The 144179-nt window shown below is 36.8% G+C and overlaps 13 protein-coding genes, 2 non-coding genes and 1 pseudogene across 20 annotated transcripts in view; 6 read left to right on the forward strand and 10 right to left on the reverse strand.

The window, feature by feature from the left end:
* The first annotated feature begins 8601 nt into the window (after positions 1-8601).
* On the forward strand, positions 8602-9911 carry LOC137714974 (uncharacterized protein At5g39865-like). Its single transcript, XM_068454160.1, has one exon. The coding sequence runs from the start codon at positions 8867-8869 to the stop codon at positions 9635-9637; it is 771 nt and encodes a 256-aa protein (XP_068310261.1). The 5' UTR covers positions 8602-8866; the 3' UTR covers positions 9638-9911.
* Positions 9912-15996: 6085 nt separating this feature from the next.
* LOC137714970 (probable inactive receptor-like protein kinase At3g56050) lies at positions 15997-20559 on the forward strand. 2 transcript variants are annotated; one of them, XM_068454156.1, is made up of 9 exons: positions 15997-16153; positions 16353-16491; positions 17486-17557; positions 17694-17837; positions 17934-18068; positions 18272-18882; positions 19051-19241; positions 19356-19488; positions 19791-20559. In XM_068454156.1, the coding sequence occupies exons 1-9, from the start codon at positions 16033-16035 to the stop codon at positions 20387-20389; spliced, it is 2145 nt and encodes a 714-aa protein (XP_068310257.1). In that variant the 5' UTR covers positions 15997-16032; the 3' UTR covers positions 20390-20559. The 2 variants fall into 2 exon arrangements, with proteins under 2 accessions (XP_068310257.1, XP_068310258.1); XM_068454157.1 differs by lacking the exons at positions 15997-16153; positions 16353-16491 and adding an exon at positions 17203-17362.
* A 132-nt stretch (positions 20560-20691) lies between these two features.
* On the reverse strand, positions 20692-25124 carry LOC137716056 (ethylene-overproduction protein 1-like). 2 transcript variants are annotated; one of them, XM_068455450.1, is made up of 5 exons: positions 24876-25124; positions 22775-24759; positions 22135-22426; positions 21676-21985; positions 20692-21424 (listed from the first exon to the last, which is right to left on the reverse strand). In XM_068455450.1, exons 2-5 carry the CDS (start codon positions 24736-24738, stop codon positions 21213-21215), a joined length of 2778 nt encoding a protein of 925 aa, XP_068311551.1. In that variant the 5' UTR covers positions 24739-24759; positions 24876-25124; the 3' UTR covers positions 20692-21212. The 2 variants fall into 2 exon arrangements, with proteins under 2 accessions (XP_068311551.1, XP_068311550.1); XM_068455449.1 differs by lacking the exon at positions 24876-25124 and having other exon boundaries at positions 22775-24765.
* Positions 25125-29048: 3924 nt separating this feature from the next.
* LOC137714971 (pentatricopeptide repeat-containing protein At2g30100, chloroplastic-like) lies at positions 29049-32144 on the reverse strand. The gene is made up of 2 exons (XM_068454158.1): positions 30959-32144; positions 29049-30463 (listed from the first exon to the last, which is right to left on the reverse strand). Exons 1-2 carry the CDS (start codon positions 31685-31687, stop codon positions 29690-29692), a joined length of 1503 nt encoding a protein of 500 aa, XP_068310259.1. The 5' UTR covers positions 31688-32144; the 3' UTR covers positions 29049-29689.
* A 2216-nt stretch (positions 32145-34360) lies between these two features.
* On the reverse strand, positions 34361-38738 carry LOC137715693 (basic leucine zipper 61-like). The gene is made up of 5 exons (XM_068455029.1): positions 38371-38738; positions 36412-36502; positions 36155-36281; positions 35809-35997; positions 34361-34584 (listed from the first exon to the last, which is right to left on the reverse strand). Exons 1-5 carry the CDS (start codon positions 38736-38738, stop codon positions 34361-34363), a joined length of 999 nt encoding a protein of 332 aa, XP_068311130.1.
* Positions 38739-53913: 15175 nt separating this feature from the next.
* LOC137715695 (uncharacterized) lies at positions 53914-54981 on the reverse strand. Its single transcript, XM_068455032.1, has one exon. It carries the CDS (start codon positions 54979-54981, stop codon positions 53914-53916), a length of 1068 nt encoding a protein of 355 aa, XP_068311133.1.
* A 662-nt stretch (positions 54982-55643) lies between these two features.
* Positions 55644-60367, forward strand: LOC137715378 (probable phytol kinase 3, chloroplastic; annotated as a pseudogene).
* Positions 60368-62562: 2195 nt separating this feature from the next.
* Positions 62563-62634, forward strand: TRNAE-UUC (transfer RNA glutamic acid (anticodon UUC)). Its single transcript has one exon. It is a non-coding gene; the product is annotated as a tRNA-Glu (tRNA).
* Positions 62635-62775: 141 nt separating this feature from the next.
* On the forward strand, positions 62776-85402 carry LOC137715883 (SAGA-associated factor 11-like). 4 transcript variants are annotated; one of them, XM_068455244.1, is made up of 4 exons: positions 62776-62884; positions 63082-63157; positions 84564-84875; positions 84982-85402. In XM_068455244.1, the coding sequence occupies exons 2-4, from the start codon at positions 63107-63109 to the stop codon at positions 85162-85164; spliced, it is 546 nt and encodes a 181-aa protein (XP_068311345.1). In that variant the 5' UTR covers positions 62776-62884; positions 63082-63106; the 3' UTR covers positions 85165-85402. The 4 variants fall into 4 exon arrangements, with proteins under 4 accessions (XP_068311345.1, XP_068311342.1, XP_068311343.1 ...); XM_068455241.1 differs by lacking the exons at positions 84564-84875; positions 84982-85402 and adding exons at positions 63965-64276; positions 64383-64896; XM_068455242.1 differs by lacking the exon at positions 63082-63157 and adding an exon at positions 83671-83746 and having other exon boundaries at positions 62825-62884.
* On the reverse strand, positions 65401-66941 carry LOC137715529 (receptor-like protein kinase FERONIA). Its single transcript, XM_068454881.1, has one exon. The coding sequence runs from the start codon at positions 66939-66941 to the stop codon at positions 65475-65477; it is 1467 nt and encodes a 488-aa protein (XP_068310982.1). The 3' UTR covers positions 65401-65474.
* LOC137716503 (protein ALP1-like) lies at positions 81277-82316 on the reverse strand (the record flags this gene model as incomplete). Its single annotated transcript, XM_068455960.1, has 1 exon — positions 81277-82316. A coding segment is annotated over exon 1 (1014 nt), but the record flags the coding sequence as incomplete, so codon positions are not given.
* Positions 85403-85634: 232 nt separating the features above from the next.
* On the reverse strand, positions 85635-87463 carry LOC137715882 (receptor-like protein kinase FERONIA). Its single transcript, XM_068455239.1, has one exon. The coding sequence runs from the start codon at positions 87301-87303 to the stop codon at positions 86050-86052; it is 1254 nt and encodes a 417-aa protein (XP_068311340.1). The 5' UTR covers positions 87304-87463; the 3' UTR covers positions 85635-86049.
* Positions 87464-97050: 9587 nt separating this feature from the next.
* LOC137714125 (receptor-like protein kinase FERONIA) lies at positions 97051-98775 on the reverse strand. The gene has a single exon (XM_068453410.1). The coding sequence runs from the start codon at positions 98705-98707 to the stop codon at positions 97241-97243; it is 1467 nt and encodes a 488-aa protein (XP_068309511.1). The 5' UTR covers positions 98708-98775; the 3' UTR covers positions 97051-97240.
* Positions 98776-131060: 32285 nt separating this feature from the next.
* TRNAE-CUC (transfer RNA glutamic acid (anticodon CUC)) lies at positions 131061-131133 on the reverse strand. Its single transcript has one exon. It is a non-coding gene; the product is annotated as a tRNA-Glu (tRNA).
* Positions 131134-131672: 539 nt separating this feature from the next.
* LOC137716149 (BAG family molecular chaperone regulator 4-like) lies at positions 131673-133998 on the reverse strand. Its single transcript, XM_068455552.1, has 4 exons — positions 133668-133998; positions 132871-133127; positions 132644-132790; positions 131673-132094 (listed from the first exon to the last, which is right to left on the reverse strand). Exons 1-4 carry the CDS (start codon positions 133858-133860, stop codon positions 131894-131896), a joined length of 798 nt encoding a protein of 265 aa, XP_068311653.1. The 5' UTR covers positions 133861-133998; the 3' UTR covers positions 131673-131893.
* Positions 133999-142789: 8791 nt separating this feature from the next.
* LOC137715512 (probable N-acetyltransferase HLS1) overlaps positions 142790-144179 on the forward strand; it is a 2283-nt gene continuing 893 nt past the window's right edge. Inside the window, exons 1-2 of the mRNA XM_068454861.1 lie at positions 142790-143322; positions 143421-144179. The exon at positions 143421-144179 is cut by the window's right edge and continues 893 nt beyond it. Coding sequence (XP_068310962.1) covers positions 143149-143322; positions 143421-144179 — 933 coding nt within the window. The 5' untranslated portion in view covers positions 142790-143148. The remainder of the gene's footprint in view (positions 143323-143420) is intronic.

The following is a 144179-nucleotide window of genomic DNA, read 5'->3' on the forward strand; positions in this document are numbered from 1 at the left end:
TTCCATGTCAGCAATTTTTCTGATTAGGTTGATTTTTTTGCATTGTTATTACTATTTTACCCTCCTATAGATTTTGCATGTTCTCCATATATTTCCCACATTTTAAATTTTTATCAGAATTCAAATTCATTGTTCAGTGGTCCTTCATCTTTCTCCCAGATTTCTTGATAACAATTTTTGAATTTGAATTTCTTATCAATCTATTTTTAAGGAAGGCTTAATCACTTTTAACTTTCTAGTAACTTTCTATACAAATTATATGTGTTTATACGTGCAGATTTCTTCAGGAGTCCTATTCTCTAGGTACAATTTTTATGATCGTGTTTTTCCTTCGATACTCAACCCTCTCCATCTATCAAAGGACTAAAACACAACAAATTGAATGCCAATTAACTTTCAAGTCAGGTATATTTTAATTGTTTTCCACTTTATTGTTGTTTGCTGTGCAAATTCAAAACATGAAGACTTTATCCTAATCCCCCTAATCCATTTCTATCATCTCTCATTGATATGTTTCTTTCTCTTTTTATTAAAAAAAAAAAAAAAAAACCAATGCACATAAGGTGTTTGATGTTATGCCTCTTTGAAAAGTGTACTCTTTAATTTCCGGTAGAAATTTATTGTTCTCTTATTGTCAGCCGCCTGATGATAGCAAAAGGTAGAAATTCATTGTGATTGGAGTTGTTTCAGCATTATTCCTCATTTTCTTGATTTTGGGCATTCTTTGGTGGAAAGGCTGTTTACTTGAAGCTGTTTCCACCGTTTTTCCAGAAGCACCACATGCATTTTGCATATTTCATTTGAAATTGAATATATAAAGTAAATATCCAAAGCAGATGGGTTCTGGTTATGGTGAAGTCGTTGCTAACCTGTTCCAAAAATGTTGTTACGCTCCATCCCAACTTCTGTTCGATCAGGAAATGAAAACTCTCATCAAGGATGGTGGTACAATAATTCAGAAATTTTTGCAAAACACACCCAAAGAAAACTGGTCCAATGCCAACTTACCAAATGATTGATAACATATGTGTGAAGTTGATGGAGATGAGTTCTAATAGGCAATGTGAAGCTGAAAGATGGACCTCACCAATATGCCCAACAATGGATGACGAAATAATGAAAATGGTTGAAGTTGGAAGACATTGGAATGTGTGTCCTTCAAGTGAACATATTTTTGAAGTCAGAGATGAGTATTCTGTCATGGTGGACTTACAAAGTCATACTTGTTCTTGTTATCAATGACAAATTAAAGGGTTCCCTTGTGCACATGCTTTGGCAGCTATTTTGAAAGATAACCCATATGATTATGTCGAAGATTATTTCACAACATATTTCTATAAGTCTTCTTATTCATATCCCATCATTTTTGTACCTGATATTGAAAAGGATGAACAATCTATGAGTCAGGAGTTTGTAATAGAACCCCCATTGACAAAGAGGTCCCCAAGTAGACCAAAAGTTAAAAGACTAAAATCTATTGGGGAAGAAACACACCCCAACAAATGCAGTAGGTGTGGTGATACTACACGCCACAACCGGAAAACTTGCAACGCCCCTATTTGACGTACATCTCCATTGCCATTTGGATTTTTTTTTTTCAAATATATGATCACATGTTTTTTTTTATTTTTTATTTTTATTTTTTTTTATCAATGTAATAAAATGATGCCTTCGACTTTTTAGTTTACTCATATTCTTCTTTTTTCCATTATCTACTTACATGTCATATGACTTATGCAATCTGTGAAGACTATATATTTATTATGCTATCATTACTAAACCTTCCAAATCAAACCTATATATAACAAGCTGCCATAAGATGTTAAATTTTATCCTACCTATCAATTTGGCTTACAATATAAACTACCTATCCTTGTAGAATATGATTTTTACATTCATCATTAGTTGTACATGTATATTACTTTTTGGGACGGTTTTAAACTACCTAACATGGAGGAAAATTATTGACAACCATTTTTTAATAGATTATTTTTACAAAAATTTGTCTAAAGCGGAAGTTATTTAACTATTTAATTGTTATTGTGAACATTTCATTGTGTTTTTAGCAACATTATGCTTGTCTAGTTTTACTGTCACAATTTTTTTTCAATTAAACAATAATGTCAAATTTACTCCAGTATTTCTATTATGGAAAGACATTATTGTGAATATATTGATAAAATAAAAATCTTAAGGTATATTAAGTTTGGGGAAGCAAAAAATCCAACATGTAGCAAAAAATCCCACTTATATTGTATTTAAACTACCTAACATGTAGGAAAATTACCGACAATCATTTTTTATCAACAATTTGAAAATACCTATTCTACAGGTATACCATATGATCATGTATGAAACTGAAATCTTTCAAGAAGTTACAATACCTGTTCTACAGGTATACCCATCCTTGTAGAATATGACTTTTACATTCACCATTAGTTGTACCGATATATTACTGTTTGGGATGGTTTTAAACTACCTAACATTTAGGAAAATTACCAACATCCATTTTTTATCAACAATTTGAAAGTACCTATCCTTATAGAATTAGAAAGTACATTTACAAACTATGTCCAGATAATGACAAAATAACATTATCTGAGATTACTAACAAATCTTATTGTGCAATCAATAAAGGGAAACATGAAGAATATCCCCTTTCAATTGAAATTGAAATTAAAAAACAGATACGACAAAGCATATCGTAGTTCACATAACATCCAAACTTACAATACTTGTTCTCCATGTATACCGGGAAGCCAGAACCAGATCTTCGCCTATTTGTTTTCATCATATACTGGGAGAAAATTTATAGCTTTCATAGCTTCATACGGATTTAGGATTCAAAACAAGGTTTCCGCTAGACATAGACACAAACCAGTTTGAAAGATGGGAGGATAAGGTTTTTGAATAAACAAAGAGATTAATCTGCAAGAGACCTAATAACGGGGTCTAATGGCAATTGTTGTAATTTTGTTGGTAAATTATGTGCATTTTAATTGCTGACATGAATGATTGTTGTACTTACTAGCCCCCACCTATGCTTATGTAATATAAGTGGATTCCATTCAAAACATGCTTATAAAATTGGACCCATATCAAAAGACCCCTTTAAAATACTTTCCAAATGAGACACATTTAAGGGGGTGTATTCAATTGGGATTTCGAAAGATTTTAATTCTTTTAATGAATCTAGGGGTATTCAATTAGGATTTTAAGTGATTATCTGAAATTTAAGGTATATTCAATTAGAATTTTAAGATAGTTTATTAAAATCCTTAGAAATCCAGGTGTATTCAATTATAATTGATTTGAAAGAATTTGAGAAAGTTGAGGAACTAGCGGAAATTGGAGAGATTTTATAGTGTATTTTAAGCATCCACAAATCTCATCTCTACCCATGAGATTCCAAGGGAATTAAATCAAAATTTTATATGAAATCTCTACAAATCAATTAAACTCCATAAAAATCCATAAATTTATAAATCCATTAAAATTTCTCAAATTCTCAATTGAATACACCCCCCTTAAAAAGAAAAAAAAATTCTTATGAGAAATAGGCACAATTAGATTTTTGAAATGTCATTTTTAATGTTGGTTTTTATCCCTCGATTTAAGGGTTTTTGGACAAGCTTTTATTTTATCTTTTTTTATACAACGATATATTTACAAATAAATATTTTAATGACTTTAAATTTAACCAATTTTTCTCAAAAATAATCTATGAATGAGGATTAAAATATATGTGATTTGGATTCTTGAAAAGTTACAAATGAACTCTAAAAAATATATGTCAAAAAATAAGTGTCATGGATCTTGATCCATTGAAAATTGTTTGGGTGTCCAGAAAGAAGCCAGCTATATCTCCTCCACATTGTTCTCAGTCCAACACTGACGATATGCTCATGGAGTGGTGTTTGTAACAAGAAAGATCAGATTATTTTGTGGAAGAACTTGTATAAGGTTTGAGAAATATGTCGTACTTGTGATTATGTATGCTATTACTGTTGTTGTGTGGTGTTTACTTTGTCAAACTATCATTAATTAGGTATGTGTATCATCTGTTTCATGTAATATATCATAAGAAAATGTGGTAGCGGATAATTTTGTTAACATGAGCTTATCTTCGTAAACTTTGGTATGACATGATTTGCTCCCGATGTCGGTTCGTTCTGCTTTGTTTTCAAATCATGTTGGCTTTCCTAGCTTCTGCTTCTCAAATTAATGTGTTCGTCATACAAGTTTGTCTCATTTTCTTATTTATTTTTCTTAACCTTGTGATGTTGCTTAGTCTATTTTGCAAGTTTAGACCTTTAGGTTCAGCTTTAGAGGGGTTAAATTTCATATACCCCGTCTTTTCCTTGTATTTTTGTTTCTAGAGGGGTAATGATTATGTCCCCTTCTTTTTATGTATTTTTCTTATCCTTTTATCTTGTATTATGAAGAGTTAGGTTTATGTCCCCTGATTAGGTGTACCATTTTTTCGATATCAATAAAATTCTCCTTATACTGTTGAGGTTTTCTAAAAAATATATATAAAAAAAAAATCTGTTTCATGTAAGTTATGGTTTCTTTCTTCTTCATTTGTTTTGACAGGAAATTTCACGTCTCCGTTCTTCTTCTTGGCACCACGGTAATGCAGTAGACGATTTGATATGACTTTATCTTTGTTTTCCATTAATGTCCGTCTCTCTCTCATTGTTTCATGGAACCGACATAATTGATAGAGATCAGATGAGTGTTAAGAGTCCTTATTTTATCACTTTTGAAACTGGATTGGCTTCTTTTGTGGTTTTCCTCCTTATTTTTATAGGAAATGCAACACTTTTTGCCCGCAACGTTGTTACCCTTTTGTTATGTCGGTTATGATATTAAGAGATTTTTTGTTCGTGTTTTATAAGAGATTTGTAGAAGTACGTTGGATGATAACTATTTAGTTTTGTAAAATACGATGTGTAATTGTCTTTGAGGATTTGATTTTATGTATCTTGCACCATGTGACCTTGAAATTGCACACAAAGATGAAACAGATGATTGTTTGGATCAGTAGTCAGCTTTTAGTGACCTCTCTCTTTAGGTCACTACATAGTTGCATGTGACTTTCGGTTTAGATACCATTATATTGTTTTTGTGATGAAGTTAGTGACCAAAATTGTGGTCAGTAAAGCTTTTATACTCAGTGACCACGAAAGGCCGGTCACTAATAATTTGGCATATTAGTGACCTGATATTTTGGCATCACTAAAGAGAATTGTGACGAGCTTGTAGCGACTTCTCAGTGATCAGCCTTTTTTTGGTCACTGAGTTGGTTTAGTGACCATTTCACTTTCAGTGACGAATGAATGGGTCAGCTAAATCCCTGTTTCCTTGTAGTGTTGGTTGAGATTGTGGTAACGAAAGCTGAAGACACAGAAACTTTGAAGACAATGTCACCAGAGCCGAATAAAGATTCGTATTTTTACGTGCATTTTGACAGCCCGCGCACAATAGGCCGTCTAAATATTAGCAAATTCTGCGGAAGGAGCTGCGGCAAGCCGAGGTTTGAAACTCTGCTTGAACAGGTCGAACGAGGCTTTTTGAGAGAGTCGGATGTTTATGCCTATGATTTCCCCCATGACACAGATGAGTGACGGTCCATGGCATAAGGATTCTGTTAACTTTTGAAGTTTGTGTATTTTGTATTTTTGTTGTCTACAAGGAACAGAAACATGATACAAATATATAGAGGAGTTTGAGTGAGTTGCAAACTACACTCAACACTCAAGACTCTAACCTAGAACTTCCTTGAATCAAGCTGAGAAGTCGGCATAGGAAATATAATTAAGCTCCTTGAATTAAGGAGCTGCCAACCAGCTGCCAACAAGATAAGACTCTTAAACATAATTAAGCTCCTTGAATTAAGGAGCTGCCAACCAGATAAGACACTTATACAACTAGATAAAGCACTACTAGGGTTGACACAAACCCTATTACACAGATAATATACAATATACCCAGAGGACTTTCAATAGATTCCGTCCCGAGATTGATTGATCATGCGATCATACTTGGGGAGAAAACAATCTTCCATATGGCGGCGAAAATCCATGTTTTTTTTAAGGTTTTTGATCATCTTCTTCTCCAATCCTGTAATGATCTCCCTCATTGCTCGCGCTACTCTAGTCGTTCCGGAGCCACAAGCTGGTTGTTGTGTATCACACCAGAACGGAAAATGTTGCATACATTTTTGACACTCACAAAGACCAATGGGAGCCTAATAAAAGCAAAATCCTTACTGTTGGGTTTTGGGCTGCTGCGGAGTTCGAAGGCTTTCTAATCGGCATGATTCGGTTCGGCAAAGAGTTTGTGGATAAGAAGTTGGATTCGAATGGGATCCCCAAGCGGTATTGGGTGCTACATGAGCTTGATGAGAAAACATGTGAAAAAAGCTAACACGCCATATGTTTTTGTATTATTGAGATGGAAACGCTACGTGAAGGTGTATCCGTGTCATGTAAGTCCTCCAATAATATAATCAAAGCTATACGTGACAGTGTTTTGACAGGTGCAGGTCAACTAGATCTGGTCATTTGTTGCTGTAGAACCAAACCAATGCAAGGATTTGCCAGCTCTGAGACTCACAGAAGAAAATAACGTATCCATACCTTATTTTGGAACCCTAAAAACTCGAGTTTTGGTTCACATGAAAGAGGATCTCTAGGCTGTTTTGAACTTCTACGTTCAATCGATCAAGCATGTGGCCACAAAGTCCATAACTTTGTTACTCTACTTCTTCTTCTCCCCGCAACCCATGTGAACTTTTCAGAATCCACCCACTGGGTGGGTTTTCTACTTTTCTAACTTTAGCTTTTGGAAACAACAGATTTATTCACACTACCAAACATGTATTGTCTCCTCTACACTACGCAGTTAATTATGCATGGTCCCTCATCCTACATGTTGGATATATCATTGCTACTCGTTCACTGTCTCCTCTCTTATTATTATTCTCTTTTGACTTCAAAATAAGCGTGTGAAAATACATTTAACCTTATATTCGATGTCGTTGGTTTGATTTTCGTTCAAAAAATAGTTTATATATATGAAGATTCTCGATGGCGTGTTTCTTGAAGGATGGATGCGTTGAGAGAATCTCACTTATGATCAAGTTTCTGATCACCACGTAGAGCTTAGACTTTAGTTTTGAGTCTCGGGTTGGTTAGTTGCTTGAATTTTAGATTTGAAGTCTCAAAGTTTGGTATCCTAAATAATCATATATGTCAATAAATTAGATCAATGTGAAAAAAGTTGACTAACAATAAGCTTTTCTCGACTCAACAAGCCTTCAAAATATAAAACCGCGTGTTCTCAGAAAAATTATATTTGTATGTGCATATGTAACAAAGATGAAAACAAAATCCTAATTGTAAGAGGGTAGCAATCATAACCTACACATCTAATCTATGGGTAGGAGGGAAGTTTTAAACTCGGGCCATAACAAATTGAAAAATAAATGTTATATTCACCAAGACAATATACCACTTACAACGTAATCGGTTTAAGTCGTGTTCGTGTGAACTGGTGAAGATTTTGGCAAAGCAGAAATGTCAATGTGCTTGCTTAGTATTAATGGGCTGGCAAGAAAATGAGCACGCTCCCATACTCCTGCATTGTGTGAATAATTTAAGATCCACCACCACTCTTCTTAAATATATGCTCTAGAGTAATATAAATAAGCTGTTGCATAGCAAGATCTTGTGCAGATCATTTAGACAAATAAGCACATGAGTTTTAATAAAAAGCTTTAATTTAAGGCACATAAGCAGATATGCTAGCTATTAAGCTGGAAACCTGATTGGCTTGAGGTCAACCTTTTATTTATCTCGTTTTTAAGATTTTCGACTTACTTGAACTGCTTTCTTTCCAATCCGAACCGCTTTCGTTTCTTAGACTTTTTCCCACTTCAACTGACCTCTATCTTGTACTACATCAATGCTGGTTAAGTTGTAGGTAAATGTATAGAGTAAACTGAACTCAAGCTTAAAATTGTCATTAGCATCAGTCATCAATCATTACCAACTCTTGTGTAGTCAAGCAGTTTTGTCCCTCTAAATCTCAGTCTAAATCCAACCCATGATAAATAAAGTTCACCCAAATATACGTCAACTGTGACGTATACAACACATAAAAGGAAGGGGTTTTATGAAATGGATCCAAAGTAACTAAAAATTGGACATATTTCAAAAGTCAAATGTCACTAAAATTGAACCTATTTCAAAAAATAGTCCATAAAATTGGACCTATTTCAAATTTTCTTTTTAAGGAACAAGCTTGACTAGATAAAAGTATATGGAAAATTAGGAAAAAGTTACTTAATCTCCTAAACACAGGACCTCTCATCTATAATTAGGCTCTAAATCCCAATTACTCATCTCACTAATTACCGCCTCTCATCCCTTCCCTTCTCTCCTAAATCCCCATTAAGGCATAAACAAAACACACCACCGCTCTCAACTACCTTAACCAACTGCCTAACACACACCCCCAAACCACCCCCCCCCCAAAACAAAAACAAGCATTTTACCTATCTATCCAGTCCAGTCCAATCCAATCCCTCCCCTCTCTCTCTCTCTCTCTCTCTCTCTCTCAAGTTCTCCACAACTTTGCAGAACTCCCTTTCAAATTTCAATCACCAAGGCCTTTGTTTTAAGCAAAGAAAAACCCAGAAACCAGAGAAATCACCCCACAAATCCCATAAATTCAAAAAACAGAGCAAACCCAATTCATATTTCTTCCTGTTTTTTCAACCCAATTCATAAAGTTTCAATCTTTGTTCAATTCTTCATCTGGGTTTTGCTAAAATCCAACTTCTGATCCCAACCCTCAAATGTGGCGGCCGTGGAGCAAATCAACTGTTCAGATTCACGGCACGTCATCCCCATCCTCCCCCTTCTCCTTCTCCTCCTTCAAAGACATCCAAACCCTCTGCGCCGACGAAACCGACGACCACTCCCAGCAACCGACAACCGGCGCCGCCACCAAAAAAGCCTCCGCTATTTTCCATCGTGTCCGAGTCGCCAACTCGCTCCTCCGCGCCTGGTCAGCCGCCCAGCCCTTCACATCCTCACACCTCAAACCCCAATCCGACGATGAAATCTCCACAAAACAATCTGAGCCGTCGATCAGCTCCATCCCGGGCGCGGAGAAACACATTGTCGTTTACTTCACAAGCCTACGTGTCGTTCGGTCGACGTTCGAGGACTGCAAGACCGTCCGATCGATTCTCCGAGGGTTTCGCGTCTCCTTGGATGAACGAGATCTGGCGATGGACCACCGGTTTTTAACCGAGCTGCAGCAGATTCTGGGTCAACAAACTAAGTTGACGTTGCCGAGGGTTTTCATTGGCGGGAGGTACATAGGGGGCGCCGACGAGGTGAGAAATTTGCACGAGGCGGGCGAGCTCAAGAAGTTAGTGGAAGGATTGCCCGCACAGGAACCGGGCGTATGCGACACGTGCGGCGGGTACAGATTTATTCTGTGCGACGAGTGTAGTGGCAGCCACAAGTTGTACTCTGAGAAGAACGGCTTCAAGAGTTGTACGGCGTGCAACGAGAACGGTCTCATCAGGTGCTCTTCTTGTTCGTGTGCGCCGTTCTAATTTAGTAATTTTCCCTCTAAGTTAGAAATAACAAAAATTAGAGAAAAATGTTAAAAAAGAAGGGATAAAATCCACTTGGAGGGATTTTTTTTTTTAGTTTTTGTAGTTTTGTTATTAAAAATGTTGTTGGGCATGTAAGAATGTGTAGGCCCGGCGCATGTGGGGGTGTGGCTGGCTATGTTGCCACCCAAATTATGGATTAAAAAGGTTAATGTCAGCTAACTTTGATTATTATATTTGAGCTGAATTTAAGTACATTTTTTCTTCTTCCTGAATTTTTTTATTTTTTTTTATTTTTTATTTTACTCTTTCTGTTTTTATTTTTGAGAAATTTTAAGGTCCGGAGATTTCCCTCCGGATCCAGCCCGAGGAGTAGGAAATTGGAACCATTCAAATTGAATATCTTTATTACTGGTCCATCTCACATTAATTAAAGGTTTGAATCTTTTTTTTTTTTTTTTTTCTCTCTTGAACGTTTTAGATTTTCTGATCATTAAACTCCATACAATGAGGTTTGAAGAGAAGTCAAATTCTAACCAAATTAGACATTATATATATATATATATATATATATATATATATATATTCTTTTAAAATTTATCCATTGGACTGTCAAAGAATTTTCCCGCCAACAAAAATTGCATATATATCTTGTCTTGCACGTGAAGAGGAATTGAAATTTTAGACGTGGAGATTGAATAGAGATCTTGTATTCACAGTTCCAAAGTCATGTTAGACAATTGAAATTTTCAAAATAAATGTATGTTTAGTCTAAAGAATTAAAAAACAAGGCGCCTATATCAAAACATCCCATTTTTAAATATGACGGCATTTAGTTAGTGAATTAGAGCTCATGAGGAAAATTATTGGTATTTTGTGGTTCCCTACGTCTTCGGACAAGGGGAAGAAAACCCTTTAATTTTCATATTCTTTGTACAAAAAGACACATGAGAGTTTCATTCTAAAGAACCAAACCCAGTGCATGTTTAACCAATGAGCAAAAATGTAACATATTCGAGAAAGCACAAAGGTTTGGAGCCTCTCACCCTTTGTTCGAACTCTCTACAGATGCATTCTTTGGGGTTACTGGTTCTGCTTTGGCATATCAGTTGATCTGGGATCAAAAGTACACTGTCGCTTCATGTGCTATCGGAGTCACATGAGAAGGAGAAGTGGTCTATTTTCAATGTGTATCTACTATATCAAAAAAGGGAAAAAAGAAAGGAAAACTAATGAAAAAGACTTGAAAACTTTGAGTTTTAATGATAAGGACAAAATAAAGGGTAAAGTGAATAGTACCAAAATTGACTTTTTAGTGTAAAAATGTGATTTTTCTTTAAAATGAACAATATATAGATCTTATAGATTAAAAATCCATTAAAATAAAAAATGAAGGCTAAAAATACGAAGCCCAAGGCCCATTTTTCTTGTGTAACCTTGAGGTTGGCATACGTACAATGATGTGGACTTGGATCCCATCCGATTACATATTATAGAAATTCTGGGGATCCTCACATCTTAGCTATTTATTGTACATCGTGTGGTCAGAAATTATTCTAAATTTTTTTTTATTTAAAATTAAAGATAACGAAAACTGGTTATACGATGTATGATGAACAACCATAATGTAAGGATCATTAGGATCCTCACAAAGAGAATCCGGAAATGACCTCATCCCAAATGATGTATGTCGGAGAAGATGCACATTTGATGCTCACCTCTCATTATCTCTTAAAAATTATTAGGTCAAATGTCACTAGTTTAATAAAGTGATTAATAGAGAATTGGCACATATCGTTTTAGGAATATACCCATCTTTGTTTCTCACCTAAATGAATATAGAAAAAAGTTTACAAATTGTACAAATGAAGCTCCATTTTGATAGTGTACGCTTAAGTTTTTGGAGAAACTTAGGTAATTAAAAGATGAGCTATGTGGTTTCGTTCAGTCCAATTCATCCTTTACGTCCTTTTTTATTGTATGCATCAAAGCTCAAGCTTGGTTTGTTTTGAAGAGAGATTTCAAGAAATGACAGATCTATTCACCTTATCAATAATCGAGTCAGATCAGTGAACTGAATTACTTGTAATGGTTAATTGTTACAACTGCGAAAAAAGGAATCTGTTTTCTTATATAGAATCATTCATATATGTGTGGATATAGATTACATATCCATTTCTTTATATGGATCCATTTGATTCGTTTTTCTCCAATTCGAATCAACTGAAACAAATAGAAGATTATGCAAAACGAACCTTATCAATTTACAAATACAGCACGTACTTATGACTATTAGTTTGGGCAGGTTGACCAATACACATGTGATATGGTTCCCGTTTGGAACGAAGTTAAACTTTGTGAAACAAGCATAAATTTAGGTCCACCTCACATAACATGCATGTGATAAAGTACCTTATACCACTTCAATCATGGAGGCATAGGTCTTACTTTTGAGAAGGATGTGCTGCCATTGATTTCAATGGAGCTGTACACACCGGATGATGTGCAAATTCCCATGTTAGATGTACTTTATATAATTCATCGTCTTAGATGATAGTGTCACAAATCAAGACCCAATAATCATTTCGTTTAATGACACTCAGTCTTCATCCCTCTTGTTATAAGCCGTATCAATGGTTCCTACATCACAAACCAAAACCAACTGGCTTCTCAAAAGCTCATTTAAGAGACTCAAAACTCCTACACATTGATCCAGCGTCACTGGAAATATAGATAGTCCGACATTTTCTATACCAGGAGGTTGTGTTGTCTATTTTTAAAGGAGACCAGAAAGCCCCACATACGGTAATGGGTCTAATTCAACTAAGTACTCATTCAAGCACAAACCCTAAAAAAATTCAGCAGCAAGTTAATGTGGTCCGGCTATGGCGGGTCCAAAACCCTAAAAGCATTTTCAAGAGAAGTTCTAAATTTTCGTTAAACTAGCAAGTGACCAGTGTCAAAAAATTATTAATTTAGTTACTCAGTTTAATTTTTTTACTTCCAACAACACTCTATTTAACAAATTTTGAAAACTCAACCTCCTCATTTTCTAAACGATCTTCTCTCTTCCTTTCTCCTTGCTTAAGGGTCCACCGTAGAGTTTTATTATCTTTTTAATATTTAGCAAGTGAACGGTTGCTCTTTAAATCTAAAGCGTGACTATTCATTTTGTTATACCAGAGACACTTTACAGTATCTCGAAAATGAATTTTTTCAGTTTAGCTCTTTAAAATAGAATTTTAGTTGTTTTACATAAAGCCTCTATGAGTATAGCAACACTTTATTAGCTTACAAAACCCTTAACACAATCCATACACACAAAAACAAAAAGATAGCATTTCCTTTTCTTAATTTTCTATGTTTCTTTTATGCGAAAACGAAACCCTATTTATCTAAGTTGTTCAAATAAGAGGCCAGACCTCGCTGCACTTTTTTTTTAAGTGTTGTGGACTGTGTCCAAATGGCTTGTATGCTCTATAAGTGTATATAAACCCAAGCTGAAAGTTTCAACTCTCTTATTAAACATTCATTAAGTACGTCAAATTAATTTCTGTATTTCAAATTTAAAGAATGATACAGTCAGTCTCTCCCGAGAGTATTCGAGACTCGAGAGTACGCAGACCTCAAACCTCGTTGACTTCTTTTCCAACAGAACAGAGATACACACTCAAAGAGGGTATGACCTAATGGGCCCCATTAAGGTCATTGTAACTTGCAGTTGCAGAAGATGTTGCTGGGCAAATAAGACTCTCTAACCCACCGAAACCTGAAGACTTGGAAGCCACTTCAGATCAGCAACTCAATTTTATAGAAAGATTATATTTCACTATCTTCTTTCCCCTACCTGTAAAAGATATGTTAATTACTGACCAAACACCATTATATCTGCTTGAGCTGTATAGTTTAACTCTTTTCACAATTTAGGGCATGTCTTATCTGTTATTTGTTACTAATGTCATTTTTCTTTCACAAAGGACCGACTCCAAGCCAACAAGGCTCCTTGCTTGGTGAGAGTCGAGGTGAAACGTGTAGTACGCAATCTTATCCCTTGGTTTGCGAAAAAAGTTATTTTTACGACGCGAATCTTTAACTTTTCAGTCACAAAGAAGCAACATTTTCGTTACGTCAAGGCTTGCCCTCTAATGTATTTTTTTCATGTTAATTTAAAAAATAATAATAATAATTTAATGTAGGTCCACATGAAGCACATCCAAGTAGGAATCAAGATATTGTTATTTTTGGAGAACAAAAATATTGTTTATTATTAATTAATATGATCATTTGGGGTCCACTTCACCAAAACTTGACAAACTGGTCTGCATCATTGTTTGTGGAGACAAAATAATAAAACCATGATGAACTACTAATTAATTGTTAAATGGTTGTCTTGTGCAGGCCGGAACTGAAACTGGTTCATGGAATTTTTTTGGTCAACTAAACTGGTTCATGGAATTCGTGTGATGGAATGACTGGTTCAAGTTACAGATTCAAGACTTCTCCAAAAAAATAAACAAGAAAAAAAGCTATAAAAGAGATTTTTGTTGTTCTCCGTCATGTAATGTTATTATTCTTCTAGGTTCTCAATGATTTACGTGTGATGGAATGACTAATTCAAGTTACAAATTCACAAGAGATTTTTTAGCGTGCTCATATTATAACATGTGTTTTTATTTTTCATTAATGTAATATCAATTATATCGTTCATCTATTATAAGACATAAAAGAAAACATTACGGTGTCAAATATTTCTATCACATGTAAAATTTTCTCCAAATTCACCCCGCACCCAAATTATAATAAAATGCAGAAGAGCAAGTAATGTTTGCCTAACTCAACTGCACGATGGCATATGATCCATTTTAAGTTATAATTGTGGCAGTATGTATCTGGGGTATGAGTCCTGTGTACATAGTTCAATGAAAGTAAGCTTGAACTTTAACATAAAAAGAAATATGGCTCGAACTATGCAGAGAAGAAGAGACCAAAAGAAGGGAAATTACACAGAATGATCCCTATATTCCCAATAGAATTAAGAAAAAATGCAACAAAAACAAGCAAAAATGGACATGAGCATATTCAAGTAAATGCAGGTGGGTTCCTATGAAGTTATGACGATGCCAGTATCGCTAGCTACATTACCTTCTCTTTGTACCTTCTCCTTCTACCTTGACTCGTAAGCACTTCGGTTTAATAACCCAAGCCTTCTATCTTTTCCCCCCTCAAACGTATTAATTGTACTAAAGAAATACCACAATTGAAGTTTGTTAAGTCATCTAACTGTTATTACATAACAAAATGAAGAATTTGATTGAACATTGAGTTAACACACTTCTAATCAAATGACTAAACGACTTTCAATTTTCCAGTCAACAATTTTCAGTTTGGCTTTTTGCCAATTGTTCAAGGATGACTTCGAAGATGAATGATTTAGATTATTTTATAATAGTGCATAATGAAAAAGAGAATGACGATCACCAAATAAAGTCAAATCTACCTGATCTTAATTGTCATCATCTTATCTCCATTCTTTGACAAACATTTGGTTTTATTCTTCAAAATCATAATGTAGCTCAGATCAATTCAAATCACATGCATTAAAAACACGTGACTTATGCACCTGTTAATCTGATTAACTAGTAATTAACAACAACAACAACAACAACAACAACAACAAAATTTTATCTCATTAGTGAGTTCGGCTGTATGAATCTTAGAACACCATTGCACACGGTTTTGTGCTAAGTCTTCCGTTAGCTCAAAGTACTCCATGTTATTTCTTATAGTCTTTTTCAAAGTCTTCATGAGTATTTCTCTACATTTATAGTTCTTCGGTTTGCCTATTAATCTAATTAACTAGTAATTAAACTGATCAAATTTCCAAATCTTGATTAGTGCTGTCATCGTCCAAAAAGAAAATATTAAAACCAGAGGTCAATGATATTTCTAGGAAAAATGCTATAAACTGATCAAGTGGCAACCCTACAGAAGTAGGAAGGAAGAAAAGGAGAGCTCACCCAAAATAATCACGTGAGCGGCACGTGGCCACGATAGGACGGCGCTACAAATAAATATGTCTTCGAGTTCGAGCCCAGTCGCTGGCTGCTAGCTACAAGACAAACAAGGCAACGTTGCTGGATTGCCGCGGAACCGAAACATTCAACCTTCCGTCCTCTTTTCCCCGATATTTCGGTCCCCGTTTCGGTAAGTTTTCGGTCAAGCATTTAAAAAAATTGGAACTTTCCAAGTTGTAAGTAATTTTTAACAAGTCTCTGATTGCACGCGCTTTCTTCCACCTCTGTCCAACTTCTTTTGCAGTTCTGACTCAATATTTCTTCTCTCTCCGTGTAAATGTTGCAGCTTGGGTAATTTTTATTCTGTTGACGTGGGAATTAATGGATCAAAGGTGGAGAGTTTCTGGATTTTCTCAGCACCGCCGGATTCCGGTGGTAGCGGTGGTGTTTCTTTTACTGTTTCATCAGAATCTAAGCCCGTGCTGGTCTCTTAACATTGAAGGTCTGTGAACTAGCAGTACTTGTTCGTTCTTCTGTATTTCCGTACAGTTTCCAATCAGCTGCTTAATGGCTTTTGGCTTTTTTCATAAGCTGCTCATCGGGTTTTGGCTTTTTTGGTCAGCTGCTTAATGGTTATTGCTTTTTTGGTCAGCTGCTTAATGGGTTTTGGTTTCTGATAAATGGGTGGCGTTTGGATGTAGGTTTGGCGTTGTTGAGGTTCAGGGACAGGGTGGTGACAGACCCTTTTGGGGCTTTATCGAATTGGAACAACAACGGTGGAGAAAATGATCATTGTTCCTGGTTCGGGGTGGAGTGCTCGGATGGAAAAGTGGTCATCTTGTGAGTGGCATTTGCTGATAAATCTCTATTTTGTTTAAGTTATTATCTTTTGCTTCGGCATCTTGTTTTCGAGTAATTATTGTGTGGTACTAGAACACGGCTCAAATCATTTGAAGTTCTTCCATGCCAAAATAGGAAATGGTTTTTGTGAATTTGTTGAGTGTTATAGAGTAACAAAATTGTTTCTCATTCTGCGTTGTGAACAAGGTTCTAAAAAAAGATAGGCGCTAGTCAGGCGGCAAACTAGGGCCTAGCGCCTAGACGGGTGCTTAGGGGGACCAGGCGGATTTAAGTAAATCTATTATATTTCGTGTAAATAAGGGTCTGTTTATACTTAAAATATATATAATTTCATTATAAACTACAAAATAGAATGACATATATATATATATTAGGAGGTATTGGAACATAATGAAAACATGGGAAACATGCATATAGTGTGTATTCATTTAAGTATTCAACAAGTTTCTTACAATTTATTGAAAAAAATAAAATGCAAAATGAAAGTTATCTATTTTCTGTCTAAGTGAGTCGCAACCTAGGTGGGTGCCTAGGCGGGTCTGGGCGGGTTAGGCAAGTGCCTAGGCGGTCTAGGTGGGAGCCACAGCAGGTCTAAGCACCATTTCTTAATTTTCAAATGCTTAGGCATTAATCAGGACGGTGATCAACAACCTAGTGCCTAGGCGGGGATTTTTAGAACAGTGGTTGTGAAGAAGTGTTTCTGCATTGATTATTAACATGATTTGAAGGAGGGGTTTCATATATCACTGAATAAATTTATTCTGCCAGTGTTCTAGCTTGAAGCTTCAAGGTGACTGGAAACGGCAATCCTTTAAAAAAACACCGATGCTGAGATCTGCTAAAACAAAGTGTTGGGAAATCATAAATCTTTAAAGATTTATATCTGGCAATCATATGTGTTTGGAAACTCTTCCATCTACTATATTAATTCATGGTCATGTCAGCCTAATGTTACATTTGAAACAACTTGCAGGAATTTGAGAGATCTTTGTCTTGGAGGAACGTTGGCTCCTGATTTAGGGAAGCTGGCTTACATAAAATCTATGTAAGAATATTACTGGTTCCAAGTCCAACAAAAGGACTCCAATTATTATTATTATTTTTTTTTTTTATGTATTTTTTTTTTTTTTTCAACCTTTTGCTTCAAGGCATTACTCTGAATCTGGTACTTCTTACTTCAGCATTTTACGCAATAATTCGTTTACTGGAAACATTCCGAGGGAGATCGCAGAGTTAATGGAGCTGGAGGTTTTGGACTTGGGATACAATAACTTTACTGGACCTTTCCCATCTGATTTCAGCAACAATCCGTCTCTTACTACTCTGTACGCACATCTTTTTCGAACTGTTTGGGATCACGAGTCTTATTCTCTAATGGCTTCCACAATTTCACTAAACTCATCTTGTGATTTTTATTGCAGTTTACTTGACAATAACAGATTTCTTGGTTCCATATCTTCTGAACTCCACCAATTGAAGATGCTTTTGGAATGTCAGGTAGATCAGGATCGACGACTAACAGATGCCGCTTTCTGTACGAGCAGATCTATCAGCTGGTAGGAAGTTAAACTGATTTAATATTATGTCTTGGATTCGACATATAAACTGCCAGAGAATTTCAAACCTAGTTTACTAAAAACTAGTTCATTTCTTCTCACAGTATTGTAAAAATTTCTATGGGGAAGTATTACAATCAGTTTTGTACGTTGTAACATATATTTCCTTCATTCAGTTTATGATGACCTCCTTTTTTTGTTAGGAGCACTGCCAAACCTGAAGATGCAGCTCACCGTAGGCTGCAGCAGGTGGCAGATGACAAAGCACCGTCCAGATTCAGAAGGGCTAAAGAAAATGAACGCGGTTCATTACCAACTTCTGCTTCTTCATCTTCCTCACCACCGCTTCATCAGCCTTCTTTACCACCTTCACAGCCATTTTCGGTCTCATTGCCACCATCAACATTTTCATCTTCACTGTCATTAGATTCCCCTTTACCATCACCATCACCATCACCATCATCTTCTCCTTCTGCATCTCCCTCAAGTAGTTTTCCGGCTCCTTCACCCTCACCCTGGGTAGCGCCAACTCCCGCCTCTCCAGTCCCAAGAAATCCACCAACTACTATTTTTCCAACACCAGGGTCCAGTCCAGCACCAATTCCTTCCCCTTCTTCAAGTCCAAGTCAAGTGGTTCAAAGCAATTCGAATTCAAGGCATCGTGTAGTTATTATATGCGCAGGCATTGTTGCGGGTTGTTTATTGATATTCCTTTCGGTTGTTGGCATTATTGTCGCCAGAAGCAGTAAAGTTGTTACTGTCAAGCCCTGGGCCACCGGGTTAAGCGGGCAGTTGCAGAAAGCATTTGTAACAGGTGAGATTTGTGAGAATACTCAGGCTCCTGCACACGCAACCTTAAACACTTGTGCATGTATACATGTATGTATATATTCACATCTGATTCCCTTAGATTCAGGGTGGTCAAAATTCCAGTTAAATTCCATACATGTTTCAAATAATCAGCTTGTTGAACTGTGTTCAGGTGTACCAAAGCTGAACCGATCAGAACTTGAGGCAGCTTGTGAAGATTTCAGTAATGTAATTGGATCTCTCTCAGATGGCAACGTTTATAAGGGAACTCTTTCAAGTGGGGTAGAAATAGCTGTGACATCGATCACAACGGAATCTGCTGCAGGCTGGACTAAAAGTTTGGAGGCTCAGTTCAGAAAGAAGGTACATAGGAAACAATGTCTATGAAAGTCATTGCAATATTTAGTCCGAGAGTCCCTAATTGCCACATCGGTCACTGTCTATTCTCTATAAACATGTCTTTTTTTGCTTTTGCAGATAGAAACATTGTCCAAAGTAAACCACAAGAACTTTGTAAATCTTATCGGGTTTTGCAAAGAAGAGAAACCATTCACAAGAATAATGGTTTTTGAGTATGCTCCAAATGGAACGCTTTTTGAGCATCTACACAGTGAGTACTTTCTCTCTATGTTGTGAAGAAAATATTAATGAAGTCAATCTGTACTTCATATGGCATATTCGTAATCAAAAAGCATTTGCACAGAAGGCTTATGTGTGTTCGCGTGCTTGCACGCGTGATCATGTCCACCTCTGTCACATTCATACATACATGCATGTCAAGTAAATTCTGCGAGTTTACAGAGAATTCTCACATTATTTCCAGGAAAAAAGTGAAACGTTCGAGTTAGTTTTAAGCGGTAATATACCTGCTGGTATGCACAGTTTTGATAATATCGAATTTTTGTCTTGCAGTAAAAGAAGCAGAGCACTTGGACTGGGGAATGCGACTACGAATAGCCATGGGCATGGCATACTGTCTAGAGTACATGCACCAACTGAAACCACCTATAGTTCAGAAGAACTTGCAATCATCCTCTGTATACCTGACCGAAGACTACGCAGCCAAAATATCCGATTTTACCTTCTTGAGTGAAGTGACAACAGCGAAGATGGGATCCGTTGACAAGAAGCTTCGCGATTCCATGTCCACAGATCCAGAAAGCAATGTCTACAGCTTCGGGGTAATATTGTTTGAAATGATCACCGGTAGGATTCCATACTCCGTGGAAAACGGTTCTCTTGAAGACTGGGCGTCACACTATCTGAAAGGAGATAAATCCTTGAGAGAAATAGTGGATCCTACCCTAAACTCTTTCCAAGAAGGAGAGCTAAGCGAACTGTTTCGAGTGATAAAAGACTGCGTCCATCCTGACCGGAAACAAAGACCGACAATGACAGAGATCGCAGGTAGGTTAAAGGAAATCACAGCCATGGGGCCTGACGGAGCCACACCGAAACTATCACCTCTTTGGTGGGCAGAACTTGAAATTATGTCAACAGAAGGAAACTGATCGTGAAACTATTTGATTTTCTTGTCTATTTGTTTATTATTTTGTGTGATATCTAAGTAAGTCAGAGGAATGGTGTTGTAGATAACTGTCAAAGTGCAAAATTTTAAGCTTCTTGTATACACGAAAATATACGTCTGAAATCAATAAAATTTGACTTTCCGAGTGCTGAAAGCCTCCGTTTAACGTTTTCCATGTTCAAGTTTCATCTTCGAGGTCTGAAAATTACGGCAAACCTTTCGAGGGCAACCATCGTTTGCAGATTCTCTGCATGATCTTGACGGCAAAATTAAACAGAAACAGAATAAAAGAAAATCTGAAATATGTTTCAATAGTTGAGATGTATAGATGTCCTCACAGATTTGTTCATGTACAATGGGATTGTATAGGAGATCCGTTTTCTCATCGATTGGCATCAAACAATTCTCAAGGTAATATGATTGAGAATTTTAAAAATTAAAATTTGAAAAAAAAAAAGTGGGAAAATGGAATGCTAATCTTCAGCCTGTGCCCCTATGTGATTCTTTCTTGCATAACCATCTCCAGCTAGAGTGGTCAACAAGGCTGCTTCCGGCTTGCAGTTCAAGTTTAATTGCAATCTATCGACAATGTCATAGACACAAAAGCATTCCGTTCATAGTCTATTTCCCTTGAACCATACTTCTTATTGCCGGGTGGGTTTGCAGCTGAACAGTCTTCGAGATCATGGTTTCTGGGAGACATTTTCGAACAATGAAGCCCCTGTAATATTCTCTCTTCAACATTAAAGATGAAGTCTCCCACACACTGGACTCGTGAGCAGCATATATACATGCTAATTATCATCTCAATCCCTTGCTCGATTATACAAATCGATAGTGTCTGTGTGGTTGGGGTCCATGCAGAGAGCAGCTTGACAATCTTGGAGAGCAGAGCTTAAATCACCAATTGACTCGTGAAATGCAGCTCGAAGATGAAGCATTTGCAAGTCAGGCTTGAAAGATATGGCCCTCGAAAGCTCTTCTATAGCTTCGGTCTCTCTTTGTTCATCCATCAACACTGTTGTCATGGGACTCCATACATTAGCACAATGTTTTCGGTTTCACAAGTACAAAAACTCTTCCTACTAATCAGAGACTATTAGCAAGCCTAAAACAAAAGAAAAGTTCGTGTACTTGGCAATGCGAGTGCTAAATGAGTGGTAGATGTGTGTTTTACAATAAGAAATTGGATTCTCAACCACTTCTTTGACAACAAAGTGCAGAAAATTGGGGAAATGAGAAATAAAATTAAGGGGTCAGAATGGTTACCTGCTGCCCTGTATCTGTACGGGTATGTCCTCAATGGGTCCAATTGTGATGCCATATTGAGATCATTCTTTGTCATCTTGGGATCACCGTACTCTGAACGTTTCTCGTATGCTGATGCATTACTTTGTGCCTTCTCTATGAGTTTGGTCATCTCATCATATGCAGCTTTTCGTTGATTCTTAAGATGATAAACACGCGCCAACCCTTGATGAGCTCTTGTATGTTTGATGTCAAGAGCACTCACATAGCAGTCCGCAGCCTTGTCTAGCTTACCACAATCTACATATATACTCCCCAAGTTATTTAGTGCCTGAAAATTTTCAGAATAACTTGTCAAACAAGAATGTGAAGGTACAACGATAAAGAATGCAAGCATAATAATTCTATCAGAATACTCTATTGAACAAGAATGTGAATGTACAATGATGAAGAATGTGAACATAACGAAACAATTCTCACTTGTCCTTTACGAAGACCATCTGAAGGACACTTGAGAGCTTCCTCCAGCAGTTGAATAACATGAGATGATGCGTCTGAGTCCAAGCTAGCATCTGCCAGTACATACGCTTTAAGGAAAAAAGCTTCAAATGATCTCTGAATGTGAATGGACTTTTCCGCCTTTGTGAGAGCTTCTTCACGATTTCCGGTGTCATATAAAATCCACCCTTCATAGACCAGCCTCTCATGCTCAGAGCCAGAATTATTTCTTGCCAACCGCAAACTGCGCATTGCAGCCTTCTGACAATTTAACCTAATAAAGTTCATAAGTCAGGAAGCTTACATCGGTGAAGTCAAAGTTCTACATTGCCAGCACATTTCGCTTATTATTGAATATTGATAAATCAGCATATAAATTTCATTAATCCAACTACATTTTGATATGAAGTGATTCAAATGTGCGGTAGGTTTTATACTAAATAATAAGAAAAGCTGCTAATTCTACAAATATCGAACATTTCAATCAAATTAGGCTAAAAAATAATCCAGATATCATGACTATGTGATGACATTTTATAAGTAAAAGATAACAGGAAGTGTATTACACAAAGATTGTAGCTGGATAACACAGAAGACGATAGCTACGATCAGAAAAACAAACCGTAGAAGGAGTAAAGATTGCCGAAACTGCAGGAGGCTCTTTCGAGGGGTATGTCCCAACATCTGATGTATGATAGCCAGAGATCCAATGTCATCAACAGACGACCATTGATCATATAGTTGCATCCAGCACTCAGCTTCACTCAATTGCTTAACCCGAAGGCTGAGAAGCCCCACCAAGTAATCCCCACTAACCTTTCCATGAAACATCATGTAATTGGGTTCCAAAGTTAATAAAACGCAAATGTCTCTGAGAGCACTTTCATAATCTTCAAGTGCAATGAAGAACCAAGCCCGCAATTCAATACAGTCGGGTGACAACTTAAACCTAACAGCTTTGTCAATCTCCAAAATGGCTGCTCTAATTTGCTTCTCCTCCAAATTTGCAACTGCTCTATATTTATATGGAAATGAAAGAGTGGGATCTAATTCAGTTGCAGTGCTCAAATCCAAAATCTTTTCCTTACCGATGTTGTAGAGGGCGCGTTCCTGGTACATCCACCCTGCTGGTTTATACTCATTGATAATAGAGCCCATCAACGTATATGCCGAATACTGTTGCCCCTGTTTGTACTTCGTCCTTGCAACACCAGCCACTGAATAGACATGACCTGCCTTAGCTGCAGCCAGAAAGCGAAACTGGGCTTCCTTATACTCTCTTCTCTCAAGCAAAACACAACCCAATTGATGCAACACAAGCATCTTCTGCCACCTCTGCGTTACGCATTCTTCCAACCTCTCTAATAACATTACAGTTGTGTTTGACACCATACTTTCCTCCATTGCCACATGGCTTAAGAAATAATACAATAAGAAACCATACCCTGCCATGGCTAATCCCTCCCTAACCTTGGAGCTACAAAGAAATTTCATCGCCCTTGAATTATGCAGACAACTTGGGAGCTCTCTCAGCAGCACCTGCAAGCAGGCAGCTACAAGAAGATATGCCATATCCTCCGAACCGTATTCAATAAGAACCAATGCATCATCAATGTTGTCGACGGATGAAGCTAAATAAGCATCACAAGAAGACTTCATCTCCTCACAACAGAACCTATTCGCAAACGAAAGCAACTCGACAACAATCTCACGACTAAACAAGTCTAATCTCCTAGTCCTACTATACACTTCCACAGCTCTCATTCCCTTCACAGATATCCCATTTTCTGAAAAATCAATCCTACCCTTTTTCGATTCTTTAAAGGATCCATACAACATAGCTTCAAAAGGGCTAGAAAGCGACGCAATTTTACACCTTCTACAATTAATTTCTTCATCTCCTATACAGAATGAAACATCACTTTCCTCCTCATCTAAACCCACACACTCACTGCCCTTAAAAGCAGGCGCACTAACAGCTTTAGCAGCGTCTTTCCCACATTGGCAATGACCCGAAACCAAATTCAGATCAACCCCATTCACCAAAGCAACCTTAGGACACTCCATAACTTGCCCGCCACAATCCATGGCCGCCATCCCCACAAACTCATCCTCCCTCCTCTCGAACCTCAACCACGCTGAGAGCACAACCTTATCGTTCACATCAGCAGCATTCTGTCGAGCAGCTGTCAGAGACCGTCGAAGCAGCTTGGGATCACCAAGACCACTCAACAGAGAGTACTGCTCAACGCACAACAATGACCTTTCAGATTGAGAGGAACACCCTTCCAACCGGCGATACAAGTCGGCCAAGTTTTCGACGAAATCAGAGGGCTTAAGGTGGGGGTCTATGGAGGGCTCAAGGAGGTCAGTTGCTGGGACTCCACAGGGAAGCAGAAGAGCTTCAGCACCAGAGCCCGAGCTAAAAGTTTTGGGCTTTGAGTTCGACCCAAATGACTTAATCAGACGGGAATTAAACTTAGCTCTCGAAACGCCGCCATGGGTTTTGCCATTGGAGGGTTCGGTGGGATTTACAGCGTGGACTTGTGTGCTTGTGAATCGGTCTAAAAGCTTCAGACCTCGCATATCTAAATGGCAGTAAATCTTCTGCATATATATATATATGAACAAAAACAAACAAACAGAGAATAAGACTTGTAAAGTTCTGAGCTTTTGCAAAAGCACCACAAACACAGAATAATGTCTGAGTTTTGAGTTTTTACCTCCGGGAAGAGAGAGCTGGTGAAGCAGGCTATAGGCCAATGTGGTGTTTGTTTCCCGAGAAAATAAATGGAAGAAAATGGCTTCTGCTTCTGGGTTTTCTCTTTTCTTTCATGGGTTGTACTCTCTCTCCCCTCTATCTCCCCTCTCTCTCTAAAGACTCTGTCTTTCTCACTCTGCGCTCAAAGGGGTTTTGGTTAACCGGCAAGTTTATGTTAATTTTTTTTTTCTTTTTTTTGGACAAGTGCAAGTTTTTGTTGTTTAGATGGCGAACTCCAAAGCAAAGGATTTTTTTTCTGTATATCGGAGTCAGTTCAGCAGCACCCACCGTTGTCAACCACTACAAGGATGCCACGTGGCGCTTCAAGTTGGGAAAATTAGCCTTTCCCAAGTGAAGTTGGTCAACTGGTTAATTTTCTATCTAAGCTTATCATAAGCTGGATTAATGATTAATTTACTACAAAATGTGGATTAAGGACAAATTGAATGTTAAGTAAAGGTCATTTGGCTCACCAAATAGATGATCGATCCTTATAATTAGGCAACTTTTATTTTCTTTTTAGGTACGAGTAGGCAACTTCTTTTTTGCAATACCATATGAAGTAAATTAGTCACATTACCTTTCTCAACTTCATTGCGTTATGTACCGTCGTTTTATCACTAGACATTCTTTTCTTTTTGATAAACTAGCCATGAAGATTCGAATTTTGAATCTCCTTCAATATTGCAACAAAAACCACGCTAGCTGAAGAAGTAGTTGGTGCAAGAAAAGCATAGACGTTGATCTTTAATATAAAAAGCCACATTATTATATTATAAACAATGCACTAATCTTGTGATTGTGTTCAATTAGTGGTTAAATGTCTACATCATGCTCATGCATGCTCCAACAAATTGGTTTTTAATGACCATACATTAGACACCACCCAAACAAATATCCCAACTCTAGATTTTGCATACGCTAATTTTGGATGCCAATTTTACAAGTAACATTTATCTGTATGAATATACATCATTTAGCAAAATAAGAAGCTAATTTTCAATTTTTTTTTAAAGAAAATTATCAATTAATTATCTTATTTCTTTTACAAACAATAACGTTAGTGGATAAATTGTTATTTTTCACATCAGAATACATAAACATAATTATTTTTTGCAACTACAGCAAATCGCCATCTAACTCAATTAATTATCATTTTTATTAAATAATGGGGAACTCAAAGACCAAATTAATAATGGGCTTAAGAAGAGATTAGATCTAAAACAATGCGTGTTTCGGCTTTTGATAAGTAATTTAAACTTAGGGTTACATCTATTGGTCTTTCTCGCGCCACCGCTTATGCCTTTAAATATTCAATTGCAAATAATTGGAAGTTGTCGAGCATCTCTGCCAACGACATCTCTACAACTTGCATGCTTATCTTAATAAAAATAACGAGGATAAATTATTGTAGCAATGATTTCTATATCTAAACTCAATTGGAGTAAGAATTTTTTAACTAAAAATTTATAATCATTGGTTCCTTAACTCATTAAAACGTGCAACTATGCTTCTTTTCGTCAACTCTGTTAAAACTTCCACCAAAACAAGTCACGGGTCACGCACATGAGGTTAAATCAAGGAACAAATATGGAAAACCAAATGACAAAAATTGTAGCAATGGTCCCTCAATTTTAATCCAATTGGAGAAATAGCCCCTCAATTTTAATCCAATTGGAGTAATGATCTCTCAACTTTAACCTCATTGAAGCAATAGTCATTCCAGCATGACTTATTTTGACCTAATTCTAATGAAATTGACGAAATAGGTCTTAGCTGTACATTTTGATAAGTTAAAAGACCAATGATCATGAGTTTTTCGTTGATGGACCATTGCTCTAATTAAGTTAAAATTGTTGCTACAATTTTCTCAAATAACAAAGGAAGAGAAAATTAATAATATTATTATTACTAATTCACCTCAAAACAAAAATAGTAATAGACCAATCTAATCACGTGCGGATGAAGCTACGTGCCTAAAAGACCACGTGTATGCTCTATAGTCCTTTGTTTCTCAGAAGTTCTTGACGGAATTGGATCCTCTCCTGAGCAGGAGATCAGGATCCTCCTGACTCACTAACATGGGTCGTTGGATTTTGATCCAACGGCTATAATTATTATAATTTTTAGAGGGACCGTCTATTTACAGCCGTTGGATCAAAATCCAACGGCCCATGTTATTAGATCAGGAGGATCCTGATCTCCTGCTCAGGAGAGGATCCAATTCTGTTCTTGACAGAGCAGACTAAATGGCACCATCTTGTGCAGGTGATGCCAAGTGATCCTTTTGTCTGCTAAATAAGTATCTCCTACAATGCATCCAAACAAGCATGGATGCTTGCCCATATCAAATGAAACGGGTACAGTTCCACGCAACTCCTCTTTCAGTCTCTCTCATTGCCGGATAAGGAAGAGGTGCGTGAGCAACTAGCCCTATCACAACTCTTTTAGGAGAATGTTTGGGACATTCCTCATTGTTTGTGTGTAACACGAGAGAATTTTGAGTTTGACAGTCAAATTACATGGCCTATCCTACGACCTACTATTGACACGCCATTAACTATCGACATGTTATTTTTATTATTCACATAATCAATATTGTATCGTGTCAATATACTTCAATGTAAGTCTAAGGAAGAAGTAAATGACGATGTAGCGACATCTTATTAGATGGCGGGACAAGACACGTAGTCAAGCCGCCTGACCTAATATTTTCCAGTGTAACACATCATCGGGTGACAGGACGATTATGAACAGAGATGTCCAGCCAGCTATACAGTTCCCGTATCAGCAGGCAGCAGCACCACAAAGCACATACAAAATTATCAACTTCATAATCCATCACATAATTTACACGTGAAGCAAGATTGCACCCACTCAATAATTAGATTTCTTGCAATTTACTTAATATAATTAAAGTCAATAATTAGAGAGAGAAAAAAAAAGGGAAACAGTATAAAGCAACGCCAGCTCTAGTGAAAGAAAAAAAAAACTGAATTATGCATACATAGCCAAGATAAATGCTAAGCAAAACTCTCAAAAGTGGAACTCTTTGTTATCTCATGTTTTCAGCACAATGTTTTATAATATTAGCACAAAAATTGATGTTAAACAATGACATGGTAGAAAGTCTTTAGAGTCCCACTTTGAGTCTCCTAAGCATCTTATATAGCCAATGCATTTTCTACTATCTAATTGCGACAAAAGAGACAGATTAATAAAGAAGAGGAGAAATGCTAACGTCAATTCCCATGTCAACATTGTAAAACATTGCCAAAAACACGAGGTGTCAAAAAGTCTATGAAGAGTTTCACTTTTGAGAGAGTCCCTTAGCATTTATAAGGAAGCAAACCAACTATTCATGATTGATTCATGGTCTCTTTTAAATCCATTCATGATTCCCAAATGTCATCCTCGTCTGCACGAGAAAAACTTTGGTGCGGCGAGGAATAAATCCTCCTATATCTACTCACACTATGTCCCACAAATAGTGAAGTAGGGAGGGGGATATGTCTCGTTTACATGTAACCTAAGGTCATCTCTAACCGAAGGCTGGTCAGATGGCTTGTTTTAGCCCTCTGGCCCTTTACGAAATTAATATTTCAATGAACAGTGCATGACCATATTTCTTACCATGTCCCACCGAAGAGCCAGATGACCATAGGCCAAACATAGCCCTATGAAAAAAAACCATCTTCAACTAAGGGCCAAAAGGTTATAGGGTCAAACATAATTTATTATTTTAATTGAACTACTATGGTTACTTAAATTAAATTACCTCAATAATTTTATGTTATGGATTGTCAATAATTTTTATGTTGTTAAATGTTTTTAAAAATGTTGTTTAAGTTTCATGTTGTTAATTTTTTTTTTATTTTGTTTAATGTTACTTAATGTTATTTAATATTGTTTAATGTTGTTTCATGTTACTTAATGTTATTTAATGACTTAGTAAGTTATAGAAGAAAAAAAATAGAAATTTTAAATTTTGTAAAAAAAAAAATAAAAAAAAAATCAAATATGACATCACCATGTGGCCCGCCTCGGGCTGGCTGGCTACTTTGGGCCGGTCGGTTGGCACTTTGGCCCTTTTTTGTCCAGTAGGACCCACAAGCCCTTTGGCCTGGCCCTCGGTTGAAGACGGTTTTCAAGCTATTTTCGACCCTCTGGCCCTCTAGACCCTTCGATTGAAGATGGCTTAAGAATCCCACCCTACCCTTTTGTTGCATTAGATCATCTCCAAGTCAGTAGTAGTTCACACATCTTTCATTGTGTTAATAGTTTAGTTAGAACTTTGGGCCCTGGATAGCCACACAGATGCATGAACTACTACTGACTTGGTGATGATCTAATGCAACAAAAGGAATATAATTCTAACAGAAACATACTTTTCTTTTCTTCTATTTACTGGTATGCATCAATCCTAATTACAAAAGAAGTGTGAAACGCAGAGTCGATAACATAATTTCATGATGCAACTGTTAAGTCTGGGGCAGAGATGCATGAGAAATATGAAAATTCTAAAAGCAGAACAAGTCAAGAAACCGGCAAAACATACCTGTAGTATTTATACGAAGATCACCAAGAGAACTTTTTGGACATCACAGTTAACCTGCCTCCATGATTCGGCCATGCCAAATTACGACCAAATCTCATACCCACCCATAACTATACAAAACTATCATGTAAAACGCACCAGGAATTAAAGTCCCGGTGCTACAAAATGTTCACAAACAAAACTATACTTGGATTCTCGTAACTTGTTGCCAATGTCCTTTAAAGAGTTTTTATGATCCATAGCTTATATTTCTTTATAAACAGATATAGAAGAGACGGCCCAATCAAATTGGCATCTGAGAGGCGCTTGCAAAGTTTAAGGTAAGTATCTGCACCGCCAGATTGTTGGATCCTTTTCTGTAGTCCCTGCAGCACAGCTGCCCTATCCAAAAACTCCGGGTGCAAACCCAAATCAAGCATTTTTATTACTGTTTCTGCAGCATCATCAAAATGTCCCCCTTTAATGTAACCTCTTAGCAACCACGATAAGCTTTTCTTTTTACCCAGAGAGCTGGAAACATCTGTTCTTGTAAGCAACCGTCTGATGGCATTGGCCTCCTTTTGGGAAGCACAGATGGCTAAAACTATGTCATAGAGGTCAGCATCCGCCTCTTTACCAACAAGTTTCATTTCCCACAACTGCCTCTCGGCCTCAAGGCCACATCCAGAGCAGATATACATAGCCAGGAGCCTCTCATGAACCACCCCATGGAGTGAAGAACTTCCCTCCTCAATCACCCAATTGGACAGTTGTACTCCATCAGCTATAAGATCTGACTGATAATTCTCAACAAGGCCAACATTTTCTGTATCAAATTCAGCTACCAGCCCAGCCCTCGCAAAACCTTTCAACTTCCGCAAAGCTTTCGCAAGTTCATTTAGTTCCTTGACCACAGCTGTCATTGCAATGAGGTAACTGTAGACCTCTGGCTTCAGCCCAGATTCTCTTAGATGAATCACCAACTTCACTGAATCCCTATAGTTACCCTCAACCTGCAGAAACACATTCAATAGTTTCATTCATAACCTTTGGAAACTCTTAAATTTTTTTTGAACATATACGTTACGACAAATGAATACAAACCCAACTAATGCTAACAGTTTTCCTTTCTACTGATTTAAGTTATGCTAGCTAACCAGTCGTAACAATAATAATTAACAATTTGTGTAATGAATGGCAATCCCTTGGCTATAATTCACTGACATAACCCCGGTTGGTCAATCTGCACATCATCATTTGATACGTATACTCTAGTAATAAAACTAGTTCTATGACGGGGGAAACCGCTAAATTCATCAAAAATGGACGCACCATCCTAATAATTCAGCATGGCAAGGTAAATTCAACTCAAAGACAAACCCACAATCCAAAAATCCTATCACTACCAATGGCATGTGGACAGTTCTAAATGAAATGCATATAAATTCACAAGTACATTTCACAATTGAATAGAATATTATTGAGGACAACAGTAAACAAACATTTACCATCATCTTCCAAGCAAGATAGCCAGTCGGCCCTCCTTTATGCCCATCTGTATCGTCTTCCGCCGAATAAACAATTCCGCGCTTCAACACCTCTTTCACAAAGAAAACCGCCTTTTCCTTCTCACCCATCTCCCAGTACAGAGATATCACCTTCTCCATCATGCTAAAACTCGGCTTCAAACCCACACAATCCGATTCCACAAGAAGGTCCACCACATCCCCAATGCCATGCTCCCCCTCAATCAACTTCTTGACCCAACTACACATTATCGAAACCATGAGCTCCATCGTCTCCTTATCGACCCGATTCTCCTTTCGGAGCCACTCAAACACCTCAAGGGCACACCATGAGTCCCTACCCTCCTGAGAAAAGTACACCAACACAAGCTGCAACTCTCTGGCCGATAACCGGTCGTTCATTTCCTCAAGAACATCGGACGGCTCTCTTGCCATCCGCTCCAATTCCTCAATTGCCTCAAAGAAACCTTCACCCATTTCGCCCTCGTCGTCGCTGGTCACGAACTGGTCCAATTGAACCGAATTGAAAACCCTAAAGTCTCGAACTTGGCTCGATTTCGCAATGACCAAGATGGGGTTTGGTTGTTTGCAGAATATGGGAAAACCCCTAGCGCAAGATTGAGCCGAAGAACCCTGGAGACCGATAAAACGGTGCCGTTTAACCGCAAAACACAACCGGGTGAGCGAAGCAATCCCCTGAGCAGAGGCCATTTTCTTCAGCCGAATCCCAAAACTTCTCAACCGAGAAAACCCAGTTTCCACTCCGTTTGGTTGCCAAGAAAATCAAAGAAAGCAAAAAGGAAAATATAAGAAATTTTCTGTGAAGCACAACTCACGTCAACCGAGTCAAATATCCGCGAAGTAGAACATACCCTTGTCTGGAATTGAAGTATGAAGAAAACCCAGAACGACGATTCGAAGTCGTCACCTTTCTTTCTCTCATTCCTAACTTTTCTCGGGAGCCAAACAGGATTTGGGATCTTCAGCTGGAAAAGCTAAATCCCAAGAGCGAATTCCCGAGGAATGTAAAGAAAATGAAAGACATGCGCTTGCCACCACAGTCCTCCGTGATAAAAATAAAAATTGGGAATTTAGGGAGGAGAGCGGGGTTTTGTTTGTGGATTGATTGTGATTTGTGAGGTGCTCCTGCAATGGCCGAGGCTTGCCACCACAGTCCTCCGTGACACTGACAGTGACAACCAAACCTCTGATTTTTCACCGTTGGGTCTGTTGATGACGTGTTCCAAGTCAGTCTACTCGCGGAATCTGGCGCGGAACTGTCACGTGTGAAATGAGAAAAACTAGGTTTTTTTTTTTTGTGGTATATTTCAATTTTTTTATTTTATTTTTTATTTTTTAATTATAAAACCTGGTTATATTATAAATTATTATGTAAAAATTATTTCTCAAAAAAAATCAATTTAAACTCGAGTCTTCTAGTCAAGTAATTAGAGTAAACGAATTGTGATCTAGTTGTTACAATTATTGACTAAACAATTTTAGTTTTAATTTATTTTTTGTAAAGATGATTCTCCCAAAATATAATAATTTGACCCTTTTTAATCATAAACATAAAATTTTGTGAATTGCTTACAAAGAATTTTTTTGGTTAAGGCCACGAAGTGTCTCCCACTTGAAGGGTGGTATTAATCTCAGCTCGAGGTTCGGCTTGCCTCTGACCTCAAAGTGCTCTTAGTTGGTTTTGAACCCTTGCCAGAACGGCACTAGGGAATCCACCAAATGAAGGTGGCAATTTGCCAATTGCACCATACCTTTGGTTATTTATAACGAATTTTGAGTAGGGGTTTCTACCCAATATTAAGTAGCCAAGTAGTATTTCACCATATAATCCAACACACTATCAAATTTTAGAATTTAGCTAAAATACTTATATAAGTATTTAGGCTTTCACAATACTTGAGTTTGATTCCTATAACAATATTGTTACAATAGTTTGAGTTTGATAGAGGTGAGTTCTCTTTTCTTTTTTCCTATCTTGAATTCAAGAATTAGAATCACTCTCATAAAACTCAAATCTACTTACCCACTGTAGGATTTTGATTCGTATAAAAATTGAATCAAACTAAATTTTCTAGCTCACTATGGAAGACTTTAATACTATCACCATCTGACGGTTAGAAGACATCTAAAGAGCATATCTAACTGTGGCAATAGCTCACTTAGTACTACGGTCTAGTGATATTCCGTTTCACTTGTAAGTGAGAAGTCTTAAGTTCGATTCTCTCGAAAGACGAATGTCCATTATTGTTAGCCCATTGTGAGACTAATCTCATCTCCTCTTAATGTAAATAATATCGTTTGTTCAAAAAACTGTCGCAATTGCTAATCGCCAAAATTTTAAGATACTTTATCAAATAATAAAAGGTTCTAGCCAGCCAGTTTGTTGACCATTTTAGTCGTTCAATTTTTTTTCTTTTGGAAATTTTCATCTTCGGCTTTTCGATTTTTATGCCCACTCATGCCAAATTTTAGTTAAGTTCGTCCAACTAAAAATTTTGTCATTAAACTTTCCAATTTACTCAATGGCCGAATATGTATGGTCCCTTTTTGTGAAGGATTCTTCAAATAATTTTATTTGAGGAATATATTTTAGTGTCCATTACATAACATTTTGTAACGGTTGAAATTATCAAATTTTTAGTACATCATCAATTGTTATTAATAGTTTCATGAAACTTTGAAAGTCTCCCGTCCAACCACGATAAGGTAAAAGAACTTCAAAATAAAATAAAATAAGTTATTTGTTACTTTCCACTTTTGGCATAAAAAATTAAACATGTTTATGAATCACCAAAATCTTTTTTCCTTATAAATCATAAAAATACTTACAAAACAAATTGACCATTTATTAAAAAGATATTGCTGTGTTTAATCTATCAAAAGTGTATTTCAACAAAATTACTTGTGGTTACCAGTGCTTCCGAACGAATCACATAAAGCACTATTTTGAAAATTCAAAAATATGAAGACCACGTCCAACAAATTTTGTTGTTGTTGAGAAAACAAAGTATATATGCATAAGCAATCAAGCAACGTTGTTTGAAACAAAACCAACAAAGATAATTCTGATCGAATCGGTGTTCGTGTGTGGACAAATACGAATCAAATGCATATTGCATAAGCAGGCAATGGTAGCATCCAAGAAATTAATGCGCGCGCGCACACATATATCTTAATTAACACAGAACAAAAGTTCCAATATTATTCCATCTAAAATAACCCAAAGTTTAAAGCTTTGGAGTCCAAAAGCAATACATAAAAAGACACCAGAAAAAAGGAGACACAACGAGCAAAACGAACATTTTACTTATTCAAGCCAATCAATAACCTAGATAATCAGTTTCATATGAAGAAATGCTCCTGCTACTGTTTCTGCTCATTGAAGTTCATCACATCTTTCATCTCTTGATCCCCATCCTCTGAGTTCATCTTGTTTTTATCTTTCTGCTGCGGCACGGATTGGTCTGACCTCGCAGGTTCCTGCCCAGCCATCGTTGTCAGCCCAACTGGTTGGTTTTGGTTTTGTTGCTCCTCTTGCGCCACAGTGACCTGCTTCAGCTTATTGGCCTCGCTTGAGCTTTCTCCAACTTGTTATATATACAAAAAAGAGAAAGAAAAAGGGGAAAAGTTAATCTAAATGATTTTTCATCAACGGAGAGGGGCTTTTGAACTTAGAATCGCTTCTAATATTGAGAAGAGAATCAACTCTGGACTAAGAAGAGTTGGTACGTAGCTAGCCGACTCTTAATTATATACGAAAAGAGAGTGAGTGTTGAAGTCAATTCTTTCATGCATGATTAAGTTGTGGTCTGAACTTTGAAGTGCACATGATATACATTCTGCTGTAAAGGAACGACTACATCCTGCATGTTTGTTTTTAATTTCTTTTAGAAAACCTCGACAGTATGGAGGGAGTTCTTCATATGTACTGCCTAGGTCTCTTCTGGTGCTATTTCCAAATATTATCAGGTAAAGGTTCGTGAATCTTTGATGTGCCTATCTTAACTATTTCACTCCTTTCGTCTAAACAGTGATGTGTCCAATGAGTACAGATATCTCCACTCTGGCTACCTCAACTAAAAAAAGTGAACCCGTCAATCTAACGACACAAAAGTATTTACACTAAATGCGAGTCTAGAAAACGAAAAGAAACTGTTGCTACTAGTTTCACTCGGCCATTCTTAATGATAACAGACTAAAAACTGGAAATTATGCGAAGACGTCGTGTTTATGTGGGTACTTATGAACATAGTTTCTTTTATCTTGTCAAAGAAGACCCATCCTTGAAAGCATGGTATGTTTTTGCTTTGTGTATACCTCTTTTTTTTTTTGTCGAAAATGCCTTCGACGTTGATAATCTTTTGTAAATGCTATTATGTTTTTTCTTACTAAGCTTGTGAGGTTATTACTGTTTTTTTTAACAAACAAGTAAAATTATTCAAAAATTAAAACGTCAACAGCGAAAAAGGTTTAAAGATCAACCCTTACTTAGATATGTAGTCCCCCTAAACATGTAGTATCCTAAACCCCAAATATGTAGTATAGCATGAGTATAATTAGTTAATATATCCGTACTTAGATACCAATCGATAAGGTGATGCGTGCGACATATATTATTTATAACACATAATACGCTACCATATATATCTAGATATTATTCCAAGTTATTGAAATCTGTTAATGCCTGTAGTAGACCAAGGAAAATGTACAAAGAGGAGAGATTAATTACAAAAATTTCAGATGAAGGACATTTAACTTGCAGGTATCCGGCTAGCTAGCTACGTTATATATTACTTGATTTTCTTTTTTACCTTTTTCCGAGTTTGAAAAGCCCATCTTTCCAGGACCAGACTGATTGAAACCTGGAGTTGGCACCATCAACCCTGCATCTTTCTGATTCACCATCCTGCTGCTTGCATTTGCGCCGGCTTGTATGTTGGCCTTTTGGTCTAGCAGTTCCCTCAGTCTGGCAACCTCTTTTTTGGTCGCTTCAATTTCAGCTGCCAAATTAAAAACATACTTCTCATTGTCAAACATAAACTACATGCTATATATATAGCACTTCGAAGAGGCTCTATCGTCCCATTTTTGGTACAGTAGAACGGGATTCCGGCTAAGAAGGGGCACGTGTGTGTCTAGCTATATAATCAGTTTTACCATCTTTCTGTATCTTGTCGTTGTTGTAAGCAGTTATTTTTCCGTTCAAGGACTTCTGCTCCATTTGCAGAAATTGCTTTTGGTGCGTGTAGAACTCCACTTGAGGAGATAAAAAAGCAATTTGACTCTATGTACAGACAAGTAAAATATATCAAATATTAATTAGTTTTTTGGAAGTAAATTAAGTATAGCAAATATACACATTCTAAAGTCGAGTAAATAGCGAGTAAAATAACTAATCGCCCGACGGTTATTACCTCTAGAGTCTTCGCCTTCTTTTCCATTTCCATAACATATTGAACCTTTTTGAGTCTAGATTTCTGAGCGGAAGCCCGGTTTGATATGATCCTATAAGAAACCATCAAATATCGACGCAAAATGTTTTGATTATACATGATTATTATATTATTTATATATATAAACATTTAATAAAGATAATGCACACAAGAGTATGGTTACATAAACCACGTATCCTGACCACAAAAATTATATTCGTACCACACATTTGTATTATTTTTTGTACTGGTAGACTCTAACTCTATTAGAAAGATGATACAAATAATGAGTAGTCAATACCATATGAGTGCGTTTGTTGCACCGGACTATCTCTGGATTATCTTCAGGAACTAAACATGATTGACTTTGAATAAACTAAACTGGATTGACTTAGTGGAATAGTTGTTACAGTATCAGACTAAGAAATACGATAATTAAGAAACTCTAATATTATTTTATTTATTTCACAATTATTAATACTTTATTATTAATCCCCTTTTTCTGCATCTTTTTCTCACTTCTCCGTCCCTTTCTCTCACTTTTTTTTTTCTCCCTTCTTCGTCCCACTCTCTCCCTCTTCCTCCCCATATCAAACCTCGCCGGATGGGCTCCCTAGAAAATTTTCCCGTCAACTCCCTCTTGATTCCTCTTTATATCTCTCTCCTTCCTTCCTCCCTCTCTCCTAGTTACATGCTATTCGAACAAAACTTTAATGGCCAAACCTATTTTTTCAATGCGTTTTCCGACCAAATATCGTTGAATTGGACGAGGTTAGCAACACCAACAAACTCCTCACCATCCCTGGACCTAGATTCGAGCTTTGCATGCTCGAATTTGTCACAAATTCAAAGAAATCCAAACAAGCCGAGAATTTCAGACCATTTTCCAGCCACCTCCAACCACGTTTAGCCTCCTTCAGGTATAATCCCCCACTCCCAGCTTCAATTTGGGTTTTATGTGAAAAATGGTTGTAGAAGCAAATCTAAAATTGGTCGGTCTTAGCTAGTCCCATGGTTTTCACGGGGGTGTCGCTAAGAACCGCTAGTCCTATAGTTAGTCGAGGTAAGTGGAAGTTAGTGTCATTAAACTCAATCCCTGCAGGTAGCAACATAGGACTGGACTAACCTTTAGTGCAACCCAATGCAGTAAGAGTTAGGCAGGGCAAACAAATGCCCCTATAAGCCATTAGTTAGCCTTGTCTCTCACCGATGGAGGACAAACTGTCCACACATATTCAACTCTTAACACGCCCCCGCGTGGGTGACGCATGAGCACGTGTGGTCCTTTGGGCTTTCACACGAGGGACAACTTACTCTGATACTATGGTGAAATTGGAGTTCCACCGTACAACCAATTGGCAATATAGAGAATAGCCTAAGACTATATATGCCATTAGCTAGCCTTGTCCCTCACTAATGTGTGGGACAAACTGTCAACACATGTTCAACTCTCAACATCTTCCTCTCTTAAACTGGGACCCACATGAGCATAATATACACAAAGGTTTTTTTAGCCAAAATCGTATCTGAGATTGACATAACTCCTCACTTTAGTCACTGAGACTTGAAATCGATAGAAGTGATTATGAGTTTGTCCACAGTCAATGATTTTAGTCATTCCGTTAAATAAGGATCAAAATGAGAAAAATACCCTCAATATTTGTCAAATCATTTCAACCATTGTTTGTTAAATTCAAGATATTTTTGTCATTTTAATCCTTATTTAACAGAGATTTTTCACTGAGGACCAAAAACTGATTTACAATGGACAAACTCAAGAACTAAAGTGAGGAGTTATGCCAATATTAGAGATCATTCTCACTAAAATGCCTATATACACAAATAAAACTACTCTGTTAAAGAGACGGTCAGCAAAAAAAGGTGGTATAAACGACATTATTTTTCTGTGAGCAACATATTAATGCATACAACCAGCGTTACCGTTTGAGTTTTCTTGAATCGAAGGACTCAGCGTCCATGTTGCCACCCAGTCTGACCTGAACTCCATCCACAAGTAGAATTTTGCCTTTGTTAATATCCTTATCCTGATTTCCAGCATCAGCATGGTCGTCATCATCACTATCAGGGCCTGAGTTCTTGCGATTAGCATCCATCACAGCTACGACGGAAGCTGTGTTGGTCCTGTTGGCAACAGCGGGGTTATTTGATGAGGGCTGGAGAGGTGGCTTATTGGCATAAGCACAGCTGCTACTTGAACCACCAATGCCAGAAGAATGGTTCATCAAGTAAAATTGGTTCCACACTTGAGATGAACCAGCTGGAGCTAAAGCAACATTGGATGGAGCCATCTTTGAAAAGGGTTTTTGTTCAGGAAGGTTCGTTGGAGCCGTCATTGAAAAGGGTTTTTGTTCTATGGGGCTATTATTATTAGGCCATGATCCTAATCCATCATAGAAGCTAATCCTTTTGTTTGGCTCCATAACTGTTACTCTCACTCTCTTTCTTTTCCTCTCTGAGCAACAAGAAATGCAAAAGAAGACGCGCACAAATAATGTCCTTATAAAGGGAATAGGAGGACCTTATGTTAGAGAACAAAACACCAGAAATAAATGTGTACACTTAACCCGTACACATTTACAGACAAGCAGGAAACTGACCAAATATTACCATAAACACATATCTCAAATTTGGCAAGTTTGAAATATATCCGAGTAAATTACAAAACTAGCCCTTAAAGCCTTCAGAAATCATGTTGGATGGTTGGTGGATTGGGTAGTTTTGGTCAATCTGTACATCATCGTTTCCTAATTTATTAGAAATTTCTTGACCGGCGGCGATTATACACAACCTCCTCTCAAGTTTGAACTTTTTCACTATTTTTTTAAGACACACCTAATTGATCCCTGATGCTAAATGCAGGAGAAGATATTGAGGCGAAAGGTATATTGAACACTAATCAGTATAGGGTAGCAATACTGAGGAAGTCAGCCAAATCGTGCCACAAGGACTCGATCGATACATGGCATGCACTCTGAATAAATTTTAAACAGCAAGCAAGATCCTAATAAGTTACTCGATAGCTTTCAATCTTGAGGATTAAGAACAACAATAACAAAGTCTTTTTCCACTAAGTAAGTCGGCTATATAAATCCTAGAACGCAATTGCGCTCGGTTGTATGAATTGTACAACAACAAAGCATTTTCCCATTGAGGATTAAGAAAAATTAATAAAAAATGTACTTAAAAGAAATAGCTTGATTGAAAAATGAAAATAAATTCATAGTTAAGTAAAGCATCGACTCAAAGAGAACTCTTGTTCTTATAATTAAAGACTTATCAAGCTCTACATTCCTACACAAAAACTTGGTTTGAAGTGAAGCTTAAGAAGGAAACATGTACATTGAGAACAGAAAGCAAACAAAAGAAGATAAGTTTTTATCTACGAACGAATTAAGCACATAGATTAATAGAAAATATCCAAAGAAAATCTTGTCACTTTTTTGTTGACAGAAAAAGCATTGATTGAAAATGTGTGTGTGCATATACGTAAATTAAGTTATTCCGGCCATGCCTGTGGGAAGATCGGATATAGTTTGAGAAAATAGATCTTGAAATCTAATATTGTTTGATTAATCAAGGAGTTACACTGTTTTCTTTAAAGAGTATTATATAGAGTTATATATCTATTAAAATATTCTGTATAAAGAGTTATATATCTATTAAAATATTCTATATAAAGAGTTATAAACACCATATACATGCGATGCTAATGAGTCTGATATATGAAAGTTACAATGGCCTAATGGGAAGCAATAGAGAACATGTAAAGTTACGAGAGAGAAATGACTGCGTAGAAATCATTATTAACTTAATTTTGTGTTTAAACTTGTTATGAAACATGTTCAAGGTTGGAAGGTTCTACTTTTCTAGTTCTCGTCTTTTCCTTAGGCAACCAGAGTTCCCTTTTGATAATAACGTAAATTTTTTTGACCAAACGATGTTATTTACACTAAGGAGGAGGGGGTCGACTAGCCTCACAATGGACTAGCAATGTGGTTCAAATTCAATTTTGGCGAGAATCGAACCTAAGACCTCTCAATTACAAGTGAAGAGGAATACCATTAGACCATAGTACTAAGGGGTAAATTTTTATGTGGTTCAAACTAGCCCATGTTGGGGCTCATGCTAGTTAGGTATACTAGCGAAGCCAGGAATAGTTTGAGAAAGGGGAGCAGCTTAGAGGGATAATAGGTTCCAGAAAAATATAGACAAGTAAATCCTAAACATCAAGCGAATCATCCTGATGACATATTTACAAATCCGTAATTGGGCTATACTGCAACTAGTACATCTCAAACACAAACAAAAATAATGACAACCCCTAACCAAAAGAACAAGACCATAAAAAACATCATATACAAAGAAACAACATAAGACTAAATTAATTAGACTAAGAAGGGTACCTGGAGACTAAAAGAATAGAGGGAATGCATATAAAATCAGGAGGTGAGTTTTCATGAAATGCTAAAATGCAGATCCAGCAGCCATTGACATGCCCTTGAAGCACTTGGAAAGCTGGAAATTTCAACAATTTGAGAAGCGGCTTAGGTGGTAGCACAATCACAGTCACAGGAATCCATGATAAGGGAGAGAAGGAGACCATGGGATTATGGGGTAAAAAAAGTAGAAAACGGAACAGTTTCGTGCAGGTCAGAGGAACCAGAGAGGCGAATTCTCGCTCTTAGGGTCAAATTTCGACGACCGAAAGTGCAACCGCACTCCTTGCTCCTATACGGCTTCGCCACTGATTAGGTATATGGGGACCAGCCTCGAGCTAGTTAATTACTCGCATTTCGTTAAAATGATATGCCTAATAGGATAAAGGTTCGAACAACTTAATTAATTATGTTTTAATTTTTTATGAAGTACTCTTCAATTTGTTCAAGCTTTACTTATCAAATTGAGAAATGATAAACACACCATTTTTACCCTTTTATATACTTTTGTTAGTAGTTTTCATTTAATTTGTACAATTCGATGACTATATAACTCGTGGGTCAAGTATTATATCGCTTACGAATCTCAGACCCCGCGTACTCCTCTTTAGTCCAATTCTCTCCCTATCAATTTGGGATAAGGGAAAATTTAAGATGCTGAAATCTATCCGGAGCTTATAGGTTTCAACTTTGCTTACCAAAGGCACTAGTCTCACCTTCGATTGTGAGGGATTTGAGGCCGATTTTCGATCCATGCTTGCCAAAGATATCTGTTCATATTAATTTAAAAAAAAAAAAAAATAGGGGTTGATAACTTCCAACCTCCTAATATAAATAGTGAGCAACTACAAAAAAATTATTAGACAACTCGTTAGATTTATGCGTATCGAATTGATCAGCTAACGAATTAAGAGTTTGAATTAACATAGATTTGAAGAACCTAGTGTTACAGGATCCTGGACTGTTGCGGATTATTTTCTTTTCATAATCTGCTAGCTAGTTAGTTTTCAAGTAGTAGTAATGGTTTGAAGGGTGAAGTGCCTTTAGTCGCTGAACTATCATTTCAGTGAAAATTAGGTTTTTGAATTATTTTTTCGGTAAAATAAATCTCTAACTTCATTAAAAATTGCCAATTTCACCTGTATTATTATATTCAAAACTATTGTATCTAATTTTTCGTCAACTTAAGTCACTTGACACACTTTAGAATGTAATACTATTATTTTCTCGCCAATAAGCCTTTAACATTTTATATAAGTTGCGACTCTATCGTCTAATTTACCCTCCAAAGTTAACTTGCACTATTCTTATGAAAACTACCAATTTACCCTCCAAAGTTAACTTCATACACTAATTCTTTATGAAAAAATATCAATCTACCCTTCAATGTATATTACATGCAAGTAACGTGACTTAAATTGACAGAAAATTGAATATAGTAGCTTTGAATATAATATTAGGAATGTATTGACAAATTTTTATAATTCAATGACTGATTTTTCTGAAAAAAATAGTTTAAGGACTTAATTTTCACGGAGGTAATAATTCATGGACTAAATTGGTAGTTCACCCATGGTTTGAATATTCTCGTTCCAACGTAACTAGAAGAAAGAAGGAAAAAAAAAAAAAAAAACAGATTAGTTGGGTACAAATTTCATATTAGGAAATAGAAAAGAGAATTGTTATTGGCACTCTAAAAATCTCATTTGGCACTCCAAACTTTCTATAATTAGAAAGAGAAATACACTTAGGAGGAGTGAAAAATGAGATTTTTTAAGTGCTAATAACCCATAAAAAAATACACCATGAAAATTTATTAGGGTTCATGCACCTTCCCAAAAAGTCCAACCTAGGAATGTCTGGATTTGTACATATCCTTTACATGGAATCTTAATTAATTAGATATAGTATATGTCCTGGAGGAAGGAAGAAAAACCAGTCTTTATCCCGGAGTCCCATCTTTCCTTTGGAGACGCCCTCCTCTAAAGGAAAGCACGAAGGAGGAAGACATCATAGGTATTTTAATTAAGAATTTACCTTGTATAAAAGAATTTAAGAACTTACACTGTATAAAAAAATTAAGAATTTACCAAATAAATCAAACAATGAATCTACCTGAAGAAATTAAGGTCCATTCATATTGACAGTCTGGTATAGTTACTTGGCAAATTAACTGTCAAGCATAAAAAGCATTTCTTTATTTATGCAGATTTCCTAATGTGATTAGCTGATACTATGTTTTGGGTCATCACCTGATCAGGTTATTTGTTTTGGTGCAAATGGAGCCAATCCAAGAAGGAAAGAATAAATTATTAAAAGGTTTACATATATAATACAAATGCCTAAAACAACTGTGGTAATTCTTGAAAAGTAAACTGAAAATGCGTAGGGTGAAACAAAATGATATCAAATGTAAAAAGAGGGGGAGGCAAAGTAGTGTTTGAAAATTACAAGTAAAGGACTAACATAACCTTCATTAATCAGGTTTTTATCTCTCTTTTTCAGACTTTTTTCACATTACTACCAATTCATAATACAAAAAGCTATTAATTGACGATAAAGTAACCTGAAAATTATACAAAATTATAATTAATTTTTTTTTGTCAATCTTACTTGAAGAGTAGACGTACCTAATGAACCAGTAGGGTTTTCACTAAAACATACATAATGGACAAGTAAGGTTTAAGTAAAAGGGCGACGCTTATAAGGCTCTCCGCTTTGTGCACCGGGGGAGGGCGGAGGGGAACGTCTACCATCCATAACCTTACTTTTGTTTATAAAGGGGTTGTTTCCATGATTCAAACCATGACATTCGGGTTGCAAGGGAGTAACTTTTTCGTTATGCCACGGTTCTCCCTCACAAGTAAGGTTTAACTAATTAAATAGTTTAAATTCAGCCACTAGCAATGAGTGAACACATTAAAACGTCTAAAAAAAAAAAAAAAAAAAAAAGCTGTCCATATTATTAATTTTTCTCTTTCAGACTACAAAAATGTGTTCACTGCTATAAGAAAAGAAGACTACGCAAATAAATTCCCGTGCACAAAGCATGGATGTGTATGTGTACACAAAATTAAACTACTACACCAAGCTAGCTAGCTAGAGGATCATGGAGTTTCACATGAACTTGTTGGCGGACCCATATGGGTTCTGCTGATCAGACTCATCAAAGTCATTGTTGATCATCTCCAGAGGATTCATATCCATATGATCATTCATGTCTATAATGTTGTTCATGCCATTGTTGTTCATGTTCATGTTGTACGTATCCGCATTGTTCATCATTTCCATATTTTTAATGTCCACAAAGGACTGTCCAGCTGCATGTCGGTTCAGATCATCAGTAGTTTGCTTCAGCACCACGGTGCCAATGGGGCCGGCCGGCTGGTTGAATTGATGAGCAACCCCAAGCCCAAGGCCAGGCTGGTTCAGACTCAAATTGGTCATTTGATAATTTGGAGGCCTGAAGGCCTCAGCTGCTCGTTGTTGTCGAGTTGCTTCGTAGAGCTGAAGCAACGAGTCCTTTTCTCCCTTCAATAAGTCATGTTCAGCTGCATATAACACCCAAGATTTAAGAACACACCTTTCTAATTGATTAATTCATATGTGATTCAAGAATAAAACTATTGGTCCAATTTCACGTGATCAATTAAGATAGTACAAATAGCTATATACTCGTACGCTTTATGTGCGTGCGTGTGTGTGTGTGTGAGAGAGAGAGAGAGAGAGAGAGAGAGAGAGAGCGAGAAACCTCTTTTGTAAATGTATTCGCCAGATTTGACATCAACCATTTGCCTCATTGTATTGTTTTCGGCTCTGAGCAGCATATTACGCTGATCAGCGAATTTGACTCTTGGAGCCTTGATAGCTACTTCAGTCTGCACATGAATATGTACACATAAAAGCATGCATGTAACAATTATTATTTTTTATATTAATTAAGTCATACACAAAAACTCATATATAATTAAGGAGCAAGTCGGGTTCACATGTGATAATTACTTGAAGTGCCTTCAGTTCGTTTTCGAGTTGCTCAACATAGCTTGCCTGCTTCTGTCGATACCTTTGTGAGTACTGTCTGCTAGCCAAAAGTCTAGAGAAAACAGATCAAATAAATATGTAATTAATTTATAAATAATTAAAAACAATACGAAAATGAAGGTTTCTAGGGTAGATCTTTACAATACAATGTTCTTTATGTTTAAGTACTTTTATGGAAAATAACTAAATTTTTTGGGGGAGGGAAATTGTTTGAGAGTGTAAATTCCTACATCGGAAATGTCAATGCTCTGCAACGCATCGTGAACCTGTACACTCATAACCAATTGTTTTTGGGCTAGATCCTTCGATTTCAACCAAATTAGCCGAAGTTCAAATTTCCAACGACCGATTTGATTTTCCAAAATATATAGGGAAAAGAGATCTAGAAGGTTAGATAATCAACCTTTTGAGCTTGTTCTGGTCCATGTCAGGTTCTTCAGGGGGTGGTGCAACTCCTTGAGCTTTGTCTAGGTCGCCATTGATCTGATGGGATGGTGGTGCCAATCGAATGCTGATAGAGTCGTCGTTTGAGCTCTGAAGCCCTAAATGTGATGATGGAAGGGTTGGGAGTGGTGGCATCATCATGTTTGTCTTCTCGTTGAATCCCTCCATTATTTGTATGTTTACCTAGAACAAAATCCAAGCAGTTGCCATAGAGTTAGTGAAGAAGAAGCTGCAAACTTAACCAATGAAACATAAAAAGTAAAAAGATCCTATAAACACTAACCTCACAAAAGAAAGAAATGATCAGAGCAAGTGAGCAAGCGAGTATTATTAGGGTCTGGGAGATGTCTTGGATAGGATCGAGCTTGTTTCTCTATAGATATCACATTGAGCTTGTAATTTAATTAGAGCAACCACTTTGTCACAACCCAATTAGGTTTTCTCATCCGTAATACTTTCCTATTTTGCAAGAGGACAACTAAAGATGATGTGCGATAGAATAATAGAGTTCCCACTTACAAAACATGAAAATTAATTGTTACTACTATTACGCGGCTAAAATGAATGTATGATAAAGCACTTAATTATAAGTTAATGGCTTATTATATCTAACCGGAACATATAACAATTTTCTATACATGCAAAGCATTATACTTTGGATAAAACTTAGGTACTCCTAGTAAGTACTATATATACTCACTTTCTGATTTAGCCTATATATTGTATACAGTAATATACACTCACTATCTGATTTAGCCTATTAAAAAAAAAAGTTACACGTTTCTTATTTTTTAAAGTAAAAAAAAAAAAATATGTCCATTATTTTTTAAAACAATAAAACATGTGCTAAAAAATCATTTGACAAAATCAAAAGGTAAGCATTCATCAATGAATATCCAAGTATTATCCTTATATTTCATGCTAGTTACGATCCACTCAGAATGTTCAATAAATTAGACTTCCTATGTATACTGATTCATGAACGGTTTATCTGGATGAAAAAAATCCAGATTCACTGTTTGTACAGAGTTTGATACAAATTCATTGTTCGTACAGAGAACATCTCCCACCTAAAATTCGCTATATATGCAAAATAAAAATCCAGATTCACTGTTTGTACAGAGTTTGATACAAATTCATTGTTCGTACAGAGAACATCTCCCACCTAAAATTCGCTATATATGCAAAATAATTTTGACATGACAAACAGTGCAACGCTTCTAACAACATGGTTCTAAAAAACTAGATGTTAGTCGGACGGCAGGCTGAAGCCTAGTGTCTAGACGGACTAACTGAATTTGTATTTTTTAACTAAATTTATTATATGATATATAAATAGGTGGATGTTTACACTAAAAAATTATACTCATTGAAAAAATAAATAAATATTTATTAAAGACCATAAGTTTTAGAGTTTTTTAAATAAATAAATATTTATTATAAATGCAATGTATTGTATAAATTTTAGAGTTTTTTTTTAAAGACCATAAGTTTTAAGCTATTATTGGGCCTTATTTTTTTTTTTTTTTTAATAAATTTGAAGTTGGGTTTGCTATAAATCTTCAAAAAAAAAAAAGCCACAAAACTTTAATTATAAAAAAAAATCTACTAACACTAGCAAACATTCGCCGCACCCACCCTATTTCTCTCTCAAATCTCATCTGTTGTTTCTCTCTTGTATCTCAATCTGTGCAGACTGCAGAGATCTCTCCCTCCATCCCTCTCTGGAGAGATCGTTCTCTCTCTCCCTCCCTATCTCTTTCCCTCTCTCTCTTTCACTCAGATTTCGTCAGGAAATCTGAGGTCGGTGACTCGATGCGACCAGAGGTGTAAGACGACGGGGAAAACAATGACTGCAAGTGCGAGAGTATGCGAGAAAAACAAAAAAGGACCGCCTAACACCTCCCCACTTTTGTCCACCAGTTAGCACCTAATCGGGACAGCACCTCACAGACCAGCTCCTAAGCGTCACCTAGGCCGGTTTTTAGAACATTGTTTAATATTGTGGATCACAATCATTGATTAGGTTCATTATTGTCTTATGATATGTTTGATTCAAATTCAGAGTATAGCATGAACATCTCATATTGTCACACCTCCATTCCCTAATGAACTGAGCTCCCTAAGTACCACCACCTTCATCTTCTCACAACCACGAACTCAAATTTGAGTTTTGCTTTGTGAGAAACCAAGTTAGAGGCCGATACAATACAACGAGCTCCGATGAGATTCCAATTTCTCGTCAAGTTCTCGCCATGTTCCAACGAAGGTAAGGCTTCTAACGACTACCAATCTCTTTCTCGTGTTGAGTAGTGTAAGATTTATGTTGAAAACGATGAGATTTTGATGCAAATCAAAGAAAGTTTTCTCCTTTGCAATTTCCGACGAGTTTTGCAGAACTTCGACGAGCTTTTCCGACTTAATCTCGTCGAGTTTGACAAGTTGGAGTAACCAATCAACCCACCATCATCCCTTGTTCAAAATTCAAGCATTTCATGCTCGGATCTGCACGGATTCGAAGAGATTCGAAATCTTTTCGGCCAGTTTCAAGCCATTTTCGGCCATCTTTTGGATTCCCAATAGGTATAATCTTATTCCTCTCATTTCAAGCTTCAATTTGACATAAAGATCGTGAAAAAAAGATGAATCTTTACCTTGTTATATCTCTGTGAAAAAATTCGGAGAAACACCGGGCGACTGACGGAGGTCAGCGGCGGCTCTGGTAACTGGCGAAAGGAAGAAACGACCGAATATTATGTATTTTGTACGATGTCCGAAATCTTCTAGAGTTGGGCCAACGACGACAATATTCTACCACCGACACGTGCGTGCGCATGACGGCTATCAGCCTACCTGTGGCGGTGTGTGGAGGCGCATAAGCCATGTTTTAAGCACTTTCAACTTCTTTTTTAGCAAACAAAGGGAATTTCAAGTCTTTCCTTGGTAATTACAAGTTTTGGGTAGTTTAATAATTAGTATAATGGTTTTCCATATGGTGGAGACTTATCTTGAGGATTACAGAGGTCAAGCCACGTAAAGCAGCTACGACCCTATCATATATCAGCGAGTGGACTTTGTTTTCAAGCATATGTGACATCCCACATCGTCCAGAGTAGTGATCCTTATATGTATATTCTCATTCCTACCTAGCATGAGGCCTTTTGGGAGCTCACTGGCTTTGGATTCCATCGGAACTCCGAAGTTAAGTGAGTAGCGTGCGAGAGCAATCTCATGATGGGTGACTCACTGGGAAGTTGCTCGTGAGTTCCCAAAAACAAAACCGTGAGGGAATGGTAAGCCCAAAGCGGACAATATCGTGCTACGGTGGTGGAGCGGGTCTGGGAAGTGGTCCGCCCTAGTGTGTGTGTACACATGGCTACATTCATCAAAATTAACCAAAAAATTATTGACCCAAAACATGGGTACATTCTTCAACATCATCAAAAAAAATAATAATAATAATAATTAGGCTTAATAATATTAGTAAATTTCTTCGATTAAATTTAACATGGATACATTCTCAAATAAAAAAAAAATTAAAAAATAAAAAAAAATAAAAAGAAGAAAGAAAGAATGTACCCATATAAGTTTAAAAATGGATTAGAAAAAAATTGAATAGATTATATATAAAAAAAATGGTACATTTTACCTATAACAAATTGGTATATTTAAGAATGAGTACATTTTAAGATTAAAAAATTTGAAAAAAATTACATGAATGGCACATATAATTAACATGGGTACATTTAGCAAAATTAAAAATGGGTACAAATAAATAAAAAAATATGGGTACAAATACAAATAAAACTTTATAAAATATGGGCACAAAAAGAAATTAATATATAGGTACAAATTAAAACTGAAAAGAAAATTGGAAAAAAATTAAAAAAGGGTTGCAAATTAAAAATGGGTACAAACTAAAAATAAAAATATACGATAAAAAATTTAGCCATAAATATAAAAATACTAATTGTAACATTTTTAACATTAAATGAATATATTTAGAAATAAAAAATATTTTATTATTGAAATAATTAATGATGTTATTAATACCAAGGACCTTGAACAAAAAATGAAAATGAATAAAGTTTTAATCAAATGAGTAGTAAAAGGAAGGATGAGAACCTAATTTCTCCTATATATATATAATTAGTTTTCATAATTGCTTCGTTAAGGTGTTTTTACATTCTGTCATGTTTTTACTTATGAATACAAGTATTATTGGATGATGTTAATATCTATGAAATTATGATGGCATGATCATACATACTTTATTTGGTCATCATGTATGCTTGCACTGATGTTTATAGTACCCGTTTGTGCTAGGACCATCTTCATGTGTAGGTTCACATCATACAGTTACACCGATAATGGATACATTGTAGGTGTTAGACTGCACTAATTTCTTTTGCATCTAGGACTTGTATTTGACACGTTCAACACTAGCTTCATGTATATGTAGTACTAAAAAGTAGATTATTATACTCGTATGTTTACATAGCTACTTTCTGCATGTGTTTGTGTCTGCATAATTTAGATGAGCGTATTATATTAAGTTGTTGAGATATTTGTGATTTACCTGTACCCTTAATATAATTGCTTTTATACAATTTATTTTGGTTTTCATACTTATACGTAGTATGATTTTGGAAGCTATATGGGTTTTACAACGAGGAGTAACTATGTTACAAAAACCCAAGGTTTTAAATAAATCATTATTTTTGTCCCTCACACTTTATGTTCTCCGCCTCCAGGACTTAGAAGCTGGATTATGTGGCGAGTGAGGGATCATTGGGGTATTCTAACATCCACTTCTGACAATGTAGGTAACATCTCCTACGTATAGATGTTGCTACATAAATTTTACATTAATAAGGAAACATAACTTAAACCTGAAACCCTTTAATTCGAGGTTTATTAATTTCTTAACCCTAAAAATTTCTGTACATATTTAGAAGGGAGTGGCCATGTTAAGGTTCACCCTACCTCCGCTGCTCAACCACTGACCAAAGCGCTACCATGCATGGACGATTTTGGTTTTGTTCGATTATTCTTAATAAAAATTGTGACAACCAAACGAGACCAGACTGATGGTTTCTAGAACGGGTTGTCAGTTCTAATGATTTTGGATGATCTAAGATGAGAAAGAATAGTATCGTGCGACTGCGATTGACCAAACTATTTAGATCCGATCAGATCTAACTGAATTGGTATCATACTTGTTGATTCTATCGTATGAGAATTGAGAGAGACAAGAGATGGTTGAGGGATTGAGTAGCACCATTGGTGAAGGGAAAGGAAGATGGCACAAGAGAGAGAGATTGCAGAGCAAGAGAGAGAAGGAAAAGCGAACTTAGATTAGGAGGAACAAACAACTACTAGGTTTGTTATGAAGGAGCATATGTTCTTTTATATGGAGTGATTTATGACTTGTTTTGATGTGCTTTCAAAATGACAAAAAACGCTTTTAGAAAAAATGTTATCGGGTTCCAAAAGCATTTAAAGTGTTTTTTATAAGAAGCACTAGTTATGTGTTTCTTTCAGGAAACACTTTAAGTGTTTTTCCATAATTTATTAGCATATTTACTAAAGATTGTTTCCAAAAAAATAAATTTCACTGAAAACGCTTTCAGTCATTTTAAAAGCACATCCAAACGAGCTCTTATTTCGGTTGGATCAGATTCAAAATTTTGAAAATCCCGAATCGATTTAGAATGGTAAGTTTTTGGTTGATAACAGACTTCTCTTCATAGTAGTACTGGTAGAGTGACACATATGTGAGTTAGTTTTTGAAGAGTTTATTTTGGGTCGGATGAGATGTTGAGAAATAAGAAGAGGGAGCAGTGGGGGAGAGAAATCTGATAGAATTCCTTTTTTTTTTTTTTTTTTAAATAACAATTGTTTATTGCTATTTTCTCTTATTAAAACAATAGTAAATAATTTCCTCGATTAAAAAAGGGAAATATATATACATACTACTTGGACTATACTAGGAGTGTGCGCAAACACTACACAAGCTAAAAAATTTATCAATTTACCGCTTGAACTCCATTTCAATTTAGATGCACCACTTCCATTATTTTTTTGTCAGAAAAATTAGTCAAAGCATGTTATTTAGCAAGTAATGATAGAGTGATCAAAATTATCAATAGAAAATAAATACGTTAATCAACGTTTAAATAATAATCCAATTATCAACTACATTATTTAGTTTGTAAATTTGATTTAAAAAATTTAGTATGTCAGCTTTTCCTCTTTTGTAAACCAAATGATAAGGAGACCAAATTGATAAATTGAATTTTATAGACCAAATAATGTAAATTATGATATTTAGATTATTAAATGTTATTTAACGAGTTTATTTCTTATTACGACATTATTTGGTTTCTTAAGACCATCTCCAACAATAGGCTAAATGCCAAATTTCCCCCCAAATTTCCCCCCCCCAAACCATCTCCAACCCATGCTAAAACATTGGGCTAAATGCCAAATGTTAAAGTTGGGCCAAATACCCCCCAGAATTCCCCCCCCCCCCCCGCGCGACTGGACTCGCTGGCCCAAAGGCCAGTCTCAGCCCGTTCACTCGCCAACGCCCCCCACGCGGAGCGCTTGCTGTCCGTTCCCGACAGGGTGGGCCCCGCTGTGAGCGGGTTGTCAGCCACCCAGATCACCTTCAACGGTTGCGTTTCAAGGACCGTTGGTTGATCCAACGGTCCAGATTCAAATTTGATTTTTTAAAATATGTTATTTTAAAATACATTGAATCCAACGGCTAAGATCAAATATAATCAAATCTAACGGTAAAAAAAAAAAGATCTAACGGCCCAAATTTAAATCTAACGGTTAAAATAATTAAAAAAAATTATTTAACTCAAAATTCACCAAAAACTCTATAAATACCTATGTATTTGTTCAAACATCCACACAAAACTCAAATTTCTCTTACAATTCTTCCAATTTATCTTTCTACCATTTCTTTCCATTTCCAAATTGTTCAACATGGCAAGAGAGCATATTACATGTCATAATTGGACTTGTGAGGAAGATATTGCTCTATGCTTGGCATGAGTTTCTGTTAGCGAAGATGGTGCAGTTGGTACTAATCAAAATAAGAAGGTTTTGTGAGATAAAATCATTGCAAAGTTTCAAGAAAACTGCAATGGTAAGAAAACTGCAATGGTAGCAGGCGGGATGGTGGTGGTGTTTATGATCGGTGGAAGACTATCAACAAAGCATGCACTTTATGGAAGGGAAGCTTGGAGAGAGCCGTGGTTGGCATGGCTAGTGGGAGGAACACCATATAAATTGTGAGTTTTGTTCTTGATATTTTATTTGTCATGTACATAATATTATGTTGCAACTAATTATTTTTATGTATTTTTTGCATAGGGTGACAAAGCAATGGAAATTTACAAGACAAGAGTAACACCAAAAAATCAAGTTTTTAAGTTGCAACATGCTTGGGACATCCTCAAGGATTGTCCAAGGTAGGGAACCGATGCGGACCAACAATGGGGAAGATTATTTCAACGTGAAGTTGCACAGACAAATGTCAGAGATGAAGGTGTTGATGAAGGTGTTGATGAAAGGACCTCATCTCCTTCTTTTGCAAGGCCCCCAGGAAGAGATAAGCAAAAGGAAGCAAAGAGAAAAGGGAAGTCCCAAGATCTGATGAGTGGACACTTTGATACCGGAATGGCAAAATTGAACGAAACTAATAGCGCTCGCCAAGAAGAAGCGGCCCGAATGCGTTTGCAAATGAAGGAAATCTCGGATAGGGAGGAAAATAGGTTTGAAATTGAATTCATGATGAAGGACCTTAGCAAATACACTCCAGAGAGGAAGAAGTTCTTACGTGGTAAGCAAAAGGAAATTATGCGAAAGTCTGCCTCAAAGAGTATATTTCAAGATGATGAATCTTCTGAACCCTATATCCCAACATTTCAACGAAGTCCATCACCAAGTGAAGATGGTGGATATGATTGTTAAATTTATGTAGTGTATGAATTATGTGCTTTATTAATTAAGTTTATTAATTGTGGTTTGTGAATTATAATTTATGTCTTATTAATTATCCAATAATTTATGTCTTATTATTCCCCACTTTGATGTAGAATAGATGCCTTCAATAATTCAACCTCCATTTAATCATTTATCCAACGTACTAGACAAAATACTTTGCACAAAAAGACACCTAAATTTATTACTAGAAAATAATAACATAGTACACTTAAAATTATTACATAAATGCATAACCAACATCATCAACGTTCACCTTCTCGGCGCCATACATGCTCAACCAAATCTTTACAGAGTGTGTCATGACATTGAGGAGCTTGAATTCTATTTAAACATCTCATATACTCACTCAAGGTGACCCTATCCTGTTGGGTCTCATATGTGGTTGGAGCGAGATATTTAACATCTTTTGCAATAGCTCTTGCATGTGTTGGTTGGTCATCATCCACATCTTCGTCTGAATCTTCTTCAATTTCAATGTACTCATCTTCCACAATCATGTTGTGCAAAATTATGCACGTCATCATGATTGAATGGAGGTCTTCGGACTGCCAAAATCATGCAGGCCCTCTAACAATGGCCCATCGAGCTTGTAGAATCCCGAACGTTCTCTCCACATCCTTCCTGTAAGACTCTTGCCTCTGCGAATATAATTTCTTCTTTGCACATGAGAAAAACTTTTGAAAAAAGTAGACCAACTAGGATAAATACCATCAGTTAGGTAGTAACCTAGCTCATACCTATTACCATTTACCTTGTACCGAAATTCTGGTGCCCATCCATTGACAACATTATCGAATAAAGGAGAAGACCAAAGAACGTTGATATCGTTGTTTGATCCAGGAACGCCGAAGAAAGCATGCCAAATCCATGTGTCGTAAGATGCCACAGCCTCGAGCACGATGGTTGGCTTGTCATGACAGCCCTTGAATTGGCCAGCCCAAGCAGTAGGACAATTCTTCCACTCCCAATGCATACAATCGAGACTTCCTATCATGCCAGGGAAGCCTCTTTTTTCTGCCTTGCGTAGAAGTCTCTTCAAGTCTGCACGATTTGGGTAGCGGAGGTATGTGGCTCCATATATGCCTTCAATTGCCTTACAGAAGCGCATCAGTTTCTCAATAACAGTACTTTCTGCAAGTCGGCAATACTTGTCAGTTGAGTCTGTAGAGCATCCATTAGCTAGCATGCGAAAAGCAGATGTGAGATTCTGATGAGGTGATAGACCTTGTCGGCCTGTGGCATCTACCCTCCGTTCAAAGTAGTGGTCATGATTGACAACTGCATTCAAGATGCTTTCAAAAAGCTCTCTCCTCATCCGAAACCGCCTCCAAAAATCATGAGAAGGAAATCTCGAACGCTCGATGAAATAATCTTTCATCATTTGATCATGACACTCTTCTCTATCACGCTGCACATATGAACGCTCCGTGACAGAACCACGATGGCTAGATTCGCCATCGTGCTCAGATTGCATAAACGAGTTGATAAGTTCAACTTCAGCAGTGAACAATTCTGCATCCTCAATCTGCATCCTTGCTTGGTATTGTGTCATCTGCATTGCCATACTACGCCTTCTTCTATCACCCATTGATGAGATATTGAGGATTTTTAGGAAACAAAAACTCTTTGAAAGTTGAAATATTGGTGAATATAGAGGATGATTGAAGGTTGAAAGGTTGTGTGATAAACAAATATTGGACATATGTTTATATAGAGGATGATTTCTGAAAGTTTGGTGTTGAATGGTTGGTGAAAGTTGAAAGTTTGGTGTTGAACAGTTGGTGAAAGTTGAAAGTTTGGTGTTCAACGGTTGGTGAATTGAAAATTTGGTGTTGAAAGGTTGGTGAATTGAAAGTTAGCCCAGGGTTGAAAGATTGGTAAAAGTTGACGGCTTGCTTTGTGGGAAATTTAGTGATTTTTCAATATTTATCGGAATTTAAATTTTTTTAGATTCAAATGTTCATAAAATTAATTTACGACAATCTACATATTTATTTTTTTTTAAAAAAATTTAATTTAAGAAAAAAAATATCCTAAGTTCATTCTTTAATAATCCCGGGCTAAAATTTTAGGCCAGAACGGTTGGAGTAGAAAAGTTGTTTCTGGGCTAAAAGCTAAATTTTTCGGACTAAAATATTTGGCTTTTAGCCCAACCATTGAAAATGGTCTAAGAAAAATATTCATAGTCAAAGTGATAAAAAAAATAAAAACAAACTGTTTTATTAAAATAAAGCAAGTGCCGGTGAAGAGACGCAAGTTCGGAGCATTTCATTGGAGCAGAAATGCACTTCTGCCTTGCCTGTGTTCCAGTAGCCATAGACGCCATAACCAGGCCACGTTCCTTCCTTCCTCTGCCAGGTAGGCCGCCTTCCAAGATCGTCTTCTACCTCCAGACTCGGTCTTCTTCTTCTCATTCCCAAATCAATTTCAGACACTTCCACCCTCTCTTGTCGCTGGCTCACTCAGATTCCCACTCACCACAACAATCTCCAAGCGTCGGGCTCGCCGCAGCCAACTGACGTCAGCTCCCTCCACTATGCTTCCAGAAAACCCTGTGGTTGCTGACATTTGCGCCGCCTTAATTGCAGGCGGCGTTGCTCTTTTCTTCCTGCTGTTGTGGGAAGAAACCGCCAAGCGTGGGATCTTCGACCAGGTCAAAATCCCATCTTTAATCGTATAATGTGTATTTTGTACGTATTTTGTACTGTTTCTATTTGGGAACGCTATTTTTGGTCTTAGCCTTGGTGGGTTTTGTTGGGTTTTGATTGATTTGTAGGAAAGTACTGATCTTTTTGCTGACAATTAAGAACTGTAACACAAATGGGTTAACAGTTGAAATTTGTAACACTTTTGAATTGGTGCACTAATTACTGATCACTTCCAATTTCCAAATGAGGCTGTTTGATACTTGAGTATCAAAGAAGCGTACTTGGTTGTTCCACTAAAGCCGCCATGGATGCGAAGAGTGGACCAAAAGCATGCCTCAAGGCTGATGCCTCATGCAGCAAAAGTGAATGTAGTTGGTATAAGCAATAGCTAATGTTGAGAGTGTGAATCCCGCGTCCCAGAATTGTAGTCATGGATGATAGTTTAAATGCTCTTAAGCCTCTTTGCATATTGCCAATTGGTTTTGGGATGTTCTTCACATTCTAACAGTATAGACTAAAGAATGACTTTGTTAAAACTTGATCTGTTAGTGTTTAGGGGTTCTGTATGGTAGTTATCCATGCTGAAAATGCTTTCAGATTTTCTTATCTATTACCATCTTTTGATAGCATGATTGCAATTAGATTTGTTATATAGTTTTTATGCTATGGATCATTATACCCCAAACAAGGGAGTGATCAGTTGAGAATGGGATGTACTAGATGGTCTTACAATCCAGGAGTTGTATTGGGCCTTACAGTTTTGTCTAATGCAGTACGTCATTGATCAAATTCTCAGCTTTATTCGGGGCCTCTAAGCATAAATGTGCACATAATACTACATAGCAAGCAATGGTTTCAAATTATTGTGTCAGAACCTGATTATGATACATTGGTCTTGTAAATTTATTACTTTAAGACTTTTGCTTGGCTTTTTGCCTTCTTCAGTTCAGATAGAGGAGAAGGGTATCTGATCCTAGCTTGGGTTCTGCTCCAATATATGTATTTTGATGGGCAAAATCTTGACATTGGATTCAACTTAATCGTTATAACGTTTTATTATAATTCAAGGTGGTCGATCATAACCTTCTCAACTAAACTTGTCTTGGAAGCCTGCCCATTTGAATTCAGTTACTTTTTCTCATGTAGAATCTCAATAGAAAGCTTGTGCACGTGAGCATTGGCCTAGTTTTCATGCTTTGCTGGCCACTGTTCAGGTACTCTCTTGACTAAAAAAGTCGTAATACTTTTCTTCATGAATCTGCTCAATAATAGCTACTATGTACAATTGCAGTTCTGGCCTTCAAGGAGCATTTTTAGCATCTCTTACTCCAGGCCTCAATATCTTCCGAATGCTTCTATTGGGACTTGGAATATGGAAAGATGAAGCCACAGTGAAATCAATGAGCAGATACGGAGACTACAGGTAGTGGTTTTGAACAATCTGTTACTTCAACCATGTCAAGTGGAATATCTCTGCCATGATCCCAAATATGACTGACTTTGGTCCTTTGTAGAGAGTTCATTGCTAATTTGCTGTGAAGTAACCCAGCTACTTGACCCCAATCTTCTTATGAAAAACAAAATAATTTTTATTAACATAATATAAAAAACAAGGGCAAATGTAGCGGTAAGTTTCAATTCCCAACTTACCATATGACCTCTTTTCCCTTCACCAAAACATTCCAAAAGAAATGTCTCATTAGTTTTTCCGATATGTTTGTAACTTTGCGTAGAACTGTAAAGAGAGAGATGATAATCAACACAATGCCCGAACTCAAATCTGATAAAACTTATAGTCTACCATCCTTTCAATCTCTTCTCTACTTTCTTCACAACTGAATCCCATAATTTAACACAGAGATGACGGATGGAAGACCCAAGTATCTCATGCCACAATTCCTAAAAAACTTAGCTTGACCAGAGGAAAAATTGCTTCATCTCATTGGCCAACAGAAGGAATAGGTTTTGGTTATTTACTACTTCATTGGCCACCTAATTTGCAATACGTGCTAGCGGGAACCAAAATTTGTACAGAGCTATGTATGAGCAAAGGCAAAAAACAAATTTTGTTCGATGCGATGATTTTTTAATTAACCTTTACTTTATGCATCAGGGAACTTCTCAAGGGACCACTGTACTATGCCACGACAATAACCTTGGCTTGTCTAATCTATTGGAGAACTTCTCCTATTGCAATTGCTCTTATATGCAATTTGTGCGCTGGAGATGGTACATCTAATTGATTCAGTTTGTCCATTCTGTTCTCTTGGACTTCTTTTTTTTTAATAAAACACTAGATCTCACAGCAGAACTGCTCAGGACTTCTCTCAAATTTCTATTACTTGATTGCTTCAGGTTTAGCTGACATTGTTGGTAGGCGGTTTGGTACTCAGAAAATTCCATACAACAGAAACAAATCTATAGCTGGTAGTGTTGCAATGGCATCTGCTGGTTTTTTAACATCTATCGGGTAGCTTTTGCTGGTTTACTTTTCTGCTCTTTCAGACCTGGATTGAATATCAGAATCTAGCATGTTTCTTAACAATTGGTAATGCTGTGACAGGTACATGCACTATTTCTCCAGCTTCGGGTTTGTTCAGGAAAGTTGGGGCATGGTTTTGGGTTTCTTGGTTGTGTCTCTTGCCTCGGCACTGGTAGAATCCCTCCCCATAAGCACTGAGCTTGACGACAACCTAACAGTTTCACTTACTTCTGTGTTAGTTGGCAGTTTGGTTTTCTGATATGGGGAACCCTTGTAAATAGCAGCCAAATTAGGAAAATCGATGAAGGCAAGTTCGGGGAACAACCATCAGTTGCCGCTGGCCAACTTGATTGGGTGTTGTATTGTACGTGTACTCTAGCATTGTTTATTAGCTTTACTATGTGTAACAATAATACCGTATCAATAAACAATGAAACCGCGATTCTCTTTCGTGAAAATTCATGACATTGCATATTATTTACCATTCCTGCATGAATAAGAAGACTCTGTTTCTTCTTGTAATCTGAAGCATTCAGCGTGCATCGATGCATTTTCTGTATGTGTTCTATGTAGTCTTAATTTAGCCCACAAATCAACGGAAAATGTTTGCTGCACAATCTTCCACTCTGGTTTATGCATTTTTGAGTTCCAGAAAATGCTTAGATCACAGATACATGTAGCAGGAGCACAAAAAACCGAAACAAAGTTCTTCGATATGAAGAGCTGCTCTTTCTTCCTTGAGGCGAAGTTTTGAAAGAAGTTTTCGATATCAATCATTTTACTAACTCAAAGGAGGCAGATGAATTTAGCGAAATAATACCAGAAAACATGAATTAAAATAGAAAGATATTTTGGTGGGTGATTGACAATTCAGACCATATAAATACACAGATATATAAGCCTACTTTAGACAAGCTGTAGGGGTTAAAGAGACATTTTAGAGTGATACCGACATGGAAGGCTCTCATCAGAACCACATCCCCGATTACATGTTAGCCATACAAAGCCCAGACACCAAAGCTCCTACGCAAAGTTCTCCGAGTACAGCATGAATGATATCCGCACACCATTTTTCTCCTTTTGCACATTTTTGTTCATTTCTACACGCTTATTCTGGTTCGATATATTCAATCCAAGGGCTAGAAATAAACAAGCGCGTGCAACAGGAAAAAGAAAGGTGGGTTGAAACCGCAACGTTATGAACTAGGGTTTCTTATAACTTCACTACTACACCTCCTCAATGGCAACTCTGTTGAGCTTGCACCATGTTCATCTGCCCTCCTTTTCATAAACCATGATGAAAAACAACTACACGGCTTCCGAACGACGTTGGAGTCTTCATCGAGCGAAGATCGCGGATGACAATTCTTCGCTCGCCGGAGACGGGAAATCACGAGAAGGCAGAAAATGAAGGCAGCAAACAGAAGAATCACAACCACCATCATGACCTCTCCATGCAAGGCGTAGTGCCTGTCAAGCAAGGTGCGAATCCCGTCTTGGTCTTGTGGGGAAGAAGGCGTAGGAGCCATGGAAGGTGCCCAAGCTGCTGCTTCTGTCACCATCCTCATCTCTGAATTTCTAGTCTCTTTTGCTTGCTAAGTTATTGCGACTAGACAGTTGTATTGGTGGTTTATTTTTTATGCCTGTCAGTAACGAAATGATCTGGAGCCGTCACGTGGAGAAATTTTTTAGTGAATATTGAACACAACTTGGTACATCAAATGTCATAATATAAAGACTTAAATGTTAAAACGATTAAGTGTTTTACTTTATCAGTCAATTTGATGCCCGTGTTTCTAATTTGGCCAAATTGGTCTTCGTGTTTATCTCCATTAGCCAATCATAGACAATCCTTTAAATAATCGTTAAAATTGAAACAAAAATGTAATTTCATTGTAAATCCATTAAATGCACTCGAGACCACGAGACTTCAAAATATTTTTGCAACAGATAGGCTTGTAGACATCTATTTGCAGGCTTGCAAATCAGATGCACGAGAATTTTTAAGATTACAATTTTCTTAGAAAGTAAAGCAAGATTTTGAAAGATTAGCGAAGATGAAGTTGACGGGGTTCATGGCATTACATTTTTGGCCAAATTGAAAACACGAGGATCAAATTGACCGGATGTATGAAACACATGGACTATTCCTAATACAAATAGTTGGAAATTTCTTTTTTCAAATATCCAACCACTTGTATTATGATAATTGATGTACTGGACCGTATTCCGGACACACTAAGAAATCTTTCCATCACGTGGTCATGTTGTGTATGCTACTTCCTTCGTTGTGTATGCTACTAATTCACATGTAATAAGAAAATGTTTGACAATGTTATGGTCACACAAAAGACTATTTTCTTCTTCTAAATACTATGATACATTACCCTAAAGGGTAAATTAAGACTCATAACAAATCAACTATAATAACCTTGTGTTGAATTCGTCATATGCGAAAGTTAAACTCCTACTTAGTTCAGAAGAACATTATTAAACCGTAATAGAAAAATGTGAGTTATTTTTTTTTGTGTGAGTTGTTTTTTTTGGTTGGAAGTGTGAAGTGTCTGACTACAACATATAAGAACAAAATCGTCGAATGGCAAAAATGTCTCATTAACATTTTTGAGGTGTGACAAGCGACAAGTGACAAACCATCCAAGGATGTTATGGGCCTGGTGGGCCAGGATTTCTTAATCCAAATCTTGTTTTTTGTGTTGGATTTTATGGGTTAGTGGGTCCATCATTCTCAGCCCAATATTTTTGAAAGCCTTTTAGTTGGCGTTTACTTTGGTGGACTCAATTGGCTAAGGATATCTCTTATCATGTCCTTACTGAGTATTTCAAAATAAGGAGGTGATTTTTCCCAAAAAAAAAATAAAAATAAGGCGGTGATAGTAGAAATTGGTATTTATGAAATGATTGCAGTATGTATTGTGCTATTTACATATTTATTTTTATTTTATATATATTTTTTGTTAATTTTTTGCAATTGATTTTCTTTTTAATTCATTTGATCAGATGATCGAAATTGAGAGAAATGTGTCATAAATAAAAATAGGTGTGTAGATAGCACTATTCTTGTAGTATATAGCACACGAGTATCCAATGTAATTATGAATCTTTTGATGTATTTACTTTATTATCGTGATATATCTATTGGATATCAGTTTGCCAACTTTTTTTTAGCAGATCGATATCGTTAGTGTGTTATATAGTTAATTGTTAAGGAGAAAATCGTGGAGATCAAACTCGCACAAGAGTGAATATTTGCCAGGTTTTGAATGTGTAGGGAAATCGTAATTAGAAAAACCACTTTTTCTATTCCCATGTTTGGTTTTTCTTTGGACGAATTTAGTTAAGATTATTGATAGAAGCAATTCACACTCCAATCTAATTTTTCACCTTACCACTTAAAATTTAGACTTTGAAAATTCAAGCTACTCTTTTTTTTGACCTACTAGGCCTCTATTAGTTGCCAATGCGACAGATGCAAGCTTACTTTTATTATTAGGCAATCAATTCACACTCTAGCCAATTTTTAGATTTCTCGACTAATTTTGATGAGACGCAAAGTTCAATGCACAAAACATGTTTAATTGAAAAACATATAACTCAAGTGGTTAAGAGTGACTTTTGGTATTTGAGATTTTATTTTTCATAGCTCACCTCCTTATTATCACTTGGAACAAGAAAATTTCAATCCAAAAATTTAAATTAGGTAGACAGTAAAATTTGTGTCAACCCAAATAAAATGGCAGTTGGGGGAATAATTAAAATGGCTTGAATTTAGGAATTGCTGATGATTCTGACTGACTCTATAGTTTTGAGGTTGTCTTAAATCTTTATGTCCTTTTGGGAAATATTTTGGCCTTAACTTCTGCTTTGGTTGGCTCGAGATGTAGGGGCAGAACGCTGACCGACGAACCAGGGTCTAATAGGATGCGATTGACCTGGAGATTGTGAGTAATTAAAAGGGCCCCTTTTCTTCGAAGAGAGGTCAGAGATTAGATAGTTATTATTTGTCAACTTACGAACAACATCCGTTGTCGTCCAGCGGTTAGGATATCTGGCTTTCACCCAGGAGACCCGGGTTCGATTCCCGGCAACGGAACTTTTTGTATTTTCAGATTATTTTTTCACTTTTGGCCAGATGGCGTGCAACGATAGGTGAAATTTAGTGCTTCGGGACCAGATGGCATGCTATGATAGGTTGAAGTCGATACACAAGCGCGTCGCAGTGTATCACCCCTCCGTTCTCCTTCCCCAAAAGCCCAATTCCATCGATTTGGCATCACTTCGCTCTCTACCTTCAGTCTCAGAGCAGCTTCCGATCACTTCCCTCTCTCCCTTCGAAACAATCAGTAAGTCCCTCTCTCTCTCTCTCTCTCTCTCTCTCTCTCTCTTAGTTCAATCAATTCAATTCCACGATCTGTATACTTATAAATTCTGAATTGATACACTTATAAGTTCTTGATTTAATATCAAATTTTCTTTTCAAAAAACAATTTCTTCTTTTGTTTGGCGATGAATTCTAATAAATTTTCTGTATTTTGGGTAGGTTTATAAACCCATTTAGCTCCTTCATGTCGCTTCCAAATGAAGAAAATGATATGTCCTCTTCTCCCGATGCTCAGGTATTTCCCCTTTTACATTCAAAGCAACACCCTTTTGTTTCTTTTTGCATTTGGGTTTTGGCGGTATTGGACCAGGAAGAAGTTGAGGGATTTTGAACTTTTGGTTTGAATCTGTATGAAAAATGGGTTGGAAAATTTTTGTGGGTTTTGAGTTGTTATGTGTTCAAATGCATTGAGATGGAGATGTGGGTTAGGCCGGTTGGTTACGATATTGTGCCTCCCCTTTGCAGCCTAGTTCGTATCCTCGTCCTCGTAAATTAGAGTAGTTTAGAGTAGTGTCTTGTCAATAGAAAAATGAAGATAAAAATAATGCAATGAGATGCATTTTGTCCATGTGTAGATGATTTCACAGTTATCCGTTCTTGACCTTTTGGAAGAACAAATTACTAGCTCTATTGATTCTAATGGCCAAGTGATTCTGTACTACTAAGATGTAGATATCTTGCTTTGGTTTGGTGATCACATCTTTTCGAGAAAGAGAAAATGCCCATGATACAAGGGTTGTCTTCTACCGTTTACCAAATTCTTTGTCAAGATGAGCAAATTGATGGAACTAAAGATATGAGTTTGATTATCATAGTGGAAGAAACTGGTGGATTTTACGTTTTCAATGAATGTTTAGGGACGGGATGTTCGAAGGCCAATCCCTCTGGTTTTTCTTTTTGTTGGCGAATGTTCTAATGTAGGCAACGCCTAGAATAAAGATGATTAATGTAACCTCAAAACTTAACATTTGAAAGATTTCATGTGTGCATGTAGAAATCGGTTGACAATATAATTTCCTAATTTGATGGCTTGTGGTTGCAGTTTTCATCTCATGTTTTTGGGGACCTCCTCGATTCAATTATTGTTGATGTTGCATCTGAGTGTCATCGAATAGCAAAATTGGGTCTTGATCGTAATTTTGAAGAAGAGGAAGAAGAACTAAGGCTTTCAGCCCAAGCACGGGTGAGGGTAGCTGATCCTAGTAATAGTGGTGAAGCAAATGGCAAGTACGTGGTTGACATATTTGGGCAGAATCATCCTTCTGTAGCCAGTGAAGTGTTTGAGTGCATGAATTGTGGTCGGTCTATCGTGGCTGGGAGGTTTGCTCCTCATCTGGAGAAGTGTATGGGAAAGGTAATTATCTGTCATCTTTTCATGTAGTAGACATTCACCCAGTTTTTATTTGTGAAGTCCTTAAACGAGAGACTAATAGATATTGTGATTTGTTGCTCCACCACAGGGTAGAAAGGCTCGCCTCAAGGTGACAAGAAGTAGCACGGCTGCACAGATTCGGAATTCACGGGGAAACCCTGCATCTACGTACTCCACATATTCAAATTCCAACAGCACAAACCGGTTATCAAATGGAGCATCCGCTGTTGCTGGTGAGGAGTACTCGAATGGTGCATTGGAAGAGCCATGAAACATTTTGAGCACTGGTGAGCTCCCCAAGTTACTTGGATGCAATGGATCTTGCATACTTGCTTAGGTCGTGATGTTTGTGGAAATTGAAGCCAAATTTTGAATAGCAGTCTGTTGGTTTAGTCCACTTTCCACTGTGATATAATATGACCGGAGGAATTATGTGATGACATTCGTTTTCCAGTACGAAGAAGAGCGCCGTGTATATAACATTCTTGATCGTACCTTGAATGATAATTCTGAATCTCATACAAGCTGATTTTGTTTCTGAATTCTAATTGTTTGCTGAACTTATATTACATATATAAGAAAACCCAATCCAAGCTTTGTTAATTACGATGGCTAAAGTCTGTTGCAGTCTTCGTAATGGGATTCAAAACATCAAAATTTGAAACATTTCGTGTGTGAATTCAAAAGTCAGTTGACAATGTTTCATACTTCCGTTCTTTGCTGGCTGCTTGTTGCATCTTTCGGCTTCCATTGTTGTTGATGTTGCATCTGAGTGTCACCCAATGTCATATAGGTTTGATGTTGCATCTGAGTATCACCCAATGTCATATAGGTTGAAAATCAGAGTACGTGACGAACAAACTAACCATATGAACAAACCGAGGAACAAACAAATATCAAATGAATATAATTTTATTAACCGAAAATAAAGAATGACGCCTACAAATCACGGAGGATTACATTGTGGTGACTTACTATTCTAGAGCTACAAAGTATCATATATATATATATATATAGAAAACTAACCTAACCCTAATAGGAAAGGAAATGAAACTCTGTTATTAGGGGCAAGCCCCAAAAAAGCAAACATTAAAATAAACCTAAATACTAATATTTTCCAACAATATACACATATACATAAATCCTATCGAGATATCATTTTCAGAATATATATTGCTCATCATCGTCCATTTGATTCGTTGATCTCAGAGAAGATTGTCACAGATATATGTTGTTTGGATTCATTGGTAGCACAACTTTGCTTCGTACTACTGGTTTTGTCACCCCAGTCATTGGTAAGGGCAACTCCATTGTCACCCTTACTTCCAATGCTCGTTTGATGAAGCTGTAGTGCAAACTCAAGGCCTTTCACAACATCATTCATCGACGGTCGTTCGATTCCTTTATCATGTAAGCAACTTATAGCAATCTCAACGAACTTGTTCAAGCACTCGACTTCAATCTGACCCTTCACATTTGGGTCAATGATTTGGTCAAGTATCCCGTCTCCATGACAATTCTTGGCCCACTCAGCAAGGCTGATTTGCCTACTCTCTACCGTATGCAGCAGAGCTGGCCTTGCACACAATACCTCCCACAGAACAACTCCAAATGAGTACACATCAGACTTCTCAGTCAGCTGTTGACGTCGGAAGTATTCTGGGTCTAGATAACCGAAGCTACCTTTCACCACCGTGCTGATGTGCGTTTTGGACGTGTTGATCGTGCCCATTTTTGACAACCCGAAATCTGAAACCTTGGCGACCATTTTCTCATCCAATAAAATATTTGTGCTCTTAACATCACGGTGAATAATGGAGCCATTGGCACCACTGTGAAGGTAGTGCAATCCTCGCGCTGCGCCAATACAAATTTGGAGTCGTTGTTCCCAAGGAAGAGGTTTAAGGTTACCAGTGCGATACAGATGGTCACTGAAAGTGCCGCGTGCCATGTAATCGTAAACCAAGATCATCTCGCCATTATCGGAGCAGTAACCAATGAGTGAAACCAAATGGCGGTGGCGAAGTTGGGAAAGCAGCTTGATTTCCGTCTTGAACTCACGGGCCCCCTGTGATGATTTCGGTTTCAACCGTTTGATAGCAACAGGAGTGACACCACCATTAATGCACCCTTTGTACACATTGCCAAACCCGCCAACACCAATAACGAAAGTATCGTTGAAGTTTTGGGTGGCAGCTTTAATCTCAACCAGTGGAAAGTAACGACACAGATAAGGCGGTAAAGGTGATCCCAGGGTCTCTGTTGACTTTGTCTTCCGATGGTTGGAGCCGGAGGACTCGACTTTTCCTCGTGGCAGGAAAATCTCTAGGAGGGGAGGCAAAATAATCATTAGGATAGAAGAAAGAAAAAGTATGCCAAGAACTACACTAAGGACAAGGAGCACTGTTCTTGATTGCGGCAATTCTCGGGAAGCATTGGATACGGTGACGGCTAGCTTCATGCCTGCCTGGCAATGGTTGCTAAAATTGCAAATGTAGTAGTGGTCGCCTGCGGAGGTGAGTGTGATGTTTGCTGGGCTTGTTGTGAGGGATGAGCCAATTCGTTCTTCTTCGTTGCATGAGTGGAATGATGCCCTCGTTACTTGGACAACGTTGTGTACACCGGTGACGAAGTTGAAAACTGGCATGGAGAGTTATTGAAATTTTGTGAGTACAAAAAAATTAGGTTATTTAGTTTTAAACTTTACTAATATAATATGGCCAATTTTTACTTTTAACTTAATTAATGAGGTATATTTATTCGGGAAAATACTTGTCTCCTTCCTATTGGGAAATGATAAATATATTTTCATCATACAAACATCATAGTTAAACTGATTATTGGCTTTATCACTTGTCTCTTCGCACACGCTTGCCAATGTGACAATTAGTTTTATTGTTTTATTTTTTTATTTTACTTATTTAGATATTATTTTTTAAAAATATTTTTTAAATAAATATATATAGATAATCTAAAGAGCATCTTGCAAAAAGTTTGGGTATTATGAAGTTTAAAGGGTACTTTTAAAATTTTTGTAATTTTTTTGTTTTATTTTCCTTTGCATCTAAAGTTTGTTAAAAATATTTAAACAACTTTTAGGGTTGCACGTTATTCAATTTATCATATTTTTAGTCAGAAAATCGAGAGTTTCCCTCAAACTTCTAGAGTTCCATTATTCTTTCAAGAGAGACCGCTTGTAATCCCTTCTATCTACAACGTACGTTGTTCCATTACATATATAAAAAAAATTTGGGTAATGTTAGGGTGATTAAATTTGTAGAAAATTTTTTAGAAACTAAATGACATGAAAGTTGATGATTAATATACTATTTAAGCATTGATAAATGTGCTCATTTCTATTAATGACACATCATTTAGTTTGTAAATTTTGTCTCCAAATTTAATCTCTCTAGCATAACCTGAATTTTTTTTATTTTTTTTATCACTTCTATCTACAGCTTTCGGATTTGAAACTATTAAAATAATTTATGAGAGATAGAGGTTTGTTTCAAACCCAGGACGAATAAGTAGAAACCCAACACCTTGTTACTAGGATATTAGACCACAAGCGTCTAGAAGAATTATAATGAGTAAATAGAGCAACGTGTTTATAGCATATAATGAGAAAAATCACAATATGATATATATATATATATATATATATATATATATATATATTGTTCATGAATTCTAAATTATAATACGAGTGAAATAGCATGAGTGCAAAATCTTACCAAGTGTATCACCCACCGTGAAGTTGTTAGTAGCAGCCCAATTTACATATTCTTGTGCCCCAGATACTGGAATAGTCCAACCCATGTTATCTCCCACCATATGCACTTTCTGTGTTGCCACACTTTGCACAAACATTGCCACAAATACACCAAAAATAACAACCATATTGCTCTCCATTTCTCTCTGCCGATGATCAGTCCGTTTTATGATGCATGACCTTATCTCCAACTTTACCAAATTGTATTGTTTATACGTACATCAATATATAGCAAGGATACCTGAATTGGAACGCGGTTTTCATCAAAAGTCAAGAGTGTAAAAGAGTGATGAAAGACTTGATGGAGTCTTGGACACGGTAGCCTTGACCTACATCTGGAACGCTTTGCTTATATGTGGGACGCTTGGTCATCTTAACTTTGTTGAAGAAATTTTTCAATGTGGCCAGAGTACCGGGTGACACACCACATGTTATTATACAAGTAAATGGACACTTGAAATTCGAACCTAAGACCTTTCACTTTCAAATAAAGAGGAATACCACCAGATCGTAGTACTGGGTGACATCCCTCGTTTATGTTAGATATGAAAATGAAAATTCTTTAAGAACTTTATAATACTGAATTAGTTTTTGAAAATATGCTAGTCACTTTTCATGTTTTAGTCCAACGTATATTGATTACCAACTAATTGAATTTTGAAAATTCCATGATTTTGACACTTTTGAAAATTCAACAATTTTAAAGCCGTCAGTCACACATATACAATATAAAATAAATTCATACGAGATTCAAAAAATATTTCGTAATGCACCACGAACTCGTAATCACTTGAACGTATCTCATACCATTAGATGATTTGCCAAAGTACTAAGGAGAATTTTTCAATATTTACATATATTATATGTTATATAATAAATATGCACTTATTTATATGATATATAATAAATGAAGGCTTTATTAACCATGTAAATGCCAAGTGGCACAATCTTAGTTAAAACATGTGCTTTGATTATAGACCATTAGATTCTAGCTAGATTGGATGATTGTTGACCATTGGAAAATAGTTAGTTAGAAGATTACTTAGCATGTAATGAAGGTTTTATCCCTCTAATACAAATAGTGAATGGATTATATTTACAATGTAATGAAGGTTTTATCCCTCTAATACAAAAGCATCTTTACAATTCTTTCTCTAAAACTCTGTGTGTCCTTTTCTGCTTCCTTGTAACAACTGTTATGATGGTATTGAGCCGGTTCATTCTTTTTGGGGGCGCGGTGCTGATCGGAGCAAGCCAGTGCTGATTCAAAACGGATTTTCACTTGATTGTTGGTTCTTTTTCTCGAAGTTTCAACAATGGCGGTGCTGTTTGGATCTTGACGATACTTGTGAAATCAGGTTTTTTCTTTCGACTCTCAAGGTGATTGATTGTTCTTGAGACTAAAATTGAGGCACGAAGCGATTCCGATTTATGTCGTTATTGGAAAAATGTTGAATCTCCTGGAAAATCGTTGAGGCATGAAGCCATATATGTTTCTTGGATACTGAATCTGATTCTAATATTGTTGTAGCACAAAGCTTACTGTTTTTTTCAAAATCTTGATTTGTTGAAAAGGATTATGGCCCGAAGCTCCTATTTCTTTCCAGAAAACACAAATTAGGGCACAAAGCTCTCTGATATGTATGAATTTGGTCTTATTGACACGAATTCTATTATTTGCTGGGTGAAAGATATCTTTGCTAAGTGGTCCTTTCAATTTCAATCTGTCCTAGAAGGATATAATCTTTTTGACTACTTTGATGGTACCAATATTTGTCCACCTAAGTATGTAGTGTCTTTAGAGAGTAGAGTAACAAAGGAAATAACAGTAGCACATTGTAAGTGGATGAAGACTGATAAGGCATTACTGAGTCTTCTGATTGCAACACTTGGTGATGAGGCAAATGAATATGTAGTAGGCAGCAAGACAGCTCATGAGGCTTGTACACAACTTACTGACATGTATGCTACTATGTCAAGGGCAAGGATAAATCATCTCAAGACTGAGCTACACACAATCAAGAAAGGAGCTGATTCAATAAAGAAATATTTACTGAGGCTTAAACATTTGATGGATCAATTACATGCTGCAGGAGAAAATATTTCAGAGAATGATTTGATTGTTGCCGCCTTCGCTGGTTTACCATCTGAGTATAACATGATAAGAACTGTGATTGTGGTAAGAGAGTCACCTATAACTTTGAAGGAATTTTGTGCACAACTACTGAGTGCAGAAAGAACAACAGAAGAATATTAAACTACAATGCAGTTTCCAATGACAGGCATGTTTTCTCAGGATGAATCTTCTGCTAGTGGAGCTCAGAAACAGTTTTACCAAAGGGAGTCGTCTGCAACAAGTGCTAACATACCATTTTATCAAAGAGAGGATTCATACGGTTATAGTTCCAATTCTCAAACCTATAATGGTGTTGGATTTGTGGGGCAATATCAAAGGAACTCTGGCAATGGCAATGGTGGAAATGAATCTAATGGGGGAAACTTTTCTCAGCATCAACAATTTCAAGGTCCAAGAAATAACAATGGTTACAGTGGCCCTAGATTCGATCAAAGACAGAGGTTTAATTGAGGAGGCAATTCTGGAGGTTTTACAAACAGAAGTGGTGGTTTTTTTCTGGCTTTTCTAATAATCACAAGGGCAGTTCAAACTGGAATTCTTGGATGGAACTAATGGACAGAAATCTAACATTATACCAAAGTGTCAAATTTGTTGCAAGAGGGGCCACACTGCTCCCAATGGCTACTACAGAAACGAACAAACTTCTTCCAATGCTCATGTTCCTAAGTGCCAGATTTGTGGCAAACGTGGACACACTGCCCTTAATTGCTTCCATAGGAGTAATTACTCATTCTAGGGAGCTTAACCCCACTCAATCTATCAATGTTATGACTGCTCAATCCACAACTACTTGTAATCTTAATCAATCTTGGATCATGGACACTAAAGCAACTCATCACATGACTGGAAATATTGAAAACATGACCATGATTGCACCATTTGAAGGAGATCAGAAAATCATAGTTGGTAGTGGTGAATGCCTACTAGTGAAGAATATGGGTTCATCTTCTATCAAAACATCTTATAAACCTTTGAATCTTTATACTATTTTACGTGTACCTGAGTTAGCTGCAAGTCTTATCTCTGTCTATACCTTATGCAAAGATAATAATTGTTAAGTTATTCTTGATGACTTTGTATTTTGGGTGCAGGACAAGGCAACAAAGACAATACTCATGAGAGGAAAGAGTAATGGGGGTCTATATCATATTCCAAAGCAGCTTTTCTTTAAGTCTAATAAGCTATTGCAGTCTACTCCGAAGGCCTTTCTTAGGTAGTTAGTCAAAGCATCATTGTGGCATCATCGGTTAGGGCATCCAACCAATGAGATTTTTCATAGTATGTTGTCTCAATATCAGATTACTTACACTAGGGATATAAATAAGCATGTATGTAGTTTCTGGCTTCAAGGGAAAATGTCTAGACAAGTGTTTGAGTCTTGAACTTTGGGGCCTGTACAACCTTTTGAGAGAATTAGTACTACTTTATAGGGTCCATCTTCTGTTGTATCTGTGGAAGGCTACAAGTACCATGTCAGTTTTATAGATGATTGTACCAAATTCACTTAGATTTTTCCATTAATACGCAAATCTCAAGTCTTTTAAGTGTTTCAATCTTTCTATGCCTTTATTTAGACTCATTTTCAAGCAGTTGTAAAGTTATTTCAATCTGATGGTGGTGGTGAATAAATGAGTTTTTAAGAAATTGATGAGTTCTAAAGGAATTGTTCATTTGATTTCCTATCCATACACCTAAACAGAATGGTACTGCTGAACGAAAACATAGGCATCTATTAGAAACTGCGGTGACACTACTACAAAACTATTTATTAGTGTCGCTATGATAATCGACAAGAAACATATATTATTGTTGGATTTTAAGCAAAATTCGACAGAAAATGGATGCAGTGGCGGATATAATAAGTGACAGAATTGCCAGCGTCAGGAAATGAATTTTTCGACAAAAAATACTCTAAAATCGACAGAGAATATATTAATAATGAATAAATAAGAGTATTTTTATCGGTTAAAACCGACAGAAAATACTAAATCCGACAGAACTTGTATCGGATATAACCGATAGAGAATTTATTAATAAGAATAAATAAAAGTATTCTTGTCGGATAAAACCGACAGAAAATATATTAATAATAAAAAAAATATAAACCACTTTCTGCACTTTTCATATCCCCTGCATTCATTGCATTTTCCATATTCAACCTATGTTTCAAATTCTTCCTCTCTGATGACAACATGTTTGACAGGGGAAGAATTTGTATGGGCACACCAAAACTGTCATGATTACTAGAATTCAAACTAATAGATTTCCTCGTCGGAGCGAAGAGAAGGAGAAGGAAATGAGGAAACACACACCTAAAGGAACTAACACCTACAAATTTATACACAACAAAAATTTACTAACCATATATTTGCATTTTATAAGCATCAGCTCCTGTATAGCCCATCGGCTTCACTAAGGGAACTAACACCTACAAATTTATACACAACAAAAATTTACTACCCATGTAAAATCACCAAGAAATAAACCTTATATTTACCTCACGATTCACGGCAAAAATTGGGCAGTGTCGACCGATCATATCATGCCACTCGGTTTTCATCTAAAACCACGAAATTGCACAAAACCCATTAAAAAGTAAACAGAACCCATTAAATTTGAACAAAACCCATTAAAATTGAGTCGAAATTGAATAAATATTTTAGAGAGAGTACGGACAGAGTGATAAAGGCCCATCTTGCTCATGGGGACGATGTCAATCGACAGATATGTAAGGCAGCATGGAGAAAGAAATAAACAGAGGGAGCAGTAAGAGTGAGAACCTCGACCCCCTTCCACTTCCCGCCATCTTGTAATTTCTATCGCTCTAAAACTTTCACTCGATCTTCTGAAGTTGGAGACTGGAGATTGCAGGTGATGCAGTCGACGGGCAGAAATGTGAAGGAATTATTACGTCGGGTTTGGAGTTTGGAGAAAAGGGGGAAATAAGGAGGAAAGGAGAAGTCACCGTCGCAAGGAAGAGATAGAGGGATTTTATTCCGAAAAATTTTATTACTATTGGTTAAAACTGATAAAAATATTTTTTTAAATATAAATTGATAAATTTTTTTTATTATTGTCAGTTATAATTGACAGAAAAAATATGACGGTAAAAATCCCCCTAAAATTCCCTCCCAAAATTTTGTTACGATTTTAAAAAATAAAATAATAATTGTTTGGTTTAACAAATAAATAAATAATATGTATTTAAATAGAATATGTTTTAAAAAATTAAATAAATAATTGTTTGGTTTAATAGATAATAACCCATGTAAAATATGCAATAAAGAAACAAAAAGATAATTGTACAATGAAAATGTCATCACACAACCTAATTATTTTCTAATCAATACTTGAAAAACATAATAAAAATTTAGCACAAATTACTTTTCTCACTTAAAAATTTAGGCAAATTTAATGGAGATATGCATTCTGCAAAGCTAGTTTCAATGATCTAACCGTCAAACTTGTTTGTAGATACTATAAGATCGCATAAGTAAAAAATCACAAAAAAAATAAAAATAAAAAAACATTTAGAGATTAGGTAACAAAAATTTTCGACGGTTATAAACGAAAAATCACAATTTAACGATTATTTTTACTCTGATTTTGATACTTTTTTACAGCTACACTCATCAACCCTATAAGAATGCATTGAATGAATTCGATCTTCAATTTAAAATATTTACACTAGTGGATACCACAAAATCTTATTTTATACTTGATGGAAGTATAATATTAACTCTAAGAGTTTGTTTAATCTACCGTTTTGACACGATATGCATTCTATGAAACTTTTTTCAACGATCCAACCGTCAAATTTATTTGTATACACTCCGAGATTACATACGTAAAAAATCGTAAAAAAACAAGCATTCAGAAATTACGTAATGGAACAAAAGTTTTCGCCGGTTATAAATGAAAAATCATAATTTAACAGTTATTTTAGCTCCGATTTTAATGATTTTTTTACAGACACTCCTTGACCTTATAAGAATGCAACGAATAAATTTGATCTTCAATTTAAAATATTTACATTACTGAATACCACAAAATCTTATTTTATACTTAATGGAAATATAACATTTAACTCTTAAGTATTTATTTAATCTACCATTTTGACTCGATACGCATTCTATGAAACTTTTTTCAATGATCTAACCGTCAAACTTGTTTGTACACACCTTGAGATCGCATACGTAAAAAATCAGAAAAAACAATCATTTAGAGATTAGGTAACATAACAAAAGTTTTCAACGGTTATAAACGAAAAATTACAAATTAACGGTTATTTTTGCTCCAATTTTGATGATTTTTTACTTTATTCATGTCGATTATATCCGACAAGGCCATGAGTGAATTTTTTTTTTAAAACCATGTGTTTATTTATTTATAATCAATATAACATTTTAAAATAATAAAATAGTCAATTTCTGTCGGTTATAACTGCCAGAATACTAAAATAATAACAGCTAGATGTGTCTGATACCGATTACATCGCATCTAGATGTGAAAATGTAAAACCTTATCTCTAAACAGAAAATTTAATTTTTTTTTATATTTTTAATTTTTAAGCTATCTGTAATCTTAATGTAGAAGCTGATACTTTAATTTTTTTTTTTATATATATTTTTTTAATTATCTATTATCTTAATCTAGACCATGAGAGTTGTACAAACTGTAATTTTTCCGATTTAATGAGTAATAAAGTAAAATTATACGAAGGATTTACATAGAAACAGATTTTGGAGACTTGTATACTTTTAGGTTTGGATTACATATTGAAAAGGAGATTGAAAAGAAAATAACTTGTGAAAATGCGGTTATTTAAGAAAAATTCAAGAAAAATATTTTATACTTTACATATCAAATTGTGTATGATCTCCAATTCGATATGTCTCAATGTTGTTTAATTTATATGATGTATGAAAAATATATCAAGATCGGCAACATTGATCTTGGGTTTGTATGGTAGCTTAGGAAATTGGAAGGTTTGGGATGTAAATAAGAAATGGTCAGGGAGGAGAAGCCAATCAAGAACAAAAAGAAAAAAGCGAAAACTGTGTATGATTATCGTTTGAAGGGAAATGACGAAAAGGACTAGAGGTCCTGTAGATTAGTATCCCACACGTCCATGAGTGAAAAAAAAATATATATTTAAACCTATTGTTTATTTATTTATTTTTAATCAATATAACATTTTAAAATAATAAAATAGTCAATTTAAGTCGGTTATAACCGTCAGAATACTAAAATAATAACTGCCAGAAACTAAAATAATAAAATAGTCAATTTCTGTTGGTTATAACCTTCACCATTAACTTAAAAACCGACGGAATATGTTAAAAAAAAAAAAAGAATTCAAAAATATTGGTGGTTATAATAATATTATGGTGGTTGCATCCAACACTAAATATCTGCCAGAAATTTATGTCGGATATAACCGACAGGATTTCATTGTTTTCCGACACTAACTGAATGATGTGTCGAATATCTTTTATCCGACATAATGACTTAATAAACCACCACTATCGTTCGACACCTAAAGCTAAATTGTAGTAGTGTGACTTTACTTACAACTGCCAAGTTACCACATAATTTTTGGTACCATGCTTGTGCACATGCTGTTTTTCTGATTAATAGGATGCCATGTAAGTCTCTAGGCACGCAATCTCCATTTTTCAAGTTGTTTAAGGTTCCACCAGTGCTTCGTTCACTGAAAGTGTTTGGAACTTCAGTTTATCCTGATCTTAGACCTACAATTCCTCCAAGTTGGATGCTCGCACAGATCAATGTGTGTTTCTAGGCTATGATCTCGGGTATAAAGGTGTCATATGTTACCGTTGAGCTAAAAAAATGTTGATTATTTCAAGACATGTTATTCATGATGAGTAGACTTTTCCATTTCATCAAGGCAGTGGTACATCTGTTATTCCAGAAACTGTTGGCACATCTGCTAGATATCATCCAATTCTAGTTCCATATGTGTTGCCATCTTCAATTGGAAGGTCTCAATCAGTGTCATTACCGCGATTCTCTTTCGTGAAAATTCATGACATTGCAAATTACTTACCATTCGTGCATGAATAAGAAGACACTGTTTCTTCTTGTAATCTGAAGCATTCAGCGTGCATCGATGCATTTTCTGTATGTGTTCTATGTAATCTTAATTTAGCCCAGAAGTCAACGGAAAATGTTTGCTGCACAATGTTCCACTCTGGTTTAAGCATTTTTGAGTTCCAGAAAATGCTTAGATCACAGATACATGTAGCAGGAGCACAAAAAACCGAAACAAAGTTCTTCGATATGAAGAGCTGCTTTTTTTTCCTCGAGGCAAAGTTTTGAAAGAAGTTTTCGATATCAATCATTTCACCAACTCAAAGGAGGCAGATGAATTTAGCGAAATAATACCAGAAAACATGAATGAAAATAGAAAGATATTTAGGTGGGTGATTGACAATTCAGACCATATAAATACACAGATATATAAGCCTACTTTAGACAAGCTGTAGGGGTTAAAGAGACATTTTACAGTGATACCGATATGGAAGGCTCTCATCACAACCACATCCCAGATTACATGTTAGCCATTCAAAGCCCAGACACCAAATCTCCTATGCAAAGTTCTCTGAGTACAACATAAATGATATCCGCACGCCATTTTTCTCCTTTTGCACATTTTTGTTCATTTCTACACGCTTATTCTAGTTCGATATATTCATTTCAAAGGTTAGAAATAAACAAGCGCGTGCAACAGGAAAAAAAAAGGTTGGTTGAAACCGCAATGTTATGAACTAGAGTTTCTTGTAACTTCACTACTGCACCTCCTCAATGGCAACTCTGTTGAGCTTGCAACATGTTCATCTGCCCTCCTTTTCATAAACCATGATGAAAAACAACTACACGGCTTCTGAACGACGTTGGAGTCTTCATTGAGCGAAGATCACGGATGACGATTCTTCGCTCGCTGGAGACAGGGAAACACAAAAAGGCAGAAAATGAAGGCAGCAAACAGAAGAATCACAACCACGATCATGACCTCTCCATGCAAGGCGCAGTGCCTGCCGAGCAAGGTGCGGATCACGTCTTGGTCTTGTGGAGAAGAAGGCGTAGGAGCCATGGAAGGTGCCCATGCTGCTGCTTCTGTCACCATCCTCAGGACCTCATCTCTGAATTTCTAATCTCTCTTGCTTGCTAAGTTATTGCGACTACACAGTAGTATTGGTGGTTTATTTTTTATGCCTGTCAGTCACGAAATGATTTGGAGCCGTCACGTGGAGAAATTTTTTAGTGAGTCGAGAACACAACTCGGTACATCAAATTTCATAATATAAAGACTTAAATGTTAAATCTATTGATCAATTTGGTGCCCGTGTTTCTAATTTGGCCAAATTGGTCATCGTGTTTATCTCTATTGACCAATCATAGACAATCAGTTAAATAACCGTTAAAATTGAGACGAAAATGTAATTTCACTGTAAATCCATTAAATGCACGCGAGATCAGATGATTGACGACGAGACTTCAAAATATTTTTGCAACAGATAGTCTTGTGGACATCTTGCAAATCAACTACATGATAATTTTTAAGATTACTATTTTCATAGAAAGTAAACAAAGATTTTGAAAGATTAGTGAAGACGAAGTTGACGGGGTTGATGGCATTACATTTTTGGCCAAATTAAAAACATAGGGATCAAATTGACTGGATGTATGAAACACATGGACTATTTCCTAATACAAGTGGTTAGAAATTTCTTTTTTCAAATATCCAATCACGTGGTCATGTTGTGTATGCTACTTCTTTTGTTGTGTATGTTCCTGATTCACATGTAATAAGAAAATGTTTGATAATGTTACAATCACACAAAATAATATTTTCTTCTTCTAAATACAACAAAACATTACCCTAAAAGGTAAATTAAGACTTATAACAAATCAACTATAATAACTTTGTGTTGAATTCGCGATATGCGAAAGTTCAACTCCTACTTAATAAAGAATATTATTATACTGTAATAAAAAACAATATGAGTGGCTTCTTTTTGGTTGGAAGTGTGAAGTGTACAACTGCATATAAGAACAAAGTCGTAGATTGGTAAAAATGTCTGTTTAACATTTTTGGGGTGTGACAAGTGACAACCATCCAAGGATGTTATGGGTTAATCCAAATCTTCTTTTTTGTGTTGGATTTTATGGGTTAGTGGGTTAGTTGGGGTTTACTTTGCGGATTCAATTGGCTCAGAGCATCCCTAGCGTGGGGTTTTGCTCGGGGGAAGGGGTCCAAAACAATGGCCCGAGGGCCGGTGGCGTCGCTCCAGCGTGGGGGAGGCCGAAGGCAGGGGGAGGCCCGTGAGGGATTGCCAGGCCTTGAGCCCGAGGTGGGGGTGACGCAAGGCTGACGCCAGGGTGGCATCAGCGCATTATTTAATTTTTTTTGTGTCAGGCGCGTGCACCCCACCCGCGCGTGGGGGCGCGTCGCCGACACAAAAAAAATTTAAAAAAGCAAGTGTCAGTTACCGTTGGGAAGCCACGTGGCTTCCCACGGTGCGTTAGATCTTAACGGTCACTTAATGCGGACCGTTAGATCTCAACGGTAAAAAGAAAAAAAAAAGTCAGATTTAATATCCATCGTTCGATCTGAGATCAACGGTGGATATTAAAATTCTTTATAAATTAAAAAATAAATGAAAAAATAGTTTTAAAAATCTGAAAAGTTACCGTTGTGACACGTGGCACAATCTGGAGTGTTGGAATTCAAATTTTTTTATATCCAACGGCAGAGATTAATTAATTGAATAAAAATTTAAAAAAAAATCAAAAAAATTCAAAAAAATTCAAAAAAATATCTGAAAAATCTGAAAAAAATTGTAAAAAAAATTGTTTTTACTTTTCTATAAATACCTTCTCATTATCATCTACCTTACACAACAATTTCATATTTTCTCAACTACTTTCAATCACATTCCTTTCTTTGTCTCAAAGTTTGAATCCATTTTTTTTCAACAAAATGACCACTGGTGCAGGTACGAATTGGTCGCTTATTGAAGATGTTGCGTTGTGTACTAGTTGGGTTGAAGTTACTCATAGTTCGCTTACGGGTAATGAGATGCAGTTGCGAGAAATGTGGAGTCTTATTCATACCAATTTTCTTGAGAAAATTGGTGGGAAAAGAACCAAAGAATCGATGTCCAGTCGTTGGAAATTACTTAGCCAATCGTTTAGTACATGGAGAGACGCTTTGGCACAAGCTAGTAGTAATATTCGAAGTGGGGAAAATTACTCGGATCAGGTAACAATATATTATTTATTTGATACCCAAATTTACATTATAATTATTTGTTTGTATTATTTATTTGTTACATACTTACATTATAATTATTTGTTTGTATTATTTATTTGTTACGTACAAAATTTATTATTTATTGTTACTTATTTGTTACATTATAATTATGTTGTTTGTATTATTTATTTATTTGTTTGTTTGTATTATTTATTTACTAAACTTGGAACTCTAGCCCCATGTTATGATTAACATGACATATATATATATATATATATATATATATATATATATATATATATATTTGCTAGTTACTTATTTTCATTATTTACTAAACTTGAAGCCTTCTTACTTATTTTCATTATATTTGTTACTTATATATATATATATGTATATATTTGCTAGTTACTTATTTTCATTATTTACTAAACTTGAAGCCTTCTTACTTATTTTCATTATATTTGTTACTTATATATATGTATATATTTGCTAGTTACTTATTTTCATTATAATTATTTATTTGTTACTTATTTTCATTATTTACTAAACTTGAAGCCTTCTTACTTATTTTCATTATGTAGGAACTTCAAGTACAAGCTTGGTACGCTGCCAAAACCAAAAGCAAAAATAAATCATTCAACCGGTGGGAATGTTGGAATATTGTCAAAGATTGTCCTAAATTTAGAGTTGTGCTAGTCGGTCCAGAAGTGCACATGAACAACACCCCTCTACACTCTACACCCGATCATGTTCATGAAGATGATGCAGAAGAAGTGCCCGAAACGCCCCTCCCTGAACGCGCGTCGGGTTCGACCCGTTTTCCAATTAGGCCTCAAGGTAAGAAGGCTTCAAAGAGAAAAGGGAGTGCTTCCAAGAATGATTATGCAAAGTTCATGGAAGAACTTACTCGCCAAGGTGAATTGACTTTGGCGAGGGACCTGACGAAAGATGAGGCTGATAAGGCTAGAGAGGCATCAAAACAAGCAGCTGTTGAGAGAGAATTTTATGCTAATGAGAGAGAAAGAGAGCTACTTAGGCAAGAAAGGGAACATGTTAGAGAAGAAAGACGGGCTCAACAAGATCGTGAGATTATGAACATGTCTTTAGAAGGGAAGTCTCCAAATTCTAAATTTTTTTGGAAGTCAGAGAAAGCAGACGTTGTGCGATGGAGGCGTGCAAGAGAAGCAATCCAAGGTGGTTCTAGCACCGCAAGAGAAGATCATCCTAGCACCACAAATTGGTTAAGTGATGATGAATAGAGTACTTTTTGTAATCGGAGCCCATAATTTTCCAATCACTTTGGGTTGTAATTTATTATTTATTGTTTGTATTATTTATGTTGTTTCCAATTTCTTGAATATTTATTCAATTTAATTTGGTAAGTTATTTATTAAAAGTCCATTGTTTAAATTAAAAGTCCTTGTATATTAAGAATTACATAAACATAAACATAAAAATAAAAAAATTACATATACTAAGAATTACATAAACATAAACATAAAAAAAATACATAAACATACTAAGAAGTACATATACTAAGAATTACATAAACATAAACATAAAAAAATTACATAAACATACCAAATAATAAAACACACCAAATAAAATAACATAAACATACCAAATTAAAAAAAACACACTAAATGAACTTAATTATCTTCAGCTTGTTTCAATGCCCACTGGTGCTCTATCAAGTCAATTTGTCGGGCATTGTGCATGTCTGGCATTTGAAATGCACTATATCGTTGAATGAGCCTTTCATTGTAACGTCCATCCCTTTATAATGGCTCATGTTGCACGGGCTCATCGGTGGCGTCATGAGCACAATATATACGTGTTCTTGAATTGTTCATCGGGTCTGGCTCATATTCATCAACAGCTTCATAATCGTACTCATCTTCCACAATCATGTTGTGAAGAATGATGCACGTCATCATGATGGATCGAAGCGACTCTACATCAAACAATCTGGCAGCACCCCTGACGATCGCCCAGCGAGCTTGGAGGATACCGAAACAACGCTCTACATCCTTCCTGCACCCCTCTTGACAGCTTGCAAAGTGTTTTTCCTTTGCACTCCGCGGACGTGGCACTGTTTTGACAAAGGTTGACCAGCGCGGGTAGATGCCGTCAGCTAGGTAGTATGGCCCGTCGTACATATGTCCGTTGACCTCATACGTAACTTTTGGTGCCTTTCCTTGCAGGTCATCGTTGAACACTAGGGATTGGGCAAGGACGTTGATGTCATTTTGAGCTCCCGGGACCCCGAAAAAGGCGTGCCAAATCCATGTATCAAAAGATGCCACCGCCTCCAGAATGATACTTTTTGCTCCTTTTCTGTCCCCGTAAGCGCCTTGCCATGCACTTGGACAGTTTTTCCACGTCCAGTGCATACAATCAATGCTTTCAATCATCCCAGGAAAGCCACGCATCTCCGCCTTCTTCAACAGCCGCTCCAAGTCCATGTGTGTAGGTTTGCGGAGGTACTCAGCGGTGTAGATAGATTCGATTGCTCCGCAAAACCTCATCAGGGACTCAAGAATGGTTGATTGCCCCATCCTCGTTATCTCATCCACTTGGTCTGCAGATGCTCCATATGCAAGCATCCGCAAGGCAGCAGTAATTTTTTGCTCAGGCAGTAGACCCATAGCACCAAAAGCATCTTTTTTTTGCACAAAATAAGAATCATGGTTGCAAACAGCAATCATGATTTTGTTGAACAAATGTCGTTCCATTCTAAAACGACGTCTAAAGTACGTATCAGGGAATGCACTATTAGGAACAAAATAATCATCCAAGAGTTCCATACCTCGTCGTTGCCTGCTTCTATCAAGGTTTCCGGAACGGCTAGGCCTGCAGATCTGAGCCGCATCTTGGATGACTCGACGGGAATGTGAGGCTCTGCCCCTTCTTACTTCGTCATTTCTCATTTGACGCTCCTCATCCTCTTCCCTCTCATTTCTTACCCCCTGGTGATTGAAGATTGCTTCAGATTCGTTAAACAATTCTTCCTCTTCCTGATTGTATTCCCACATCATCCTTGAGGAAGAAGAAGAAGACATTAAAAGAAATAAACAGAAATTATGAATAATGATAAAGATCTTGAGAATTTTGGTGTGAGATTTGTGAGGATGGATGGTGGATTATATAGAGGATTCAGAAAGGATTAGGTTCTGCATAATGCCACGTGGCATGCCGTCATTCGTTACAAATCTGATGGAAATCTATCCTCAAAGATTGTGAACAGATTATGACACGTGGCATGCCGTCATTCGTTAAAAATCTGATGGAAATCTATCCTCAAAGATTGTGAACCGATTATGACACGTGGCGCGACGTGATTGGTTAATAATCTTATCAGAAATCCATCACCAATAATTGTATTATTTTGTATTATTTAATAATACTTCGGATAATGACACGTGGCGCAACGAGAACGATTAAAAATCTTATCCGATATTACAATTAAAATTATTTTGTATTATTTTATAAAAAAAAAAATATTAATATTTTATTGCCTATTGCCAGGGCTATTGAAGTGTAACGGTGGAGATGCAAATTCTATTGCCAGGACTACTTACTGTTCATTAAGGGCAGTTACTGTTCATTAGGTGGATTGAATAGTGTATTGCCAGGGGGAGGGCTCCAACGCTGGAGTTGCTCTAAGAATCACATCTGATGATCGCAATTAAGAAGTAGATAGCATTATTCTTGTGGAATATGGCAAACGAGTATCCAATGTAATTATGAATCTGTTTCGGGTGTGAAATTTAGTTCTACGAGACCAGATGGCATCCTATGATAGGTTGAAGTCAATAACACAAACAAGCGCGTGGCAGTGTATCACTCTCCGTTTTCCGTTCTCAGAATCCCAATTCCATCAATTTAGCATCGCTTCGCTCTCTACCTTCAGTCTCAGAGTAGCTACCGATCACTTCCCTCTCCTTTCGAAACAATCAGTAAGTCCCTCTCTTCCCTCTCACTCACTCTCTCTCTCTCTCTCTCTCTCTCTCTCTCTCTCTCTCTCTCTCTTAGTTCAATAAATTCAATTCCACGATCTGTATACTTATAAATTCTGAACTGATACACTTATAAATTCTTGATTTAATATCAAATTTGCTTTTCAAAAAACAATTTCTTCTTTTGTTTGGCGATGAATTCTAATAAATTTTCTGTATTTTGGGTAGGTTTATAAACCCATTTAGCTCCTTCATGTCGCTTCCAAATGAAGAAAATGATATGTCCTCTTCTCCCGATGCTCAGGTATTTCCCCTTTTACATTCAAAGCAACACCCTTTTGTTCCTTTTTGCATTTGGGTTTTGCGGTTTCGGATCCGGAAGAAGTTGAGGGATTTTGAACTTTTGGTTTGAATCTGTATGAAAAATGGGTTGGAAAATTTTTGTGGGTTTTGAGTTGTTATGTGTTTAAATGCATTGAAATGGAGATGTGAGTTAGGCCGGTTGGTTATGACATTTTGCCTCCCCTTTGTAGCATAGTTCGTATCCTCGTCCTCGTAAATTGGAGTGGTTTAGAGTAGTGTTTTGTCAATAGAAGAATGAAGATAAAAATAATGCAATGAGATGCATTTTGTCCATTTGTAGATGATTTCACAGTTATCTGTTCTTGACCTTTTGGAAGAACAAATCGCTAGCTCTAATGATTTTAATGGCTAAGTGGTTCTGTACTAGTAAGTTGTAGATATCTTGCTTTGGTTTGATGATCACATCTTTTCGAGAAAGAGAAAATGCCCATGATACAAGGGTTGTCTTCGGCCATTTACCAAATTCTTTGTCAAGATGAGCAAATTGACGGAACTAAAGATATGAGTTTGATTATCATAGTGGAAGAAACTGGTGGATTTTACGTTTTCAATGAATGTTTAGGTACGGGATGTTCGAAGGCCAATCCCTCTGGTATAATCATAAATTTCTACTTCAGAGCAGTATAGGATTTTTCTTTTTGTTTGTGAATGTTCTAGTGTAGGCAATGCCTAGAATGAAGATGATTGATGTTAACCGTGTGTGCATGTAGAAATCGGTTGACAATATAATTTCCTAATTTGATGGCTTGTGGTTGCAGCTTTCGTCTCATGTTTTTGGGGACCTCCTCGATTCAATTATTGTTGATGTTGCATCTGAGTGTCATCGAATAGCAAAGTTGGGTCTTGATCGTAATTTTGAAGAAGAGGAAGAAGAACTAAGGCTTTCAGCCCAAGCACGGGTGAGGGTAGCTGATCCTAGTAATAGTGGTGAAGCAAATGGCAAATACGTGGTTGACATATTTGGGCAGAATCACCCTTCTGTAGCCAGTGAAGTGTTTGAGTGCATGAATTGTGGTCGGTCTATCGTGGCTGGGAGGTTTGCTCCTCATCTGGAGAAGTGTATGGGAAAGGTAATTATCTGTCATCTTTTCATGTAGTAGACATTCCCCCAGTTTTTATTTGTGAAGTCCTTAAACGAGAGACTAATAGATATTGTGATATGTTGCTCCACCACAGGGTAGAAAGGCTCGCCTCAAGGTGACAAGAAGTAGCACGGCTGCACAGACTCGGAATTCACGGGGAAACCCTGCATCTACATACTCCGCATATTCAAATTCCAACAGCACAAACCGGTTATCAAATGGAGCATCCGCTGTTGCTGGTGAGGAGTACTCGAATGGCGCATTGGAAGAGCCATGAAACAGTTTAAGCACTGGTGAGCTCCCCAAGTTACTTGGATGCAATGGATCTTGCATACTTGCTTAGGTCGTGATGTTAGTGGAAAGTGAAGCCAAATTTTGAATAGCAGTCTGTTGGTTAGTCCACTGTTACATAATATAACTGCAGAAATTATGTGATGACATCCATTTTTCAGTACGAAGAAGAGTGCCTTGTATATAACATTCTTGATCATATCTTGAATGATAATTCTGAATCTGATAAAAGTTGATTTTGTTTCCAAATTCTAATTGTTTGCTGAACTTATGTTACACATACGAAAACCCAATCCAAGCTTTGTTAACTAAGCCTTGTTAATTATGATGGCTAAAGTCTGTTGTAGTCTTCGTAATGTGATTCAAAACATCAAAATTTGAAATTTCATGTATGAATTCAAAAGTCAGTTGACAGTAAGTGTTTCATACTTCCGTTCCTTGCTGGCTTCTTGTTGCATCTTTCGGCTTCCATTGTTGTTGATGTTGCATCTGAGTGTCAACCAATGTCATATAGGTTGAAAATCAGAGTACATGACAAACAAACTAACAAACAGATGAACAAAAAAACATCAAATGAATTTAAGTTTATTAACCGAAAATAAAGAATGACGGCTACAAATCACAGTGGACTACATTTTAATTGACTTATTATTCTATAGAGCTACAAAGTATCGTGTATATATATAGAAAACTAACCTAATCCAAATAGGCAGGGAAACGAAACTTCGTTATTAGCGGGCAAGCCCCAAAAAACCAATCATTAAAATAAACCTAAATAATAATACCTTCCAACAACATACACCTATACATAAATCCTATCGAGATATAATTTTCAGAATATTGCTCACATTTTGTAAAACTTTGCTCATCATCATCCATTCATTTCGTTGATCTCAGAGAAGATTGTCACAGATATATATTGTTCGGTTTCATTGGTAGCACAACTTTGCTCGGTACTACTGGTTTTGTTGCCGCTGTCATTGATAAGGGCAACCCCATTTTCACCCTTACTTCCAATGCTCTTTTGATGAAGCTGCAGTGCAAACTCAAGGCCCCTCACAACATCATTCATCGACGGTCGTTCGACTCCCTTATCATGTAAGCAACTTATAGCAATCTCAACGAACTTGTTCAAGCACTCGACTTCAATCTGACCCTTTACATTTGGGTCAATGATCTGGTCAAGTGTCCCATCTCCATGACAACTCTTGGCCCACTCAGCGAGGCTGATTTGCCTAGTTTCCACCGTATGCAGCAAAGCTGGCCTTGCACACAATACCTCCCACAAAACCACTCCAAATGAGTACACATCAGACTTCTCAGTCAACTGTTGATGTTGGAAGTAATCCGGATCTAGATACCCGAAACTACCTTTCACCACGGTGCTGATGTGTGTTTTGGACGTGTTGGTCGTGCCCATTTTTGACAACCCGAAATCTGAAACCTTGGCCACCATTTTCTCATCCAATAAAATATTTGTGCTCTTAACATCACGGTGAATAATGGAGCCCTTGGCACCACTGTGAAGGTAGTGCAACCCTCGTGTTGCGCCAATACAAATTCGGAGTCGTTGTTCCCAAGGAAGAGGTTTAAGGTTACCAGTGCGATACAGATGGTCACCGAGAGTGCCGCGTGCCATGTAATCATAAACCAAGATCATTTCGCCATTATCGGAGCAGTAACCAATGAGTGAAACCAAATGGCGGTGGCGGAGTTGGGAAAGCAGCTTGATTTCTGTCTTGAACTCATGGGCCCCCTGTGATGACTCCGGTCTCAGCCGTTTGATAGCAACAGGAGTGAGATCACTGTCAATCCACCCTTTGTACACATTGCCAAACCCGCCAACACCAATAACGAAATTATCGTTAAAGTTTTGGGTGGCAACTTTAATCTCAGCCAGTGGAAAGTTACGACACAGATACAGCGGTAAAGGTGATCCCAGGGTCTTTGTTGACTTTGTCTTCCCATGGTTGGAGTCAAAGGACTTGATTTTTCGTCGTGGTTGGAAAATCTCTAGGAGGAAAGCGAAAAAAAGTATGCTAAAAACTACACCAACGACGAGAGACACAGTTCTTTGCCGTGGCAATTCTGGGGAAGCACTGGATATGGTGACGGTTAGCTTCATGCCTACCTGGCAATGATTGCTAAAACTGCAGATGTAGTAGTGGTCGCCTGTGGAGGTGAGTGTGATGTTTGTTGGGCCAGTTGTGCTGGATGGGCCAATTCGTTCTTCTTCGTTGCATGAGTGGAATGATGCCTTCGTTACTTGGACAACGTTGTTTACACCGGTGATGAAGTTGAAAATTGGCATGGAGAGTTATTGAAATTTTGTGAGCACAAAATTATAGGGTTATTTAGCTATAAACCTAACACCCTATCACTAGGATATTAGACCACATGCATCTACGAGAAATATAATGAGTAAATAGAGCACAAATACTTCTATATAATAATTGGTATCACAGCACAAAAGAGTTAATGACAAAAAATCACAATATCATATATATGTCATGTTCAAGAATTCTAAATTATAATACAAGTGAGCGACATATTTGTAACAGGAGAGGAAAATCTTACTGAGTGTATCACCAACCGTGAAGTTGTTTGTAGCAGCCCAATTTTAATATTCTTGTGCCCCAGATACTGGAATAGTCCAACCCATGTTATCTCCCACCACATGCACTTTCTGTGTTGCCACTCTTTGCACAAACATTGCCACAAATACACCAAAAATAACAAACATATTGCTCTCCATTTCTCTCTGTCGATGTTCAGTCTGTTTTATGATGCATGACTTTATCTCCTAATTTACCAAAGCGTATTGTTTATACGTCAATATATGGCAAGGATGCATGAATTGGAACGAGGCTTTCATCAAAAGTCAAGAGTGGAAAAGAGTGATGAAAGACTTGATAGGAGTCTTGAACACGGTAGCCTTGACCTGCATCTAGGACCGTTTGCTTATATGTTGGGCGATTGGTTATCTTAAACTTTGTTGAAGAAATTTTTCAATGTGCTCAGAATAGCGGGTGGTACATCATATGTCATTATACAAGTAGATGAACATGTATAAAATCACACGTGATATACTATCTCGTATTCCGGGCACACTGAATAATTTCTCAACTTTGTGTGCTTGCAATTTACATTCCCATGCCAATGGACGGGAGCCAGAGTGGAAAGTTTTGAACCTTCTAAAGTTAATTTTGAATCTCATTTTTAATAACGTTCTTTAACGCAAAAATCCGACACACTTGATGATATATTTTTAATGTAGATGTCCCACTAATATGTGTGGTATTCACCTATATATTAGAAGTATAAGAGCAAATATGTTAATTTTCTATGTCTACATAACATCACTCTTATGTTAGATATGAAAATAAAAATTCTGTAAGAATTTTATAATACTGAATTAGTTTTTGGAAATATGCTAGTCACTTTTCATGTTTTAGTCCAACGTATATTGATTAAATTTGAAAATTCCACGATTTTGACACCTTTGAAAATTCTACGATTTTAAAGTTCTCAGTCTACTCCTATGGGTATTTTACATATATATATATATATATATATATATATATATATATATATATATAATATTAGTAGAGCTATATCATTATTGGATCGGACAATTAGTTGTTAGGAAAAACGAAAGTTGATGAGAATCGAATCCACAAAAAAATGCACATGCATGATTGTTTTTTCATCACTGTTGTAAAATGACAACTGTAAAATAATTAAATTCCCACAACTAATTAGCAATTCTTTTGGTTGCCAAAAAAAAAATTGATAATAATCACATGGCAATATTCTTCAAAGATCCATCAAGACCAAAATGTGTTCGGTTTAATCTTCTTTGTGTGTGTGTGTGTATATATATATATATAATTTTTTTTTTTCGAATTGAAACGATAACGATTTTAATATTATGAAGAAGATGACATACAATCATCCAAGAAGATACCCTGGGTTAAATCTAGAGGTTCCTCGAACCAATGAAAACTAGAAGGAAAATCTAAGGCCAACTTGGCCATTCTATGAGCCGCACCATTGGTGGAACGACTAATATGACAAATTTTGGAGGATCCAAAACCACTTAGACTCTCCCGGACATCATCCAACAATAAATTCAAAGAGGAGGACCCTCACTTCAAACTTCCAACCCCCTGAACAACCTGCAAGGCATCACTCTCTAGAATAATGCATTGTAAATTCCGTTGCATAGCCTAGTAGAGACCCTCTCTCGCCGCTATCAATTCAAACCATAAAGAGATTATTGACATGCATTAGAGCATCTCCAGTGGAAACTCTAAATAAGGACAACCATTGTAATAAGGAGACAGATTGTCTGCCCTCCTATTTGAGTGCTCTTCCCATCCCCTCCTATTTTGTGCGGTCACGGTTAAGTCACATCAATATTTTATATTGATTTTTTTTATAGAGATAATAAGACAAAAAACAATAGGAATATAAAATGTTGACATAGTTTAACCGTGACCGCACAAATAAGAAGGGATGAGAATGACATTCAAATAGGAGGGTAGACAATCTGCCTTCTTATAATAAATAAGTACAAAAAACGACAAAATGAATATCTAATATCTAATCGGATCCAGAATATATGTACCCATATAAAAAGATTGCATAAGGACAACAATGAGTGGAAAATATGGTCCACCACCTTTTTAACGGAAGATGGGGTGATGGTATTTTATTATTTATATTTTACTTTTTAACGGATTCTAGGATGATGGGAGATTTTTTTTTTTTTTTTTTTTATCAAAAGATTCTAAGAATATGATAATGATATGGCCTTTAATTATATATTTTTTATCCATTTCAACAAATTGGAGGAAGATGGTTATAACCTTTTAATATTTTTGTCGTGGAGATAACCTTCAATAATATAGTCATTTTAGTTACGCTTGTGAAAAAAAAAATTAGTATCTAAATTTGCATTTTTTTGCTGAAATGTTTACAAAAATATTTTAAGTCAACGTAATGTGAAGTTAATTTAAAAAAGTTAACATAAACAAAAAATTCCACTTAATCAAATTCTCACATAAAATTAGAATACGAGACGAACAAACTAACAAACGGATTATCAAACAAACATCAAATGAATATAAGTTTATTAACCGAAAATAAAGAATGACGGCTAAATCACATAAGACTACATTGTGATTGACTTACTATTCTATAAAGCTACAAAGTATCATATACACCAATATTTTCCAACAATATACACATATACATAAATCCTATTGAGATACCATTTTCAGAATATTGCTCGTGTTTTGTAAAATGTTGCTCATCATCTTCCATTCGTTTTGTTGATCTCAGAGAAGATTGTCACAGATATATATTGTTTGGATTCATTGGTAGCACAACTTTGCTAGATGCTACTGGTTTCTAGATCAAGACTTTACTAATAAAATAAGGCTCACTTGCAGCTACTCAAAAAAAGATTCATTACGTTGATCTCAGAGAAGATTGTCACATATATATATATTGTTGGATTCATTGGTAGCACAACTTTGCTCGGTACCACTGGTTTTGTCACCGTTGTCGTTGATAAAGGCAACATCATTGTCACCTTTACTTCCAATGCTTTTTTGATGAAGCTGCAGTGCAAACTCAAGCTCCCTACAACATCATTCATCGACGGTCGTTCGATTCCTTTATCATGTAAGCAACTTATAGCAATCTCAACGAACTTGTTCAAGCACTCGACGTCAATCTTACCCTTCACATTTGGGTCAATGATTTGGTCAAGTGTCCCGTCTTCATGACAACTCTTGGCCCACTCAGCGAGGTTGGTTTGCCTAGTCTCAACCGTCTGCAGCAGAGCTGGCCTCACATACAATATCTCCCACAAAACCATTCCAAATGAGTACACATCAGACTTCTTAGTTAGCTTTTAACATAGGAAGTATTCCGGGTCTAGATACCCGAAACCACCCTTCACCATCGTGCTGATGTGTGTTTTGGACGTGTTGGTCATAACCATTTTTGACAACCCAAAATCCAAAGCCTTGGCCACCATTTTCTCATCCAATAACATGTTTGAGCTCTTAACATCACGGTGAATAATGGAGCCCTTGGCACCACTGTGAATAATGGAGCTCTTAACAACCATATTGCTCTCCATTTCTCTCTGTCAATGATCAGTCTGTTTTATGATGCATGACTTTATCTCCTAATTTACCAAAGCGTATTGTTTATACGTCAATATATGGCAAGGATGCATGAATTGGAACGAGGCTTTCATCAAAAGTCAAGAGTGGAAAAGAGTGATGAAAGACTTGATAGGAGTCTTGAACACGGTAGCCTTGACCTGCATCTAGGACCGTTTGCTTATATGTTGGGCGATTGGTTATCTTAAACTTTGTTGAAGAAATTTTTCAATGTGCTCAGAATACCGGGTGGTACATCATATGTCATTATACAAGTAGAGGAACATGTATAAAATCACACGTGATATACTATCTCGTATTCCGGGCACACTGAATAATTTCTCAACTTTGTGTGCTTGCAATTTACATTCCCATGCCAATGGACGGGAGCCAGAGTGGAAAGTTTTGAACCTTCTAAAGTTAATTTTGAATCTCATTTTTAATAACGTTATTTAACGCAAAAATCCGACACACTTGATGATATATTTTTAATGTAGATGTCCCACTAATATGTGTGGTATTCACCTATATATTAGAAGTATAAGAGCAAATATGTTAATTTTCTATGTCTACATAACATCACTCTTATGTTAGATATGAAAATAAAAATTTTGTAAGAATTTTATAATACTGAATTAGTTTTTGGAAATATGCTAGTCACTTTTCATGTTTTAGTCCAACGTATATTGATTAAATTTGAAAATTCCACGATTTTGACACCTTTGAAAATTCTACGATTTTAAAGCTCTCAGTCGACTCTTATGGGTATTTTACAGAGATATATATATATATATATATATAATATTAGTAGAGCTAAATCGTTATTGGGTTGGACAATTAGTTGTTAGAGAAAACGAAAGCTGGTGAGAATTGAATCCACAAAAAAAAACAGGATTGTTTTTCATTAAGGGTGGGCATGGGCCGGGCTAGGCCCAAATTTGGAGGAACCGGACCGGATCCGTTTTAAAATGTAACGGGGCAAAGTGGGGTGGATAATGAAATTTCTAAACCTAGAACCGATCCTAACCCGGCTTGTTTTAAACGGGCTAGTTCGAACCAGGTTCGCGGATCTAATTGTAATTTTATTTTTTTTAATTTGTGTATAGAGGATGAAATAATGGAGAAGTATGTGGAAAAATTAATCTTCTAGTCTAAACATGAATCTTTTATCCAAGCATCCAACACTAAAAAACAACAAACGTGAAATGAATCAGATGGAAAAATTAACACACACGGCTAAAGATTAATTCTTTAAATAAAAGTGTAAAACTAATAGAGAAGTAGCCTATTCTTATTTTCCATGTTGCAGTAATTGTGTTTTACTGGTGTAGCAGAGCAATGAAAACGCCAAACACAGATTTCCAGTGATAAAGGTCTTTGTCCTGTCTATTTGATCTAAAACCTATACATAGTCTGCATACTTCTCTTTACATCTCCACCCATATTCTTCTCCATAACTCTATCATATCTTCTCCAATAGCACAAAATCTAAATATTCAAAATTCATACACTAGCAGCAAACCAAATTCGAAACTCATACACAAGCAGCAAATCAAGAACCCAAAGTCCCAAAATGTAGAAAACCCTAATTTATTTTTCAATCCTAATCCCAAAAATTGAATACCTTTTGAGAGATAGACCGTTAGGTGGATGTTGGAGTTGAGAGGAGTTGGTGGTGGTGGTGGTCAGAGTCAACTTCAGAAGGGAGGGAGCTCAGATATCGAGATTCGAGAGGGATGAGAGTTAGTCAATTTGAGAGAGAGAGAGAGAAAGAGATTGAGAAAGAGGAGAGTCACCGAGTCTCAAAATCGACGATTATATTCGAGAGGGAGAACTGAGCTGTGGAGATTCAGTCTAGGAGGGAGAGATTGAGAAACAGAAAAAGTGGACTGACATAACTGTGTGTGTGAATTGTATGTGTACATGTCACGCCCCGGACCCGGGGTCAATAGGAAAAACTCGAATCCGAATCCGGCGCACAAGCTAAAAAAATTAAATTAAATAAAAGGAAAGTGAAACTGGTTGAGAAAATATGAAATTCCTCTTATAACAAGAAATCGATAATTCTTTACAAGACTAAAATAATTTAAAGGAAATTGACACGGGTTGGAAAAATAAACTCCTCTTATTAAAATAACTCCATAATCCTTACAGGATGTACAAAAATAATAAATTTTAATCCTTAAACTTCTCCTTAATCACAACTTCAGCTCTTCTAACACCTGTCTTGCCAAATAACACCTGTCTTGCCAAACAACTCATCTATAAAATAATAGGTGAGGGGTGAGCAACAACCAACATCGCTCAGTAGGGACATAACCTTATCACAGTAATTGACAATATTAAATTAAGTGTCATGAAATCATATAGCCAAATATCAAATCATTATTGCTAATAATGCATGAATGCAATGCAACCTCTTCAATTACCCCCATTAATTTATATAATAAAACACGTGGACCTGCACGTCCCATACCATGCATTTTACCTCTACAGTGGTGGTTCAAATGTTCTAATATACAAATTAACCCCTTGTAACTCAATCATCCCGATTTCCCCTTTTGTTAGTCATCTTGCCAAAACCCTTTGTCGCCAGTCCCAATTACCCTTAAACAATCTGTGCACTGTGGGCTCACTTGAGACCTGGTACCTGCTAAGAGTTTGGCTCAACTACACAAAAGATCCTTTCCAACTACCCTCATTTCCAATTCTTTCTCAACACCGAAACTCCAATCACATAACACATCATGAATGATGCACAATTAATCTCATTGCATATTCCACATATTATCACCAATGAAACACCATTCCAACAACAGTTCACAATTACAACTCTATGAACATTCGAATCAAGCAATGATACACATATAACCAATTATCATCCAATCCCAATCAGTCAATCAATATTAACAATAATATAACACTTCACGAAATTTAATAAGATCAATCTCTGTAAAGGTCTGCTGTATTTCCCCTATCTGGATTTCAAAGCATTGCTCTGAGATAATAACACAAGAAACCACAACTGTTATAAGCTCCTATTCACAAGTATAAGAAAATTACCAAATGCCTTATATGAATTTTAATACTGATCAACACACTTAAAACTCATCAGTTCCACGCTACTCAATTCAAAAGTCATTTGGTTGACTATAATGTTGTACAAAATAGTTTCGTATATAGCAAACATGTATAGTGCTTATTCAAAAGTCTTTTGCCTTAAAAACCATTCAAGTAGTATGTATATATTAAACTGTACATAAAACCATTTACCAACATGCTTATTCATTTAACAATAGACACACATCCATACATATACATATATATGCAGTACACGCTTCGACTCTTCTCTTTGCAATAGAGCAGCATCCAAGTCTCCTAAAGTTCAATGCCTTTCAAAGAGTAGGAATCAACATGGTATTTTTATGTAACATGCGAAATACAGAACATAAGAAGCTATCACTAAAGAACAACATGAATAGAAAGACTTTTCTATAAAACTAAATCAGCAGTATGAACGAATTCAAATACATATGCATACAAAGATATGAGACAAATAACTAAGATGAAAACCTAGAAATGAAAACTTTTTAAACCTGAGAGAGAGTAGACCCCGATAGAAAATGTTTCACCTACCCAACAAAGAAAACCGAAGCAATAACATTCTATTTATAGGAGAGGGAAGTCAGCACAGAGGAAGGTGAGATCAGACCAAGCAAACTTACGCCGCCTAAAAGCTATCGATAGGAATGATGTAAAAACCCTTTAATTGGCTATGGTTTTGGTCCAATTAGAATAGAACAAACAACTTAATAAAATAATGTAAAAGGAAAGAAAATGAATAATATGAATATATAGTTCAAACACTACCGTAATGGTGTACTGAACTTATTTAGTTCAAAATAATAGTAAATTAGAGTATAGAAAAATAAAATAAAGGAATTAACGATTAAATAAGAAGTAATACAAAATTCTCTGAAATTAATAAGTATAAACAACACATAATTATATATAATTATTTTTGAAAATACAGGTCCTCACAGTACGTGTATGAGAATTGTATGTGTGTGTGAGAATTGAACGGTGAAGAATTAATCTCCATTATTAGACGGTGGATACGATTCGGGTGGGGGCCTCGTGTCCTCAGAAATTTGTACCCACCGCGCCCTACCATTCATTCAGACCCAATCCATCCCATCCCGTTTTTGTGTATAAAATATAGGGAACTTCAACGAAAAGTTCTCTGTACTGTTCACTTTAACGAAAAATCACATTTTTATACTAAAAAGTCATTCTTGGTACTATTCACTTTACCCTTTATTTTGTCCTTATCGTTAAAACTCAAAGTTGTCAAACCATTTTCATTAGTTTTCCTTAAAATATATGGAACTGCCTCGAACCCGGCTCGAACCGCTAGGACCCACCCCCTCCCCTGGGTCCAAGATCCATTTGCCCACCCCTATTTTTCATCACTCTGATAAAATGACACAACTGCAAACTAATTAAATTCCCACAATTAATTAGCAATTCTTTTGGTTGCTAAAAAAAAAAAAAAAAAAAAAAAACGCATGACAATATTCAAGACCAAAAAGTTTTCGGTTTAATCTTCTTTGCGTATTGTTGAGATTATGATATGTATTAGAACATCTTTACTAGAGTCTGTAAATAGGGCCAATCCCCATAATAAATAGGTATAAAACAAATATAGGGACTAAACGAATTTCTAATGAATCGAAAAGTGAATTCCTAAAGTATCAGAATTTACCGAATACATAATGTATGTACTCATATATAGGAACTGCATAGGAACACAATGAGTGGAAAATGTGGCCTTGCATCTACATACTCCACATTTTCAAATTCCAACAGCACAAACCGGTTATCAAATGGAGCATCCGCTGTTGCTGGTGAGGAGTACTTGAATGGTGCATTGGAAGAGCCATGAAACAGTTTAAGCACTAGTGAGCTCCCCAAGTTACTTGGATGCAATGGATCTTGCATGCTTGCTTAGATTGTGATGTTTGTGGAAATTGAAGCCAAATTTTGAATAGCAGTCTGTCAGTTTAGTCCACTTTCCACTGTGATAGAATATGACTGGAGGAATTATGTGATGACATTTGTTTTCCAGTACGAAGAAGAGTGCCTTGTATATGACATTCTTGACCATATTTTCAATGATAATTCTGAATCTCATAAAAGTTGATTTTGTTTCCAAATTCTAATTGTTTGCTGAACTTATATTACATATATACGAAAACCCAATCCAAGCTTTGTTAATTACGATGGCTAAAGTCTGTTGCAGTTTTCATAATGTGATTCAAAATTTGAAACATTTCATGTATGAATTCAGAAGTCAGTTGACAATAATGTTTCATAGTTCCGTTCTCTGTTGGCTGCTTGCTGCATCTTTCGGCTTCCATTGTTGTTGATGTTGCATCTGAGTGTCACCCAATGTCATATAGGTCTGATGTTGCATCTGAGTATCACCCAATGTCATATAGGTTGAAAATCAGAGTACGTGACGAACAAACTAACCATATGAACAAACAGATGAACAAACGAATATCAAATGAATATAATTTTATTAACCAAAAATAAAGAATGAAGCCTACAAATCATAGAGGATTACATTTTGATTGACTTATTATTATATAGAGCAACAAAGTATCATATATATATATATATATATATATATATATATAGAAAACTAACCTAACCCTAATAGGTAAGGAAACGAAACTCTGTTATTAGGGGCAATCCCCAAAAAACCAAACATTAAAATAAACCTAAATACTAATATTTTCCAACAATATACACATATACATAAATCCTATTGAGATATCATTTTCAGAATATTGCTCACATTTTGTAAAATTTTGCTCATCATCGTCCATTCGTGTCGTTGATCTCAGAGAAGATTGTCACAGATATATGTTGTTTGGATTCATTGGTAGAACAACTTTGCTCGGTACTACTGGTTTGGTCGCTGCGGTCATTAGTAAAGGCAACTCCATTGTCACCCTTACTTCCAATGCTCTTTTGATGAAGCTGCAGTGCAAACTCAAGGCCTCTCACAACATCATTCATCGACGGTCGTTCGATTCCTTTATCATGTAAGCAACTTGTAGCAATCTCAACAAACTTGTTCAAGCACTCAACTTCAATCTGACCCTTCACATTTGGGTCAATGATTTGGTCAAGTGTCTCGTCTCTATGACAACTCTTGGCCCACTCAGCGAGGTTAATTTGCCTAGTCTCCACCGTATGCAGCAAAGCTGGCCTCCCACACAATACCTCCCACAAAACCACTCCAAATGAGTACACATCAGATTTCTCAGTCAGCTGTTGACGTCGGAGGTAATCCGGGTCTAGATACCCAAAACTACCTTTCACCACGGTGCTGATATGTGTTTTGGACGTGTTGGTCGTGCCCATTTTTGACAACCCGAAATCTGAAACCTTGGCGACCATTTTTTCATCCAATAAAATATTTGTGCTCTTAATATCACGATGAATAATGGAGCCATTGGCACCATTGTGAAGGTAGTGCAATCCTCGCGCTACGCCAATACAAATTTGGAGTCGTTGTTCCCAAGGAAGAGGTTTAAGGTTACCAGTACGATACAGATGGTCACCGAGAGTGCCGTGTGCCATGTAATCGTAAACCAAGATCATTTCGCCATTATCGGAGCAGTAACCAATGAGTGAAACCAAATGGCGGTGGCGGAGTTGAGAAAGCAGCTCGATTTCCGTCTTGAACTCATGGGCCCCCTGTGATGATTTCGGTTTCAGCCGTTTGATAGCAACAGGAGTGACACCACCATCAATGCACCCTTTGTACACATTGCCAAACCCGCCAACACCAATAACGAAAGTATCGTTGAAGTTTTGGGTGGCGGCTTTAATCTCAGCCAATGAAAAGTAACGACACAAATAAGGCGATAAAGGTGATCCCAGGGTCTTTGTTGACTTTTTCTTCCCATGGTTGGAGCTGAAGGACTTGACTTTTCCTCGTGGATGGAAAATCTCTAGAAGATGAGGCAAAACAATCTTTAAGATTGGAGAGAGAACAAGTATGCCAGAAACTACACCAAAGATGAGGAACACTATTCTTGATAGTGGCAATTCTCGAGAAGCATTGGATACGGTGACGGCTAGCTTCATGCCTGCCTGGCAGTGACTGCTAAAACTGCAGATGTAGTAGTAGTTGCCTGCAGAGGTGAGTGTGATGTTTGTTGGGCCAGTTGTGAGGGATGAGCCAATTCGTTCTTCTTCGTTGCATGAGTGGAATGATGCCTTTGTTACTCGAACAACGTTTTGTTGACCGGTGATGAAGTTGAAAACTGGCATAGAGAGTTATTGAAATTTTTTGAGTACAAAAAAAATTAGGTTATTTAGCTTTAAACTTTACTAATATAATATGGCCATTTTTTACTTTTAACTTAATTAATGAGGTATAATTATTTGGGAAAATACTTGTCTCCTTCCTATTGAGAAATATACTTTCGTCATACAAACATCATAGCTGAATTGATCATTGGCTTTATCACTTGTCTCTTCGTACACGCTTGCCTATATGACAATTAGCTTTTTTTTTATTCTTTTATATATATTTTTTATTTTACTTATTTGATATTATTTTTAAAAAATACTTTTTAAATAAATATATGTAGATAATCTAAAGAGCATCTTGCAAAAACTTTGGGTATTATGAAGTTTAAAGGGTACTTTTAATTTTTAATTTTTTTAATTTTTCTGTTTTATTTTCCTTTGCATCTAAAGTTTGTTAAGAATATTTAAACAACTTTTAGGGTTGTATGTTATTCAGTTTATCATATTTTTAGTCAGAAAATCGTGAGTTGCTTTCAAACTTCTAGAGTTCCATTATTCTTTCAAGAAAGACCGTTTGTAATCCCTTCTATCTACAACTTACGTTGTTTTCATTACATATGTAAGGAATTTTTGGGTAATGCTATGGACACTAAATTTGTAGACAAAATTTTGAAAACTAAAAGACATAGAAGTTGATGATCGATTTACTATTTAAACGTTGATAAGCGTGCTCATTTCTATTAGTGACACATCATTTAATTTGTAAATTTTGTCCCTGGATTTAGTCTATCTATCTAGCATTACCAGGATTTTTTTTATCCCTTCTATGTACAACTTCCAGATTTGAAACTATTAAAATAATTTAGGGGAGAGAGAGGTTTGTTTTAAACCCGGGATGGATAAGTAGAAACCCAACACCTTATTACTAGGATATTAGACCACAAGCGTCTACAAGGAATATAATGAGTAAATAGAGCAACGTGTTTATAGCATATAATGAGAAATCACAATATATAATGAGTAAATAGAGCAACGTGTTTATAGCATATAATGAGAAATCACAATATGATATATATCTTGTTCATGAATTCTAAATTATAATTCGAGTGAACATCGTGTTTATAGGATGAGTGCAAAATCTTACTGAGTGTATCACCAACTTTGAAGTTGTTAGCAGCAGCCCAATTTACATATTCTTGTGCCCCAGATACTGGAATAGTCCAACCCATGTTATCTCCCACCACATGCACTTTTTGTGTGGCCACGCTTTGCACAAACATTGCCCCAAATACACCAAAAATAACAACCATATTGCTCTCCATTTCTCTCTGTCGATGATCTGTCTGTTTAATGATGAATGATTTGATCTCCTACTTTACCAAACTGTATTGTTTATACGTCAATATATGGCAAGGATGCATGAATTGGAACGAGGCTTTCATCAAAAGTCAAGAGTGGAAAAGAGTGATGAAAGACTTGATGGGAGACTTGAACGCGGTAGCCTTGACCTGCATCTAGGACCGTTTACTTGTATGTTGGGCAATTGGTTATCTTAACTTTGTTGAATAAATTTTTCAATGTGTTCTGAATACCGGATAGTATATCATGTATTATTATACAGATGGAAGAACATTTATAAAATCACAGTTTGTTGAATATTTTAATATTATATTAATATATTTGTGTGGAAGAAGTTGGGTATTTGCCCAACAGTTACTCTTCATCAAATTAAAGCAATGTGACTTTTCAACTTTGCTAAAAGACATGTCTGACTAGTGCATAGTTTACTAACAGACATAACCTTTGGTAATTGATGCTTTGCTTCAGACATGCGTATTGGGCATATTGCTGTAATATTAATTCAGTTGTATTCCACGGCGCGAAGACATATCCAAAACCAAAGGATGTATCCCATACTGAGAAGGCATATCCAAAACCAAAGGATATGTCTAACGGGTGCAATCTCCCCTATAAATTGATAGAAGAGAAATTCATTCAGAAATTTGCTATCCACACAATTTCTTTGCTCTCTCTTCTCTCTCCATCACATTCATACAATTTCTTTCTAGTTATTTCTAAGGGAATACAATTCGGTTTTGCTAATCGAATATTTCATACTTTGTTATATCCTGGAAGTGATTTGCCAAGAACCTTTTAGTAAACTCATTCGAATGGGGGCAAATAACACTTTTAAGGAAACGATTCAAGTCGTACCTCAAAGTCATCATTCAGATTATTCTCTATATTTCTACATTTACATTAACAATCTTAAAGTGTTAGTTTCGTCTTGGATAACAAGTCTGATAACATGGCTTTGAAGATTATCAATCAAGATGTCTACAAGCTAGACAAATTTGATGGATCAAATTTCACCCGATGGAAGGACGATATGCGTTTCATGCTTACTGTTCTAAATGTATTATCAATCAAGATGTCTACAAGCTAGACAAATTTGATGGATCAAATTTCACCCGATGGAAGGACGATATGCGTTTCATGCTTACTGTTCTAAATGTCATATGTGTTGGACTCGAAATTGGAGCCTATTTGTGAACCAAGTAACAAAGACACGGACTAAATAGTTGTTGATCAAAAGAAGTGTGAAGAAGATGAATTGGTATGTAGAGGACACATCTTGGGCACATTATCTGATCACTTATATGACTTGTACGCCCACATTCAATTAGGGGTGGGCACGGTGCGGTTTCACCCCTAAATTGGAACCGAAACCAAAATATATTAACGGTTCGATTCGGTGCGGTTCCACTTAAATTTATTACTAGAACATTACGGTTCGGTCTACACCGGTTCTGATTCGGTTCTTGCCGGTTTACGGTTCCTAATAATAAATTATTTGAACACCAAATCATTATGCATTCAAATACATCTTCTAAAACTGATTACATAAAGTTGCATACAACACATCTTTTTTAATGCAAATGTCTTTGTTAGTGGCACCAAGTCAACAAAAAGAGACAACTAAAATACATATGCACTGGTCAATCAGTCAACAAACAAAAAAATGATGAAGCAAATTGCAGGTTTTCAGACTTCAGAGAGCAAGTAAGAAGCAGCAGCTCCTGTACACAATTTTTCAACCTATTATACCATGACATGTGTGTGTATATATAATTTATTTATTTATTATTAATAAAATGGTTCGGTTCGGTTCGGCCGGTTCTTAGTCATTCGAAACCGGAACCGGAATCGGTTTGAACGGTTCGGTTCGGTTTTTCACTCAAAGTTGACTTCTCCGGTCAACACGGTTTTTTTCGGTTTTTTTTCTTACGGTTCGATGCGGTTTTGCGGTTTGGCGGTTTTTATGCCCACCCCTACATTCAATCTCCAAAGGAAATTTGGGAAGCACTTGAACACAAGTACACAACAGAGAAAAAAAGTACCGATAAATTTTTAATGTTCAAATATTATGAGTTCACTATGTTTGATAACAAACCCATCATAGACCAAATTCATGAATTATTGTTCTTGGTCTCAAAGCTTCATGAACTTAAAATAGTTATTCCGGATCCTATGATAGTTGGGGCTATTATGGCAAAATTACCCCAAACATGGAATAATTATAGAAAAAAACTTCTACACATGGTGGAAGATATTAGTTTGGAGAATTTGCAAAAGGGCATTCAAATTGTACAGGAAACTTGAAATGGTGATAACAATTTTGCGAATCAAGACTCCTCGAAAGTTCACATTGTCGAAGGAAACAAATACAAAAGGAACTTCAAAGTCAAAATTGACAAAGGGAAGTTTAAGAAGACTAATTCTAACAACAATCAAAAGAATACAAATGGTGTCTGATACCGTTGTGGAAAGAAAGGCCATTACATTCATGATTGTAGATACAGAAAAACAAGTGAATATGCCAATAAAACCAATAGCGCAAATATGGTGGATAATTCTGGAATTCATAACATAGTTGCAATGGTATCAATGATGCATATTGTCATGATTATCGAACTGAATATATGAATATAGCAACGGCAATAAAATCATCCGATCGATTGGTGGCTCGACTCAGGGGCTACTATATATACATGTGTGCAATGATAAGACACAATTCTAGACATATGAAGTATCAACAGACAATCAAGAGGTTTTAATGGGGAATCATAATTTCGCCAAAGTTCTAGAAAAATGAATCGTTGAACTTCAGTTTACTTCTAGAAAGAAATTGACATTGCTTAATGTACTACATGTTCCAGAAATTAGAAAGAATCTTGTGTCTGCAAATTTGTTATGTAAGATCGGTACAACGACTGTTATAGAGTCCGACAAGTTAATAATATCGAAAAATGGGATGTTTGTTTGGAATAGGTATTCTTGTGATGAGATGTTCAAACTAAGTATTAATAACAAAGTGAATTCTTCTGCTTATATTGTTGAATCTTCCTCTCATTTATGGCATCTACGTTTAGTGCATGTAAATTTTAGATCTTTAAAATACAGGCGCACACTTGGTTTAATTGTTTGCAATGATGTTTACAATGATAAATGTGAAACATGTATTCAAGCAAAAATGACTAAGAAACCTTTTCTAACTGCCGAAAGAAATACAAATTTATTAGACTTAATACACTCTGACATATGTGAATTTAATGGAGTTTTAACAAGATGAGGAAAATGATATTTTATCACATTTATAGATGATTGTTCTAAGTTCACTTATGTTTATTTACTGTCTAATAAAGATGAAGCTTTTAAGTGTTTTAAGCGCTATAAGGCTGAAGTTGAAAACCAAAAGGGAAGGAAAATTAAATGTCTTCGTAGTGATAGAGGTGGTGAATATTTTTCACATGAATTTGATATCTTTTGTGAAGAGTATGGTGTTGTACATTAAAGAACTGCACCCTATACACCACAACAAAATGGTTTGGCAGAAAGAAAAAATACGACACTCACTGAAATGATTAATTCTATAATAATTAATGCAAATACTCCTAAATATTTATGGGGAGAAGCATTGTTTACTGCATGTCATATACACAATAGAATTACATCTACGAAGACACATGTGTCACCATATGAAATTTGGAAATGAAGAAAATACAATACAGATGAGTCTATTCAGACATTTAAAGTCAGGCTGGTTGCCACGTGTTTTAAGCAGAAAAAGGGAATAGACTATTTCGATACATATGCACCAGTAGCTAGGCTCACATCAATCAGAATATTGTTTGCATTGGCATCTTTATATAATTTGCATGTGCATCGAATGGATGTGAAAACAACATTTATAAATGGTGATTTGGATGAAGAAGTCTACATAGAACAACCAGAAGGGTTTGTTCTCCCTGGGAATGAAAATAAAGTTCGTAAATTAGTAAAGTTGTTATATGGATTGAAGCAAGCACCAAAACAATGGCATGAAAAGTTTAATTTTGCCATTTTATCATATAGATTTAGACATAACAATGCTGATAAATGCATATACTCTAAATTCACAAATGATTATGGTGTTGTTATATGTTTATATGTCGACGACTTGCTAATTTTGGGTACAAACATGAAAGGTGTATATGAAATTAAAGAGTATCTAAATTCAAAATTTAAGATGAGGACTTGAATGAAGTAGATACTATCTTGGGAATTAAAGTAACGAAGCATAGTAGGGGTTATGCTTTGTGTCAATCACATTATATAGAAAAATTGCTTCTTAAGTTTAAGAATCTACACATAAAAGAAGCAAATACTCCTTATGACCCTAGTGAAACTTTGCTTAATAATTTTGGTAGGTCCATTGCACAGCTTGAGTATGCTAGTGTAATCGGAAGTTTGATGTATGTAATGCATTGTACTAGGCCAGATATCGCATTTGCAGTAAGCAAACTTTCTAGATACACTAGTAATCCAGGTACTGCTTATTGGAAAGCAATAAATAGAATTTTTGGTTATCTTAAAAGAACTATTAACCTGAGTTTAACTTACTCTGAGTTTCCAGCATTACTTGAAGGATATCCAGATGCAAGTTGGTTAACAAGTGCTAATGATAATGAGTCTAGATCAAGGTGAATATTTACAATTGCCAGAGGACCAATTTCTTTGGCTTCGAAGAAGCAAACATGTACAACACATTCAACTATGGAATATGAATTCATAGCATTAGCGGCAGCAGGTAAAAAGGTGGAATGGATTAGAAATTTGTTATTGGAAATAGAGTTGTGGCCACAACCAATGCCATCCATTTCTTTATACTGTGATAGTGAGGCTACTTTGTCTAGAGCATACAATAAGGTATACAATAGAAAGTCTAGACATATTAGTTTGAGACATGAATATGTCAAGCAATTAATAACTGATGGAGTTATTAATATTATTTATGTTAAATCAAGTAATAACTTGGCGAATCCATTAACGAAAGCACTTTCAAGAGCTTTGGTAGTTAGTACATCTAGTGGAATGGGGCTAAAACCCTTTACTGAAAATTAGCCACCAATAATGGTAACCTGACTTTGTCTAGAACATCACTAGTTTAAAAGTTTAATGGGTAATAACAAGTTATTGATAAGTAGTTGTGAAAGCACTAAAAATTAATATATAGCTCATTCCAAAATGATTAGTGCAAGATTGCTACGTTTAGGAGGATGAGTCTTATCTCTTAATGAGGTTATTTGTGTTATGTCTATAGTAGCAGAGACATGAGAATGAACTAAGAGTTATGTTTTCTCTTGTAAATGTTCATGAAACCATGATGAAGCACAAGGCCATAATAGTGCTTAATTAGTTCAGAAATTTCTGTAAGGAAATAAGACATAGTCATGTGTGTAGTGATTCCGATTTTAACATAAGAATAGTTGGTTTAAACTTAGGTCACCATCGCATTCGTTATAACTTTGAATTACTTACACTAATCAAAGGTTTAATTCGAAATACACATTTATTGTATGAATGACTATATTGGTATGCTTGTGATTAATTATAAGGAAAAAATTCTTATATGTCATTTATTATATATTTTTAAAATAGGGGAGGATTGTTGAATATTGTAATAATATATTAATATATTCGTGTGGAAGAAGTTGGGTATTTGCCCAACGGTTACTCTTCATCAAATTAAAGCAATGTGACTTTTCAACTTTGCTAAAAGACATGTCTGACTAGTGCATAGTTTACTGACAGACATAACCTTTGGTAATTGATGTTTTGCATCAGACATGCGTATTGGGCATATTACTGTAATATTAATTCAGTTGTATCTCATGGCGAGAAGGCATACCTAAAATCAAAGGATGTATCCCATGCCGAGAAGGCATATACAAAACCAAAGGATATGTCTAATGGGCGCAATCTCTCCTGGTTGTGAAAGCACTAAAAATTAATATATAGCTCATTCCAAAATAATTAGTGCAAGATCGCTACGTTTAGAAAGATGAGTCTTATCTCTTAATGAGGTTATTTGTGTTATGTCTATAGTAGCAGAGACATGAGAATGAACCAAGAGTTATGTTTTCTCTTATAAATGTTCATTGAACCAGGATGAAGCACAAGGTCATAATAGTGCTTAATTAGTTCAGAAATTTCTTTAAGGAAATAAGACATAGTCATGTGTGTAGTGATTCCAGTTTTAACATAAGAATAGTTGGTTTAAACTTAGGTCACCATCACATTCGTTATAACTTTAAATTACTTATACTAATTAAAGGTTTAATTCGAAGGACACATTTATTGTATGAATGACTATATTGGTATGCTTGTGATTAATTATAAGGAGAAAATTCTTATATGTCATTTATTATATATTTTTAAAATATGGGAGGACTGTTGAATATTGTAATAATATATTAATGTATTCGTGTGGAAGAAGTTGGGTATTTGCCCAACGGTTACTCTTCATCAAATTAAAGCAATGTGACTTTTCAACTTTGCTAAAAGACATGTCTGACTAGTGCATAGTTTACTAACAGACATAACCTTTGGTAATTGATGTTTTGCGTCAGACATGCGTATTGGGCATATTACTGTAATATTAATTCAGTTGTATCTCATGGCGAGAAGGCATACCCAAAATCAAAGGATGTATCCAAAGGATATGTCTAATGGGCGCAATCTCTTCTATATATTGGTAAATTGGTAGAAGAGAATTTCATTCAGAAATATGTTGTATACACAATTTCTTTGCTCTCTCTCTTATCTCCATCACATTTATACAATTTCTTTCTAGTTATTTCTAAGGGAATACAATTCGGTTTTGCTAATCGAATATTCCATATTTTATTATATCCTAGAAGTGATTTGTCAAGAACCCTTTAACAAACTCATTCGAGTGAGGGCAAATAACACTTTAAGGAAACGATTCAAATCGTACCTCAAAGTTATCATTCAGATTATTCTCTATATTTCTACATTTACATTAACACATGTGGTATACTATCTCGTATTCTGGGCACACCGAATAATTTCTCAACTTTGTGTGCTTGCTATTTACATTCCCATGCCAATGGACAGGAGCCAGAGTGGAAAGTTTTGAACCTTCTAAAGTTAATTATGAATCTCATTTTTAATAACGTTATTTAACACAAAAATCTAACTCACTTGATGATATATTTTTAATGTAGATGAGTCCCACTAATATATGTGGCATTCACCTATATATTAGAAGTATAAGAACAAATATGTTAATTTTCTATGTTTAAACAACATCACTCTTATGTTAGATATGAAAATAAAAATTCTTTAAGACCTTTATAATACCGAATTAGTTTTTGGAAATATGCTAGTGACTTTTCATGTTTTAGTCCAACAACGTATATTGATTAAATTTGAAAATTCCACGATTTTAACACCTTTGAAAATTCTACGATTTTAAGCTCTCAGTCTACTCTTATGGGTATTTTACAGATATATATATATATATATATATATATATATATATATAATATTAGTAGAGCTATATTGTTATTGGATTGGATAATTAGTTGTTAAAAAAAACAGAAGCTAGTGAGAATCGAATCCACAAAAGAATACACATGCATGATTGTTTTTTTTTATCACTATGATAAAATGACAACTGCAAAATAATTAAATTCCCACAATTAATTAGCAATTCTTTTGGTTCCCAAAAAAAAAAAAAAAAAAAAAAAAAGCACATGACAATATTCTTTGAAGATCAATCAAGACCAAGAAGTGTTCAGTTTAATCTTCGGCCTTGTTTGTCAGTCCGTATAAGGGATCAGATATGATAGTTAATACGGTTTTGGATGTTTAGTGCAAATTATGTACTAAATAGTACTCGTATTACTTATACTGAGTCAACTCGGTTCGAAAGAAAATCAAGATGCTGTCATCTTCTTCTTCCTCTTTCACTCCACGGCCTTCGCCCTCCTCTTCAGTTCCTCGTCGTGGTACCCGCACAGGTTCGCATGTCTTTTGTTCTGCGGTTTGTAGAATGCTTTGTTAAAGGGTTGGAGGAAATTGGTTGCAGAACTTTTGTTCTGTGATTTGTAATTTGGGGATTTTTTGTCGAAGTAATTTGGGAAATTTACATTAGCATAGTTTTTGTTAACCATTTGATGTCATAATGCTTTGTTTTTCGATTTGTATTGTTGAGATTATGATATGTATTAGAGCATCTTTAGTAGAGTCTGTAAATAAGGCCAATTATCATAATAAATAGGTATAAAACAAATATAGGAACCAAACGAATCTCTAATGAATCGGAAAGGGAGTTCTTAAAGTATAAGAATTTACCGAATACATAATGTATGTACTCAATACTCATATATAGGAATTGCATAGGGACACAATAAGTGGAAAATGTGGCCCACCACCTTGAGTGCTGCTGTGCTGCTGGAAGGCTACTTGCCTGACACGATTATTGCTGGACTCACCAGACAATCCCAGCAAAATGATTTTTTTTTTTCTCCACAGATTCAAGGAAGATGGGGTGATGGTATTTTATTATGGAAATTGTTATTGTAACTCTAACAAGCTCTGATTGAGCTGCCACGGATTCTAGTAAAATTCTTATTTTACATACTAAATTTTTTATATTTGAAAAGAAAAATATACTTGTGAAAAGTGTAAAATGAAATTTTTAGAGTGTCAATAACACTTCACTTTTATTATATATATGAATAAATTACACTTTACCACCTCAGGTTTAGGGTCGATTCAATTCCTTACAACATCTTTAAAACATTTCACTTTCATACCTCAAGTACTATTTTATTTCAATATAATACATCCGTTACATTTTTCATCCATTGATCCATTAAGAGCTAGCGTGACTGCCACATTTGTGCCACGTGTGTGATGACCCGTCCCAAATTATTATATAATTTTTCTCCCCGATTGTGTAAAGTGACGAATATGCCCTCGTTGGCTTGGTGATGTGGATGCACATATGTAGTTTTAAATTATTTCCTCGCCGTTGTTATTAAATAATACTTGACATCACAAGCATGTCGACGCGAGTTAGGGTCAAATCGGATTTCTAACGAAAATGTTACGACGATTAAAGATCGAGATTGGGTAGAAATATAGTTTTGGGTTGCCTATTACTTATTCACCAATCATTTTAGTTCCTATATTCTTAAGCCAATCAGATTTGGGTTGTTTTGTTTTCCTTGGGCCAACTAGAACCTAACTTTCTCTCTCTTCCTCACGGCAGCCCAATCAGGGCTTGTGATCATTTTCTTTTGACCAATTCTGTGCGCGCGCGCACACACACACACCCACACACGTAAGCATTATTCTTCTCTCCCTCACCTTCTCGAACTTTCCTCGTCCGTACACCATAGCACCCATACACCCAACCATCATCAATTCACACGGATCGAGCTTTTGAAGACCACCTTCGTGTTCCTTGCGAGCTTAGGAACCTAACCGTACCCTTAGTTTGAAGAACGGATTATGGGAACTCGAGAAACCATAACTTCCGGCGAGGTGAAGTTTGCTCTGTCATGATCCTAACATGATTTCAAGGTTTTAAGGCTTAGTAAGGTACCCACTCAACTTCTCTAACATATTGGAACAATTTTGGAGTGGTTTGGACGTCGGAATAGTCGAGTTCTTGAAGTTCTAATTTTGGTCGGTTTTTCCAAGGATAATTCTAACCGTTTTCCGTTAGATTTTGGACCTCTAATAGGTATGGTTGTGTTCTACTCTTCAAGACCTTCAAATCCATATAAGTTTCATGGATTTTGATTGAGAATTGAAGAGGATATTAAATTTTGAAATTTTTCCAAAAATAGCGAGTACAGACGGTGGCCGGCGGCGGATTCCAGCGAGTCACTGAAGAAGAAGAGGAATATTCCGTCAACTTTGACGGAATATACTGACAGCGTCAAGTAACTCCATTAGGGTTTAACGGAATATTCTACTATTTTAACGAAATATTCCCTAACGCCGTTAGGAATTCCATTAGTGTGCCAGGCACGTGCTTGCGCTTGAGGGGGCGTGTGACGTCCAAAAATTATTCTAAAAATATAGGGGTGTTCGTGTTGTCGAGTAGATCATTTTAGTATATTCAAACTCCCCATTTGAGCAACGTATGAGAAGTTATTCCTTGGGTTTATGTATGTGCTTTAAAATTAATGAAAAATTAGTTATTTTGCATATAGGTGAAACATACCTCGAGGACGAGCGTGGACAAGCGAGATTGGGGGGGCTACGATCCTGCTACTTATAAGTGAGTGGGCATTTGCTTTATATATATATATATATATGTGTGTATGTATGTATGTATGTATATGTATGTATGTATATATACACATCATGGTTTCCAAAACATTTTTAAAATGATTTATGCTTTAAATGCCATGTTGAAAATGAGTTACATTTTAAGTATTGCATTATTATAAATCGTGAATTATATTGTTTGATGCTGCAGAGGCTCAGGTAAGCTTCAGGTGAGTATATTGTGATGGTATTGGTTGCATTACACATTGTTATGCATAGATGCATTTAGAGCTCATCATTGTTGCACCCCGGTGTTAGTGCTTCCGCCCGAGGTTAAGGCACAGTCCTTCACGTGATGTTCACCTCCCGCACCGTACGCTCACCTTGGATCTAAGTTTGGTGCCAGCCTTGTCGTACATACCACAATAGATGGTTTCTACTTATAGGTGATCCGCAATTATTTGCACAGCCTTCATGTGATCGTAGCACTTGAGCGTACATATTTACACTCAGCCCTGTCATACAGACCACAATAGGTGGTTCCAACTCGTGTGCTAGCATATACTGATGAGCTATAGGTCTTGATGCAGGAGGCAGGCCTTGAAGAAAACAATTTGAAACCATTAATATGGTTTGGAATAACAAAGGTTTTGTATTTTAATTATTAGGAATTTGTTAAGTTATTTTGGAAGTTGAAAAGGTGTTGTAGAAACCTAAGGTCAATTAATTTGTAAACCCTTATAAATATTGTACTAGGAAGTCTTGAATGGAAGACTGGAATGAATTAAAATATATTTTGCTTTGTGCAATTGAAGTGAGTGATTTCTCATTCCCCAATCAAGCATTTGGCTTGGTCGTGTGAGTGAATCCACGATTAGCGACGTGAGCAAGCTCCGTTGCCCTTGGTTGAACAAATCCCAGGTTATCTATTCCACTCTCCTCGATACCCTTGGTTCTGTCCTGCATCAGGTCTAGTCATACAGGTCACATTAGGTGACTCCGACTAGCATACTACTTTATATTTATTTCACCTGGCTTACATCTTTTAGTGCGGAAACGTTATGACATGGCATACTTCGGTTTTTATTTTCGGGCCTTGTGCATTGGTATTCGTATGTATATACGTAGTATTATTTTCTGGAAACTATACGGGTTTTATAATGAGGGGTTATTATGTTCAGAAAAGAACGAATAAATACTACAAGTGAAGACAAGTGAGCGCAAGAAGCTAAGGATGAACGAGTCCCTGATGTAGTTACTGCTGAAGCTGGACTTGATGCTTGGGGTAGACCCCGCGGTGAGGGAAGAGATGAGAAAGGTGAGTCGTCAGATCATGGGGCTGCAGGAGATCGTGGACCTTCCCCTTGGAGTTAGTCTTGTAGATGATCTCGAGGTAAAAGAGGAGGAGCTTCTGGACGGTGTGGTCCTCGGAGAGGACGACGTAGTGGATGATAGTGATGAAGAGGTGAGGGATGATGTTGCCGTTGAGGAGGAGCATGATGGCCGGTGATGAAGTGGTGGGGGATGATCTTGGCAAATTTGAAACGGGGAAAGTTGAATATGAATCGGAGAAACCATCCCTCCTCAATAATATATAGTGATTTTAGTTATGTTTTTTTGTGAAGGAAAAAATTAGTATCTAAATATTTTAAGTCAACATAATATGAAATTAATTAAAAAAAATAAACATGAACAAAAAATTGTATCTAATCAAATTGTCACATAAAATCGTAAAAATCTCAAATTGAAGAATTAAACCATAAGAAGTAAGGACTCTCCTATTGAAAATAATATTATTTTAGAGATATAAAGATTTCCTTAGTGTGACATCCCACATCGCCCAGGGGAGTGGATCCTGTAAGCCTTATATGTATATTCTCATATCTACCTAGCACGAGGCCTTTTGAGAGCTCACTGGCTTTGGATTCCATCAGAACTTTGAAGTTAAGCAAGTAGCGCGCGAGAGCAATCCCATGATGGGTGACCCACTGGGAAGTTCTCGTGTGAGTTCCCAGAAACAAAACCCTGAGGGTGTGGTCGGGGCCCAAAGCGGACAATATCGTGCTATGGTGGAGTCGAGCCCGGGATGTGGTGGGGGTTCGGGCTGGGATGTGACAATTTGATATCAGAGCCTAACCTTAGCTGCGTGTGTGCTGACGAGGACGTTGGGCCCTTAAGGGGGTTGGATTGTGACATCCCATGTGGATCCTGTAAGCCATGTATGTATATTCCTATTGTCTTGCTGCCATAGCTCACTAACTCTTTTTTTTACTTATGGCCTGGTTTTATGGCTTGAACTTTCAGTCACTCACTTAAAAGAGTTAATTACATTAATACATTTTGAGGTTTTTTGAGTTTTTACAAAACCCCTTTAGGTTTGAAATATTACATAAACATTCATTCAGGTTTTAATTCACTTGCACAAATACCCATTTGGTCGAAAATCTGCCTATAAAAAGACAACCATACCCGTTAATTACTTAACAAAATAAAAAACTTTTATAAATCAATAAAAAAAGAATATCAAATTAAGAATTACACATAATATTAAAAATTAAATTACAAGTTTTGTGTAATTCAACCCTCTTGTCTCTCTCTTAACCCAATTCTGTGCCATTAACAAAGAGTGAGAGTTTAGTTCAATGGACCCAAAAGACAAGAGCCACCCGAAGTCTCCACCAACTTCGGCTAAATTTGACCTGAAACTAATTGGGTTATCGGCATTTCGACCAAAAATGTCGGAACCGTTGCTGGGTTCTCAGCCGATTCCTTCGTTCACTTCTCCTCTAATAGATTTCAAAGCCTTCTCTTCTGTAAACCCATTGGGTGCTTTTGACTTCATTGAAAAGGTTTCAATTCCAACGTCATCTATGGGTAGCGGCGATGCCAACATGGTTGTTCCGCCGCAGCCTTTGGAATGTCTGTAGGGCATTCCGGTTCCTCCGTTTCTGTCCAAGACTTTCAATTTGGTAGAGTACCCATCGCTCAATTCGATCATATCGTGGTTCGCATGCTAGTTTTATTTTTTAATTTTTTAATTGTTTTGTTTAATTCTTAATTTAATTTTCTGTTTTAATTTATTTATAAAAGTTTTTTATTTTTTAAAGTAATTAATTAAAAGGGTATGATTGTCTTTTTAATAGGCAGATTTTTAACCAAATGGGTATTTGTAAAGGTGAATTAAAACGTGAATGGATGTTTGTACAACGTTTCAAATCTGATGGAGTTTTGTGAAAACTCAAAAAATCTCAAAGAATATTAGTATAATTAACCACTCACTTAAATAAAGGCCACGGATTTTCTGTTCCCGAATTTGTATATCCTTTTTGTCTTCTTTGTAATTTTTTGACATACGTTTCTTAACTTAACTTTTTTATAAGATAAAATCAAAATTAAAAATTGAAGAGAAAAACAACGACAAGAGAGATCGTCTCATGTCGGCTGCGACTCCTTTCCTCACGGCCAACTAAGCTCTTTTCTCCTTTCTCTAGTGAAGCCGCATCGATCTATCTGATGTTTGAATTGTTTCTTCACGACGATTCAGATCTCTCTGTTTGTCTATAGCGTGTCGATTCATATATCTCTCTCATCCCTCAATTCCAGAATTCACAGAAATTTTTGTTTTATGACGGGTTGGATCCATCACGATCTAGTGCGCGTGTTCATAGAGAGACGAAGAGGAAGAAAGTAACGTGAGAGAGAGAGAGAGAGAGAGAGAGAGAGAGAGAAAAGAAGGTTTTTTCTGGCAATAAGGAGCTGCATGGCGTGGTTGGGGTGGGTGGCTGTCGACATCGTTTGGTTGGCGGTGGAGTTTGGATGGCTGTTTGATGCTTGTTTTCCTTTTTAACTTTTAGCTTTTTTTAAATTTTTGAAAACGTTTAACATTTTTGGGTATAGAGTTAAGTTGAGGCACATATGTGGAGACACAGTAAAGCATGAATTTAGAGACAGCAGAGATCCGCAAGAGTGATCAACAAATTAAAAAGAAACTGCTAAAGTGGATCAAACTACACCCAAATGATTTCATATCCCAATGGAACAATCACTCTTTCTCAGACTTCTCTCGTCGGTCGAATAATTAAGAGGAAACAGGTTAATATATTGTAGATTGTTGATGGTACTGCACAAATTCAAAGACAAAGAACGACATTACCAGGATAACAAAGAATGCAAAATTCTCTTGGGTTGAGTCGCGGACAATGTCGCTTTCTTTAAGATGTTTCACGGCTTTACCCAAGTTGCGCAAGCAATCACAAATACCACACCGTTCCCAGGATATAATAGCACATAATCACCTCTGTTTAGACCTTCCTTTGCACTAAGGAAGATCCAAGTTTTTCTTAGGTTTTTCAAGTGTATTTTTTACCTAGCAAGAACCCTAGTATATATAGACTTTTGAAGGACTTTAACGTTGGAGTAGTTGAGGAGAGAATGCTCACAAAATCGGGGATTAAAACCACACGATATATTTTGTTAGATTAGTCACCGACGTAATACAAGGGCTCAAAACCACTTAGTTGAGAAAGAATAGGTCTCTTCAACCAAAAAAAAGCCTTTCAGTTTAAGAAAGCTTTTTCCACAAAAATAGGAAGCTAACGCTAATTAAACAGCTAACCCAAAATTTTAAATAAACAGCAAGTGGCCTTTTACCATAGTGGTGGAAAAGTGTTGAGCCTTACATAACAAAGTGGGTTTAAACTCCGTCGGTGACTAATCTAGCATCTAATCTAACAAAAAATTTCGTTTGAAAAAAAAAATTAAATAAACATACAACCGTAACATAGATCATATGACTTTCTTGATCTGAAGAACTGAAAGGCTCATTAACGAAAATCCTTTGAAACAAAACCCCCACTGATGGGTTGAATTATTTTAAAAACACGCACACGCTGAATGAAAGATGAAAGAATTTGTATCCAAATTTAAAATTTTGCAAGAGCCTTATTGATAACTAATGTAAACCAGCAATCCATAGCTATAAGATAAGAGTGTGCGAAGAAGAAGAAGAAGAAGAGGAACTGAAAGAAATGAATTAGAAAAGTATAGAGAAAGCACTGATTGTATTGAATGAAAGATAACCAAGGGTTTACAAGGCTTTTATAGACTACACATTTCTTAATGACTAATCTACCCTTCCTTATCCATTAACAAATTCTATCCAACTGATTCAACAGATTCTAACTAACTTTTAACCAATTACAACCATTCCTAACCATATAAGCTAACATGGCAACAACCATTGTAGTATTGCCATGTGCCTTCAGTCATCATCCCCCCTCAATCTCGGCTAGGGAACCAAGTCGAAGATTGCAACAATGTTTGAAAAATATTGGACTGTGTAATCCTTTGGTTAGAATATCAGCTGTTTGCTCCTCAGTTGGGATATATTGAAGCAGTGAGTCCTTCTTCTGAACCTTTTCTTGAACAAAATGGATATCAGTGTCAAGATGTTTAATTCTGGTATGAAACACAAGATTAGAACACAAAGCGAGTGCTGACAAGTTATCACAATGGATAAGAGGAGGTTCAGACACAAACTGATGTACGTCCCACAACAAATTATGAATCCAAGTAATATCAGCAGCACAATGAGTAAGGCATTTACACCCGGCTTCAATTGAGCTTTTTGAAAATGAAGATTGATTCTTAGATTGCCACGAGATTGGATTATGTCCCAAATAAACAACAAATCCAATGACTGATCTTCAAGTATTAGGATCAGCTGCCCAATTTAAGTCTGAGAAAGCTACAAGGGAGTTATTTGCTGCAGCTGAATAAGTCAAACCATAGTTAATAGTGCCTTGCACATAGCGCAAAATCCTTTTGAGCAAATCATAATGTACATTAGTGGGATTGTTCATATATTGACAAGCAGCATTGACAGCATATGCTAAATCGGGTCTTGTAAATGTTAGATATTGCAGCGCTCCTACCAAAATCCGATATAAAGTAGGATCAAATATAGGTGTTCCTTCTTAATCAAGAAACTGAGTGTGTGGTCGACAAGGTGTATTCACCGGCTTGCAACTATCCATACTTGCTTTGTGCAACAAGTCTTTAGCATATTTAGATTGGCTGAGGAATATATCCTCATTTGCTTTGTATTTAACCTGCAGTCCTAAGAAATATGATAGTTTGCCCATATCCTTAAGATCAAACACATCCCCTAGCTCTGTAATGTCTGCTTGCACCTTCTCTGAATTAGAACCAGTTAGGATTATGTCATCCACATAGAGTAGTAATATAACCACATCAACTCCATCATACTTCACAAATAGACTTGTGTCAGATTGAGACATTATAAATCCCATTGCAGGTAAATAACCAGTGAATTTAGCATTCCAGGCTCGAGGTGCCTGTTTTAAACCATAAATAGACTTTATCAACTTGCAGACATGATTTGGATGCTGTGAATCAATAAAGCCTTGTGGTTGTTTCATATAAACCTCTTTCTCTAAATCACCATGCAAGAATGCATTTTTAACATCAAGTTGTCTCAATTCCCATTTATGTTGTGCTGCAAGTGAAATAATGAGTCTTACAATAGTATGCCTAACAACATGACTGAAGGTCTCAAAATAATCCAGACCATGTTCTTGAGAGTACCCTTGAGCAACTATTCGTGCTTTGTACCTTGAAATTGAACTATTTGAGTTCTTCTTCAGTTTATAGACCCACTTACTTCCAATAACTGCTCGATGACTAGGTGGAGGAACTAAGATCCAAGTGCCTTGACTTCGAAGGGCATCATATTCATCTTGCATTGCATTCTGCCATTTTGAATTTGTTGCAGCACTTCGAAATGATGTTGGTTCAGCAATATCATGGATGGAAGCCAGAAAAAAAAAACCATTTTGACACTTATCCATCTCTGTAACTTGTAAAGTAGATAGTTTTGGTATAGATGCAATATAACCAGAATAATCATTTCTAGAAATAATCCCAGTTTGTAACCTGGTTTGTATCCTATAAGTATGTGTATCACCATGTGAAGAATCACTAATATCAGAAGTATCAAGGTGAAGAATTACCTCCAATTGTGCAGGAGAAAGGACAGGTAACATAGAGGTTGGATTTGGAGATGATGGAAAAGTTGTTTCAGATTGTTGAGATGAAGAAGTATTGTCAACTGCAAACCTTGAGTCTTGATGATGTAACTGTAACACTTGAGTTGCAAATTCAAAGTTCAAAACTTGCACTTTCTTGCTTGGAGACAGATGCACATTGTTTGGTACTGAGATATCAATTCTAGGATTCACTAGAAGAACAAATGTTGCAGATGAGGGGTGATTTGTGACCTCTGGACATATTACATCCTGAGATGGAATTTTTGAAACTCCAGAACTTGACTTGCATGGAAACATATCTTCATTGTGTATAACATGCCTAGAAATAAGGGAGTTTTAACGAAAAGCCCGCAGTACTGTTCACTTTAACGAAAAACCACATTTTTACCCTAAAAAGTCAATCCTGGTACTATTCACTTTACCCTTTATTTTGTCTTTATCGTTAAAACTCAAAGTTTTCAAGCCTTTTTCATTAGTTTTCCTTAGAAATAATGAATTTTCGAGTTTGAGGATGAAAACAGATTACACCTTTATATCCAGTTACATATCCAAGAAAAATACATAACATAACTCTTGATTGTAGCTTATTATGATTGTATGGTCTGACATATGGATACACTGTACTACCAAACACCTTCAAATCTTGCAGTGAAGGAGTAACACCAAACATCATTTGATAAGGAGACAGCCAATTCAGAATCTTATAAGGCATTCTATTAATTAATTAGAAACACATAATGAGTACATGCATGGAACCATAACTCTTGAGATAAACCAGCAGTAGTCATAAGGGTTATAGCAGTCTTTATAATATACCTATGTTTTCTCTCAGCAATTCCATTTTGCTGAGGGGTATAAGGACATGAAACTTTATGAAGAAACCCTTTATGTTCTAGAAAATCCTAAAATCTCTTACTCATGTATTCTCATCCTCCATCCATTTGAATGCTTTTAATACCAACATTGAATTGAGTATACACAAAATTGTAGAACTTGAGAAAGACAGCAAAGACTTCTGATTTATTAATCAATGAAAATATCCAGACATATCTAGAGAACTCATCCACAAAGCTAATATAATATCTTAATCCTTCAACAGACTTAGTGGGTGAAGGTCCCCAAAGATCAGAATGAATCTTTTGAAAAGGAAATGTACATTTGTCTTTCTTATCTAGAAAAGGTAATCTACTCATTTTTCTTGGAATACAATGCGAACACATATGCTGTATACTATCATCAGTACTAGTTATTTGAGATTGTTATATCATTGCAGACAAAACTTCATTGCTTGGATGTCCACATCTCTGATGCCAAATCTCATGCTTCACTTTCTGACCAATTAATCTAATAGGCTTACTCTTAGACTTCACTGCAGCACTTGTAATCAACTTGGTAGGAATCTTAAACAACTCTTCATCATTGCTCCTTCCTTGGTAAATCACAACCTTGGTTACCTTGTCTTGCACAAAAAAATTATGTTCATCACATATGAACCAGCAGAAGTTATCTTTACATAATTGTGTAACATATAGCAAGCTAACCGCAATAATGGGAACATGTAACACATTTCGCAAAATTAAAGAATGAGGTAATGTGTGTAATTTGGCAGATCCAATGTGCTGAATTAGCAAACCTTCCCCATTGCCAATTGTAATTTGATCAGTACCCTCATAAAGAGTAGCTTGTTGAAGAGCATTCACATCTACAGTCATGTGATGTGATGCACCCTTATCAACAATCCATGAGTCATTTGGCAAGAAAGTTGGCTGAACTTGAGCTTGCATTGTAGTTAAGGATGCAGATGGTGGATTACCCTGATATGCAAAATTATTCTTATGATAACAGTCCAATGCACTATGACCCTTCTTCCCACAAATCTGGTACTCAACCACTGGACCACTGGAACTTGCATTTGTGGATTTTTCCAACAATTTGGAGCTGTGTGACCCCTTTTTGAGAAAATTTGGCACTCTGGAACAAATGTGTGATTTTGTTTCAGTACTACCAGACCAAGAATTCCAATTATTAGGCATTTGTTTGTTACCAGAAAATTAACCTCTGCCACCTTGTGAAGACCTGAAACCTCTATTTCCATTATTATTATTGGACCTGAAAGGCCTCGAACCAGAATTGTGATTTGAGAACTGCCTTGTAGCACCAATATTTCCCACAAATCCATATGCACTTGGAAATTCAGAATATCCCGGGAATACAGGTTGTGAAGCAGTAAACAAAGATCCAGGAAAATGAGGATATATCATTGGTATATTAGAAGGAACTGGCATGGAAGAAGACTGAAATGGCAACAAACCATTAGAAACATTGTTCTGTGATGAACCAGAAGAATGCATTCCAAAAGATGAAGCTCAAGGTGGCATTTGAGTTAAAACACCACCAGTTATGAAGGGAAGTCCTCCAGAGTTGCTAGTAGATCCCTGAGATGAACTTTGTGATGATTCTTGCATATATAGGCCCGAGTTGTGAGATAAACTATTCATAACAGATTCAGTCTCCCTTTTAGCACACAACAATTGTTCACGAAATTTTCTCAAAAAGAGTGGTGTATCTCTAGTAAGAAACACAGTTCTAATAGTAGAATACTCCCTAGGTAAACCAAATAAAGCAGCCAAGATAAAATCATTATTTGAGACAATTTCACCAGCAATGAGAAGTTGTTCTTTAATATTCTTGAGTTTTGTCAAGAACTGATCTATTGAATCCCCACCTTTTGGAACCGTCTGAAATTCAGTTTTCAGGGTATTAACTCGAGCTTTGGACACTGAAGCATACCTATCTTGAAGACTGCACCAAGCTTCATGTGCAGTTCTGCACCCAAGAACATGCTCAATTGCTTCATCAGACAAAGTAGCCAGAAGTAAGCTTAACAACGCCATATTAACCGATTCCCATTCCAAGAAAGCTGCTGTGATTTCCGTAGTAACCCCATTATTTGTATGTATGACATACTTTGGAGGACAGACAGTAGATCCATCCAAATGATCAAACAGCTTATACCCTTTTAACACTGACTTGAATTGAAATGCCCACTTCGAAAAATTCATATCATTAAGCTTTATTGTCAACATTCCCAAGACTCCCTCAATTTTCACACCAGGAACAGTCATTTCACAATTAGAATACTACATAGAAATAGCTACAAACACAAACAATCCAAGAAAAACTTTGAAGAATGGCTTTGTGCCTCAACAGATTCTAAAAAATAATGGCTTTGTGCCTCAGCAATCAAATCAAGAGAATGGCTTCGTGCCTCAACAAATTTAACCAAATAATGGCTTTGTGCCTCAAGAAACATGATAAAAGCAAACCACAACTACGAATCAAAACATATCAACGAAAATCGACATACTTGTTGATGAAAAAAAATTCCCAATAATGCCCAAAGGTTGAATCTTGACAGAAAAAACCACAGCAAAAACGCCCAGAAATTCAGATTACAGAACAAACCCGCGGAGCCCAAGAACCTCCATATACCCACATCGGACCAACAGCTCCAAATACCATGATAACTGATGCAAACCAACAATCCATAGCTATGAGATAAGAGTATGCGAAGAAGAACAAGAAGAAGAACTGAAAGAAATGAATCACAAAAGTATAAAGACAACACTGATTGTATTGAATGAAAGATAACCAAGGGTTTACAAGGCTTTTATAGACTACACATTTCTTAATGACTAATCTACCCTTCCTTATCCATCAACAGATTCTATCCAACTGATTCAACAGATTCTAACTAACTTTTAACCAATTACAACCATTCCTAACCATATGAGTTGACATGGCAACAACCATTGTAGTATTGCCACGTGTCTTCAGTCATCACTTATTAATAACATAATTACAAAAAAAATCCTAAGTTACCGTAAAATGTAGGGTGCCAATGCCAAACATGACCTAACTGTCAACTACAAAGCTAAAACCAGATTACAAGCAACTAAATATGCTGATAAAAAAACCAGGAAATAAGAAAAGAAAAGTAACAAGTCTGCAACCACATGACCTTTATCTTTTATCGTCCCCAGCTCCGCGCTAACGCTTCGTAATTAAAGTCAATCATCGATCCTAGAAAAAACATGAAGACTGTTGGTATTCTAAAGTTTACTAACTCAATACCAAAATATGTGGGTGATAAGTTTACAAACTCTATCACACCTCTCACTTTCACTCTCAATAAAAATTGGACAAAGAAATAGAGAAAGGAGGGAAGCAACAAGCTTTGGTAAAACACTTGGACTTTGATATATGAAAGAAGTAGCAAGCTTGGTGATAACAAACACTTTGAAATATTAGAAGAGTTTACAACTCTTAAAGCTTACAAGCTGAAAATGAGAATGGAAATGGGATTTGGATGGGATGCTATAAAGCTTAGCAAGATGGCCTATTTATACAAAACAGAAATTGATAAACAATGCAACAACACATGCAATGAATGGGGTGTTTAACATCTTTACACCCTTTAAAACACATGCAAGAACTTTGGACAGTCTAGCACACATATGCAACTATTTTTCCAGCTTGCAATCAACACTCTTTCGGCTAATACACAACAGCACACTGCTGTCTTCCTGCTAGCACATCACATGGCAGCACACTTGCTGTCTTTCATCACCATTTCAGCTAGCACATGGAGGAAATTTTAGTCTTTGTAGTTGCAGCATGTGTGGATATAACCTGTAAAGAAACTAACAGCTAGAAGCAACCTTTTACAGCCTGTTTTTATTTGAATTTCCAACACGCCCCCTCAAATCAAAACGCCTTCATGCCTAGCATTTCACGCAATAACCGGAATGATTCAACTGGTAGTGGCTTAGTGAAGATGTCAGCCACTTGTTCCTTTGTGTGACAATAGACAAGCTCAATTGTCTTTTGCTTCACATGGTCCCTTAGAAAATGGAACCTGGTATTAATGTGCTTGCTCCTTCCATGTTGAACAAGATTCTTTGCAAGTTTGATTGCAGACACGTTATCCACATGAATCACAGTCGATTCCACTTGTGGATGACACACTGAAGTGACTTCAACAGATTTCTTAACCAAATTGCCTCACACACGGTTGAGGCTACAGCAACATAGTCGGCTTCACATGATGACAAAGCAACAATTGATTGCTTATTTGAAGTCCATGAGAAAGCTGTTGATCCTAGAAAAAACACATAGCCAGTTGTGTTTTTCCTTTCATCTTGGTCACCTCCCCAATCACTATCTGAATAACCAAATAATTTTGCATTTTCACCAAAATTATAAAATAGACCATAGTTTAGAGTACCTCTTATGTACCTCAAAATTCTCTTGGCGGCCAGCCAATGAGACTCCCTTGGTGTTTCCATGTATCGACTCACGAGTCCAACACCATAAACTATATCAGGTCTTGTGATTGTAAGGTACCTTAGGCTTCCAACCAAGCTTTTGTACACGGTTGAGTTTACAAACTCACCTTCTCCTTCCTTGGACAGCTTCAATCCAGTTGCAACTGGAGTGTTGACAATATTGCACTTGTCCATATTGAATTTCTCCAATATATCTCTCATGTACTTTTGTTGAGAGATGTAGATACCGTCACTTTCTTGCTTCACCTCTATGCCAAGAAAGTATGACATTAATCCATTGCCAGTCATCTCGAATTCACTGAACATGGATTGCTTGAACTCATAGAACATTGCTTCATTGTTTCCTGTAAACAACAAGTCATCTACATAGAGACAAATAATTAAGAACTCCCCTTTTTCACCGTTCTTCATGTAAACTGAATGCTCGTATGGACATTTCTGAAATCCATTTTGGTGAAGGTAGTTGTCAATCCTTGAGTTCCAAGCTCGTGGTGCTTGCTTGAGGCCATACAAAGCTTTCTTCAAACGATACACCTTATCTTCTTTTCCTTGTACTTGGAAGCCTTCTGGTTGTTCCACGTACACTTCTTCCTCAAGAACTCCATTAAGGAAGGCTGACTTGACATCTAATTGATAAATTTTCCATTTATGCTGAGCGGCAAGAGAGATTAGTAATCTTACCGTGTCAAGTCTTGCAACTGGAGCATAGACTTCATCATAGTCCACTCCATACTTCTGTTTGTAGCCCTTTGCTACAAGCCTTGATTTGTATCGATCCACACTTCCATCTGCAATGCGTTTGATCTTGTAAACCCACTTGACACCAATAGCCTTCTGATTTGGTGGGAGCTTTATTAACTCCCAAGTGTCATTCTTCTCGATGGCATGGATCTCTTCTTCCATGGCTTTCTTCCAACAATTTTCTTCCACAGCTTCATTGAATGAGAGAGGCTCATGGTCTGCATAGAAGCAGAAAAAATTGGTTTCTTCTTCTTCTTGTCCATAAATCTCTGTGAGACTCCTTAACCTCACTGGAGTTGCTTTCCTCACTAGATGTAGGACCACTCTTTGCAATTCTGTGCACTGGAGTTGTTGTGATTGTTTGAGGAGGTTGTTGCTCAATAGGTGGTACAACTTCTGGTTCTTCAAAATCAGTGGAGACGATCTTCTCTTTACTGACTTCTTTGTTGTTCCACTTCCATGTCTCTTCCTCACTGAAGATGACATCTCTACTAACCACTAGTTTGCCAGTTAGTGGGTTGTAGAGCTTGTATGCCTTGGACTCTTCACTATAGCCCACAAACACACACTTCTCACCTCTATCATCAAGTTTCCTCATCTTGGCTTCTGGAACTTGAGCATATGCAACACACCCAAAACTTCTTAGGTGTGTAACATTCGGCTTGTATCCACTCCAAGCCTCTTGTGGTGTCATCCTCTTGACACTCTTTGTTGGACATCGATTCAACAAATAAATCGAACAAGCTACAGCTTCTGCCCATAACTCTTTTGGCAAATTCTTCTCCTTAAGCATGGACCTTGTCATGTCAAGGATGGTTCGATTCTTTCTTTCGGCTATCCCATTTTGCTGTGGGGTATAGGCAGCAGTAAGTTGATGCCTAATTCCTTGCTCCTTGCAGTATGCTTGGAAAGCATTGGAGGTGTACTCTCCACCTCTATCTGATCTCACAGCCACAAGCTTGTGGTTACTTTCAGCCTCTGTGAGTGCCTTGAACTCCTTGAAAATTTTTAGGACAGCTGACTTCTCCTTGAGAAAATAGACCCAAGTCTTTCTACTGAAATCATCAATGAAGGTAATAAAATACCTATTACCTCCATAAGACATGGGATCCAATGAACCACATATATCTGTGTGCACCAACTGCAGTGGTGCCTTTGCTCTCCATGTATCACCAACAGGGAACGATAGTCGTGCTTGCTTGCCAAGCACACAACCTTCACATACTTGGCGTGTGGCTTCAATCTGGGGTAAACCACGAACCATTCCTCCACTTGACAACAACTTTAGGCCATTGAAATGAAGATGGCCAAATCGAAGATGCCATTTCCATGACTCATCTTCCATCACACCGATGTTGCAACTCCCAATCTTTGTGTTCAACTTCAACGGGAACATTCGGTTCTTTGACATTTGAACACGTGCAATAAGTTTTCTCCTTGCATTTCTGAGAGTGAGAAACATATTCTCCATATGTATAATGTACCCTTTCTGGAGCAGTTGACCAATGCTTAGAATGTTGCTCTTCATACCTGGTATGTAGTAGGTATCGGAGATGTATTCTTCTTTACCATCCTTCTGGATGATCTTGATCTTCCCTTTACCTTCAACTGGCAACTTTGAGGAGTCACCAAGACTTACAGATCCATAGGCCCCATCTTTTAGTTCGGCAAAAAACTCCTTCTTTCCACACATGTGATTGCTTGCACCAGAGTCCAAATACCAAACATCTTGTTGGCTACTGGAATCATGGTGTGCTAGCAAGACTGTAAGTTCTTCATCAGTATTTCCACTTGATTCTGCCATGTTGACATGCTCACCATTTTTATGTGAACATTCATTGGCATAATGTCCATATTGCTTGCAATTGTGACATTGGATATGCGCCTTTCCTCGAGTAAATCTCCACTCTTGAGACTGGCCTCGATTTTGTGCATAGCCTCGACCTCTTCCTCGAGCTCGTCCTCGGCTACGGTTAGATGAACTCCCACGACGTGAGTTCCTTGTCATGTCAAGGATGGTTCGATTCTTTCTTTCGGCTATCCCATTTTGCTGTGGGGTATAGGCAGCAGTAAGTTGATGCCTAATTCCTTGCTCCTTGCAGTATGCTTGGAAAGCATTGGAGGTGTACTCTCCACCTCTATCTGATCTCACAGCCACAAGCTTGTGGTTACTTTCAGCCTCTGTGAGTGCCTTGAACTCCTTGAAAATTTTTAGGACAGCTGACTTCTCCTTGAGAAAATAGACCCAAGTCTTTCTATTGAAATCATCAATGAAGGTAATAAAATACCTATTACCTCCATAAGACATGAGATCCAATGGACCACATATATCTGTGTGCACCAACTGCAGTGGTGCCTTTGCTCTCCATGTATCACCAACAGGGAACGATAATCGTGCTTGCTTGCCAAGCACACAACCTTCACATACTTGGCATGTGGCTTCAATCTGGGGTAAACCACGAACCATTCCTCCACTTGACAACAACTTTAGGCCATTGAAATGAAGATGGCCAAATCGAAGATGCCATTTCCATGACTCATCTTCCATCACACCGATGTTGCAACTCCCAATCTTTGTGTTCAACTTCAACGGGAACATTCGGTTCTTTGACATTTGAACACGTGCAATAAGTTTTCTCCTTGCATTTCTGAGAGTGAGAAACATATTCTCCATATGTATAATGTACCCTTTCTGGAGCAGTTGACCAATGCTTAGAATGTTGCTCTTCATACCTGGTATGTAGTAGGTATCGGAGATGTATTCTTCTTTACCATCCTTCTGGATGATCTTGATCTTCCCTTTGCCTTCAACTGGCAACTTTGAGGAGTCACCAAGACTTACAGATCCATAGGCCCCATCTTTTAGTTCGGCAAAAAACTCCTTCTTTCCACACATATGATTGCTTGCACCAGAGTCCAAATACCAAACATCTTGTTGGCTACTGGAATCATGGTGTGCTAGCAAGACTGTAAGTTCTTCATCAGTATTTCCACTTGATTCTGCCATGTTGACATGCTCACCATTTTTATGTGAACATTCATTGGCATAATGTCCATATTGCTTGCAATTGTGACATTGGATATGCGCCTTTCCTCGAGTAGATCTCCACTCTTGAGACTGACCTCGATTTTGTGCATAGCCTCGACCTCTTCCTCGAGCTCGTCCTCGGCTACGGTTAGATGAACTCCCACGACGTGAGTTCCACTGCCCACGACCTCCATTTGGTTTGTCAATATTCAACTTTGACTCCAAAGCTTGCTCTAGCGTTGTGGGGTTTGCATTCTTCTGAATGCGTTGCTCGTGAACTAGGAGGGATCCTAGTAGCTCCTCTGCGCTCATCACCTCCAAATCCTTGGATTCCTCAATGGCAGTCACCACATGCTCAAACTTAGATGTGAGTGACCGAAGTATCTTCTCCACAACTCGTACTTCATCGAGTCTTTCGCCATTTCTCCTCATCTGATTTACTATCACAATGAGCCTTGAGTGATAGTCGGAGATGCTATCCCCTTCATTCATGTGAGCAGTTTCAAAATCTGCTCGAAGTGACTGTAACCTCACTTTCTTGACTCGATCTACTCATTTGTAGATTGTACTGAGTGTATCCCATACTTGCTTGCTCGTTGTTGCTTCTGCAACCTTCTCGAACGTTGAATCTTCCAAACCCTGGTATAGAAGATACAGCGCATTTTGGTCCTTCTTTCGTAAGTCCTTGAGAGTGTTCCTTTGATCCGCAGTATATATGGCTTCTTGCTCGGCAGTGGGTACAACATACCCGCTACTGACAACTTCCCATAGCTCCTGTGATCCAAACAATGATTTGAATTGGATGCACCATCTTTCATAATTTTCTTTCTTCAATGTGGGAACTTGGAGTTGCACTAAATTGGACGCCATAGCTACTGCACTTGCCAGAATGGTATTCTGGCTCTGATACCAATTGTTGGTATTCTAAAGTTTACTAACTCAATACCAAAATATGTGGGTGATAAGTTTACAAACTCTATCACACCTCTCACTTTCACTCTCAATAAAAATTGGACAAAGAAATAGAGAAATGAGGGAAGCAACAAGCTTTGGTAAAACACTTGGACTTTGATATATGAAAGAAGTAGCAAGCTTGGTGAAAACAAACACTTTGAAATATTAGAAGAGTTTACAACTCTTAAAGCTTACAAGCTGAAAATGAGAATGGAAATGGGATTTGGATAGGATGCTATAAAGCTTAGCAAGATGGCCTATTTATACAAAACAGAAATTGATAAACAATGCAACAACACATGCAATGAATGGGGTGTTTAACATCTTTACACCCTTTAAAACACATGCAAGAACTTTGGACAGTCTAGCACACATATGCAGCTATCTTTCCAGCTTGCAATCAACACTCTTTCGGCTAATACACAGCAGCACACTGCTGTCTTCCTGCTAGCACATCACATGGCAGCACACTTGCTGTCTTTCATCACCATTTCAGCTAGCACATGGAGGAAACTTTAGTCTTTGTAGTTGCAGCATGTGTGGATACAACCTGTAAAGAAACTAACAGCTAGAAGCAACCTTTTACAGCCTGTTTTTATTTGAATTTCCAACAAAGACGACTTGCTTTAGATATTGACAATGGGGAACAAAGTGAGACACGGCATATCGCTCAAGTAGACAAGGCGACCGCCATGACTTCCGAGGACAATGTGAAATCTCACTGGAGTTTCAGAGGCACGAAAGCAATTAAGCGTTTTCAGAATGCACAAAAAGGTTCCAATAAATCAACATGATCTTTCAACTCACATTCAACATGCGCAAGAACAAAAGTTTCGATGAAAAGTAATTTGATTACCTGTTCGCAATCAGCACTGCGATGTCCAACCCTTCCACAGTTAAAACAATTTCGACTGAAACGCTTCGCCGCCCTCCCTTTCGAAGAATAAGACATTGTATTCCCCATTATCTTCTTCGCATGCCCCATGTCCCTCAGCCTCCTGCTCACCTTGTCCAACCCTAACCCATCCGAACCATCACTCTCCATGTTCACAATTAACCCGCCAATCGTGTCACGCCAGCTGTCCGGCAAGCTGTTCATCAGCATCACCGCCTGCAGTTCCTCCGGCACCTTCACCCCTTCGCGCTCCAGCTCAAAAGCCATGCAGCCCATCTCCAGAATGTGCTGGTTTACCGATTTGCCCTCGCCCATCTTGTGATCCACGTACTTCCTGAGCTTCGACATCCGCTTCGACATGGAGGGTTTCTCGAACAGGGCGGTGAGCGCGTCTATGAGCGACTTGGCGGTGTTGTGGCAGTCGCCGTCGTGGCACATCTGGACGTGCTCCTGCAGAGCGCCGAAGATGATGTGGCGCGCCTTGAAGTCATCGCGCAGCCACTTTTCGTGGCGGGCGACGTCGGCTGGCAGGGAGTCGGGAGTAGGGTTTGGGGGTTTTGGGTCGGTGAGGACGTAGTCGACATCGTTGTCGGCGAGGACGAAGTCGAGCCTTTGTTTCCAGAGGCGGAAATGGGTGGTGAAGTCGAGTCGGTGGGTGGTTGTGAGTTCTGGGGATACGAGTGCGGAGAGAGAGAATGAATCGCCGTTCCTTGTTGAAACCAGAAGAGAGAACTCCGTCGATGTTGTTTTGATCAGATTTCAAGGGTTTACCCGCAACGCAAGTTGTAGTTTCCCACTTTACCTCTCCAAGTCTCCCCATTTTTTTTTTTCTTTTGGCCCTTTTGGTGTAAGATTTGGCTTACTAAGTCTATGCTTCTTCGCTTAGGCATCATTTCGTATAAGTAATTAGATTTTTAAGGTATAAGATATTATTTTTAAGGTATTTTGACGGCATAAATGAAAATTTGTGAACAACTTAGATAGTGATTACTCAAAAATATGATTCTTTTTTATTTATTTTTTTGGTAAACCTCAAAAATATGATTTAGGCCAGCAAACTATGAAAGATTTAGGACATATATGATATAAGTTGCTTAGTACTTACCCTTAAGAGCAGTTCCACCGGGGAACCTTTAGGCCGGCACCCAGCCAAATTATTGGCCTGGCACCCAGCCAATCCACTCCAGCCGAGCAGATAGGCTGGCACCCAGCCCAAGCTGGTCTCTAGGCCGGCTCAGAATGTGCTGAGCCCTTGCCCGGCCTACATGATGCCAGGCGATACCGTCACACCTCCCTCGACCTGAATTCGACTCCCTGGGTGTGGAGCACCTCCTTGGCGAGCTCCGGTGAGGAGACGACGAGGTTGTGCTGCCCCATCTGGAGGAGGAAGCAGTCGCCGAATTTATTGGCGAGGTTGGTGAGAGGCTGTTTGTAAAGCAGAACCACCCCAGTAAACTCCAATCAAAACTGAGCTTCAATCGAGAAGCTATCTTCTTCTAGCTGTGGACCTTCGTAACTCCCACAAACTTACCTTCGTAACTCAACTTTGGAGCTTCAATCGAAATGGAAAGGTGTTTCAGCTGTGGGTTGCGTCGTTTCGCAGTGTGGGTTGGATTCCAGAGAGAAGAAGAAGCAGGGGTTCCAGAGAGAAGAAGAAAAATTAAATTATTATTTTATAATAAAAAATAATAATATTTTAATAAAATGGACTAGGCTATTTTTTTTAGGGATGGAGATGCTTTGGCCTATTACTGTTCACTGTGGTCTATTACTGTTCACTTGAGTGGATAAATGCGCTGGGTGCTAGCGTAAAGTCTGTAGGGGTGGAACTGCTCTAAACGGTCCAGCCAGGTTACTGGTACCTGAGAAATATAAACTCAGTTTTGGACTCGTTTTTACACAAACTCGGTCTAGCTCGGACCCGTTTTTAAATTAAAGAAAGAATCAGATTGTTTTACATCAAGTCGGGTAGTACAGTCCGAATGTCCAAAGACCCGTATGTCCATCCTTAATTCTCATATACCTTCAATTAGCCTTGAATTTAGATCCTATCATTTATACCAAATGGGTATGTTCACTTGCAAGGGATTGTTTATTAAGATGCGAATGTTCATTTGCCAGGGGTTGTTTATTAAGACTTAGGAGTGTAGTCAAATTAAGAATTAATTTTAAAAGACTAGGGTTAAAAGACCTTAAAAGAGTCCATTAAAATTCAGGAACAGTCAATTAAGATTTTGAAATGATAGTTCTATGGTCTAATGGTATTTCTCTTCACTTGTAAATGAGAGGTCTTAGGTTCAATTCTCGTCAAATGCGAATTTGAACCATATTATTATGGCTTGCCTATTGTGAGACTTAGCCCACTCCCCACCTCCTTAGACCTCATTTAGATGTGCTTTTAAAATAACTGAAAACACTTTTGATGAAAATGTTTTTGGAACCAATCCTTAGTAAAAATACAAGTAAATCTTGGAAAAACACTTAAATTGTTTTCTAGAAGAAGCACATAACTGGTGCTTCTTGCAAAAAGCAATTAAAGTGCTTTTGAAACCCAAAAATATTTTCTCTAAAAGCGCTTTTAACCATTTTAAAAGCACATCCAAACAAACCCTTATTATACGTAATATCGCTTGTTCGAAAAGAAAAAAAAATTTAAGATTTTAAAATGGATTAGTATAGATCAGTGTAACAAGAAACAAAAAAATTCCGTTGCCGGGACTTGAACCCGGGTCTTTCGGGTGAGAGCCGAATATCCTGACCAACTAGACTACAACGGATTTGTTAGCCTAGCACTAGACAATTGTTTATACAAAGGAATTACAGATTTCATTTTCCTATAACATTACAATTATGGGATCCCATCCCCATTTCTGTCTGGGGTCCACATGGCTACAATTCAATAAATTCTATTACCTTTCAATTCAATATGATCAAATCTCAATCATTGATAGAACTGTTAATTAACCTAACCAAACTCACAATCATTGATCTCAACTTTAGTCAAATGGTTGAAACTCATGCTCTTTTAACTGCACAAACCTTTATACAACTGCGCTTGGGAAAGCAACAGCCAAGGTTTGGAGTATGAGCATCAAATACCACAGGTGTATGTGTCCATTGCGTCTATCTTGAGTACATTAGGTTCAGCTTGTCGTGACCCAAAAACCACCGATTTCTCTTAGTGAAGTGATCGGGAACACTTGATTTATCAATTTATCCAGTAAAGTTTCTATTTAAAGTATTCACTTTTTTAATCTTCTATGTAAATTTATGTATTCAATATGACATGATACATAGAGTAGACAGAGGCATCACAACTAAGCAATACATTTGGAAAACCATATTTACAGATGTATAAATTGTCCGAGGAACCCTTCCCTCAGTTGTTACCCAAGACAACATTTCACCAATCAAAATCAGTGTACAAAATTGTACCAAATGGGTTCGGGTTCTATGACGATATACATATATGTATAGGTATATATAAGTCCTTCCAAATTTATACAAAACCGGTATAATATGATGAACATAATAAGCTTAGTCAAACAGTTCCCAATCCTGAGTTATTTTGGTAGAAGATGACAATGGGGTTGGGGCATGCAGGCTTCCAACCCCCAACTCAAACCTCTCCCATTTTGTAGTGACCGAGACCGCGTTGATACTCTTCTTGCTGAATGGATTAGGGTTTCTCGCCTTCAGATTGTCAAGCGTGTCAACAAAGCTCTGCACACGACGAACCTGTATGCAAGAACATAACTATTGTCACTCTCCATTGACACAAAATATTCATGCAGGCACTTCTATGGAACATATGGGCGAGCAACTGTTTAGCGAAAGTGATGTAAAAAGCATCATTTGGAACAGAATATGTTGCACAGCTACGAGTTGAAATTTCTCTATGTTGGGGTCCTAGGATTCTTTTCTATGACACAATCCAAAATATGCACACGTGAAATTCGTTGGTGGTCCTTCCAAGAGCAAAAGAATCCCCAACCCATCTTTTTGTTCAAATGGAAAAATCTGAACCCCACATTTAGGATCCAAGAAATGTCTTCGACTCGCGCACTCTCAGTTTTCAAATTATCATTGCACTAGGTTTCAAATTTCTCGAGTTCCATCTCATTTTTAACTTTATAGAGCACGAGTAACAAGCATCATTTGTCGTAAGTAATGACTCAAGTAGCAACGCTATTGATCAAGATAATGTGGCTTAGGTTCCCTATAAACATGGAAAACCTTATGAACCATGACACTAGTTATAAAGTTTCGAAAAGAAGCATCACCAACCTCAACCCGCCTCTGCACTTTTGCTTCTCCATCAGCTACAATCGAATCCAATTTAAATAACTCCACCATGAGTAACTCCGTTAAGACCACAATCTCCTTATCTGAAACCGTGGTGCCACTTAGCAGATTTGTCTCCAAATCAACAACCTAACAAATGATTAACAGCGCAATTAGCTTATAGAACACTGCACGAAAAAAGGACTTAATCAAACAGAAAATACACAAACCTTTTGAGAGAGCTTGTCAACCTGTGCTCTAACTTCGGCAACCTGCTCATAGGCTTTCAATATGCCTTGATTTTTCTTCATCTCCTCAAGCTTCTTCTCTTTGCTAGCTGGGTCCTCTAGTAATACAACCTTCGACATATCTTTCACGCCAGCAATATGCAGACATTCATTATCTTCCTTCTCTTTCCCTCTGAACAACAATCTTTGCTCCTTTGGCTCCAAGCCAGTGTCATGGGCAAGAACTCTTTTCAGATCACCTTGCATTTAACCGCGATTACGAATAAGTTCCAAAACAGTTACAGAATGTAGAATGATGAACAAAAAGATTCACATTCTATCCCTCCACATAAATTCCAAATGCCAAGTCCAACAAACCAAAAGGATGAAGCAAAAGACTACTCTTCAACAATAAGAAATTTTTGTCAGAATATATGTTTCTGAAGAAAGAAGCAAAAGTGAATCAAGACAAACAAAACCCAAGAAGCAAACTTTAAGAATCCACTGCATCTATTGAAGCATTAAAACCAATACAATTTCACAAATTATTACCTAAATCATTTATCAACTCTAAATTCACCCTTGCATTGTCCCTTTTTTTTTCCTTTTCTTTTTACAGATTTTAATAATAAAATAAACAAAATTTTCTTAAATGGCAATCACCAATTTTTCCAAAAAATATAATATGAAGAACCCAAATTGTAAATGAGCAATGCTACCTAAAATTCTGTCAGAAAATTTATGAGGAAAACAAGAAGAACCCAGAAAGTAAATTAAATCAGATTAACGAGAAGATTTACCAAAAGTGGATTGAGCATGGACAATGAGATCATGGTAATAAGAACCATGAGAAACCTTGATCTTGATCATAACCCCAGAATTGGCATCCCCAGTGTCTCTCTTTTGAACAAGCATTCCACCAGGCCTCAGCTCCCAATCTATCTTCCTATTTAACCCATCATTTCCCGCACCAGCTCTTGATCTTTTTTTCATTCTATTTGTCTGAGAGGATCATAAAATTATGGGAAAAATGGAAAAGGTGGAATTGTTGAGAGAGAGAGAGAGAGAGAGAGAGAGAGAGGTGAGTGTGTGATGGCCTAGAGGGTTGAGTAAGCAAAGAAAATGCACTTGAAGACAGGGACCTCTCCAACTCAAAAGTTGGTATGTAGATTGCAGAAGGAGAGTACCACTTTACACTTGCACTCGTGCGACTGTGTTTAATTTTCCTGGAGATTAGTGGGCTTAGTAATGGGCTTTTTGTTAAAATTTGGACTTGGGCTTGAAGTTCATGGATATTTTAGAAGTGTTTGTCACCAATGCACTTTGATTGGTGTCCACTTTGTTCAATGTGTTAAGGACATGGATTTTTGTGTCTTCTTAAGTAGGCATGGGCTCCCTACCCAAACAACTAACTTGGGTTCTTATCATTTTATTTAACTTATTCTAAACCATCAGCCACTATTGAGTCCAACACAATAAAAAGTCTTAGGTGAGGCGGCTCTATCCGACAACTCAATCATGGAGGGTGGGATCGAGTGCGGCCCAACTGTAGGACTTCTTCTTGCGTTTTTTAGAGAATTGTCAGATAGGGTAGGCTAACCCAAAAGACGCTTCTTAATAGTGGCTTATGATTATAAATAAGGCGTGTCAGATTTATTCTAATTACTATATTTTTATCTTTAAATTGAATAAATTAAAATCACTACTATTAATTTAATATGTAAGACCAAAAAAAGGAAATTTTGGACACATTTCGGTGAGTTTTTTTCATTTTTATTATTGTTTCTTTCTTGGCAAATTTTTATTATTATTATTGGTGGTGGAAATGTCATAGAAAAAAACATCTTTGTCAGCGATGGGCCACCTTGTAAAGCTACGTAGACAATGGGCCCAAATTAAGATAGCAGCTCGCGGATAGTGGTGGACCAATCATCATTCAAAAGAATGTACAATTGGCCCATCAAAGGACCCACACCACAAACCAATGACTCAACCTTGATTGCTGAACTCAGGTGATCAAACTTTGAATATTGCTGGGAATCGGATATTTCTTTTTTCTTTTCGTTTTTTTTTAAAACGGAATTAGTTGGTGGTTTCGACATGGCAGTCCACCATTTGAGGTTTGAGAAGACTCACAGAGACATTTTAGCCTCCTGACCACCATCGTTGATTCACCAACGTAAAAAATTGAACCCAAAACGGATTGTGTGGAATACGAACCTATATATTTTCTTTCGTTTAAAGAGAACTTTAGTACGTGAGGAATTTTTTTAGTGACATATACGTCAACAAAACCCTACATTCGCAAGAAAAATTTGTTGAAATTTCGATAATTGGGTTGTGAGAAAATTTAGAATTAATAACTTGTACATATACTGGATGAAAATTTCAAATTAGAGGCTTATATTTGTATTGAATGGGATGAAAAAAATAATCCACAATTTGATGAAGCAATTGACAAAACTGAGAAAGGATCCTTGTCAGATCCTCTTTGTGAGGATTCTAGGGATTCTCCAATTATATCCGTTCATCGTATATCGTACAATCAATTTTTGTCAGGTACTGTTTATATTCAATTTTAAATAAAATAAAATAAAATTAACAATGATTTCTGACCGCATGATATACGATGAACAGATGTAATTGGAGGATATTCAAGATCCTTACAAAGAAGATCCGGCAATGATCCTCCTGGGACAAAACTAATGGTTGATGGGACAATTACATAAATTGAAAGGTTATCGGGCTCAAAATCAAATTGAAAATTTAGGAAGAAAAGGGGAATAAGGCCTATAACTTAAGAGGCATTGTTAAATATATTTATTTTTTGTTGCCACTTAGAACTACGGTCTAATGGTATTCATTTTTACTTGTAAGTAAGAGGTCGAAAATTCAATTCTCGCCAAATGCGAATTTAAACCACATTATTGTTAGCCCATTATGAAGCTTAACCAGATCTTCAATTTTCCCCATTTTCGAGTTATAACCTAATTAGCCTTGTATCTGAGGGAACCATAACAAGTTCTATTCGGTTTTTGAACTTGAATGCTTAAGGTTTGTCCATCTGTTGTGTTTTCATTTTGAGGCATGACAATATATTTCCTCTACGTAAATTAAAAACTAATTGATACATTATTCGACGGAATTGCATGAGTATGTTGTTCTCGTCAAAATTTTGACAGCTTTATAATTCTCTATATGGATACAATAATCCGACTCCAATTCTGAATTATACTGCAATGCGACATCTGCACTTGAGCTTAGCAATCAATTTGTTCTCACTACACGAAATATCATCTCTATAATCTATATGCTAGCTTGCTCCTTATGTTGTCTCCCCTTATAGTAAATTTCAAGGTTCTTTAAGCTGAGGAATAAGGACCACAAAACCACAAACCAAATGCATCAAGGGATGGATATCACATAACTCTCAGTGCTCTTGTACTATGAAAACCCACAGTGACACATTATTTTATATGACTAAAAGGAGATTATATATCTACCACTAAAGGTTTGTTTGGTGAATTAGACAAAATAGATACTGTTCATATAATCAGCCAAAAAGAGGGGAAAAACAAAGGTTTTTTAGCCAAAATAACCTCTAAGAGTAGCATAACTTCTTACTTTAGTCTTTGAGATTTAAAAACGATAAAGGTGGCCCCTGAGATTATCCACTGTCAATTATTTTGGTTCGTTTGTGAAAAATTTCCTTAAATTGAGGGTATTTTTTTCAAATCAATCCCTCCACTTGAATTGGTAGTTTTTTCAATTTAACAAAAATTTGTCACATAAGGACCAAAAGCATTGACGGTGGATAATCTTAGAGACTACTTTTATCGATTTTAAATCTCAAAGACTAAAGTGAAAAGTTATGACAATCTCAAATAAAATTTTTGCTGTAAACTCAAAAAAAAAAAAAAAAAAAAAAGTCTTCATTGTGATTTTTTTTACGAAAAGTTTTTAATTAGCATTAGTAATATTGTCATGTGATGTAATTAGACGAGAAGACAAGTTCATATCAAAATACAGTATTTTTTGAATTATTATATTATGAATAAATAAGATGACACTACGAGTTGGTGTAACGTTATTACAGTCACACATCAAGAGTCTCTTTCTTTTTGTGTGGTCATCTACGGTAGGGATTGCGTACTAACTTAATGTTGTAATTACGTAGGTCATCATGTTGCCTAATGAGTCATGTACCAATCCTATTAACACATCAAGCTTCACCATCCTATTTTCTTTCTGCCAAAAATATCGATCCCATCTAAGAATTCTCATACTCCATCTGTATGTGCACCAACTGTGGACACGTCCAATGAACATGCAAACAATTGGCCATCGGTGATCTGTCACATTATTATGTATCCACGTTTCAATATCTTGATTACAGTTAGGAACTTGGCCCCTGAGCAACGAATTGTATAAGTATGGCATCTAGGATTTTGGATGTGGAGATATGGATATAAGTAAGGGGGCTATCAACCCTTTTAGAACATAATAAGAAGCAAATGCTACAACATCCTTAATCTTTAAGGGAAGATATAGATTCTAATGTTGTTCTCAACATATTTTTTTCCCAAACACTCCTCGTATGGAATAACTTCTACATGTATATGCTATAATATATGTTAGGGACAATTTAGTTGCGGTCACTAACAGTTTTAGAGAATTGAACTTTAAAAAAAGTTGGATTCAAAAGTATTTTTCTTGATAAATAATATTAGTCTGATCCAAACAGTTTTAGAGAATCACATTTCTTTTAGCTAGCACGAGAATGAAAAAACAAGGGTTTGCGTGACGAAAAAATAACATGCGTTGCGCAAAAGCTCTTTGTGCAACGAAAGCACCTGCGTCGCGTCGCGCAAAGTGTCTTTGTGCGATGAAAGCACCTGCGTCGAGCAAAGTGTCTTTGCGGAACGAAAGTAACCTGCGTTGCACAAAGACATTTTGCGTGACGCAAGTGCTCCCTTTGTCACGCAAACCCTGCTTTCACTGCCTTTGCATAATGGTTGGCGCGTGACTCAGGTTTCTTTGGGCTAATTTTCAGGCAACGTTTTTTGACTTTACGAGACGAAGGTACCTGCATCGCGCAAACTGTTTTTGGTACTAGTGAGAAAATCACATTTGAGAATTGAACTTTAAAAAAAGTTGGATTCAAAAGTATTTTCTTGAAAATTAATATTAATCTGATCCAAACAGTTTTAGAGAATCACATTTCTTTTAGCACGAGAATGATTTAAGCTGATGTACAATTAATGTATCAATTAAATAGATCATAAGAGAATCACAATTTTTTTTTTCCAATACATGGGGTGAATCTTCAGCACTTTACTAGAGAAGATGAGTCTTGTCGATCTAATTTGATATGAATATCAATAGAAAAGTAAGTTTCTGACACACCCCGACCGAGATCAGGGAGTGCTGGCCGTCAGACGAAGGTGACGTAGCCATGTGCGCGTGCGGAAGCTATTAAGATAGTAATATAAAAGTACGAATAATTAAAAACTAGCATACAAAGTACTAAAACAAGTGCTAGCGTATGTGAGACACAATTTCAGAGCAAGTCTACAGCAGTCAAAAAGGAAAGATGCGACATATATACACCCGAAGGTGACCCTACAATGGTGAATGTCTGTCAGAAATGCCGGGACGCCCTCTGGGAAAAACCACCAAACCTGCTAGACCACTAGAACCTGGAGGGGCGCAAAAACAAAAGCGTGAGTGGGCAAAAACAAAGCTCTTTGAAAAATCTTTAGCAAAATACATTATAACCCCTCGCCGTAAAACCTGTATACTTCCCAGAAAATGAACATATATACGTATGTATAGATATGCCAATCATGCTCCAAAATATGTCATTCATGCTCGAGAATATGCCACAACGGAATCTCATAATCAAATGTAAATGCTCAAGCGTAAATCACATCAATAACATATAATCTGGCAGCCGGGAGTCACCTAACGTGACCTGTACGGCTGCATATAGAGCTCCAATCTCAACTCAATAACTGAATCTGCACACGAGTCGGAACCACCTAACGTGGTCTGTACGACAAGACTGGGTGTATCATATATACGCTCTAGTGCTACGATCACGTGAAGACTGTGCGAATAATCGCGGGTCACCTACGAGTCGGAACCACCTAATGTGGTATGTACGACAAGCCTATGCACCTAACTTGGATCCAAGCTGAGCGTGTGGTGCGGGTGAACATCACGTGAAGGACTATGCCCTGGCCCCGGGCGGGAGCACTAACACCGGGGTGCAGATTATGAGCTCTCTAAGCATCTCAAGCTATTATTGAATACAAACATGAATACTATTTACCTGGCACTTACCTGTGCGTCCACAGCACCAAATACACATATATAAATGTATGCCGCTACTAATGCATGTGATGATGCATAAACGATAATAATAAAGTGCATGGCATAAATCAATTAACCATTTTTAATCTATTTCTGGGAATATAAATGTATATAGGTATATACGGAAAACAAAAGCCCACTCACTGATAAGTGGAAGGGTCGTAGCCCCCCTGCCTCGAGTGCGTACGCTCGTCTTCGGAATACGTATCACCTATACGCGCAAAAGCTACGAAAACGTTAATTTAAAAGCACATAACCAACTTCTCGTAATAACTTCTCATACATTGCTCAAAATGGACAATTGAATATACCAACGTGCTCTACACAACCTCAGGATCACACCCATATTTTTAAAATAATTTTTGGACCCCGCACGCGCCCCCACGCGCCGTCCAAGGCACGGACCTACGCGCCCCCCACGCGCGGCCACGTGCCATGCACACTGACGGTGTCAATAGACGCCGTCAGGAATATTCCGTTAAACTGACGGAATATTCCGTTGAACCTAACTGATGCCGTCACTGCCGTTAGGAATATTCCGTTAAAACTTAACGGAATATTCTCCTTTCTTCTCCGGCGAGACTCTGGCGCCGGCGACAGCGCCGGAAAACTGGGAAAATTTCAAACTTAGTTTTCTCCTTCGTTTTTCAACCATTTTTCACGATCTTTATACCAAAATGAAGCTTAGGACTAGTAGAATCACGATAGGCTAGTTTTAAGGCCTAAAAATCACACGATCATACCTGTCTTCAAGCTCAAAACTCGGCCAACTTTGAACAGGACGATCCCGACGTCCAAACTCGTCCAACGAAACACTCCCAAGCTCCTTGGGACCTCACTAAGACATCTACAAGCTTAGAAATTCCAAAAACCTGCTAGATTAGGTTTGCATGAACAGTGTTCAAAACGGATTACCTCGAATTTACGTGAAAACGGCTACATCCTTACCTGAAAATGGTACCTCTGAACTCCTCTCAGCCTCACGAGCACGAGGGTGGTCTTGGTTTCTTGATTCGTGAAGGTTTGAGTATGTTTGTGTGTGTGTCCGTATGTAGAATGAAGAAGAAGAAGAACTCGGGGAGAGAGAGAGAGAGAGAGAGAGAGAGAAGAGACAATGGGAGAGGGAATCCCGGGAGAAAAAGAGAGGGTATGAGTGTGTGTGGTCCTACAACACCACACAACACAACACTAATGTGATAAAAACGAACTAGGGGGTAAAATTGTAATTTCATACGTACGTTTCGTTAGTTTCGGGACGGGATGTTACAGTTTCGCTCTCAATTTTATTTTGCTACACTCTTCTATTTAATTCTAATATTTGAATTGAATAAATGTAAGTAAAAACATGAGACAACAGAATCAAAGGCGTGTATAATCATTTCTATCTATACTTTTGTAGAAAATCTTGGTACGTATGAGATATAAAGTGGTGGGCAATACTAGGAGACCAACTATTTACATCAAATTGTGTAAACCTTATGACGTGATTGTTGATAATTGGATTAATACTTAAATGTTGATTAACGTGTTTATTTCTTATTAGTAACACATCACATGATTTCCAATTTGGTTTTAAAATTTTGACTACCTAACATTACTCTAAAGTGTCAATTAGCAAACTACTGAAATAATTGATCTCCATGCCTATCTCCTTTACAACATGATCCATACTAAAGAAGAATCAAGGAACCCACGCTCCCCAATCATAAATTCCCCTCCCTACTCATTGGGCATATTAGGAATGCTTGTAGCTAGCTTCAAAGCATCCAATTATATTGAGAAAAAAAGCATATGTAGAGGGACAACATAATGCATGGAAAGAAAAACCACAAGGCAGAGAGAGATTTGCAGACTTCAATTGGAAGATGCATTTTGTTGTGGAGTGTTGAATCATTAGAGAAGGGACCCTCAGTTTTCATGTAAAACATGTAGTGGCAAGATCACAACCCCCTTGGTGGTAGTGGGTTGGGGCAAAGAGTGATTTTCTGGTGGGGTGGGAAAGCATAGCCTTTACACACACGTGTACACATTGCTGTTGGTGAACGTGTCTTTTCTAGTTAAATTAATGGAAGGTCTAATGATTAAGGAAGAAAGGTTAATTAGTAAGTTGGGATGGAACTAAGTACATGATTAAAGGGCCACAAAATAATGAAAAAAGAAGCATGAAAAAGAGCACAATAGCAATGGTTAGGGCATATTGTGCCATTTTTATTTTGTTTTTTGTGTGAATGTCAGTGCTTGGTGCAATATTATGAAGTGATTGTGCTATTTTCTATTAGGGTTTCTGTTATACATATTTTTAATGATTACTTTGTCATTCTATTTGGGTTTCTGTTGATGAGATTGTGAAAAGGATTCTGCTTAATGGCCTCATACACATCCCAATTTGTTGCAAATCTCACAAGCCACCATCTTCAGCGTGCAATTCAGAGAGAAATCTAATACGTATACTTTTTTTTATAGACAATCATCTATGTCGTGAGATAATTGAATTTGATCCACAGTTCTTAATTGTGCTTTTCTTAATCAGTTTTCACTGCGTTCTCAATTTCCTAGCTTTCTTTCATCAAAGAAATTTAGTTTCATCTCTCATTTTGTCTTGTAATCTCTTTAATTTCCACGCACTTAAGGCGCATTAGGCAAGTATTATCATTAATATTTGCTTCATTAGCAGAGAGCTCAGCATGACTTAAGTGGGGTTTCACTTTCACTTCCGAATCTAGGTGTTTTAAAAATGGAGGTTATCAGCCACACAACGCCACAAGCACACGTACAACAAAAACCATATAAAATAGTCCAAAAATGAGAAAAAGTTAGTGTGGTTGGAAAGGGATTTCATTTCCTCCTTTCCAAACTGATAATTAATTAAAATAATCCTTGCACAACTTAAATTAATCATCTGATGATATACCATGCAAACCAACAATTTTATACAAGCGTACACGTAGCCCGCCGACACAAATTCAATTAATTAATTAGGTGATATTTCATCTTCAATTATTTAATTATATAATCCACATTATCTATAGTATATCTATAAATATTGGCCCCTGCCGACTGTACGGTGCATCGATGAGGTTGGTGACATAGTGGAGTGTAACTATTACCTGCATGATATTAGGCAAGAGTGGTACTCTATTTTATACCCAATAAGCCAATACTTTGGTAAATTCAATAGGTTAATCTATCGGGGTCGGCCAACGACATAATACTCTTATTTCTTAGGCGTGCAAAAGTGGGTGAGCCTGAGGTTATCAGAACGTTGATAGGTTTAATTAGTAAGTCTAAAGATGTTTAATTCGGAACATTATCAGATTGTGTTAAATATACATTAGAAGTGTGACATATCAATATCTTTTACGTAAAAATTTCCCTCTAAGTACGATAATTTTAGAGAAATCTAGTTTTGGTTACCAAATTATGTGATAATTTTTTATAATTCGTTAAACAGAATAAGTTTCAAAGTAGCACATGCATGCAACTATATATCACTTTCACATTGATTGGTATTTTCTTTTCTCAAGAGGAAAATTCGAACTTGAAACTTGTTCCGTTATTTTTATTCAAAGCTAAAGACAAAAAAACACAATCTATTTGTTTGTTTAACACCCTTTTGTCTAGTATATAATATTATTCTTGTATCTGGACTAGGTTGATGTTGAGGATAGAGAACATTTCCAAGTGCCCCCAGCTCCATATAAATGCCTCCATGATTATCATTACGGAAATTTATTCAGGCCAAACAAGCTTGATAAAATAGCCTGCATTTTTTGTGCCTGAAGGTACATATATCTGGCTTTAGCCCCTCTTTATTATAGAATTATAAACCTACAAACCTCCCCCTTGTTTCGCTTCCAAGATTACTGATCATCGTACATATCTTGGACGACAAGGTTAAATTCCGGCATGGGATTTCAGGAGGCTATAATTCGAAGCTATGACGGGCTGGTGGATAGAGGAAGAGTGGAAGATCTCGAACGAAGATGTGAAGTAGGGCCATCCGAACGTGTGTTTCTCTTCACCGATACGATGGGTGACCCCATATGTAGGATCAGAAGCAGTCCGATGCACAAGATGCTGGTACGTTACAACAATACTATTCATTCTTTATTTTTCGATAATATTCTTCTTTAGTTTCCAATCAATTATACATCTTATCGATTGATCTGTTCATATAGGTGGCTGAGTTGGACAACCAGTTGGTTGGGGTCATCCAAGGCTCTATAAAGGTGGTCACAGTTCATCACAAGAAGCCACCACCTAATGATCAGGCCAAAGTTGGCTACATCTTAGGCCTTAGGGTTTCACCGCTGTATAGAAGAAAAGGAATTGGGTCAAACCTTGTGAGCAAATTAGAAGAATGGTTCATAGACAATGATGCTGATTATGCATACATGGCTACGGAGAAAGATAACCTTGCGTCAGTCAGACTTTTCATAACAAAGTTTGGCTACGTCAGGTTCCGGACGCCGGCGATTCTGGTGAACCCGGTTCGTTACAGGCCCCGCCACGTGTCTTCCAACGTTGAGATTGCAAAGTTGAAGGTTGAAGAAGCTGAATATCTCTACAGAAAGTGTATGGCAAATACTGAGTTTTTTCCTCATGATATAGATAAAGTGCTTGGGAATAAGCTGAGTTTGGGGACTTGGGTGGCTTACCCTAGAGGAGAGTTGAAAGATTTTGGGGTACATGGTCATTTACCTGAAAGTTGGGCTATGCTTAGTGTGTGGAATAGTGGGGAGCTTTTTAACCTGAGGCTAGGGAATGCACCCTTATCTTGCTTAATGTATGCAAAAAGTTGGAAATGGATGGCTAGGGTTTTTCCTTGCTTTAAATTACTGCCTTCCATGCCTGATTTTTTTATCCCTTTTGGATTTTACTTCATGTATGGGTTGCACCATGAAGGACCATTGTCAGGGAAATTGGTGAGGGCTCTC

This window comes from Pyrus communis, chromosome 14 (assembly GCF_963583255.1).
Source record: "Pyrus communis chromosome 14, drPyrComm1.1, whole genome shotgun sequence".
Classification (NCBI taxonomy): Eukaryota; Viridiplantae; Streptophyta; class Magnoliopsida; order Rosales; family Rosaceae; genus Pyrus; species Pyrus communis.

What these genes read in the sequence shown, in the direction of transcription:
- LOC137714970 (XM_068454156.1), top strand. Translation starts at nt 16,033, where the DNA reads ATGGATCAAAGGTGGAGAGTTTCTGGATTTTCTCAGCACCGCCGGATT. An exon ending in AATCCGTCTCTTACTACTCT is followed by an intron (nt 17,838 to 17,933) that starts GTACGCACATCT and finishes TTTTTATTGCAG; the next exon opens with TTTACTTGACAATAACAGAT. An exon ending in GCAGAAAGCATTTGTAACAG is followed by an intron (nt 18,883 to 19,050) that starts GTGAGATTTGTG and finishes AACTGTGTTCAG; the next exon opens with GTGTACCAAAGCTGAACCGA.
- LOC137715529 (XM_068454881.1), bottom strand. Translation starts at nt 66,941, where the DNA reads ATGCCAGTTTTCAACTTCGTCACCGGTGTACACAACGTTGTCCAAGTA.
- LOC137714971 (XM_068454158.1), bottom strand. Translation starts at nt 31,687, where the DNA reads ATGGCCTCTGCTCAGGGGATTGCTTCGCTCACCCGGTTGTGTTTTGCG. An exon ending in ATCTTGCTTGGAAGATGATG is followed by an intron (nt 30,464 to 30,958) that starts GTAAATGTTTGT and finishes GTGTTTCTGCAG; the next exon opens with GTTGAGGGTAACTATAGGGA.
- LOC137716149 (XM_068455552.1), bottom strand. Translation starts at nt 133,860, where the DNA reads ATGAAAAAAAGATCAAGAGCTGGTGCGGGAAATGATGGGTTAAATAGG. An exon ending in CCATGCTCAATCCACTTTTG is followed by an intron (nt 133,128 to 133,667) that starts GTAAATCTTCTC and finishes GTTAAATGCAAG; the next exon opens with GTGATCTGAAAAGAGTTCTT. An exon ending in AAGTGCAGAGGCGGGTTGAG is followed by an intron (nt 132,095 to 132,643) that starts GTTGGTGATGCT and finishes TCTTGCATACAG; the next exon opens with GTTCGTCGTGTGCAGAGCTT.
- LOC137715883 (XM_068455244.1), top strand. Translation starts at nt 63,107, where the DNA reads ATGTCGCTTCCAAATGAAGAAAATGATATGTCCTCTTCTCCCGATGCT. An exon ending in CCTCTTCTCCCGATGCTCAG is followed by an intron (nt 63,158 to 84,563) that starts GTATTTCCCCTT and finishes TTGTGGTTGCAG; the next exon opens with CTTTCGTCTCATGTTTTTGG. An exon ending in TGGAGAAGTGTATGGGAAAG is followed by an intron (nt 84,876 to 84,981) that starts GTAATTATCTGT and finishes GCTCCACCACAG; the next exon opens with GGTAGAAAGGCTCGCCTCAA.
- LOC137715693 (XM_068455029.1), bottom strand. Translation starts at nt 38,738, where the DNA reads ATGGCTCCATCCAATGTTGCTTTAGCTCCAGCTGGTTCATCTCAAGTG. An exon ending in AGAAGGCGAAGACTCTAGAG is followed by an intron (nt 36,282 to 36,411) that starts GTAATAACCGTC and finishes GTCTGTACATAG; the next exon opens with AGTCAAATTGCTTTTTTATC. An exon ending in CTTTTCAAACTCGGAAAAAG is followed by an intron (nt 34,585 to 35,808) that starts GTAAAAAAGAAA and finishes ATATATAACAAG; the next exon opens with TTGGAGAAAGCTCAAGCGAG.
- LOC137714125 (XM_068453410.1), bottom strand. Translation starts at nt 98,707, where the DNA reads ATGCCAGTTTTCAACTTCATCACCGGTCAACAAAACGTTGTTCGAGTA.
- LOC137714974 (XM_068454160.1), top strand. Translation starts at nt 8,867, where the DNA reads ATGTGGCGGCCGTGGAGCAAATCAACTGTTCAGATTCACGGCACGTCA.
- LOC137715695 (XM_068455032.1), bottom strand. Translation starts at nt 54,981, where the DNA reads ATGGGTGATAGAAGAAGGCGTAGTATGGCAATGCAGATGACACAATAC.
- LOC137715882 (XM_068455239.1), bottom strand. Translation starts at nt 87,303, where the DNA reads ATGAAGCTAACCGTCACCATATCCAGTGCTTCCCCAGAATTGCCACGG.
- LOC137716056 (XM_068455449.1), bottom strand. Translation starts at nt 24,765, where the DNA reads ATGCAGAAGATTTACTGCCATTTAGATATGCGAGGTCTGAAGCTTTTA. An exon ending in ATGGTCTTCGTAAAGGACAA is followed by an intron (nt 21,986 to 22,134) that starts GTGAGAATTGTT and finishes GAAAATTTTCAG; the next exon opens with GCACTAAATAACTTGGGGAG. An exon ending in GTACAGATACAGGGCAGCAG is followed by an intron (nt 21,425 to 21,675) that starts GTAACCATTCTG and finishes CCATGACAACAG; the next exon opens with TGTTGATGGATGAACAAAGA.